Source organism: Amblyomma maculatum, chromosome 8 (assembly GCF_055883805.1).
Source record: "Amblyomma maculatum isolate TAMU_Amacu chromosome 8, ASM5588380v1, whole genome shotgun sequence".
Taxonomy (NCBI): domain Eukaryota; kingdom Metazoa; phylum Arthropoda; class Arachnida; order Ixodida; family Ixodidae; genus Amblyomma; species Amblyomma maculatum.
In genome coordinates, this window is record NC_139351.1 from 120,326,272 (window position 1) to 120,469,386 (window position 143,115).

Consider the following 143,115-nt stretch of genomic DNA (forward strand, 5'->3'; position numbering starts at 1 on the left):
TTCGAAATTAGATGATGCTCTCCTTACTTGTGCTATTATTAGGTAACATTTATGCATCTTTCTACAATCGGCGAACAAGTTTGCACAGTTAATGAATAAGGCAGTGATTGATACCAACAAATGGCTTGTTGAACGGAGCCTGTTGAAGTCAGAAACACTTCACATGGTATAAGAGCAGCGGAATCTCCTATATTCATAATTTTTAGAATACCTATGTTACTAATGAGCGGCATTAATGCGCAAAGACTTCTCTACGGTTTGGGAGGGTTTTTCGGTCATACCTGTCAACAATTTCTCATGCGAAAGGGATTTTCTAACGCATGCAATGCGCCATCAACGGCTTCCCGGATTTTTCTTACCTTCTTTTTTTTTTTTTTAGCAAGAATCGCATTATCACCTGAATTATAGATTTAGTAATTTAAGGTTTGTTTTGTAGCATAAGTGCAGGGTATTGCTCTCAGCAATATATGCTCAGCGGAAAAATAAGTGATTTAGAATCTGAACAATTGTTTTGGTTTTGCTTTGTTCTGATTGCCATCAGGATTTTACTAACAAAATTTTAACGTTAAACGATTTTTTTGTTGTCCCAATACGTTCTCTAAAAAAAAACCGCACAAGAATTCTTGCGACAACATAAAAATTTCTGTAGTGTTTTTCGACTTGGATAAATTTAATTGCTTTCGGAAATGACAAAGATTCGGTCCTCAGGGCGGCGGGGTAACTTCCGGTGGCACTGTGGATGCATCCTTTCCCTGACACGGTGCTAAGCTTATCGGGGAAGAAATGCTGAACGATCGGTCTTTCGCCTCCTCACTGGCTCAAAAACGCGCTCGGCCATTAGATGTCGCATCTGTCGATAATATAAATGTTTTGCTACTATAGTCTCCGTAGCAGACCTACTATACCCAATAATTCCGGATAACCTCATTTTTTAACCGAAATTTGTTTATTGAACGCAATTTAATTTCCTCACATATCGTACGATTCCATATATAACGATCAATACATCCATTGATGTCCCTTCGTGAGGCTTGTGGCTTTTTGCGGTTAACACGTTATTGCTATTGTTAAGAGCGCTCCGCATTGCGGTTCTCTATGGCGATCGTAACTGTATCTCCGTACGAGCAAAACACTAATCCCCGCCCTTCCACACATCCTCTTGTAATTTGGTGGCCTCTCGCCCACGGGAAGCAAACGTTTTCCTATACGGCCGGTGTTGCAAAAAAGAGACCTCTGTCGTATAAACCAAACCAAATCTAAGTTTGACTCGAAAACCCGCCTATCAGATTTCATCCATCAGAGCATGACCATAAAAATTGTTATTTCATGGTCCTCTCAAAGTTCAAGATATGGTCACACTCTCCGGATTCACTACCCCGTGGGCTATCTTCTGCCCTCGTGAATGAATCGTTGAATCGTGGGCGTTTGTAAACCTTGCATTGCGTGTGTACAGGCACACGTAATATGAGAGAGGGCAGCTCATTTGCATGAAAAACATTGCGTTCTCCGCCCCCGTTTGAGGGGTAAACATAGCTTTCTTCTCGAAAACAAAATTGGTGCTTAGGTGTTAACGTTTCATATTTGCAACGCCTGCACAGTCCGTTCTCAGAAGGAAGGCTTGCACCACCGTATGGAATGCGTGGAATACGAGGTTTCGTGTTTGGCTTGGCTAGTGTAGAGCCGAAAACCCGTATTCTGCCTCGGAATCAGTAGTCGCGCTAGTACACCATAACTGCACTCGCGATGCTCTCTGTACCTTCATGCTCTGGCCGCAGAGAACATTTCAGTAGTGCGTTTTTCACCTATGAAATCGTTCACGGCATTTTTATTTCGACGTTTGCCTCCCCGACAGTGACATTTCTAAGGCTTAACGCGCACTTTGTGCCACTTAATAACCAAGCCAAGAATGAAGCCTCATCTTCCCGCATTCCTGCGGCTCATAATGATCATCAGCATCAGCATACGCCTACTGCAGAACTGAGGCCTTTTCATGGAGGAAGGAAACAACTTAGGAGAGGCCCTGACGTCACTTTTTTGAAGCCGGCGCGGCCGCGCCGCGACCGGACGCTGCAATGTCTCTCCTCCTCCTTTACCCTCCGCATTTTCTTTCTCCGCGACGCTCAAGTACCTCGGGCCCTTAGCAACGCTGTTGTTAGTGGCCCGAGTTTTCATAGCAACAGCGATGCCGTTGCTAATGGCCCGACTTGGCTAACCCTAAATTTTGACGTCACTTCCGCCACACTTTCTCCAATGCATTGGGAATGGCAAGGGCCTCTCCTTAGTTGTTTCTTTCCTCCATGGGCCTTTTTCATATCTCTAAAATTAAACTGTATCAACTGCATCTATTCAGTCCCCGCAAACTTCCTAATTTCATCTGCCCGCATAATTTCTCTGTAAAGATTGTCTTTGTTTTCTTTACTTCCCCTATAAGATTTTATTTTATGGAATTCCTTCATTCTCGTGAAATATATAGTCTGTTACCCTTAGAGGACACCGGCCATCTTGCTTTCGCATTACATGACCTGGCCATGTCCATTTCTTCTTGATTTCTACTAGAATGTCTTCAACTCGCATTTATTACCCCACTCAGTCGGCACGCTTCCGGCCTCTCAGTGTTGCACCAACCATACGTTCCATAGCTCTCTGCGTTGCCCTCAACTTAACTAGAGTCCCTTTCGTTAGCCTCCATATGTTTCTGTCATATTAGGTAAGTAACGGTAAGATAGTTGTTATATGCACTTACCTCTTCAAGGATATTGGTAACCTGCCATTAGTGACTTTACAATATTTGCTGAATGCGCTCCAGCCCAGTCTAATTATAGTGGTTTTCATTCCATATGGTATGTACCTGCGGCTATTATCTGTCGTAAGTAGTACTTCACGCACCTCTGTTCCTATCACAAACTGCTGTTGTTGCTGTTCCTTTCCGAAGCCGTTGAACATTACTTTAGTCTTCTGCACATTGAGGACTACAATTCTACTTTGCCTGTCTGTGTCATTACCCACCTTTGTAATTCGTCTGACGAATTACAAAGGTAATTCGTCTGACGAATTACAAAGGATGGACAACACCATCAGCGGATCTCCGCTTATCGAGATACAGTGGGGCCACGTTAATAACGACACTCCATTTCCCGCGCGAAACTGTCCATAAAAATAATTGCTCGTAATTACGAATCGCAAAGGAAATAATTAGAAAAAAAAAAGCCGCTCAGATTAAGGTTTGGTTTCGAGCATAGTGGGTGAAGGTATCATTAGTGATTGCATTGAGAGCTACAAGCACTGTGAAGTAGTTGCAAATAAAATGATGCAGTTACATATTGCTCTCTCGACGGTGATGTTGTTGTCCTTACATTATGGTACATACCCACGAGGGGTATTGGCCACACATGAATCCAGAGGAAATGGGTATACTAATGTTGTTTGACATGAGATTCCACGTATATTAAGTTACTCGACTTCTGCATCTTTCACGAACCGCTGATACATGTCAACTATAAATCGGCTGAAAGTTGCTGAATGCGCCTTTATGTAGAAAAAAAAAAATTGCGCATATTTTTGCATACATAAATTGATGCATCTCGAAAAATTACGCGCAAATAGCATTGACTGGGCAACTTGGCAGCGTAAAATATGAAACCACATGCGAAAAGGGCAATCTCTCAGTCATAGGCACTACGGTTATGTTGCGTTCTGCGCTCAAAGCCCTGCAAAAAAAAAAAAAATAATAATAATAATAAATAAATAAATAAAAATAACCATCTTTAAAGCAGTAGAAATTTCAATTTCCAGTATGTACACATTAACTCGCCAAATACGTGCCCTATATGGTCGGTGCATTTTCCCTATGGCCATTGCCCGGAATACGACTTTCCAAATTAACGGGGCGTAAATACACGAGAACAGCTCAGTCCCTGAAAAATGTGTCCATAATTCTAGTTTTTCATATTAACGGGGATCATATTGAGGCTCGACTGTGTTCTCCATTAACCCTTATCGCGCTCCGCTCTAGCCCTTTGAATCCTTCCTCTCAGCAAGCAGTGAATACAACTGGACAGATTGAGTCTCCTAGCATCACGTAATGATTTGCATTTTACAACTTTCCTTATGTAGGACAATGGTTGCTGTGCAGCTACTACACCCATCTGCCAGCACCTCAACACGTAGCTCATCTACACTGAAACTCTGTCGCAATGCCAGCATGACTGTTGAGGTTTCGACCGAGTCAAATGCTTTCTCATAGTATACTACGCATTAGTAGTATACTAATGCATTAGACTCAGTGTATTCATATACCATGCATATATGAATGCCATATCTAGGGGTTGGTCATAGCATTTTTCTATTACCTGTTTTACAATATGGATATGATCTTATTGTACAGTAGCTATTACGAAAGCCTGCCTGATATTTTGTTTCAAGTCTAAAGTTGCCATGACGCTATTGTGAAACTTTGTCAGCAACGAATAGGCATGCGCCTATTCCCTCCAGCTACTCTGGTGCCAGCGTTTCATTCGAAGTAGTGACCTGCGCACTAACAAGACGAGTACAGCCGAAAAAGGTGTTTACAGAACAAAAGGCCAGACTAGACTGCAGAACAGAGCAGCGTTTATTTTCTCTTCGCGAACAGCACGACGACAAGCTTCGATAATTGAAGCAGCCGAAGCGGGTTTGCCGGGTTTCGTGGTCTCGGCCGTGATGCTCGATTGCTAGTGTGTGGCAATCTACTCGATGTTGTCCGTGCGAGCTCTAGCTCTGCGAATGAGAAAGAGTAGCAGTTTTTCATGCAAACAATTGCATACTTTCATTCGCCTATGACGAGAGGCTGTGGTCAGAGGACTGGCGCTGTACTTACAAATGAAAATTTCGAAACGCTCCTCACACACACTAGCGCACGGGCTCTTATTACCTCAAAGGAACTTATTAGCGCCATGAAACTGTGTCCAAAACTCAAATTCCTAACTATGCAGCGCCAGCGGTCTTCTGACTCAAATTCCTGTTCTACATGCTGTCCAATATTAGATTTGCGCTCTTCATGTTCTAGACAATGCAATGACCCGATCAATCGGAGATAGCGCACTTTTTAACTCTGCAATAAAATGAACACATGCATGGTCGGCCCTCAGCATGACCATCGAATGTTCGGAAGTGCTTACATTTTTCTAGTTTTGGAAGGTTAACGCCGTGAGTCGCGCTCTAGTCCTTCCTGTACGCTGATGGTTGGCTCTCGTATCGGTACAAGGCACCTCGTGAAGAAATTCGGCTTACATGCGGCTGCTCACTGGACGGCGGCCTCTCGGCTCCGTACCCGTACACTCTGCCGCCCATTGTTCTGGAACCGGATCGCATGATGCCAGTGTCGTGAGACGGGATTCCCAGCATATTCAGGACTGGGCACTTTCCGCGACCTGACTCGTTCCGCACGATGCCGCCAGGTCTTGCGATCATCATGTACTTCTGGCGGAACTCGTCCAGCCCTTCCTGAGGATCTTGCACAGGGGACGACGAGCTTAGTCGCTCAGTGAGCTTCCTGATGAATTCGACAGACTTTTCTCCAGCTTTTCCCCTGACTGGGCGACGACCTCCGGCATCGGAAGAGGACGACGATGACGACGACGAAGAACTCTTTTTCGAAGGTAGAGAGGTTCGCCTTGTCGACCTGTGGCGTTTGCTCCGACTGGACCGGCCAGATCGCCTGCTGTGGGACCTGTCTTCAGAGCTAGGAGAGGGTGACGACTCCCTGAGACGACGGGACTGTTTTCGTCGAGGCCTCGGGGACCGCCTACAGTCGTCCCGTTCTTCCCCGTATGCCGTGCGAACGTAGCGCGATGACGTCCTGCTCCTTTGCGGTAAGCTGTTCCTCCTGGCCCTGGGGACATCAGTTGGTTCGGCGTCCATGTATACAACGTCTCTGCGAATCTTCTCCAGCAAATTTTCTGCGCGATGCTCATCGATGTCCTCCCGTATTCTCTGGAGCAGGTCCGAAGCCTTAATATTGGGCTGCCTGGATTCATCAACAATTTCGTCCTTCGGGCGCCTCGCATTCCGCGCAGCCATTCGCAGGTCCAGATCTGGACTAGCCCTCCCGTAATCACGGGGGAATCGCTCTGTGCTGTAAGCAGAAGACATAGCCCCGCCATATACCGGCGTCATTGGCCTCCCGAAGCCGCCAGGCATGTTCATGGGAGGCCTGTCGTAGGCGCCCCCCGCTATCATTGGGGCCCCATTAAAGCCGGATGGATCGGTACAACCGCTCAGAGGAGGGAACATAGGCTTCCCTTCAACTCTTCTAGCGACGTCCATGATTTTGTCCATCTGTTCTCCCATGTCCAGTAGCCTCCGCACCTCGGGACCCATATCGGCGAGTTTTGCGAAGTCCACTGCAGTGCCAGAGTTAATGAGGTGCTTAAACTCCTCCCTACTTTGCTGCGCAGAGATCGGAGCACCGGGGTAGCTGCCCATGGGCGTCTGCTGGAAGGAGCCACCACCCATCATTGGCATACCCCCACCACCCATCAAGGGCATGGTCCCACCACACATCATGGGCATGCTTCCACCCCCCATGGTGGACATTCCTCCTTGACTGTAGCCGCCAAACTGCCCAGGGCCCATGGCGCCCACAGGAACGTTACAACCGGCGTTAATCATTCCAGGCTGCTGCATGGGCTGTCTCGCTGTGGTGGGCATACTTTCGATGAACATCTTGCCGCGCACGATGTTGGGACCAACTTGTTGCTCGTACGCCTTGACCGCTGTCACATACTCTCTCTTTAGTGACTCGGGCGGTGCTTTCAAGGTTGTAGCAACCGTAGGCCTCGGCGCCTGAGCAATTTTAGCGGCAGGTGGCTGCCTCAGCGGCTGGGGTGGTTGCCTGGTCGGAGTAGCTGCTCCCGAAACGGGGGCAGCTCGTGCTGCTGGAGGAGGAGGAGCGGCCACAGCAGGAGACTGTTGAGTGGGCGTGCCAGGGACTGGTGGCGCTGCTGCGGCCGGCCATGCTTCAGGGGGTAATTGAGGCGCTGCGACAGCCGGCGATGCATCAGCGGGTGGTGGTGGTGCATCAGCTGGGGGTGCATCAGCTGGAGGCGCATCAGCTGGAGGCTCATAAGCGGGAGGGGCATCCGGTGGAGGGGCATCTGGTGGAGGGGCATCCGGTGGAGGGGCATCCGGTGGAGGGGCATCAGCGGCTGGAGGCACATCTGCAGGCGGAGGTGCGTCGGCCATGTTGAAGTCCTGAAAGTATACGAGCTAGCGGAAGGGCGGCGATGCGATTCCGATCCTGGAGAGACGCCTAGTCTGAGCTCGGAACGCTGATGTCGTGAACAAGGAGAAGGCTGTCCACGCTTTTTGAAGGGCAGCGATCGACCTGCGAGAATATAAGCCTGATGTAAAGCGCTTATAAGCCGCTAAGGCTATATACGCACTTTAACATGACGCGCTACTTTGTCGGTATCCGCACGAGACTTTTTGCTTGAAAAGTCGTGCTGCTGTGGATAAGCTGGGCATGCGGCTTCATTGTACTTTGCGGGATGTTTTGCAGCAGAGTGCCGACAAACAACTGAGAAGACACAGGATAGCGTTATTTTCCTTCAATGAGTCCCCGCCGCTGTGACTCAGTGTTTAGGGCACTCTTCTATCGATCCGAGGTTTCCTGGAGTCGATCCCGGTCGCGGCGGCCGCGTTTCGGTGAAGGTGCTTTAGTGCATGTTTAGGAGCCCAGGTGGCTCAAGTTATCCTGAGGCACCTGAGACGGCGTCCCTCTTAATGGCTCAGCCTATCACTCTGCGACGTCTAAGCTTACTAAACCAAATCGTTCTTTAACTACGTAAAATGCACCTAATAAAACGGGGGAGGGAGGCAGGAGGAATACACTATATAAGCTATATCGTAGTATGCACAAGACGATATGTCGGCTAGAAAAACCGATCTTTTAACTAAAGGCTTCAAAACACAAAGCATCGTTAAGAAACAGCTTCGGCCCCAACTTCATTTACGTTAGAAGGAATGCGATGAAGACCGCCACCGGGTGCACGTGTCTGCTCGAATTTGACGAAGTGTAAGTAATTGATCTCCCATGAGCTGATTCACACTATACGAAAAAACCAGGCCTGGGGCCGTATTGCAAGACTTTTTCTCTTCCACTTCCTATACGTTTGGTCCTCTTGCAGTAATTGGCTGATGAATCCGCGGAATTCAAGAAAGCGTGGGAACTATAGGACTATTTAACCATTACCAACTGCACTTCAGCATCGAATGCGTCAGGCAACCAGCTTTTAGTCGAACGTGCAGCGAGTAGTGATGGCTATGCGATTTCTGTAAGTATAGTCACTCGCTGCTTTCGCCTGAGGCTGTCCTCATGCTGAGATCGGACCGGGTGGAAAATGGAAGCTTATGGAATACACCCTTGAGTGCGCGAATTCTGTTTCACTGACGATACACAAGAAAAAAAGGCTCCTTTCTAGAAAGGTAAGGAAGATTGCAGCTATTGGATACGCCACGTGTCATCACCAGTATACATTCTTTGCGTGTTTTTGTAATAGTGTTCTTTGTGTCGCGTTGTCTTGTGCCTTCTGAAAGTCGTGTCAGGAGCTGCGCTGCAAACAAGGGCGCTGCTTGAGCGATGGTCGCAAAGCTCTTTGATCCAGAAGACAATAATGACCGCTGGGTCTGACACCATGCCGGAGTGGCTGCAGGGCATCCGACATCGCAAGCTGCCTCAAAATCACAATGTACCATAGTGTTAGACCACATAGTACCAATGTACCGATTTCAAAGCTATACGATTGAGAGTTCAATTTTGAGGGCTACGGTGCAGCCATTGTGGAACATACGCACGCAAGGGGTATTCCTTCTGGCCCGTGATTTCTACATCGCCAGAGTTACCAGAAAAGGGATAGAAACTCTCACCCCCTACAAGACTTCCAGTACCGCTGAGGCTTCAAAATGACTGCTTGCGCACGTTATCAGCTTGTGTGCCGATTTTATTTGAGTGGGGAGCTGAAGTGATTTAGCATAGCGCGTTCCTCCACCGTGAATCCTTCGAGACGGCCAGCTGCGAATGCGCCAAGGACCTGGGTGGGCGCGCCCCTGCCACTCCGCAGGAGCAGTTGCGTCCCCTTGGAAGCAATCGGGGTAGCGGATCACACACCGCACTATTACAAATTTCTTTAATGCGGAAGGTACAAAACTTGCCGCACCTACCACCCTGGGTTTAAGTGCAATAAAATCTGGAGCCTGGGAGCATGTTTTGCGTTCCGCCTTAAAAACGGACAAGGCAGCTGGTATTCGATTCCGCGAACTTTGGTCCACAAAACTGGTTACACGTGGAAGTGCTGCAAAGCGCTCGAGCTAGTGCATAGCGGGCGAATTCGATTGCACCGAGGGTGCCCTGAGGAGGCGAAGATGAGGAACGAAGGTACTCACTGTTACGTCGAGGCAATTTTCGAGCACCGGATTTTAGGGGCCTACGTCGCCCGGGACGGGGGACAGCTGCGAGGCGCCGTCTCCCTGCGGATGTGTTGTCCGGCGGAGGCGAGCGTCGGGCTCGCCCAGTCACCACCGCCGTCGCCGAACGCAGCAGCCCAAGCGCGTGGCCATGCACACGAGCTCTGCGGACAACCTTCTTCGTCGTCCCTTCTCACGATCTACCTGTTTGCTTATACATACGCGACCTTTTGTATCTGGGTCTTACACACGTCACATTTCGGGTCAGGAAAAAAACCACATGCTGTCTCGACAATAGTATCAGGTGGAACTCGGGCTTCTGTTGGCACTGCTCTAAAGATTGGCATCTTTTTCGGAGAAAATCTCGCCATGAAAATAATGTGCTTTGAGGGAAGGTTCATCGCACGCTTGTTCGAATGTCCTGAAGAGAGGCAAGCATGGTTGCCATGAGGGAGAGCTCCTGAGTTAATTTCGAACTCCTGGGGTTATTATAACCTGCACCACGGTGCAAGATATATTATTACACCGTGACCTGCACTAACGTCGCAGAGCGTACAAGCGCTTATTATATTTCACCTTCAATCGAAACGCGACCGCCACTTGAGAGAACGTAATAGCAATGGGACAAAGGAAAACAAATAGTTGTGGTTTAGCTCTGGTTAACCCTAGTTGAATTGCGAAAGCAACACGGAAGCTTTTTTTTCCTGCTGCATTATTCCCCTACGTGCCTGCGTGTCTTAGGGTTAACAAGAAGGCAAATGGTTCTTGCAGGCTGATTCTGATATCACCCATCCGTGTGAAAGGAGCGACCCGAGTTGGCAGCTCCTGCCTGTGGCATAGGGGTAACGTGAATTCAAACATCATGAGGGACCACGGACACTTACACGAACACGAACACGGACACGTCACACAGCTGCGAGTAGTTAGACCTGGAGTAGTATTGCTTTCGCAACAAAAACAAGCTCTAGGAACATTGTTTTCATGAGCCAAAATCGAAACTATAGAGATCATAACCCAAGCCGTCTCCTTGAGCATTGTCCTCCTTGCTATGTTCCACCGCTATTCTGCAGCCCCATTACACTTTCACCGTGCTATTCTTTAGCATGCCAGGCTGCAGTATTCCGCAGCAGAGGGTAAGCTGGCCTGGGTCCATAAGGGCGCCGATCAAAGCGGGAACGACAAAATTTTGCCACACAAAAAAAAAAAAAAAAAAAAACAGATGGCACAGTGCACATGGGTTTAATTTCATTTCGGCACCAGCTCCTTATAGACATGATGACGCGAGTTTTAGCGCACGCGCACCACTCACGGTGATCAACTGACACCCTACGTCTGTAGCTAAGTATAGAACATGTGCCTGCAGCTAAGTATAGAACAGCGGTGCTTGCTATGTGCATAACTGCGCATGCGCAACTGCGTGTATAAACGGAGGCGGGACACGGCGGCCGCAGCACAGTCGTTTCGCATGGAGGAGGAGAGTCGGGCCGCTGTTAAGTCAGCGGCGGTATCGACAGGAGAGGCCTAATTCCTCGGGTCCAGCAGTAGTTGCCTGGCAAATGACCATTCAGCAGAGAAAGAATGAATACCGAAAGGCCAAGCGAGAAGCAGGGACTCCTGAATATTGTCTCGCCAAGCGGAGACATCAGGATGCAGAGCGTAACAAGCGACGCATAGCAGCTCAAACAGAGTCTCAAGGGGAACCAAAGACAGCGACAGAAGAGGATGTATAAAGGCCCGCCGTGTAACTTGGTTGCTAATGCCAGTCATGTAATAAGAAAGCCGGAGTCCGCATCTACGTGAGTGTCGCTGCCATCAGACATCTGCACTTCGATCGCAATGGAGACGCCGGCTGCGTTAGACTTGTGGATAAGACATTGTCATACAAGGAGTTCCATGTGGCACCGCAAACCTCTGTCGAACATACGATTAATATTTGCCACCTGGGTTCCAGCTTACGGCACGGTTTCAGATTTGGGCGTGACTTTGGGGAACCTCAACAGGGTGGAGGACTCGTTTAGTCAACATATAAAACAAGAATTCGACTTTAATGTGGCATCATATAAATCCCAACGTCCAAACAACGCAGTGGGGGACTTCCACTGATTTCATATATCAAGAGAATCTGTACATTCAAAATTCTGCATACATTTAATCGAAACGGCCGCGAGTTACTATGCTGATCACCGGGCCGTCTTTCTTAAAAAGGCTCTAGGACTCCCGGCCAGAGCGTCTACGGAGCGCCTGCTCCAACTTGGGATCCATAATACAATAGGGGAGCTGATTGAGGTCCGCAGAACAAGCCAAATTGCTAGGCTCTCGGTGACGAGCACCGGCAGGCAAGTCCTCCGAGACCTCAATCTCGGGCTTCTCCCCACCACAGAAAACAGAGTGGACATCCTGGAAGTGTGAAAAAATATTTTGACTGTTAAGCCGCTCCCTCAAAAAATGAATTGGGAGTATAATCAGGGGAGGCTTGAAACCAGAGCAAAATTTATACAAAATAACTATGGCAATACGACAGGCACATATTACATGAATGCAGCGGGTCCCACTGAGGATGGTACCTGCACCATTGCTGTTGTGCACGAAGGAAGGCAGGTGAACGGGCTCTCAGTAAAAACTAACGACGCGCTTATGTTGGAGGAAGTGGCGATTGCACTGGCCGCCACCCACTGCGACGCATCCTACATAATATCCAACTCGCAACAGGCCTGCCGAAATTACGTATAGGATAGCGCCACTCGCCCGCGGGATATTATTGGCACATACGAAAAATTCAGATTCGGCTCTTAGTAAAAAAAAAAGAAAAAAAAAAAAACAGGTTATATGGGTGCCCGGTCACCAGAGGGTGGAGGGGAAGGAGACCGCTCACGCGGCTGCCCGAGCGTTCCTCCCCCGTGGTTCTGCTCAATCCTCCGGTTCTGCCGAGGCAACCATACCAGTCCCGCTCATAAATTATGCGGACATTACAAATTATTTACGCCTTTGCAGGAGGGCATTCCCGGAACCCGACAAAGGTCTCGACAGATCTGAGGTGTGCAACCTTAGACGGCTCCAAACCGGGTGTTTTCTAAATTCCGCCATACTAAAACACGTGGACCCGACATTCATGGGGAGTTGCAAATTCTGCGGGCAGTATGCTGACCTGTACCACATGGTGTGGGCCTGCCAGCAAAATACAAAAATAAAAGTTATAAAACAGCCAACTAGGGAGGGCTGTGAGGCGACCTTGTGCAGCTCGGACATGGAAACTCAGCATGCCCTGGTCCAGAGAGCTCGGGCAGCGGCGGCGGTCAATGGCGTCCCGGAATAGGGTCTGCCACTCAGCTCCATAACCATACGCATCTCCCTTCCCAAATCATTTCATTGTCAATAAATGTTTCTCTTCCTCCTCCTTTCTCTGCCTGAAATAAAAAAAATGATGTGTTGACGACCAATGTCTCTTCATTGCTATCAGTACAGCTCAACAATATAGGCTCGGAAAGTAGCTCGCTATGCATATCCTGGCGTAGCCGAGCTAATCCACTGCCAATTTTTTTTATGCCACGCTGCGGTGGTGCAGTGGTTAAAATGCTCGCAGTGATTAAGGTGCCCGGAGTATCCGGGTTTGATCCCAACTGCCAGTGACAGCGTTTCGATGGAGGCGAAACGGAGAGGCATCCGTGTGCTGTGTTGCGACAGTAGGAAGAAGGAAAAGAAAATGCACGGGCCCGCTACTGGCTCTATAGCTCCGCTCCCTCGTGCGGACAGAAGAGAGAAAGTAGAGAAGAAAGAAGAAGAGGGAAATACGCGCGTCGCAACAGCCGTCGTCCACCACCGGAACGGTAGCGGGTGCAATGACGGCCTACAACAGATAAAATTCCGGTGGCAGGCTTGTCCCCATCGCAAGCGGCGGTGGCCTACCAGTCCCAGCCCCGTAGGGCCAGGAGCAGCCACACCCCTCCAACCGTGTGCTGTGCGATGTCAATGCTGTTGTTGTGGCTGTAGGAAGAAGGAAAATAAAATGCATGGGTCTGCTACTGGCTCTGTAGTTGAGCTGCCTCCACTACCTCATGCGGACAGAAGAGAAAATAAAGAAAAGAAAAAGAAGAGGGAGAGAAAGACGCGCGCCGGCAACAACAGCCGTCGTCCACCACCGAAGCAGTGGCGGGTGCAAAGACAGCCTACAACATATAAAATTCGGTGGCTGGCTAGCCAGCCAGCCCCGTAGGGCCAGGAACTGTCACCCTTCACTGCCTCCATCACCTGTCAGTGCAAATTAAAGATCCTTAGGTGCACGTTAAAGATCCCCAGAAGGACGATTACGATACTGCCTAAAGCAAAATTTGACCTCAGCTATTTAAGCATCTTTGCGATATAGTGAGACTGAAATTGAGATGTATGTATGTATGTATGTATGTATGTATGTATGTATGTATGTATGTATGTATGTATGTATGTATGTATGTATGTATGTATGTATGTATGTATGTATGTATGTATGTATGTATGTATGTATGTATGTATGTATGTATGTATGTATGTATGTATGTATGTATGTATGTATGTATGTATGTATGTATGTATGTATGTATGTATGTATGTATGTATGTAGGCTGCCCTGCCGATCCTCCCCCGCAGGGACAGCCTGCCATTGGATCATGGGAGGAATGGGAGGCCCTCCTTAAGTCGCAGGTCCTGGACATACAACTTCGCTGTGTGGACCGGGGTGCCAGTGCCATAGCCCTACGTGACCTGGACACATGCGCGTAATGTGAGGGCCGTGCGGTGGCCCTGGGCCCTTGAAGGGTCCAAACTCGCTCGTTTAATAAAGTTTTTTCCTCCTCCTGTATGTATTGAAGGCTCCGCCTTCTAGAATACAGGTTCGCGAGCGATGGTCTCGCCCGACGAGTGAAAACCAAGTCTTTCTTAAAAGCACCGGTTTATTCCGGATCAACAGAAAAGTATAAAATAGAAAAGAAACAGCATTGGTCAAAACTGCGCTGGAAACATGCCGTCGAAGTTCGCGACAGTGGACTATGAGAATAAAACGGAACAAGGGTCAGGGCTTCACCGCTACAACACAAAACACACTGCGGCGCGATGGGCGAGTAATAGGGCCAAAGCGTTGATCACGGTACAAAAACATTGCTACTCGCGTGGCAGCACTCACGCTAACACTCCTAAGGCTTCCTTGAAGGCGCCGCTTTCGTCTTCGCCTCGCAGGACTTCGCTCCGTCGTCCGTGTACATCCCGCCGGCTTGGGACGCTGCCACGCCGCCCTTCTGTGGCCGGCCTCCCGGCGAAAAAGCCCCGAGCCTTGCTTCCAACGCGCTTATCTACCCTCTGTCTCGCGCCGATAACATGCCGCCCCCGCTCCGGGCAGCTCGCTCATGCGTACTCGCGCTGCCCGGGCGGACACCAACACAAACAGAAAAAAGCACGCGCGCGGTTCGAAACGCTAAAAGGGGCTGTGGGGCCCCACAGTATGTATGTATGTATGTATGTATGTATGTATGTATGTATGTATGTATGTATGTATGTATGTATGTATGTATGTATGTATGTATGTATGTATGTATGTATGTATGTACGTACGTACGTACGTACGTACGTACGTACGTACGTACGTACGTACGTATGTATGTATGTATGTATGTATGTATGTATGTATGTATGTATGTATGTATGTATGTATGTATGTATGTATGTATGTATGTATGTATGTACGTACGTACGTACGTACGTACGTACGTACGTATGTATGTATGTATGTATGTATGTATGTATGTATGTATGTATGTATGTATGTATGTATGTATGTATGTATGTATGTATGTATGTATGTATGTATGTATGTACGTACGTACGTTAAACCGCGCAAACCAAACCAAATAAAATAATTGGTTCACAGAAAAGGGATTGCGCAGCATCTGTCACAATTGTTCTGTGGACACGTGAACTGCGCCTTTAAGAAAGGGACGAAGCTAGAAGTGAAAGCGGAACGAGAAAGAAGAGACCTAACTGCGCCGTTAAGGAAGGGACGAAACTAGAAGTGAATTAGCGGAAAGAGAAAGAAGAGCCGTAGTGGAGGGCTTCGGGGTATTTTCGTGCACGTTAAAGATCCCCAGGTGGTCGAAAATACTCTGAAGCCCTCCACTACGGCTATTCTTTCTCTTTCCGCTTTGATCACTTCTAGCTTCGTCCCTTTCTTAACGGCGCAGTTCAGGTGTCCACAGAACAATTCTGACAGATGCCGCACAATTCCTTTCCTGTGAACCAATTATTTGCTTTGGTTTGATTTGCGGGGTTTAACGTACGTACGTACGTACGTCTTTGCCAAAAGTAACCGGGCAGCATGATTTGGTTTTTGCTTGTATTCTAAAGCCTACATGGATTTCCAGATGATCACAGCTTGCTAAGAAGGGAGGACAGGAGCTCGCCTTTATTTTGCACTAATGTACAGCTTCAGAAGTGATATGAATTCTCTGCTACCCGACTGAGAAGCGGAACATGCAGCCTGGTTACTTTTGGCAAAGACGGTACATACATACATACATACATACATACATACATACATACATACATACATACATACATACATACATACATACATACATACATACATACATACATACATACATACATACATACATACATACATACATACATACATACATACATACATACATACATACATACATACATACATACATACATACATACATACATACATACATACATACATACATACATACATACATACGTCATCATCATCATTAGCAGCAGCAGCAGCAGCCTGATTATACCCACTGCAGGGCGAAGGCCTCTCTCATATTTCTCCAATTAACCCGGTTCTGTGCTAGTTGCATCCACTTGACCCCTGCGAACTTCTTAACCTCATCCGCCCACCTAATTTTCTGCCGCCCCCTGCTACGCTTTCCTTCCCTTGGAGTCCAGTTTGTTACCCTAAGCGACCATCGGTTAGCCTCTCTTCGCACTATATGTCCTGCCCATGCCCATTTCTTCTTGATTTCCAATAGAATGTCAGCAACTTGAGTTATTTCTCTGACCCACTCTGCATGCTTCTTATCTCTTAATGTCACCCCTACCATTTTTCGTTCCATAGCCATCTGCGTTGTCCTCAACTTAAGTAGAACCCTCTTGGTTAGCCTCCACGTTTCAGCCCCATAGTTGAGTACAGGTAAGATGCAACTGTTGTATACTTTGCTCTTGAGCGATACCGTAAGCTGCGAGTATAATCTGTGAGTGCTTGCCAAATGCGCTCCATCCCAATCTTATTCTTCTTGTTATTTCCTTTTCATGGTCCTGATTTGTGGTTACTACCTGTCTTAAGCATACATACATACATACATACATACATACATACATACATACATACATACATACATACATACATACATACATACATACATACATACATACATACATACATACATACATACATACATACATACATACATACATACATACATACATACACACACACACACACACACACACATACATACATACATACATACATACATACATACATACATACATACATACATACATACATACATACATACATACATACATACATACATACATACATACATACATACATACATACATACATACATACATACATACAGACACACACACATACATACATACATACATACATACATACATACATACATACATACATACATACATACATACATACATACATACATACATACATACATACATACATACATACATACATACATACATACATACATACATACATACAAGCATCTCAATTTCTGTCTCACTATATCGCAAAGACGCTTAAATAGCTGAGGTCAAATTTCGCTTTAGAGAGTATCGTGATCGTCCTTAGATATTTGCCCTACTCTTTGCTCCCTTTACAGTCGGTGCACGGAGCACATTCTTTGACATTTGTTTAATTTTGTATCAGTTTGGTCGTTTGCTGTTGGTCACTGCTTCCAGTGACGTAGGCAGTGAACGAGGGCTGTATCCACTTCGTTTCACCTGTGTCCTTTACTTTGTGCTCCAAACATGGGAATACTCTGGTGGCACTGATCTTGGCTGCGTATGCAGTGACGGTGGCAGGTAGAAATTTTATTTGGCGCTCACATGAGCAGTTTGAGGCAGCTTCTACAGCACACAAGAAATATGACACGTAATAATAGCAGACCGTATAGTTTATTTACTTCATGTGTCACCGTGGCGCGGAAGTTAACACGAAGATAAAGAGCTGTAGTCTCGCCAGCAGCCCACACCCTAACTCTCAAAGGCTGTTGTTACTTCCGGTCTTGTCGGCTTCAATCGCGATAACTATTTATGCTGCACACCTGCCTTCAAGCTTTGCAAATTAAACTGCCCTCATGCGCCTCTGAATGACGCGACCAGAACCGATGCACTGTCAAGACTGCAGCGCCTCATGGTATCCATATATGCCTCGGGCCCGTGTACAATGACGGTTCATCAACGCTTCAGCCTTATAACAATGATACTGTTAAGGGTGTTGTCTTCCAGTTCTGTGGCGTCGCCGTATATTATGAATGCCGTGAAGACTGTCATACGTGGGCGTCCTACGTCAGCGTCCGTGTGACTCCTCCACCTATACCTGGGAAGGTGGCAGGTGGTATTGGAAGGCATTCCGTCTCTCTCCACCATCCGGATAGAGGAAAATGCAGGTTGGTTTTGACAAATTAAAAGGTAGAAATCGCTTCTCCCATTGAGCAAGGAATTTTCGGACTAAGAGTGACTCAGCGATTATTAATTGAATCAGAATTGTAACGGAATTCGACTAGACATAGAATCAGAACTGGAACAGGATCGGAATAAGAATAGACTGGTAAGTGAAAGGCCGCGGAATCAGAATTGGAATAGATTGAAGGCCGGATTGAAAGTGCTGTTGAGTTTCTTCCGTATCAATACAACCAATCGGACCTATTTTGTTTTATGCACTATCACGGCTAGTAGGCACGAACTTTGCATGTCAGTTGTTGTTGTCCTCTTGAAAAATGGCACGTACCCACCTTGGGGGATTGGCCAAGGCGTGGTGTTGTCGACGAACTCAGTTACAGGCACAAGCTTGTCGCAAAGCGATATTGTAAAGAATAATAACAATGCAGCTGTAAGAATTGTAGTTATAAAAAACTGTCAATTAACAGGTTAACCTGCCAGTTGCTATAATGTAGTCGCGTATAATTCCACTAATAGTGTCCATCGCAAACTCCCTTGGCACTCGCACCGAACGACGGTAGAACGAGTAATGACAAGAGGAGTCCTAGAGAGGGGTATATCCTTCCCTGAAGTGTGAACCGACGGAATGAGAGGAAAAGATGGTCTATTGATTCCACTCCTCCGCATGATGTACATAGGTTTATTGCGCCCACCCACATCGGCGTAGATATAAATTCAAGCCCGGAATTCTGCACCGCAACAGCGCCATTGTTACCTCGCACTGCTGGTTTTACATAAACGGACACCCCAGTTATGTGATAAATGCTGACAATTTGTGGTATTCAATAAAGTATCCCGAAGCCTGGCTGATATATGTTGGAACCGCTTGAACCTAAAGATCGTCAAAATACTAAAATAGAGACGGGATATACTACAGATGCATTAAGGTCCGATCTCGCAAAGTAATCAACCACCTGATTTGAAGGAACATCTGCATGATCAGGGACGCAGACGAAACGGACTTATTTCAAACTAACACGGAACAAAACAAAACAAAAAAAAAGCAACAACGCAGGAATCGACTCAAAAGTATATTTCGAGGTTTCAAGAGATATTAACACAGATAAACAATCGGCAAGAATGATTACTTGCGATACATGGCATGGAATTTTGTGCAGACCCGATGTAAGAGCTAAAAATTCCGAAAAGAATATAGGGATATAATCTGGGATACGGACAGAGTAACTCCATGTCAAATGTGGGAAAATATGCCAACTGCCGCTTTTTCTTGGCTCACTGAGACATCTGCAGAGATAACAGTGTGGTGGGGGTATTTTTCTAGGTGATCAGAAAGAATACCGTTCAGAATGCTCGCAGGTATATATTTCGCGTGGGAGGGGAAGATGTCATAATGAAAGTCCACTGCAGCCTGCATCTCATCAACCCATTACAAAGAACTCCAGTCAATACGGATTGGTGCTAAAATCCTCTGTGTTATCGTAACTTGTGGCTTTTTATGCCATGGCTAATGATCAGGTAAGAGAAGGTCGGTGGGGATGCAAAAATGGGAGGAAGGACTTCAGAGTCCGGGTCTAGCGACCTGATGAAAGTTTGTACCGTGAGTAATTGGAAGCTGGAGATTATGTAGGGGATATGGGCTTCCAGATAAAGCAAAACGATTGAAACGAATTCTGGGAGACCAAGACAGAGACGTAGAGCACGCCTTTGCAATAACAATAAAAGGTGCAGCTTGTAGTTTGCGCTGCCAGAGAACAGAGTACAATCAAATTCAGGTATGGGCTTTACATAGGCTTTGTAGAGAAACAATAAAGTGCAGCGACGCATTCCAAACGTTTTATCGCTAATTCGTATCAGCCGCCCAAGAGCGCGTTCTCCTTTAACCACATTGTTTCTATATGGAGTCTCCAATCCAATGTTGGATCACATGTAGCACCTAATTGTTTAACTAAATCTAGCTGTGGAATCTGGTTTAAGCGATGATCTAAAGAAATGTGTAAAGGTGTATCCGGGGGAAATACACGCACACCACGTTTATTGGCATTAAGGGATATATTGATACGCTCCAGCCAGACTTCAATCTCACCCAAATATTCTTGCATAGAGTGGTAGAGGGCATGGATATCCAGAGCCGATGCAAAAAAGGCAATATCGTCGGCATAAACATAAACTATTATGTTTAGACGGACGGGATGTCATTTACCAAAATGTTAAAAAGCAGCGGTGAAAGAACTGATCCTTGTGGCACACCCCTTGATTGCTGATACATGCATGCCAGTTCTAACGGAAAGAACCATATCATCATGATCATCATAACCCTCAGTTACACGCTTAGTTGACAGGGCGAAGGTCACTACTATCATAATCATGTTTTCAGCTCATGCCTCTTCGATTCGCCTTTCCCCCAAGACACACCCGTCATTAAAGGGAGTGCCTCACAACAAAATTGACTAACAAGTGACCAAAAAAGTGAAGTTTGTTCTCGGTTACTAGATTTATTTATTTATTTATTTATTTATTTATTTATTTATTTATTTATTTATTTATTTATTTATTTATTTAAATATTTATTTATTTATTTATTTATTTATTTATTTATTTATTTATTTATTCATTTAAATATTTATTTATTTATTTATTTAAATATTTATTTATTTATTTATTTATTTATTTATTTATTTATTTATTTATATACTTATTGGCTGATTGATTGAAGGATAACTTTCAATTGAACAAGAACTATAGAAGGGTAAGCTGGCGGCATTTCTATTTCAGAACGCCGGTGGCCGTGGACAGCAGCCATCTTCTTAATGGACCCATACGAGGCGGCACAGTTAAAGAAGGAAAATCAGGTGGCGGAGAAAAAAGAAGACGGCTGTGTTAGAACGTGCAGTGCTCGCGCAGCGAAGAAGACTACGGACTGGGCGGGCGTGCGAGCCGTTGGCGTGAGCTCATCGCGCGTGGCGAGGCCCGCAGCTGTTCGATGGGCCCACCCTGACCTTCCCTGCGGGACCCGCCAAGGAAAATTTGCGCTATTCCCGAGTAAGTGACAACCGACCTTTCTTCCTGCGACGCGCCGCCGTCCGAATGCCTCTGGCGCAGGTTTTGGGCCGCTGGCGTTGGCTGGCCAGCCGCCCAGATTCGCACCGAGTCAGGGCACCGAGGCCGCTCGGGCCTACGGTTGTCGGGCGCTGGCTCGGGCTTCGTCCGAACTGTTCAGTGCTAGTCTATAGACGCGCTGCGCTAGCTGAACTGGGTATTTCTCGTATTTTGTTCATTTTCTAGATTTTTACGCATCGCGCAAGACTTTCTCATTCGCTAACTGTTGTGCCAGCTTCGCCGCTACATATGGGAGCCGGTTAGCTTATGGCAATTTCCACTGGTCGCTACGGAGCACGTTTTCTTGCTCCGGGACAACGATTTCGAATTCCACTGGTCGACCAAGATAGGTTGCGCGTATTCCACTGGTCGTTTGGGGCAGCTCGGGACGCTCCAGCTCGATCCGCCGACCGAAGTCGGATCTCGCCGGAAGTCCTAGTCGCTGACGCGGTCACTTCCGGATGCTGCTGGATTCTTTTGGCTGTTTTTGACCGTTTCAGCGACATCGGCAGAGGACACTGGGCATCACCGTTTTTTGCGCGAATATGTCGAAGTGCGTCTATCGAAAAACGTCTGCAGCGTTAAAAAATGAGAAAGCAAGTTGTTAAGGGCCGCACTCCTGGCTATTTATCAACCGCAAACATTTTTGCGCTGGGATGCGGCTACAACTTTCGAAACCGGCTCAGCTTTACTTCTGCCGCGCGCTTTACACGTTCCGCTGGTCGACCAAGGCTGATTCGCTCTGTAGCGCTTTTTTAGGTCGGCTCGGGCGCCCAGCTCCGATCGACCAGTGCAAATCGCCATTAGGCAAAGAGCGGATGTATCTCAGAGATAGATTCTTGTAAACGGACTGCGTCAGCATTGCGCCTGGAGCTTACACGATATAGAACACTTAACCTACTCCTGTATATTTGTGGAAAAGTAGCACTCGTGCTTCATATGGTAGCCCTCGTTTCCGCGAAGGTCGCAGCTCAGGTGGGATGATGCGCTTTTCTTTAACATCACTCGAAATAAGCCCATAGGAGCCAGTCCAATTAGGCCTAAAACCACCTTCAAATCGCTTCAGTGTGCATGGGGACGCATGTTCGCGCCACCTGCTTTCACGTTTTTATGGTCGCTGAAGGACAACCGACTTGAGGTGACGAATCGGCACTTTCTTGCCCTTCGATGAAGTTGCGCGAACGTTAAAGGTACGCCAGTGTGCACCGGTTTCTAATCTAGACTGTCAAAGCGGACTGATTACTCTACGTTATGTATGCAAAGAGTGAAGCACGGTCACTCAGAGTACTTCTGTGTGTGATTCAATGTCGCAAACACTTACGCAAACACTTACTTCGTGGCAACCGTTTTTTTTTTTTTTATCCTTGCTGATGTGCCACACGTGACATTTTCCTTTTGTGTCATACCGTTGTTTCAAGCTGACTTCCGGGAACGCTAGCTACGTGCGAGCGTACGAAGAGCTTCGAAAATGCGGGCCTTGGCACATTTCAATGAAACAGAGCGTATATTTGTAGCTAAAAATGCTGTCAGGACCCACGAGAAAGAAAATCATGCGAGAAACAGTTACACCAATTGTCAATGTTTGAGCCTCGTTCGCTGCATGTATCCCGATGATGAGACTGTTACTTGGTTACACGGCGCTGAAGCTTTCCCTTCATAACGCCTGTAGTACCTTATGGTGGGATACAGCGCCCCTCAAAGCAGGCCTTCCAGCCAATAGCCTCAACTGATTCTCATGAGCGATATCAGGGTTAATTTCATTGCACCTATCAGCCACCTGAAAATGGAAAATATTAGTCGCAAAAGTATCACCCGCGACATCATCACGACTGGTGCAATCCGTTGTCTGGAGTTATATAAAGCTGCGTTCCTGAGTTCCCCACTAAAGACGCAGCAGTCTAGTGCGCTCTTACTCTATATCTGCCAGGCTGGTTGGTTTGGTTGGTTAATGGGGTTTGACATCCCAAAGCGACTCAGGCTATGGAGACACCGTATAGGAAGGCTACGGGAATTTCGACCACCTCGAGTTCTTTAACGTCTGCCAGGCGGAAGTACTCGTGCGCCATGTGTGGCTATATAACACTCGTCCGCTCCACGCGTAGTTGGGTTCTAAGATGCCGGGGTTGTCACGAGCGAAGGGGGCTTATTACTGCAGTTATCTCAGTTCAGTGCAATGTTGCTAGTCATTGAATTAGGCCTCTTTTTACCGAGCTACAATTATAACCATTCCGACAGTGTAATGTGCACCATGTAGCAGCTCCCGGGATATGGGAGAGATGTGCAGCAGACACGCCCACATACATATATACACTGAATGAGCGTCTGTGCCGCTGTGGAGCATACTTCTCGAGCATGGTTGTATTTGCGCCTACAGACAACGAATTGTCCACTGTACCAGCCGTTACGGCATTTCGTCCGCAGGTTGACGAAGTCTCGACTCGCCGTTTCGTTCGGGGGTTCGTGGGCTCTGATTTCCATCCATACCGGGCGGCGCTCTTTCGTGGGATGAGGGTGGCCTCCACCTCGCGGCAGCAGCAGACACTCCCGCAGTAATAACGTTCTCGGCGGCTCTCCTTCGCCCTAGGAAGAGGAAATGGCTGCCGTGCCCCCTTCCGGCGCCTCTCCGGGCCAGGGGTCTCCCGCCCAAGCTCTGCCCGGGGCAGACTTCCCGCCACCGGCGGATCCCGCGGTAGCGGCGCCGGGCGCCGAATTTTTGCCGCCGCCACCGCCCCCAATTGTTGACGCCGGGGAAGCACCGGCGGCTGAACCCGCCTCGGGGATACAGCCAGCCCCCGGCACTTTTGTGACGACCACGGCAGCTGACGCTCCGGTGGCACAAGTTATGATCGACCCGAACAAAAAGGAAGGACCTAAGAAGGAGTTCATGGCTGCGGTCAAATCATACGAGGAAATAGTCGGTGGAAACGTGATTCGCGGCAAGATGTACCTCGAAAGTAAACCACAGTACGAGGCAGGAGCTCCCATGGGCATGGGAGGGTTTGACAGGCCCATGGGGATGGGCTATCAAGGACCCATGCCATACCCGCCACCCATGGGTATGGGGGGATATGACAGACCTCCTATGGGGTACGACGGACAAATGGGCGGCTATGGTTACGACAGGCCACCGATGGGAGGGTACGGTTACGACCGGCCGCCGCCACCACCAGATATGTACGGGCCTCCCAGGGACAGGTACTCCCCAGATCGTGGCAGGTACCCACCTGAGTATGACCGACCGCCGATGGACAGACGAGAACGGCCTAGACCCCAGAGAGACGACGACTACTATTACGATGAGCTGCCGAAAGGCCGTTCCGAAACACGACTGCCTGTCAAGAAAGAATCCGAAAGCCGGGCTGAACGCGTGATTCAGAAGATACGTCAGGACATAGAGGCCTTCGATAAGGATGATGGAGTAGAGGACACTGCAAATATTGCTGGTAGCAAACCCAGCGAAAGTATGGAAAGAAAACCGCGAACAGGGCCAACACGTGCCTTGTGGAAAGCAACAGATGATTACGAAGATGAGCCGCCACCCGCACGACGTAGTCCTCGCCAAAGATCGTCGTCGCATCGGTCGCGGGAAGACGGTGATGATTACGACGATTATGATGACAAAAGGCGCAGCAGAAGGAAGAGCCGCCGAGGGCGATCTCGCAGAGACGAGTCCTCGTCATCATCTTCTTCATCATCCGATGGCCATCGACACCACAGGAAGAGACACGACTCCGACGAACGCGGGCGAAGCTCTTCTCGGCGGCGGCGCGACTCTGAAGACCGTGCAGATAAGCACGCGAAGCGCAGCAGGTCGCGTTCAAAACGAAAAGATGATGAGGGTGGCGACAGGTCGTTATCGCGTCAACGGAAAGGAATGGTAGGCGAGGAACTAATGTCTCGGCCTACAGACGACCGCAACTTCATGCAAGCCGGTCAACTCTACCGATACGAAAGCCACCCGCTAATGCTCGTGAAGGGAGATGTGTACAAGCAGGAAGAAGCCGCTGCGCTAGCACCAGAAGCAGGCCAGGAAGGCAGCCAGAAACCAGAAGAGGGAGCGCCTAAACAGGCGCGATTCCTGTCACCAGACCAGTACCAGGACTTCCTTTTAGGCGTAAGGGCTGGTAGAAGGCCACTAGGATACCCTGTACGGGCTACGCCTTCGGCGGTGGCTGAAGAGCTGGGCAGGTACCACGACTTCCTCGGCAGCGTAATGCCGGAAGGCGCTACTCGCGACGTGCTGGCTGCGGAGGTCGGCAAGTACCATTCATTCATCCTGGGTACCGGTAACGCTGCCTCGCAGGGAGCCGGTCCGGAACGAGAAAAGTTCACAGAATTTCTTCTAGCATCAAACAAGGGTGTCGCCAGAGTCGTGAAGCCAGTCCCGCAGGCAGATTCCGCGAAGGGAGGCATCAGACCTCCCCCAGGCTACCAATCATTCACAGTGCAGGCTAAACCGACGGTGACTAAAGAGGAGGCTGAACCACAGCCCCCACATTACCACGGATTCGCAGTTCAGACAAAGCCTAAGCAGTCGGAGATACACGAATTTGCAGTTCAGGCAAAGCCGGAGCCCGATGTCATGGCCCGGCATGCTTCCAGCGACAACCTGTTCACGATGCAGACAAGACCTCAAAGGATGCCCAGTGGGATGAAAGGTGAACGCTACGAGCATATGGAAGATACCCCGCAGCTTAAAACGGAATGGTGGAGTCGTACTGCCGGCGTGTACGACGGCATGAGACCTCCGTCAAGAAGCAGGTCCATGAGGGGTCGCCGTGGGCTAACGAGGTCCGCGTCGCCCCGCATGGTTTCGCCGCGACGCAAGGCCTATGACGACGACGACGGTGAGGACTATCAAGTGACGAGGCTCGAAGTGGAGGGCCCTATGAGCAATCAGTATGCTCAGATGCGGGTATCGAGGCGAGGAAGAGACCCGAACAGGATTTACTCGGTAAACCGCAGGATGTCTCCAACTACGGGCGGTTATGGAGGACTTCCTCGCCGGGCCTCTCCGGAGATGATTGGAATGGGTGGAGTGCAGGGCATGCAGATGCAGGGTATGCAGATAGGAGGCATGCAGGGAATGCAAATGCAAGGGATGCCCATGCAAGGAATGCCGATGCCAGGAATGGGTATGCAGCCGATGGCCATGCAGCCTATGGGAATGCCTATGCAGGGCATGCCAATGCAAGCCATGCCCATGCAAGGGATGCCTGTTCAATATGACCCTCGTTCCGGCCGCGTCCCTATGCGCATGGATCGTCGGATTCATCAGATGCTCACTCAGCAGCCCTCTGGAGGACGATACAACGTTCCTTCCATGCAAACGGCAGCAGCTTTTCCAGTTCAGGCTCAAGATGGCGTGATGTTCAAGTACCAAATCCAGAACGAAAGCAGGCAACGCCAAGCAGACGAAGGCGACGTAAAGGGCCAGGGGTCAGACGGAAAAGACAATGCACCTGCCACCAGGGATGTGTTGATTGAGACGTCACAGGAGGTAGTCGTGGAGAAGGTCTTGAGCTCGCAGGAGGTGCAGGCGGGGGAAAAGAAAGTGTCAAAGGCTACCAGCGCGCGAGTCAAGACACGTTCGTCTGCAGCGGCTACGCACGACGCCGGTTACAAACGAAACGCCGAAGCCCAGGCAGAGATCGAGGAGCAGATACCTCACGTCGGCTTTACGAGAGACCCGAACTACGACAGTCCTCCACCGGGATACCCGTTCCCCATGGGTGCATTCCCGGGTCAGTCAACCATGCCCCAGCCTCCTCAACCGGTGCAGACCGTGTCGACGACGACCGTTCACACCCATCAGCATCATCACCACTATCACGACGCACAGAAGAACTATAAAATCGCATACTTGCTTCCCAGGAGCGGCGACATTCGGAGGGAAGACCGCTACGAAGATCAAGAACCGCTGGGAGCGGCAGTGGGCGTCCAGTGCTTATCGCTGTACGAAAGGTTCATGAACTGGTTATACCCCGATACTAAGCAGACTGAGGACGTGAGTCTCATGACGGACGCCGATGAGCTTAACGACGACAAGAAGAGGCCGGGTAAGAAAGGAAAGAAGGCCCCCAAGAAAGGCGAAAAGGACGCCGAACCTAAATCTGAAGAGAGCAAGAAGAGTGACAAGAAAGGCGTGGGAAGCGAGTCTGCTGAAGGCGGGGACAAGGAGAAAGAGAAGGAAGGAGAAGAGGAAAAGAAGAAAGTGCCTCCAGGGCCACCCATCCCCGTGAATTTACCATGGCAGGGGCATGAGTACGAATACGAAGAAGAGATCAAGCCCGACGGCAGCCGTGTCGGAAAGTACCGCTACAAGGGTCTGGGAGGCGCCCCGAAGCTGCCCGAAGAGGGCACTACGGAGACTAACATGATGACTACTAGGGAGCCCGTTACTTTTGAAACGACGACGACGCGAATGGAGTCCGACGGGCAGCATTTCTGGCAGCGCGAAATTAGGCCCATTACTGCTGACGCTCGGATGGAGGCCATGAGGCCGATGAAAGATGTGAAGGAATCGCATGGAACCTACGAGAAACAAGTGCGACAGCACCCGTCTCAGAGAGCTATCTCAGGTCAGCAGCGGCGCTTTGTGCAGACAACGAAAAAGGTACCGCGCTCCGCAGTAGCTAAAGCCGGAGGGACGGACAATTTTGTGCCCGACGTCCAGATTCGGCTAGACTTCGGGGACACGTCGGAAAACAGTGGGTCGCGGGAGTCCAAGACCAAGTCGGATGCTTCGGCCGCGTGGCAGCCTGCTGATATGGTGGTCTCTTACGCGCACAAAAGTTTCGACAGTAAAAACATGACCGATGACGAAGATGAGGACGATGACGACGAGATGCTGCCATCAAGTCACGTCTACGGGGGCCACGGTTCGACCAAGAAGCTCATCAGGAGGTAAGTGCGCGCTGATTTTGTCTTATATTGATAGATTATTGCACTGTGTAGAGACAGTTTTTGTGTGCTGATCTCGGAGGCCAGGAAACACCACTTTTTACTTTCAAACTGTGATCATGGCCAGAGTCCCCGTTAATTTGGCGTCACGACGTGGAATCGAGTAACGGAATATTTTCAAATCCAATTTCCTTGGCTCTGAATGGGCCTTTTGCTGCTGGAAAACTACCAGCGTACCGAGAAAGATAACATGATCGATATTTTGTAAAATGTGAGCGTGGTGTTGTCAGTGATTCTCCTAACAGAACGTCCCTATGCTGTTGGTTTGCTTTTCTCCGTCCGTAACAATGCTTGGGCTTATGGTTCGATGGAGGTTTAAGCAGTCGCTCCTAACACAGATGTACAAAAATGTGGTTAACGGCTGCGCATTCATCGCCAATAAACTCTCCGGCGGCATCGTCATGCCACTCCGGTCATCCAGCAAAACTTTTCACTCTAACTAGGTTTATAAGAGTTAAACCTGACCCATCCTAGGGCACTGTGCGCAGTAAATACAATGCATGGGACGTCAATGCAGCCGTGGCCCGATGACCGTCGTAGTGGCTTGAGGAATGCGTGAACCAGACACACATACGCTGGCGCGAGTTGCAGCCACATTGCGCTTTTTCGCCCCACTCTTCTCCAAAGGGGCCGCAAGGTGAGAGGCATGCCGAACAAGGAGCTGATGGCCTACTCCATGATTGTCCTCGTTGCTGTCGTGGGTCTCGCCCTGCTCATCACGATGACCGGGCACAGGTCCCAAGCAAGGCGCAGTGAGTCTAGCGTCATTCCTTTGTTGCTCAGCTATAGTTACCAATGCAGTGCATCATGGTTAGGGTTGCTATTTCGACAGAAGAAATGCGTCGTCACCACTTGCAACGTCGCCATCAGCAGAAAGACGTCTAGCAGACATCCCCGTTCTCATGCGGCTCTTTGAGCCAGACGGGGCCACTTTACCCCAGTTAACCCAAATAGAGAAGACCATTCACCACTTCTGCTGACTGCACATCAATGTCTAGTACGCTTCTGCCCCATTCGGTCCGCAGCAGTGCAAGCAAATTATGAATTCATCCGAGCCGATTATAGCGTAGTCAACTTCTCTAACCTGCGGAAAGGTAAATAACGGTGCTAATTAGGAATTTATGTTGAACCTCGTAAAGAGAGGAGGCATCTTTGTTCCGGCAGTTTCAGTGCAGAGACGCAACTTTTTTTGGACATGCAAGTACTATAGGTTTCACCGCAACAAACTGTTATAGTGCGCCAGTGTTCTTCAGAAACGGTCGGGAAGCGTTTCAATCCAAGAGTTTCAAGCAATAGAGAAGGCATCTTCATTGCCTATCACATTGCACCATTCTGATTGTTCAGGTTGCGTGTCTGATTGTTGTGTTGCGATGTGGGCTTGTAGGTTCATTGGTAATATCAGCAGGAACAAGAAAGAATGCAGGAACGACACGGAACTACATTAAGGATCAGCGTCTGTTTACATCTTTGCTGTGTGTCCTCCGTACTATATTTTCCTTTTTATTTTGAACAAATTTATATTTGCCCACTTTTTGCGCGACGGAAAGTACGCGGTCGCTTTCCGCCCTCTACATTAACAATTTTTTTTTTCTGACTTCGTTTCAGCCTTTGGACTAGATCGTCACCTCGTCCTGAATGCGTCCAAGTTCAAGGCTGTCCAAGCAGGTCCAGGTGAGGCTTTCATCAACTATCCCAACTACAAGTATACATGAAACATGCGAGCAGCCTCGCCAGTGCCCTCTTGCTAATCGTAAACAATTCGTTTTAGGGGGTAACTCCTTCTGGAATGCCGCCCCGGTGGTATGTAATGATGCCCGCTGCTTGACTAAAGGTGAGAACCACGCCAGACTAGCATGACTCTTGTAGCAAGTAATGGCGAAGAGATGGGAGACGGGGATTTAGTTTATTTGAAACGTGGAAGGATAAAAGTAGTAACAGGAACAGTTGCAAAACGATACGGGACATGAAATGAACGCCACACCAGAGCTGATTTTGTTGTATTCCGAGTTTCCAGTTACGATATTTCCTCGCGTTACCACCTCTACATGAATGTACATACAATGGTTTTCCTGGCAAGTGTCGTAGAGGTATTTCCTTTGCTCTAATTTCTTAGAGAGACTTTCAGTCGAACCGATTTCACAAGGGATGTGCCGAAGAACGAACGATGCTGCAGTAATAAGTTCTTCTTATACTTTACCGGTGGTCAGCCGCTCCTTTCGTATAGCAAAGCCGGAAACTTTTACATCGCCCACTGACAAAGTATAACAATACCTCCCCCCTATTCTTCTGAAATGAAGAAATATCACTGCAGTTTTTATCGCGCTTCGTCCCGTAAGTTCTCTATGTACGTGGGCCCTTAAAAAGGTGAGCGTGATTCGTGATACCGTGTACTCAGCTGCGGACGCCGCTCCATTAAATTCCTCCTTTAATGCCTACCATTCCACCCTTAAAAACACCCCGAAAGCTTTAAAGCGAATGGCACGTGCGAAAAAGTCATCTCATGTAAAGTGAACATTGAATTACACCATTCAACTTTGATAAGTCGCTCAATCGTCAAGTTCCGGGTCGACACACAGTGCGCGTTTTTTTTTTTTTTCTTTCCCGCCTCATCGACTCTTCAGGGTCGGCGGCCGTCAGACACCTTCCCAGGGACTACCTGAGGTCGGCGTGTTCGGATTTCTACCAGTTTGTGTGCTCCCACCAGAACGTGACCGATTCTCCGCGCATGGTCGCCCACCGGGCACTCGAGGACGGAGTTCTGGGCGTAATCAAAGGTAACAACGCACGCCTGCAAACTCGCTGAATCAGCTCCGCTAGAATCTCTGACACTGACAGCCAATGCTGTCCCCGCACTGTTCAGGAACGCAGCCAAAAGAGCTCAAATATGGCCGAAAGTCGGCAATCACTTTATTTCGGAGCCACATTTCTATACTGTTCGAAAATGGCCAGAACAAACCCAGTGCCTAACATATTGAACCAGCGAAATACACATACAAGAAAAGAAGTACACGGGACAGCGTTATCCCGTGTACTTTTCTTGTGTTTCTGCGTGTCTTTCGCTCGTTCAGTATGTCAGATTCGCACCAATTAGCCCTAATGATCCCTCGTCTGTAGCCGTCTACGTGGTATCATATACTAGTGCCCCAGTTAAATACTTCGTTTGCTTTCCGCACGGTAGCACTGTGAACCTCGAACGTTGACGTTGACGATGCTTGGCCTTGTTCTCACAGCCAATGCTGCGCAGCTTTTGTATATGCACTGTAGTTACTCTAACTTCAAGAAGGTGGCCCAGCTAAATGTCATGAAGGTTTTAAAAAACACGGAGTGTTCTAGCACAGTGAGACAACTGAGAGCTGTTCAGTCGCCTGGCTTAACCTGCAGCATTTTTCTGTTGACATAGTTAATTAAAGATACTAATTAGGCAACTTCTTATTACCTTTATGCACAAAATGAATACTAGAAACCAAAACAGTCTGCAGTGCAGTCGCCATTCGCAAGTGCTGGAGTTTTGCATGGTTGAGAAGCTTCGAAAAAGTTTATGCTGGACTCCCAAGTATTTCTGCCCATGTTTCTGGGCATCCTATTGTTAATAAGGCGCTGTGGCGATTCAGTTTTTAGTGACACCAGGAACTGAAAACGTTCTCGGATGTACAGCCGTGATTATGGGGCGAAACATTGTTTACACGCTTGCTGGACGTGCAGTCAGGGACAAAAGTTCGCGGGATTGGCATTTGTGCAAAAACATTTATTTCTTCGTTGCCTCGCTAGGTCTTTCTGCGATATATATATATTTTTTTTTTTGTCTGAATGGGGCGTGCATATTCATTCGAGCACTATGTTGCTAGCACAGAAATACCTTTCCGTGAACTCACGTCCCGCAAACTTTTATCCTTGACTGTACTTCCATGGCTTGCAGTCGCGGGCGAAGACAATCACCCTTGCAGCTTACAGCTAGGATCTGATGGCTTCGGAACTGCGCTCAAAATGTTGGTGTAGAGCGTTCCGAGCTCTTGGCAAAACATCTGAGTGGTCGGTCGCGCTCCTCATGAACTGCACTGTGCAATGCCAGCCTACTTTTAACTACTATCTTGGTTTGACTGTTTTCCACATAGCTGCATCCATGGTTGTAACAATAAAAAAAAAATATATGGTCATAGAGGCGGAAACGGGCGCAAAGGTTTAGTTCATGTTGGCCAGTGAACCGATAGAGACAATTAAATATTTCATAGCAGTCAAGAAGTCATCAGGGAAGCAAAGATATTAAAAAATCTCAAGATCGCCTTTGATAGAAGCCTATTAATTGGTGTAAAATCGCCGCCACTGGCAACACTGGTGACATGGTTTGCAAGGGGCCCTAACAGCAACTTCATCCAGTTAATTTTCTCAGTAAAAGAAAAATTATTACCTTTGTTCTTAATGCGATAACGTTGTTTTTTTTTTTTTTTTTCGGTGCAGAAAACACACTTAAGGGTGAGAAAATTTAAATATGAAGATATTTTTCTTCCTCTCCATACAAACACCTTACGTAATCACCAGCTTGGCTACGCCCACGGTAGGACACTGCGGTGGAGCAGTTATCGGCAGATCCCGCAAGGTTACGACCGCCTGTATCCAGCAACAACCTCAACCTCATAGGGACTCGTCCGTAGACATTGGGCTCAATGTTCCCCGAGAATGCATTTTCAGTTTTTCGAAGAGCTAACGCATGAATAGTGCCACCTGGTCCGTGGTGAAATAACGCTATAGCCTTAATTATTGAAGGCCGGAAGTCTATTTGTACCTGCGCGAATCGGCCATCTGTCTTATAGACTGAAGAACATGCTGTCACACTGTCATAAGAATGCATCACACGGAATTTTAAAAGACAAGCTCAATTTTGTATCGCAAAATTTACGGCTATCGCGCATGGAAACTTCCCTAATTACTGGAATGTCAGCAAAATATTCACCACAGGGACCGCAATAAAGGGCCGAGATGGGCTGGTTAAACATTCCTAATTTGTTGCAATTGGCAAGAATATTCACCAGATAAGACCACATTTCAGCATCTAGCAAAATATTCATCGAAGTGACCGCAGTAAAGTGCTGAGTTTGGCTGGTTGGCACAAAGAAGAAATAGCGAGTGAGAGCCAACGCATGGCGAGAGAAAAGAGGCATACGCGCAGGTTCTAGCTTTAATCATACGACTTTGAGAAAAAAAAATACGCAAAAATACTCCAAGAGTGCGTGTTGGAAAATGAGCCAGTATGAAATATTTGCTAGTTCTTCATTTAGAAACTTAATAGAGGGAAGACTGATGAAATTGGCGCTCTTCTTTGGTTATGAGCTATTCTCCGCAGGGCTGGTTCATATGCTGTTTCATGACGTGGCAGTTACTGAATTCCGGAGCGCAGTGCCGTGTCTTGCAGTGTATTGTCAAGTGGCTGTTATGCCTCACTTTAACATAACAGAAACGTTCACGCGCACCCAATACTCCAATAATTACGTTTCTATATGGATTGTTCACCGACGTCATAATGGCGGCCATTTTATTGTACATGTAGCACAGCGAAAGGCTGCATCTCTAATCTCGCTATATCGCCACCGGCTTAGGTTTGCACAGCTGATGCTGCGCGCTTTACCACAAACAGACGCCCGCGATATCTGAACGCCCTAGAATTATATTGCTGATATCGACTGCGCATTCAGCATCTGAGGAGTAGAGCTTCTTTTCAATTATTCGCATAAAGGCAGGTAGCATTTATGAAAATGCGTGAATTTAAGTCTTACTGTGGAAACCATTTTCTTTTTAAAGCCCAGGAAAAATACCCGGAGCTGATGACTGCCCGACATCTGTACAAGGAGTGCTTGAACAAAGGTGACCATTTTTTCGATTTCCGATTTGACATGCCATTTGTGAAAATAACACCTGACTCGCGCACCTGAAACCTTCCTCGGCAGCCTTATTGGCCGCTTTCTCATTTAACTCGCGCAATCATTCTCATTCTCTTGCTCATGTCCCAACTCAACTCAAACCAGTCACTCACTCAGTGAACTCAATCAAATATGTGTGCGACACTTTGAATCACTAAAGTGCGATAAGGCAAAATCCCTTGTTTGTTTGGTGTCATGACGTCACGTTTGGTCATGACCGATGACGTCACCAGTCCCAGGGGATGACATCACAATCTCGCGGTATCCCTCGGAATCTCGCGAAGAAGTATGACACTTCTTGTAGAGGGACGCTGATGAGCCTATTAAGGCTTTCGCCTTAACAGATCGATATCGTCAACCCACTCATTCACCGGCTGCAGAGGCGATCAGCGAGCGCGGCTGGGATCCCCTGGCCGAGCTGCAGGAGGCCACTGACCTGAGCGGCTGGCCCTTCACCGACCCCGTGCAGCAGCCGCTCGTGTGGCGTGCCGCCGCACGAAGCCTGCGCCGATTCAGCCTCCCAGCGCTGCTCTCGATGGGCATCGAGAAGCACCCGCACAAACACGGCGCCAACATCCTCTCGGTATGCGTAGTACTAGCACACCGTGTTCGGGTAGCCCCGGGGAGAGGATGCTTTGCTGTGCAGCCCCGGAGAACGGCACGAGTTGTTTGCGTCTTCTCATGCTTCGTTCAGTTCGATACTAATATCTTTAGTTTAAAAGCAAGCGTGTAATAGCTTGAATGTTCGCAGCCTGAAACTTGCATAACTGGCCAATTTTAACGCATCTTCCGAGAATATTTCTAAATATTAATATTATTTTCCGAATTTAATTCCAAATATTAATTACTTCTCGGGGTGTTGCCTCTTAATCTCTACCAACCCGCAGCATTAAATCAGTATCGAATCAGAACGAAATACTTTGGTCTCGATTGTCTGCCGAACTGCCCCACATTTCTGGGACATTCTCGGTGGTTTTCCTTGTTTTCCGGGCTGCGCCGTCGATAAAGTAGGTATAGCACTTGCAAATTTAGATGTTGACTAGCTTCAGTTCTTTTTAAAGTGGCCACGTTCGTGTCGCGTGAGTTCACAGGATCGAATACTTTGAAAGCAAAAGGTCAAAGCTGGAGTTTATTTGTGGGCGATCTACTTTAACGCGTTAACGTTAAGAGTTCCGTTCAGTGCAGGAGACCCGGCGTAAAGTTGTCGGCGTGTCGAGAAAATCTGGATTGATCGAGATGGTCCTGGTGTAACACGGAATTGCAAATCAATATAATATGAGACAGGTTGCGATTATAAGGTTGCAACATGACTCATTATAACGTGTAACAAGGTAAACTGCGCCGAGAAGAAAAACAGGGTAATTAGACGGGAATCGAACCTGTATCCATGGGTCGATCGCGAGTCAGCCATGCCACCCGAAGGCCATGAGGCACGTTCAATCTGCTCGACTAAAAGGAGGCAAATAAAAAAAAAATGAAAAGCGATGTACGCATCTTCAGCGAAGTGGTGTGCAAAGAGGATCCTAGCCTGCTGCCGGGTCTCATCAACACTGTCGTGTCATACTATTATGGCAAAGCTTAAGTGTCCCCCAAATTATTTCCTCACTGCCTTCACCCCTTCCAATCGCATGTTCTCCACAAGTCTGAAACGTCATAATGACGTCATCCTTTGGTGGCTAGAGGAGACAATTTTTATCGATTATTAATTATGCTTCAGTGGCGAAGCAGGGAACTGCGGTGGTAATGCCCTTCAGCGATGCTCATAATATATGCCCATGTCAGGATTTCAGCTCGATTAAAAGTAATTTAATAAATAGTTAACAGCTGAGAACGTTAGATTTGGAAGTTGATATTAGTACCGTATAGCCTTCATCAGGCAATACAGTTCAAAAGGAAGCACTTCTGTTCAACACCTCATTTCATGCATCCCCACCTCAGTTTGTCCCCGTATAAAACCCGTTTTGCATGCCACCGCAGGTTGGTCATCCCGAACTGCTGCTCCCGACGAGCCTGGGCAACCGTTCGGTGAAGTGGTACTATGGCGCTGTGATGCACGCGCTGGCCCCGTTCCGGGAGCGCATCGTGACACCCGTCTTCGCCGTCGAAGTGTCTGCTTTCGAGAGCCGCCTCGCAAACTTGGTCCGACCCCAGCCCCGCATGGCCGTCGAGAGGCTTGCCGAGAGGCCCGAGCTTGCAGAGGCGAGTCTTAGCACGCGCGCAATGTAAATGTCGGGCCCACGAGGCTGGCTCAATGTTATACGGACGTGGACTGGACCTCAGTTCATGCATTGCTTAAGCTCCTCATCAGTGGATGTCTGCCGCCGAAAAGTTGTGATGAGCACGCTGCTTCGCCCTGTATCACTCCTACCTCTCAGGAGTAGAATTTAAGCATAATAATGTATAAAATTGAATCTATGTCGTAGCACTTGTCACAGGAAAGCAGCTCGCTGTGTTACTGCTGCCGGGCATTTCATTTCCCCTTCAATTTCGTGCTTAATGTCGCGCACGTGGTTACTGTTGCATCATCACCATCCCTCTTTTGGTGATGAAATGCTTTTCAGCCAGCGCAGATATGCATCTTAGTTCTGGCGTACGTACGAGAGTGTATAGCACTACACGTTCAGGGAGTCAACGTGGTGTTCGTCGGGGGCCCATTTGCAACGTGAAGGCGTGTGCTCTTAGCCGCCATGGAATTTTGATTCCTGACACGCTCGCACAAGATTATCATCCGTAGGACTTCAGTGCGCGGAGAACAGCTGCTCCGGAATACGATACTGTGTTGCCAAGGCATGTGCTAAGCTGAATCCATTGTTTACTCTCACGCGCGAGCAGTTTCTAAGCATCGCCCTCGAGAACATCACGCGGGTGACCAAGTCCACCGAGTTCCTGGTCAAAGACGTCGACTACCTCAATGACCTCGTGACTGCGATCAAAGAGACGGCACCGTGAGTCGCGACCGTCGCCAAGCCGTGTGTCATACGGCGTAGCAACGGCTCTTACTTCTTAATAGAACATGAGGGCAGAATTGAAAAGCGCAGAATTTTGCTCAGACGCTACATTTAATAACTTGGCAGATAATGACAAACTCAAGAGTGAACGGGCACTGATTTCCAGCAATTATTTTACTTGGCAAAGAAACTTTAGGGATGAAGAAAGCGGCTTATTGGAGAATCTGAATTAATACCGACCACCTTCGCTCGCTCGCACTGAAGAAAAGCTAAAGTAACCGGTTACCAAGTTCCACTACATACTTACCAATTAAAAGCTGAAATAATGACTCTGAAAGCTCCATTACGTACGTACCTATCGGGTGGTAAAACCGGTGTCGTCATTAACCAGACTGTGCCTGTTCACGGATTAGTCTAACACACAACTCTTATTTGGCCATGTTCTTGACAACCTGTTAACAGCAAATGTTCGATAAACAAATGCCACCAGAGACGCATCCACACAAGTAGAGTCAGCTTCATTCCTTTTTCATCCCGCCACTTTCATGGCCGCGCAGGCACATTGTTCTCAACTACCTGGGTTTCCGGCAAGTTGTGGCGGCCTCTCCGTTTCTGCCATCCAAGCTGCAGGCACTCAGCGCCTTGGGCCGGTCACCCGCGCTGCGCAAGGAGATATGTCTCGCGGCGGTGGCCGAATCCCTGCCCGTCATGTCCCTCTACGCCGGATTCAACGCCTTCAAGCAGGGACTCGGCAACTTCAAGGTCACCTCGTCCTCCTTCCCCTCTCGGCGTGTAGTAAACTGTTAACACCTGCGTATCTTTAAAACTTAAGGAACTGAATGACGATTTTAGAACGAGTGTCGTTTACATCGTATGTAAGCCCAACAATGGTGACTCAGTGGCTATAGGCTTATAGTTATGGTGTTGTGGGATGACCTCTGTTCGATTTTGGCCGCGTATCGATGGGGGCGAAGCGTAAGGCGCCTGTGTGCTGTGCAATGTAGAGAACCCCAAGTGGTCAATTTTCCGGATTCCTTAGCGTACTTTTGAGACGTTAAGGCTCCCCAAACCAAATCAAATATCGTATGTAAATCACTTCGGCTTCAGTGACAGTATTAAATCTCTCAGAGCTGGTACATCCAAATGAAAAATCACATTGTCCTTGTCAGTTTTCTTAGGAGTATAAGGGCTGTATCGATAGAAACAGAATCTGATACCAAATACTACTGGACCACCCCGTTGTGTTAAACATTTGCCGCGGGTTCTCTATTTTTAGGCTGCGAACATATCTGGAGCTACCAAGGAGGTTGTGTCGTCCTTCGTGAGAAAGATGAGTTGGATGGACGACGCTACGAAGGCAAAGGCCGTCAAAAAGGTAGGAGGCACACTTCCGTTGCGCTATTTGATCAGGATAATGCGGCATCCACGATAACCGTTTTTTTACCGACACACACTTTTTCAGATACTGAACAGCCACATGAATACATTCTACCCATCGTGGATATCCGACAAGTTCAAGGTTTTCGCTCAACACGAAAATGTAAGCCTTTATTTTCTCTGCTCTTACTGCCAACAATGGGGGTTGAAGTTCCAACAGGTTTTTCCTATTATGCGCATATTCATTTCCATCATGTCACCTATCCTTGTCGCATTTAATGTCCGCGCAAAATCATTTTAGGTTTGCATATTTGTCATTGGCCCGCGCGATTTCTACGGGCTAACTGCTACATGAGTTAATCATAACCACACGATGATACTTACTGACTGGATTGACTGGTCGTCGAACTAAACTTGTTAAGCATGTGTATGCTCATTTCAGACATTTCAAGAGCGAGGTCACAGCTTTTATTCGCTGCATTAAGCCGCGTTCAGAGTACGTACGCAACCGTCGTCAGTATCGTATTTAGATATATGATACGATAAATACGGGTTTTAGAGTTAACCCAGTAATATTTGGGATGTCATCGATGCTTCGCGCAAACCAATGCGACCGGAAGGACAACCCAGCTTCGGCTCTCCGCTGTTTTTAGTAGTTTTAGCACCACCACAGTCGACATTAAAACAAAACTTCGTAATGAAAAGAAGAGCGAGAAATATAAGACAGTTAGCGTTGCAGTTTTACAGTGAACCTCGGGAATTTGCGTCCTAAAATCATTCAGTTCATTTTCAGGCATTCATTCAACATGCGATGTAACTTGCGCCAATATCCCAGCGGTTATTTACATGGGTAAAGCCTCTCCACAGTGGCCGACAGTAGCGCTTGTGGATTTCCGAACTGTAAACGGTACGGGGTAGGAGGTCAACTGCGCCACCCAGCGGAAAATAACATATTTGTTAGAAGGGATGAGAATGCATTTAGCATGTCTGAGCACTGTTGCTTCTGTGGAGCTTTATTTTTATTTTTTTTTGAACATGAATTACTGGCAGTTCGATTGTCACTTTTTGCAGCTCGTGTTCCTTCTTTAGTATTTGCATCATTCAAGCAATTGGTTGTTTATTTTTTTGAGGGTGTCGCCATTTAGGTTGAGTTTATAGATGATTTTAAACAAATAATGCTCATTAAACCTATAGAAGAAATTATTGTCCACATCTTTTTTGTTCATTAAAAAAAAAGCATTACCGCAAAGCAAATAATGAAAATTTTCTCATTCGGTATTTTACTGCATTCTTATGAGCTTTAGAGCCAGAATGGTCATTTGAAACGCTTTCATATGATACATGGTGTTGGTGCTGTGTGCAGTTTGCATTTCGGAAATACGCGTATACTGTTGAGACGTGAAGGCCACCAGTTGAACGCGATGCGAACGCTTCAACAAGAACTTACGTGCCTAGTCCGAGGCTTAAGGAGCTCCGCACCAGTTGTTTCGACATATTTCTCAACGTCTTGAGTATGTATGTTCAATGTTAATTGTCACGATTTCACAAACTCGCTCGTGTCCCCCCAAAAGGCGAGGTCGTCATGGAGACCGGTTGTCACTCTGCTAGTTCTTTTAGTTGATTTCTTTAAAGACTTCATATCAGACTCGAAAGCCAATAAATTCTGCATTTTTAATTCTTAAACTTAACATTTAGAACATATCGTGAAAGAGAACACTCGTGACCTCAATAAAAAGCGAATGAGCCAGCCTGCAGTAGTTCTGGCTCAAATGCGCAATTTCAGTGGTTGATCAACATAGATCATATCGGCTATATAGATCAGATCAAAGACTTAAGAGCTGTACTTTTTTTATTTATTGCAAGGACTGTCGGGAAAATATGAACATACTGCCAAGAGTCACTAAGCACTACGGAAAGCTTATGTTGCATTTTCGTTTGTGTCGAGAGTCGATGGGAAAATATTGGGGTAACATTTTTGACAAAAAAGAATGACTACAAAGTACTGCAGAAAGACACCATCCACATGCCACCGGTGAGATTCGAACTGACGACCACCGCATTACGCGTTTAGCGCCTTAACCAGCTGAGCATTGATGACAGCTGTCGAAATTCTGGCAGATAAAAATGATCACGGTATACCAATTTCCCATATCATTGCCCATAAATTATAAAAATACAGACTCCTCAGCGCTGTTTTTGATTTCAATGATTGTTGGCCTCCTTCAAGTGCCTAATGAATTGATTTGGACGATAAAAAGCAAATTGTAGTGAGCGAACTTTGCCCTGCCGGTGTTTGCTCAACGAAAAAGGGTTAAGTCGCTCCGCTTTGCTAACGGCTCGACTTCTTTGGTGTCTCACCAGGTGCCGATGGTGACAGAGAACGAGGGTCTCCGATCTTACGCGGCCATCCGTAAGGCACTTTTTGAAAACACGCTCAAAGGGGAAGCCGCCCACATAGACGAAAGGTGAGCTATGGTTCTCATGTCGCGGATATTGTGCGCTGAATTTCAGCTGTGCGCTTATCAGAGCTCTTCGACCGTCATGAAATTAAAAATATAGGGCAATTAAATAATGGCAACTATACCAGTTTGACGCTTTAAATTAACGTATTATTCATTCAATTAAATTTATATTCACTGATAAACATAGCCTTTTAACACACAAAGTTGAGCGCAGCCATAGCCAGAGAGTAGTGCCGAATCAAAGCATGTAATTTATTTCTTCCACACGGGAGCTCCTCTATAGCGAATGATTCGCTCCCGACGCACAGTTTACTTTCTGCTTGTTATTTTGTTTCCAAAACAGAGGTCTTCTCCACCTGCATACATGTTGCGTCCTGTGCACAGGAATTCGTTCCTAATACCACCCGGGATGAATAGCTATTTTTTTGAGGCCAAACGTCTCCTACAAGCAAATGATTCCTCTTTATAAGCAAGCATCTTCTCCTAGTAAACGTTGAGACCAAATCCCTCATGCAGCACTGAAAAAAAATATATATAAGCACGTGTCGAAGCATTTAATTTTTGCCGACAGTCGTAAAACTAACAATGCCAAAAGTACCGATAAACGCAGAGCTTGTGCCGAATGCTGGCTTTGCTCATACATCGCCATTCATATTTCAGGTGGATCGGAACTATCCTCGACCCCCAGTGCTCATTTGACGCGCAAGGAACCAGCATCTGTAAGTATTTCGCGAATGTTCTTTCACTCGCCTGCCTCTCGATAGCGCCTGTTACTCTAAACAACTGTGCACCTTTTCGTGCTCGCAGATGCACCGGTATCCTTCTGGAATGTATCCTCTCCGTCCACTGACAACTTCCTGTAAGTCCTTCAGAGCGTAATGTACTCTGCGTATCGGACAACCTAATGTCCGACCTATAGCGCCTTGTACCCACCGCCTCGGTGAATTACTAACCAACACTGCACTGCCCAGACTGAACGACTATTGAGGACAAACTTTAAAGTTATTTATTGCTACCCGATCACATTAGACGGCACCTGCACTTCTAAATGAGCTTTTATTAGCGAGGAAAGATCAAAGAAATTTAAATATAGGTGGCGCCATCACCGTTGCATTTCGCAATTAATATGAAGTGCATCGAAAAAGAATTTTCACCTTGGATTTCAGAGGCCAGGCGACCCAGCCATTCAATTCAGGGCGGTTATCACGGGATCTTTTTCGGTGTAGACGTCACGTATTTAAGTATATGCCAGGAAAATGTTAAAATGAGATTCTACCAACAATAAACGCACCTTTTGCTATAGGATGAGCATCAATGCGGCCAGAGTGTGACAGGCAACTATTAGTTAAAACAGAAGTTTAACTTCATCCTAAATGCATCTGAAATAAAAAGTAATTAATTTTAATTCAATAAAAAGCAATAGTAAATGAGCCTAAAACGCTTAAGTATATTTTTGAAAGCTCTTGGATCTGTCCGTTTCCTGAAGTCTGCTTCAGACACCGTGGCAATACACAAACTCTTGATTTGAACGGTGTAAGCCTTGTCATGGGACAGTTATGTGTGACAGTTATTTCCGAGATTCATTATATGCCCATTATCGCTAGAGTATGTTATCACTGCCACGGTATGCGACATCAGGGCTGATGCTGAGCTACCAAGCAACTTTATTCGCCGTCTCCGGTTGAGGCAAGGTTCACCAGCGCAAGTGACACAAAATTTCGCCTTTTCTCACACTTGTGTTTTCTCGTACCCAATGTCGTAGGTAACTAGAAATTCCATCTTTCTCCAAGATGAAGCTGAATGCTAAAATTTCCGTCAATTTAGGAATCATACTGAGCCAATGAAGTTGGAACTGGATATAATACACTGTCCTCATTTGCAAGGTCAGTCGAGTGTTGAGCAATTACTTTTTTTTCAGGATGATGCACATGCCAGACACCGTGCCCAGGATCTCTCACTGCCTCATGGCCATGCTGCTGCGTGAAGGTAGGCGGGCATCCACCACTAATGAACACTGACATAACCCGCGGTTCAGTTTTATTAGTCAAGGTCGAGGTTATAGTTATGCTTGCAACTTTTGACAAATTCACGCTGTTCTTTTTGGCACTGTGCCCACGGCATCAATTTCAAGACACCAAATGTTTTCGTGTACTGTTCTACTTCCGTTCTGGCGGTTCTAACCAGTAATTTAGCGTTAGATATATTTTCCTATGCTAAACCTGCAGGCGCCGTCGAAATTAGTGTAACTTCAGCGTGCTGATTCCCGTTATAAGCATCTAAACATGAAGATACTTAACAATTATCAGCTGTATCAAAATATTCAAGATAAGTGAACAGCCAACAAAAACAAGTATATACCAACTTGGACACATTTTTAGCATGCATGGTCAAATATTTTTCGCACGCGCTGCACGACGAATTGGCTTTTATAGTTTCACTTTAACATTTGTACTATCTCACGAAAGGGGCTCCATGAGGTGGAGCGCTGTGTATGCGATATAGCTGGTAGGGTGACACGTTATCATGCTTTACACAACGTTTTTCTCTTCTTCTTTCTCCAAACGTGGTTTTCCTTCTTCGTCTTTTATCAAATTCTCCCCACTCACACACATGTTCTTCACACACATACAGACAAAAAAAAAAAAAGCTTGCCTTTCATTTGTAAGGCAGCGATGACTTCCCTACGTTAATGAGAGTAAAAAAAGCGCCTATTTAGAGGTCAAAGCGCTTTCAATTGCGATATCTCTAATCAGGTTGCAACCACAGGTGAGAAAGTTAGTATGCATGATTCTGTATCGCTTTTTTTCTTTGAAGTATTGCTTCATTGTGACGTACGAGTACGCATAGCTTCGAAATGACGCAGCCTATACTCCTGTTTGTAGCCCGTGTGCTGCGGGGTCGCTTCCGCACCGCACGTGCTTTTGTACAACTTCTGTGATGACTAACTGCGAAAAGTGCACAGAACAGGCACACGCCCGCTTATTGACAAAGCCAATCGCTCTCTACACCTTCGTTCACGAGCTGCTGATTACTTGATAAAATACGGCAGCGAATATGCGGGCAGCTACGGTAATAATGTTTTTGTTAGACCACACGTCTTCAGATGCCGGTCTGATAATGATTGTTTGGCCATTGTTTATGTGTGATGATCTTATCGTTTATACTGTGTCCTCTATCGTATGAGACGACGTTTTCTGATGCATGTTGTGCAGGATAGATTTCTGTACAGCAATCTGTACTTAGCTTACATGACTGCAGCTTGATTTTGCCAATACATTTTGTTCCTGACCTTCTGGACACATCATAGGAACAATAACCAAACTCTTTCTTCTACTCACAACTCTGGTGTTCTTCGCTTGCAGGAGGCGACTCTGATCACGAGGATAATCCGTACTCGAAGCCTCTGTGGTCTCCCACCACCAAGAAGCACTTCAACAACGTCCGACACTGCTTCGCCAAGCAGCTATCCGGCTCTGCTAGCGAGAACGCTTCCACAACGGTAACCTCCCCGCAGTCGCCGCTCTATGGGGGCACTGCGACGCATTTCCTTGCCACTTTTGCATCTGACGAAGACAGGCTATACGAGAAGCATTTCTGGCATGCGCTTCGCCGGCCGTGTTGCATGTGTGCTATATTGTGGCGCGTTAATAGTTCGAACCGATCGAAAGCAAGTTTCGAGCAAACGCCTGCTGTCCTGCAACTCGACTTTGGCCACAAAACGAACTACGCAGCAGCAACCGGTGGCTGAACGCGTTGCCACTTCTGAGCTAGTATCTGGGGGCAGGCGTCACAAAGGCTAGTAAGTCTGGCTCATATTAACGGAAGATAATCAGTTTCGCTTATCACGCGCGGCTGACACGGCAAGAGCTCGGCGAGCGATAGCAGGCAGTTCTGTGCTAAGATTGGTCCGCATTGGAGACCCCTGCCACGTATACACTCAGTTTCAAGTACAAACTTCGGTCTTCAGAATGTCACCCATAACTGTGTTCTTACTTTGTTGTAGCTCTGTCACCTCCTCTTCTCTGTTCGGGCCGTTTCGCCGCCTGCGAGCAGATTTTTGAAATTGTATCTGACAGTCTCGTGTCGAATATGGGACCGCTTTTGACATTCATCCGAAAAGTTTAATCAGAGCTAGGGATCTAAGGGTACCGCCATGTTTGACGCTGGACAGTCACATATTGTGTTTCCGCTAAACCCACCACCTGGCACCATATGCCGTGAAATTTTAATCTTCCTCTCTTATTACAGCCGCACTTGCATGCTCCCTTACTCAACTTGCCGCATCTTCTTCTGGAACTTGCAGGAACTCGTTTCTGTGGTGGCAGACGCGGCTGCTCTGAGCCCAAGCTTCAAGGTATTTGTTTGTAACGCTTCCCCATATCTGCCTCCAACGTATGGTTAACGCTCTTACTATGCTTGCGTTCGGCAGATCTACAAGAAGTTCGTCAGCGAGAGGAACATCGACAGCAAAAGCTTCGAGAAGACGCTCAACATGAACGTGGACCAATTCTTCTTCGTGTCCTACGCATCGGTAAGGGGCAGCCATCACGCCGGGACAACGGCGCTGTGAATTGTTTTCGAGGAATCCTGCCAGTCATAGCGGAATATTGGCGCGCAGCTAGTCTACGCATTATAAATGTAAATCTTTTTTACATCTCGCTCCAGGCATTCGGAGAACGAGAGAAAACCGTTGGAGATAAGATGGCCTCTTCGGCGACGATCTTGTAATCATAGAAAAGGAGCACAGGGCAACCGCTAAAACTCTATCGAGGGAAATTATTGTCGATAACTTTTAGAGAGAAATTATGAGAAGACAAGCGGGAGTAACATTAAAAGAAAATAATTAAGTACCATGGACCAGGGAATATACAATGGTTAACGATATCGTAGCTGGAATGAAGAGGTTGACATAGGTCAAACATTTAGTAAGGGGAGCGGATGACCGACGGCTCCTGAGGGTAAGAGAGTTCGAAATTGTCAATCAAAAATGCGAGGCTTCGGAATAATTGCAGGGAAATGTACCGGAGTGGTGTAATCGGCAAACGTTAGCTTCGAAAGAGCAAGACAAAACTGCAATTCCGATTATTATATATTAACACATCAACAACGACATTTTAAAATAGCAATAAAGTAACCAAGGAAAACTAGTCGTACATAATTATATCCTACGTTAGAAAAAAAATGGTCCATAAGGTACAATTAAGTACAAATGAAAGAACATGGCGACCATTTCAATGAATACAGACGATGATCATTTAACATGGAAATGTAAGCTATTCAAATAGCCAGTTGCACCGGTTCTGTATATTGACCAAAGTTGTGTACTTTTCATAGAAAATAGCACCTAAGAAAAAATAACTCTATACAGACTATAGAGGATATTTTGACTGATAGGAAACAAACTGCTATTACAGGTAAGCTGGTACACAGTAAATTCCGAAGTTAAATTTCCAAATCAATTAAAAGCATACGCGTTTCATAGAAAAGGGCAGTGGTATGTGAATTATACAATTGTTATAAAGGCGCCGATGCAGCAGATGGTGGCAGAATCGGACGTGCCGGTGTCTGGTACGTGGAAATGTACCCTTAACATGGCTTCACGCCTATCGGAAGTCTGACTTATATTCCTACTATTCATTTATAACCGGAAAAGCAAGACCGAGCAACGGTACAAAGACGACTGACAGAATTCTTTTTCGACCACCGCATTTCCATCGTTTTGCTTTCTTCAGCAAGCTTTAGTGCTTCTCGCATGCAGCAGCGTCTTCCATGACGAATATGTCGGTATTCTGTACTTGAGCCTGAGTCGTCCAGGTGGTGTGTAAATAATCCGCTGCTGATCAGCGCGGCGCCTGCACTAACGGCCTGGGGCAGCTGTTTGACTTGACCACCTTACGATCATTTCATGTATTTTCTGCTTTTTTTTTTTTTCCTTTCCACGCAGAGCTACTGCGGGAACTCGCCGCCGGCGAAGCCCTCCCATCACAGCGAAGTGACGAACCGGGACAGGCACGTGTTTCTTCGCATTGGCCCACTTAGCGAGCGAAACGCGTCATACTATGACACCTTGCTGGATTGAGACAGCAAGTAGCAGAATTTTCGAGCAAAACGGCGTTTTTCTGTTAGCGATACGTCAGAGGTTAATTTCAAATGTCTCTAATGCTGAGTCTATTAACGAGTTCACCAGTTCGTAGTCTTTTGTGTGTGTGTGTGTGTGTGTGTGTGTGTGTGTGTGTGTGTGTGTGTGTGTGTGTGTGTGTGTGTGTGTGTGTGTGTGTGTGTGTGTGTGTGTGTGTGTGTGTGTGTGTGTGTGTGTGTGTGTGTGTGTGTGTGTGTGTGTGTGTGTGTGTGTGTGTGTGTGTGTGTGTGTGTGTGTGTGTGTGTGTGTCGCCAGCATCACGCGCTCAAAATCCCCCCCCCCCCCCCCCCCCCCACTTCACGATCCACAAATCCTCTACCCCCCGGCAGCCTCCAACAAACATATCCCTATATGCAGCAGGAGAACGAAAGAGAAAAAAAAAAGACCGACAGGAAATTAAACACGGATATAGTTGTAGATGCAAAATCTAAAACAAATACTGTTATCGAAATTGATCGTATCGGGTGATATGTTCGCCACCCACCCAAGTTTATGATCACATGTATCGACTCCTGAGTGCAGCAAATACAGACTGCTATTCTATAGGGGACTTCGCAATCGCCGCCTGAAAATTTATAATGTTTAACTACATAACACCCTCAACGTGCAGAATAAGTTCACCTTGTCCGACATTAGGTCACCGCTAAAATCGAAATAATTATATTATGCTGGCCCAAACCGACATTAGTTTGACTGGTTGCAGGTAGTCCTGTAGTCTTCGAGCGAGCATTGGCCAGACAAATTTGTATCCACTCAGTAGAAGCTGCGTTGAGCTCTTAGCTGAGGCACGTTCTATCCCTGTCGCAGCAGCAAAATTTCGGAACTTATAAAGTGCAAGCGATATGAACTCATCGGGAGCGCTGCACTATATGCGTCATGTTATCCATTTCGAAGTTTTTACTCAGCTCTGGAAGCAGGGATGAAAACTTGAGGTAAGGGAGGGCGTAGTTACCACTACACTTCGTGATGGGCACCTCAACTGCACCGTTAGGAAAAGTATGAAAAAGAAAAATGTAACTACTGCATCCGCAGTGGTAAGACGCCCGACTACTGTCCGGAATACTCGAGTTCGAACCCGACCTCGGCGGCTGCGTTTCGATGGAGGCGAAACGAAGAGGCGTCCGTGTGCTGTGCGATGTCAGCGCACGTTAGATCCCTAGGTGTTCGAAATTACTCCGTAGCCCTCCACTACGGCTCCCCTTTCTCTCTTTCCACTTTCACTCCCACCCTCATCCCTTCCCTAACGGCGCGGTTCAGGTGTCCACAGAGCAAGTGTGACAGATACTGCGCCTTTCTCTTCCTGTGAACCAACCAACCAACCAACCGCCTCCGCGATTGAACCCGCACACCACGCTCAATTACCGAACTCTAATAAACCCTTAGAGGTCAAGTGAGGGTCAAGTGGAGGGTCAAGTGGAGAGGGGTCAAGTGGATGCAGCTAGCACAGAACCGGGTTAAGTGGAGAAATATGGGAGAGGCCTTCGCCCTGCAGTGGGTATAATCAGGCTGATGATGGTGATGATGATGATGAATAAACCCTTAACAACCGCGGCGGATACTGGAAAGAGGGCTCAGACGGGTGTCCTAGCCCAATCCTGGTGCCCTGCCCCTGTGCATTATAATAGATAACTGCGCTCCTGCTGTCGCCCCCGCCAACTCGGGGAGCGAAATGTGCGTTGAAGCATAATTACCTATTATAGTGCGCATAATCCTGATTGCGTCAGGTCACCCCTGAATTTCGCAGTGCTGCAAATAGCTTCTGAGACGGAGCGGAGGGTGACGTTGGTTTATTTATGGCAAACAAATGTTTAATGCTGTTTCTTCCGCTTGGGCGCACAGGGTGAACACCGCGTTGAAGAACAGCCCCGAGTTCCACGCAGCCTTCCGGTGCCCTACGAAGCGAGCAATGAACCCCGAACACAAGTGCCACTTGTGGCGAACCTCGTGAAGACGGCTTTCAACACCCCCTTGCAGCCCGACATCGGACGACCCGGACTCACTGCCCAAATCCGACAAAGTTGATTCTGAACTTGGGACCCATCGAGCCTACAAAAAGTGCCGTGTTGTAACAGAAGTGTGCTGTGCTGCATAAAATCTTTTTTTTTTTCTTTAACTGGACTGATCTTTCGTTTGAAATGACGGGAAGATGTGAGAATAATCGCTGGGTCGGACCGGCTTTTAGGTCATGCTGTGCGTACATGAAAGCCATGTGATGGCGCTGTGGGTAGTTCCAAATTTTCAGAGGCAGTGGAAAGCATGCATGCTGCTATTTCCATTACTTGGTAGTTTAATAAACTTCATGGTGGTTGATGGATGACTTAATGGATGAGCGAACACAGTAAATACAAGCGAATCGAACGCCGCTGTGTTATACAGCCTGGCTTTGTGCGTGCACCACTATTTTTACGTTACCTGTTATATCCGCCTCTCTGTCCCGAGTCCGTGTGTCTTGCAAGGCGTCAACTTTGATTTGATAAACGATATTCAGAGACAGTCGTGGTGGCTTCAAGGGGCGATGCAGTTTCTGGCGCTTTAATGGCTTTCCTTCCGCTGTGCAGGAGAGAAATTTATTCAAATATGTAAAAATCGCCCCAGGAAGGCTGTTTCCCAGCGTGTTTCCCTTAATGCAAACAATAGTCAGCATTGCTCTAGTCACACGTATGATGTTTTTTTTTTTTTTTTCCAGACAAATCTGTTGCATCACTCTAGTTGGAGTATATATGACATTAGGCTAATTGTTCGTTACCATCTCCAGAAGCTCGGCCGTACGACTGCAGAGGAAAGCAGCACAACTTCGCCGATGCTCAAGCCCGTGTCCGTCACATATCTGCAGTAGTGGCAGTACCGGCTTTTGTATTTCTCAACATTGTGTCTGTGCTCTGAGCTTGGAAGAATTTGGCAACGACATCATCTATTGCATGCGCTTAAAATTCATAACCTGCAAAATAAGTCCTCAGGTGTCAAAAATCAATCTCGCAGTGAAGCGGCAACTAAATGGCAATCGTGGGAAAATGCATCGGAAGTAACTTTTGCTCTGAAGTCTACAAGTCATGTGTTTCTCTAAAACATTGAAGAAAGCGATCTTTAATTATAAATGTGTGCCAGACACTGGGCGCATGCGCCAATTTTAATTTGAGGAGAACTGTGTGCTAAGATAAGCGAGAAACCACTCATTCCAAGAAGCACTGCACGTAACGCCGCCAGATTATGGCTGCCAAAAGATGAAACCCTGGACGGAATGCCACCTCCCGGAAGGGGAATTTGCAGCATCGCTCCCTCTCTCCTCACCATCGCGAGTGTGTGCACTCTACAGCAGAAAGGTGCACAGAGCGTATGACAAGCTTCCCGAATTCCTGAACTCGATCATGCGCAATGCATGATTACGCCTGAAAAGGAGGCTGTATATGCATGATTCATATTTATAAAGCTTCCCGGTTTTGCGAGGCTTTGGAAAGTAGAACGTCCTTGCATGGTTGCTATGTGTACCGAAAATGAACGGACGACCTGGAGAGAAGTTTGGAAAAGTAAGCTCTTTATTGCAAAGTCTACACTCGGTTTCAAGCCGCTGATTTTAAAGTGCCAAATGCACCGAAGTTTTCTTGTCCTAGTTCCAGCACCTGCTTGTCTGTTACCTAAACTCACTTGTCATTTAGCCCCATCAAGATTACTCGAGTGGCCATGTCAAGTTTAATGAGTTGTTTACAGGAAATTTTACGGAAACATTACGACGGACTAAAACAGCACAAACACAGACCACAAAAGAAAAAAGTATTTTAGGACATTCCAATTTATTTCATTTACAGTTCCAGTCATCAGCTTACGCATATCATATTTCAGTAAACAGTGTTCAGATCAATATCCTAGACCTTTACGAACCACTCTTTACCCTTGGCAAGCAAAATAATAAAAAAGAAACGAACAAGGAAATAAAAAATGTGCGCGCTGAAAACAGCCTAAACGCTCAACATGTTCAAAAATAGCTGCCATTGAAGCGTTCTTGGTGTTCACATCCGCTCAGGTGTTGGTGGTGGCCCCGCTCTGCGCTTAGTTCCTAGGCGCCTTGAACGACTTCCCCTTCTTAGAAGGCTTAGTAGTGGTCATCGCCGCTTCTGTGGTGGTGGCGTCGGTCTCGTTTGGAGGGTTGATGCGGAGCTGCGGAAGCATATACAACAGCACGTTTCAGTGACCCGGATGACGCTTTAGCTCGAATAGGGAATTATCAAATCCATTACTCTACATCATCCTTATCATCATCATCAGCCTACTGTAGGTCATAGGCACAACCTCATCGGTCCTATTAAGGCTGTGCTCTATGTTAGATACTCGTCAACTAATCTCATCCTTCTACCTGACTTAATTTCTACCGCGCTCAGCTACGCTTGCTTTCCCTTGGTATGAGTGTAACTGCAAACAGAATAACACCCTTTACGCGTTTATTATCACACCCTCCATATAGAATACGTGCACATCTTTAATGGGTGCAGTAAGCAGGACTGCACCCAGTAAAAGGGTGCATCAGTACTTCAATACACCCTTTCTAGAGGGCGTAGGTTATAGACACGGAAATGCAATTTTAATGGTGCGATTTTGCTAACATTAGCGACCGTCGCCTATCTTGCCTTCGCTTTTCGTGCCTGCCCAAACCCGCTTATGGTTTTCGGGTACATCCGAGAGAGTGAATCTACTCAGTTGAACGCACGTTTACGAATAAACTGATTTAAGAAACAATGGCCTAATAATAATGATGATATTTAGTAATAATAATAATAATAATAATAATAATAATAATAATAATAATAATAATAATAATAATAATAATAATAATAATAATAATAATAATAATAATAATAATAATAATAATTCCCTTAGTTTCATCAAATAGCCCGCTTTCTATGAATTCCCTCAAAAAATGACTCAAAAGGTCCCGCATGGGATTCTGCTAAAAATAAAAGCCCGTAGGATTAGTCCGCAGAGTCTCCGTTAACAAATCTTCAGTGAAGCAATTGCATTGTTCAATGTAATTTTACTACGGCGCGCACGGTTCGTGCGTTCATAACTGATCACGCCACCTGCGTACGCTGAAGTGTACGAGTATTTATTGTCCGCAGAAGCACATTTTCCGGCACGTCAGTGAGAAACACTTCAAGCTGGCAATGGGTGCACTTTCGCCTGTGGCCCAGAACGCATGAGTTACGAAATACCTATCGGGCAGGAAGTTTCTGTGACGCGTCTGACCTTTGAAACAATGCGTCGTTGCAAAACTGAGCCGGCTGAAGGGCCGCATGCGACCAATAAGGAAAAGTATTTTCTCAAATGAAATTAGGCAGACAATAAACGTTATTTGCGAAGTTGGAAAGCACCTTCAGAAACAGCCATTCTATTCATTTCTGATAAAGAAAATCTGCCGTGTCTTTTTTCCGAGCTACAAAGAAAGCCCGCGAATTACAAAAGCAACCACGTGACTAGCGCATTCGAGTGCAACCAAAATCACCCGCGGCCGTATCTCGATGACCCAGTTCCAGCGTTAGGCTGGTAAGTTGACGATGGCTGCACAGCCCACTCAGCCAGCCCGCCATACTCGCTGCAACTTGCATATTCACAAGCGCCGACTGGCTCACGCGTGCAACGAAACCACCGCAGACATATCAGCCTGCCGCTGCAAGCTATGGTCGCAACTGACTTTGTTCTCTCAAGCCACTGTTGAGAGCAGGGCGATCGTTGCGCGCGAATGCCCTAGTCAAGTGATTGCTTTTGTAATTCGCAGGGTTTTTTTGACGCTCGGAAAAAAGATACACGTGAGGCTTTTTTATCGGAAATAAACAGAATGTGGGTTTCTGAAGGTCCTCTCCAACTTTGCAACTATTTGTATTTGCTTCTTACTCGCTTAATTGACAACCCCAATTTGCGCATAGAATATTTAACAGGTGGTAATTAGCATATATAGCGTCTTACGTAACTGCATTACGTGAAAGATATCGCCCAGAATAGGTATAGACCCGTCCTGTGCTAAGCCGTAAACGTCGACAATTCTCGCAGTGATGCTTGAGGAGAAACAACTCGTATCCCGGAAGCATTTTTGAAAACGACCGCTAGGCGGCTTTCAGTGGCGCCCCTGTAGGCGGCGCATGGGCCGTGCTTACAAACGAGGCTGCGTTGCGTGGCCAAGGAATAGAGTACCCGATTCAGGATTCGAGGGCTCAGGAAGGCTTGATCCCTACCTCTTTCCAACTTGGCCACATCATGGGGACACGTAACGTCACACAATTCCCACCGACGAATCATACTCGACCATTTTATCTGCCAACCAGCTTCTGCTAAAGGGCATATGCTCGTTATTGCTTGCTCACAAAGCTGAAGCCTGATTTTCTGCAGTACAGGGCATCTAAATATGCCGCATTAAGATAGGGGGGAGAGAGCCGGAGGCGCGGCTGGAATGTATCGTCGAAGATAGGCGCCGCCATATTAATTACTTGTTACAGCGTTACGGTCGAAAGCTCGTAGAACCAAAAACATTGTTAAGGGTCAAGATTAGAGAGCAGTGATGGACTGCGCATTTTTAATTCGTGCCCTGCGTAACAAAGGCGGTAAATAGTTAAAAATAAATATGACACCTGCCCTCGTTTATCCCAAGCCCTGCCAAGGGTTTAGGTGAATCCAACACACTGTGCCTTATAACCTCACTCACCAGAATGCGCTGCTTCTCGGCGCACGCGTACTCGGACTCGTCGACGTCGTTGTAGCAGTCGGACTTGTAGCCCTTGGGCAGACCCTTGCCTTCGAACTCGCAGAGCTTCTCCACGGGCCTTGCCTTGACGATCATCTTGTCGAGGGCGCGGGGCTTCTCTTGCGGGCAGTAGAACACCTTGGGCGTGCTGGCGTCGAACACGATACTCTTGCGCATCATGTCGGCCAGCGCCACGCAGGCCACCTGCATTATAAGATGTGTACACTGGTATTCGAAGCGTAATGTGTGGACAAAAGTAAACGGACCAAGGTAATGCTTTTCTAAATTCTTCACGCGTTGCCTAATTCCATCTGGGAACTATGGTATGTGTACTGAAGTAGCGGACACCTGTGCCCTTTCTGGTGTGTAAATTATGCTTTTTATGTCCGATAGAGAAGGAATAATTGGAATTAGGACGGAATAGCGTGTTGTGTTATAGTGGTCTAGAAGATTGGCGCTATACTTGTGTCCGCGCCTGTGCAAGTGCTGTCCATTTGCTGCTGCGCGATCTGTGATGTCTTGTCCCGACAAGCCAGCTTGGTGCAATATTGACGAATACAGCTGAGACACACGCAAAAAAACGCGGCATATATAGCTGTCCTCCTGTCTCTTTTCTTCAGGAATACGTATAAGCAGGCTTACTCCCAAGACAGCGTGGATCAGCTATCAATACTTGAAGCCTAACCTGTGCACAGCTGCGTCAACATCAAGATGCATGGGACGTGGGAACATGAATATTCGTTAAGAGAACTTTGTTTTACAAATATTTATTCGCTTTACTCCCCAGCCCGAAGAAGTCCTTCCATATATACCCCTGAGGCTTTGGCTTAAGCACACTGGACAATGTAGTGGATATAAGAAAACAAAAGTTGCTAAACATCTGTTACTGCTTACCTAGACATAAAATAGCGCGCAAAATTAGTTGAGGGCGACATGACTGAAAATCATTTCTATATGCCGGTGGATCAACCTGCCAGCCCTCTAAAGGAATCTTTCTGGAGCGAATCGATAATTGTACAACGCATTGCACTGAGCACAAGAAAGCAGGAAAACGAGCTTAGCAGAAGCATGATGGTGGCAATCGCTTTCTAAACTAAAATGCGAAGGTTAAGGAATTCGGAATGTTTACGTTGTTATCTTCGTGTTTATCGAAAGTGCAGGAACAGAGAGTACTCGACCTGTCTGGACTGAACCAGCAAAAGCCGAATTTCACTACCTCATTTCTTTGCTCATCATCGTATAACCTGTCCATTACTTCATTAGTCAACAACGACAAAATGTCACTGTGTATTTCTATTGTCAATATTTGATTACTTTTGATCAACACTCACAAAAGCAAGCTATGAGTGATTGTACAGTACAGGGTACTACTCACCATTGATAAAACGGTTATCGCCACAAGCTTATCTGTGAAAGAAAAGAAAGTGAAGAAAATGTAGCCCCAGTCAGCTCTCGGGGCGAGATATACAAAAGCCACGGTTCGTCCCTTCCGGAGTAGACACGATTAATGGCAGGCAACGCAAAATGAACGACGAACACAATAAAGTTGGCGTCCTTGATATGGTTCGGCAGGCAATCATTATTACAACGTCCACGTCACTTCGAGATGCAGACGGATCTCACGTAATTGCAGCCTGGATCGCACCGATAGCCGCCAAGCATGTCAAGGTCGCGCAGTCTATTTTTAGTTCATCCAGCAAACATACTAACGTAACGTTACGCTCGACCGAACCCGATTAATATTTCATTTGCCAAGCATGTCACGTTTAACTGAGCTTAGTAGCATGCTTTACGCTTATAATTGGTGCCAGCACTGGACTCATTCATCGAACCAGCTCCCAATAACAGGATGCAAAACAACGCGACAGAATATTTGCACGTATTGCACGTACGAAAGCCGCGACATCTGGAGGAAAGAAATGGGGTTTAACCAACTCGTCGTTTTTGGAGGACTGACATAAAACGGGTTCCAGTTTTCAGTATTCAGCAGTACGCTTCTAGAAATCTCGCTACCCTTCAGGCCTAAGCCACAGCACCGTTAAGCGCAGCATCATCGAACACTCCTAAGAACTACATCGCTGAAACTCGGTGCGGTTTCTAGCAACCCACCCGCGGTAGGCGTGTATCATCTCGAGTAATCTCAAGCAAGACGTTCCACTTACACATGTCGAGTCCTCGGCGTTATACCTTGGTATCAGTCTTCGCAAACAACGCGTCACACAGCGATATGGAGGTTTGTATCTGAAGGCGCACAATCCGAAAAAGGCTTTGCTCGCAGCGACTGACGTAGCCAGCACAGGGGGTTGTGTTGTGGTGGCGGCCCCGACGGGTTGATCTCTCACGCTTGGCTTCTCTCCTAGAGAGAAGGCCCGCCTCAGCCTTCTTTGGCGCCCTCCTCTCCCGAAACCTGTTCCTGGGTTGAGGGCGGCCAACCAGCCGAGCAGCAGGAAACGTAAGTTTGGAAGACACCGTCTCCATCGTGGCTGGGCCGGAGAGACTTCCTGGCGAACTTGGCGTGTGGCACGCCTGCTGTTCTTCTCTACAGAGCGTGATCGCCGCTTCTCGGGCGAAGGTTCAAGTGCAACCCGTTTTGTCGTCGCTTGTTTCACTCAGCTTTTCGCGTCTTCCTTGGCCAGGCAAGGCGGAAGACACGACAGTTGTGTCGTGTTGTGCGGTCAGGGCAACCGTTTTCACGTGAGACCACCGTGCGTGAGACTCTGTGCCATGCGATGACGGCTCAGTGCATCGTATGCATGCACGTAGGTGACCACGTTTGAAATGACTGTGTATCAGTTGTGTACCTCATTCGGTGCTACCCGAGTCGGAATTAAAGCTGGCTTCCTCATGAACGGAAGATTTCACACACCATAACTGTTGGCATGGAATGCAAGAAGCGTACTACGTGTAGCATGCGAGGATGGGAGCGAAAGGTTCCAGCAAAAGTACAGAAAAAAAAATAATAAATTTTGCTCTCCTCCTAGCCTCTACGTCCTCATATTGCAACTTACCCGCCTCCAGCAAACGTGGGCCTGTGGCGCAACGGATAACGCGTCTGACTACGGATCAGAAGATTCCAGGTTCGAATCCTGGCAGGCTCGCTTCAATTTTTGTTCTTCGTTTTTATTTTTATTTGCAATGTAAACGCGTGTATGGTTGAATTTTTCGGACATAATCGCTACATTCTGCCCTCAAAATGAAATATCTGCCCGTCTCGCCGTGCACACCGGAGCGTATGCCTCTCCGACATTCAACACTGATGAACACTGACGATTATTCGACAGCCTTCACATTTTGTTATCTCTCAGCAATAATTTATAAGGCCCAGACAGATCCCATTCCTTTCTCTGACCTTGTAGGAGATCAGGAGGTCAGGCGACAAAGGGCAAAAGAAGCCTATGGAAATCTACATGATGCTACATCTGTAATAACTGGTTTGCAGGAAGAAAAGGAGTAGCATTTGTCACCCTTCTTTTCTGTGGACATCTGAACTGTTCCGTTCAGATGGAAGAGAGGAAGGTGGGAGTGAAAGCTGAAAAAGAGAGAAAGAAGTGCCGTATAGAGGGCTACGGAGTAATTTCGACCACCCCCGCTACTGTCGGAGTTCCCGGCGATTCCGAACGCCGGCGGCTGCGTGTAGATGGAGGCGAAACGGAGCGACGCCTCTGTGCTGTGCGATGTCAGTCAGCGCCTCCTCTATTTTATATAAAAAATATAAGAAGTACTTTGTCAGTGCAATGTTAAAGGCCCCCAGGTGATCGAAATTAGTCCGTAGCCCTCCACTAAGCACCTCCTCCCTTTCCGCTTTCATTCCGCCTTCCTCCCTTCCCTATGGCGCGATTCAGGTGTCCACAGAACAAGTGTGATAGACATTGTCCACTTCCTTTCCTGTGCACCAATTATTACTAATTAACGTGCGCTGTCATCGCACCACACACGAACACCGCTCCATTTCGCCTAGATCGAAACGCAGCCACCAGCGATCGGGTTAAACTACATTCTTAAATAAAGCTTAAATAAATTAAGCTTAAATAAAGACTGGACAGCCCCAAATGTCGGAGTCTGGAGCCCTCAACCTCACCTAACCCACCCCTTCCCCTCTAGGACTCAGGTCATCCTCATGAATAAAGATGAATGAATGAATGAATGAATGAATGAATGAATGAATGAATGAATGAATGAATGAATGAATGAATGAATGAATGAATGAATGAATGAATGAATGCTCTTTTGATGGGTTGAAAAGGCAATTATATCGTCATCATTAGTGAGACTATGCCCACTTTAGGGCGATGACCTCTCTAATTTGCCCGATCCTGTGCTAGCTGCATCCACCTGTGCTAGCGGATGCAGTGGAAGGTAGTCGTGGTAGGATGCAGCACAAAGACAGTAACTGATAACAATGGGTTAGAGTCCGCAGCACCCTGTATTAATCCGCTGACGTTTTGGGTGCTTGGCAACATCAATGAAGCAAGATGCATGAAAATAGTTCCGATAACTAGTTTCTTTCGCAATGACATGTCTCTGGGACAGTGCCTCCTAATAAAGACAAAAAAGAACAACTAAACCACCAGAATACACATGTGACAGCTTCAAGTACAGTGAGCGGTCAAGGCCAGCTACACGACAGGCAGCGTCCATAGAAAGCATGGGGTTGAACAAGGCAGTTATTTTATGTGCTCTGTGGAAAATACTATACTTCGTACATAATAAATCGAAGAGAAGTCTATATATAGCCTACATATAGCCCACCGTATACGACAAACTGCGAAGGCGTGGGAAATAAGGTTTGTGCACTCATTCCCAAAGTTCCAGGGCCAAGGCACGAGTACATTTTTAACTATCAACGCTCTTCTCGAGATGATGGTGCTACATTTTATTAATCGTGACGCGACGCCTGGTCTCGTCGGTGTATTCAGTACAGGGGACACAAACACGCTTCCCCGAAGCGCCCATTTTATAGGGCCAAAGCTATTCGTTTCGGTTCGATTAGCAAACGCAAGTCAAGGCAGCCTTTAAACTGGCGTAGGGGGAAAAAAGAGGCCATAAATGTGACGCCGGAACTCTAGGAGACCATGCTGCGCAGCTCGGACCCTGTGCTCCAGCTAGCCGCCATCCAGCTGGCCTGGGACGCCGCCGGCCCACAACGTCTGTCGACCTGCGTCTGAGGCGGGGCCCCGCCATCCATCCCAAGCGATGGAGGGCCAGAGCTGTTGTTTTTATGGCTCTAGGAAGAGGGAATAGAAAATGCACGGGCCTGCTACTGGCTCTGCAGCTGAGCCCCCTCCGCTGCCTGATTGATTTATAGGAAGGGAAAGGCGTTGTAACTGTCTCACTTGTTTTTCTGTGGACACCGCAACCGCGCCGTGAGGGAAGGGAGGAAGGTAGGAGTGAAAGTGGAAAGAGAGAAAGAGGAGCCGTAGTGGAGGGCTATGGAGTAATTTCGACCACCTGGGGATCATTAACGTGCGCTGACATCGCACAGCACACGGACGCCTCTTCGTTTCGCCTCCATCGAAACGCAGCCGCCGAGGTCGGGTTCGAACCCGGGTACTCCGGCACAGTAGTCGGGCGTCTTACCACTGCACCACCCCGGCGGGGTGCCCTCCGCTGCCTCGTGCGGACAGAAGAGGAAATAGAGAAGAAAGAAAAGGAAGAGGGAGAGAAAGACACGCGCCGCAACAACAGCCATCGTCCACCACCGAAGCGGTGGCGGGTGCAATGACGGCCTACAACAGATAAAAATTCGCTAGCCCCCGCCGCAAGCGGCGGTGACCTACCTGTCTCAGCCCATTTTTCTCCCTCATCCGCTGGTTTAAATAAAAAGTTCTACTCTCTCTCTCTTTTGTGACTGAAACAAGAGCAGCGCGTAGTGTGCTGTGCGATGTCAGCGCACGTTAAAGATCCCCAGGTGGTCGAAACTACTCCGTAGCCCTCCACTACGGCTCCTCTTTCTCTCTTTCCACTTTCATTCCCACCTTCATCCCTTCCCTTACGGCGCGGTTAAGGTGTCCACAAAAACAAGTGAGACGGTTACCGCGCCTTTCCCTTCCTTTAAACCAATCAAAGCAGCGCGTAAGTCAAGAAAGTTGTCAGTAATGTGTCAGTAAAAAAGGGAAAATTTTAAATGCTGTTTAAATATACTAAGAGGCTACTAAATCAATCTAAAAGTAAATTACAAACATGGCGTCAGAAAATAAGGTCTTCAGTTAAAATGCTTGAATAGTTTTGGACATTGTATTTGGCGGCTTTTATTCGGTACAACCTAGGCTGTGGCGAAATTTGCACTGCTCGTGCGGTCCGGGCCTGGTGTAAGCCTTCCAGACAACCGACGCCCACCCCAAGTCAGGGCTTTCAGGTAAGCCAGGGACGGCGCCCCACTCGAGTTTTAATAAGCGTCAGTCATTCAGAACGAGTGGCTGTTTAACGCGTGCTTTGTCAGGATGGGCTCAGTTTTTTCATTTGTCAGGCAACTGAGGAATATTGTAAGATATTTTGAACAAATTGGCGCAAAAGGTTTAATCTTTCAAAACGCAGCTGAATTTTGCTTCTGATGTCCTGCAATCACAACGAGTATTTACGACTTTATATAGAAAACCATCGCGGTGAGTTTTTAACCTAGTCGGGCAACTATGAAAAATTCTAATGTACTTTTATGAACATGTTACAGAAATACTGTGATGAGAATAAAAATTTGCTCTACAGTTTCTTCCGCGCCATAAAAGTTCTATCAGACTGCTGCAGAAGACAGATGAGGCGTACTTCTTTGCAAACAGGAAAAAAGTAAAAAACGAAAACAAATGTTAGTTATATGTGGTTTTATGGCCCATAAGCAACAGTGGCTATCATGCGCCACACACAAGGTTAGATGATCTGTCAGATGTTTAGGGTTATGATACTTTGATATGATATGATATGATGATATGAAGACCTTTAAAACATTGGCTTTCTTCAGAAATGCGCAAATAGAAAAATTGACGAGTGCTTGTTCTCTTAAAAGTAATGCAGGGTGAAATGGAATGTGCTCCTTGTAAAATTGTAAAAAACAAATGTGCAGAGGGAAAGTCTCCGCATATATTGTTTGTTATCATGTTGCTAAACGATAAGCGAAACAATTATGTCCAATAAATGATTTCGAGAAAATGTCCGATGAGAGCATGGAGATATTTCCACGTATTCTCCATCGGTGTGAAACAGTCTGACGAACTGGCAGACGACGAACAGCTGGCTATTTCCGCTCATCCCAGCTACACATACACTCATATCTAATATTGACCTCTAATGACGCCCCATGGAGCTTTTAAGGGAGACAAGACGGCCATACGCATCGCCTTTTGCAATTTCGTCATCGACTGAGAGGCGGGGCAGCTATATACAATGTACTGCAACTTTATCCTACCCATTTTTTTAAATTCTTAAGCCTATATATATATATATATATATATATATATATATATATATATATATGGGCAGATATGATGCGGACACGTGATCATGGACAGTTGAGTGCGCCTCCAAGAATTCCGCGGATGCCACACGCCGTTGTAAAAAATAAACTGCACTGGACAGCCGTCGAATTTTGCGTCTTCAGAAGAGGCGCAAGTGCTTGGCCACCAGAGCCATTCCTTTATTGAAGCGACGTTGCTTGCGCTGAGTTGTCGCGCTCTGAATTACCTGCGTAAAAATAAGGGAGAAAAAATAAAGCAGGGGTTGAAAAAAATGTATAGGAATGCATCAGAAAGCAACATCATAGCGCCGCGGCTCTTCAGGACCCAAAAGTACCACATAAAAAATGAATTATCAGGGTACGGTGCTGTGACAGAGTGCGGCTAAATAAAATGGAGTTGGTGGTTATGATATCTGGAACGCTAATGCATGCACAGTGCCGAGTTACCTATGCACAGCACTACGGTAGGAGTACGATTACCCGCAAGGACCAGTGACGGCACTCTAGCCGTCATTGCTAGTTACAAGACAATGCGGCGATAATACACTATCGATTAACAAAGCCAGTGAGGTGGAGGTAAACGCAGCACTTTTCTTTCTGTCCTTACAGACATCATTCTCCGGAGTAAAAAACCGGCGCTGAAACAGAAGGAAGCCATTCAGAAATCCCGTAAGGTGAGGAAGAATTTCATGACAAGGTGGAAAAAACCGGTTGGTGTTGATCACCTTAAAACATGTGAAATCAAGCTATAAATCAGTTGCGCAGGCCTTATAGCTGATAAAAGTTGTTGCTTGCGGAATAGCATACTCGGCCTTACAGGCGGAGGGTGCTTGGTCCGTGCAATGCATTTTCAGCGCGTCCACCACAGAAATAGAATAGAAAGGACCGAACGTTCTTGGCATGGGCAAAAAGCTGATGCACTCCCCCCCCCCCCCCCCCCCCTTTCCGCTCCCCCGCCCTCCGTGATGCCCATATTGCCCATGTGTTAGGTGATGTAGGCTCCGGCTCATAAACTTGAGGTGACGACCCGGACCAGGCTGTATAATTATCTTCTTTTCTCGTTCTCTTTATTTCTCGAAGGTTCGAGTGGATTTGAGTAGGCTACAAGAGACGAGTGCTGCTTTGTGCGAGCCGCGTGGTTTCACGCTCTCTCTCTCTCTCTCTCTCTCAGTGCAAGATACGGGATAACTGCTCCAACCGATATCTGTAACCTCGAAAAATGGATTCCCGATTTTGCCTCGGAGGCAGAACTACCACCCCAGAACCACCTGCGCCTGAAGAGCAACCTACCGCGGGCCATAAATTCCTCCACCTGTAGTAAGCGCATGCCAGCCTCCTTAAACGCGGGAAACATCGCTTGGGACTCTCCATGCCTCGACTTCTCGTTCAGAAATGAAGGTTCAGCAACACACTCTTGAATTGGAAAAGCAAGAGTAGGGGTAAATTTGCGATAGTTGAATTGACAATCTGGCACCATAAAGAGTTGGTTCCTACTTGGGAACCTCTTATGCCACGCTGTCACTAAACTGGCCAAAAAAGATCAATTGGTTCGACTTATATCCCAGTATTCGGATGCACAAACCCGCCGAACTCCAGCAGCGATATGTAAACGCCAAAGAAAATGGACCCCTAGCTGTCAAGCTATACGGGGCTGGACAATGCGTACCTCGAGAGGGACATCGAGGAAGAAGTGGTGGGGCCTTCGCTAGGCCAACACAGCACAGGCACAGCACCTGGGGCGGAGGGAGTATAACCAATAGAGTTCGCCCAAATCTGGACCCCAAATCAATCTCCGTCTTAACGAAATTCGTCAACCATCACTGGAAATCAGGCACCCTCCCGCAAAAGGTGGAAAAATGCAAAAATTGATTTTATTCCTAAAGATGGCGAAAAGCTGGCGAAAGATTATTCCAACCCAACCTCCGTGACTTCTTTGGGCAAGCTATTGGAGCACATTATTCCTACTATGCTTGAGAGCTATGGTGAGGTCAAGACACTCATTCCGAGCACAGTGATTGAATCAGCGAAAATTTATCCACGCAGGATGTCATTATCCGTCTTAAAAGGGACATCATAAGAAAGGAACAGAAACAAACATACTAGAGCCGTCCTGGGCTTTGGCTTAAACAAGGCCTTTGACAATGACTCACACGGCATACTTGAAAACCTACGTAGTATTATCCCAGGTATTAGAACATAGAATTGGATGCGATCATGCGATCCTTTCTGTTCAAACGCACGCCATTATAACACTATAGGAAACGTAACGTCCGCTCATCAGACAGCCCGAGGTTTATTCGGCTGGGCGGTGACAATTTTCGCTCTGGGGATAGCCAAGGAGCGCCTATAATCTCATTTAATGATCTCCGTCACCCCTCCCAACTTGGACGAAGGAATTTATGTCACCGCACAACTGCCATAATAAAGAGGCGGGGATCACCTTGAGTGGGTGTTTCCCTAACAAGATAGTCCTCTCCCACATATTCTCAAATCAATTTTCACCCGATTGCAAGGACCCGTCGAGGTGGCGGCTCAGTTCTCGGCTGCTGGACCGGAATACGCGGGTTCGAACCCGACCGTGGTGACCGCGCTTCGATGGAGGCAAAAAGCTAGGCGTCCGTGTGCTGTGCGATGTCAGTGCACGTTAAAGGTTCCCAGTTGGATGAAATCATTCCAGACCTCTTCCTCTCTTCTTTCATTCCAACCTTCCTCCTTTCCCTTACGACACGGCTCAGGATTTAACCGAGTGTGTGACAAAGATTGCGCCTTTTCTTCCCTCTAAACCAGAGCAAACAAAATCGAATGCAGATTGTGTGCAGAGGATATGAGTTACCCTTACTCATATCGTCTGGAGATGAAAGGAGGACCCCCGCCTCTAGAATTAGGGGAAATGCTGCTTCCAGACGACTAGGAAACCCTGCTGCGCAACTCGGACCCGGACACACAATACCAGATCCTCAAGCGTCCACATACGGCCGCCAGCAGGCTTGATCAGCTGGCTATCTAGTAGGGCAATCTAACCCGGCCCTGTAACTGTATAATAAAATTTTTATATCTTTCTCTACGCGCTCCGCACAATTCTGGAGCTTTCGAGGTTGTGTATTTAAGAGCACGTCGAATTGTAAACCGATACCAGGCCAGGCGTAACCTGAGGGAGTAAGGATGCGCCAGCTATAGAGAAACCATGATGCGAGAGCTGCGAGCTCTAGAGAACGTAATAGCCTGTGTAGCTGCGACATTACTGAGTCAGTTTTAGCAGCTGGAAATGAAAATTATAGCTTTTCTGAATTAACGTTTACTTTATATAAAGCTCAGTTCCTCTACTCTCCATGCGTCATCGTCCTTCATCTTATGTCAGCTTCTTGTCCTCTGCCAAGTCGATGTGCCCCTCGAAGAACCGAGGCACAGGAAAAGAACCTGAACCTTTTATTTGGCCGATTTTGTCTGCATCGCGAAAACATTTCTAAAGCGGGTAGTAAAATATTGGGTTCGGCGCAATTACAGTGATAGTTCCGTTAGGGACGAAGGTTCGGTGTACGAAGAAAATCATTAGGGATTGTGGGAATCCTGCCTTCCCTTCACTTACCCTATGAGCGACGATGCCGTGCGCTCGTAAGTACAGGAGACATTTATAAAGTAAATAAAAAATGGACGCGCTGGGAATACAGCTCGGGTCCTAAATCAGCACAAATCACAGTTGGCCAGTGTTGATAGATTACTGCATTTTAATGAGAGAGAATATATTATCACTGAAAACAGATTTTATGTTTCCTGAATGCACGTACAGTGCCCGAATTGATAGTTTTGTATTGGGGCAATTACATTAACAAAAAGAGAAAATTAGATGCATGTACCGTCATAACCATCCATATATATTGATACTGAAAAAGATTCGAACATTCGATGGCGCTTCCCCACCAGTATTCTTCCGATGCATTCGTGTCGTAAAATTTGGGCAACTGCACGCCACCGAGTGCGATGCCTAAAGTGTTACCGCGGATCTCTGAGGCTATGCAACAATCCCATTCAATTATACGAGCGTTGATCGCGGTCCCACTTGGCACTATACATCACTATAGCTTCCTTACTCGTGTTGGTGTCAGAGTCGCCTCCGCCTAGCTATGGAGATTTGCCTCCTCTTGCGTACCGCACTGGGCAGGAAGCTGTCAAGCAGCCGGACCGACTTTCGGGAGAACCGGGCTAAAAAAGCGGGCAGGAAACACAACAAGCAGAGGAGGAGGGTCAGTGGGTGGCAAGGCGATCCTACTGAGCCTCAGCTTCCCCTCTATGGCTCACCATTTGTTTTATTATTATTTTTTTTTTTTTGCTCCTCGTTTAAGGCCGATTAGACTGCCGATAATAGGTGAGGCAGCATCCACCTACCCACTTTGTTTGCCCGGTTTTCCCAACACGACGCGAGGCACTACCGCGCTGCCTACTGTTCAAAAGGCCGTGGCGAAGACCATGCATGATTCTTTCCGAGTGGTCTTCGATCAGCTGTGAGATAATAGCCGTGTAGTCTCCCTCTCTCGTGAAAAGTGTCACCGTTCCCAATGGTAAAGCCAGCCAATCAGAGGTCGAAAGACGATGTAACAAAGGTTTATGATGGGGCGGCAATTCGGCTAGGACGTCATCGGCAGCCCCGATTGGCCAACGCACAGATGGCATCGACCAACCGTACGCTGCCTTGCCGTGATCGACAGACACCTCCCAGCTTTATAACCCCCCCCCCCCCCCCCCTAAAAATGAAAACTGCATGGTTTCGATGAAGCAATAAAAAACCAACAAGCGGACTCTTGTTGCCATACAGTCTCTTCGTCCACGTCATCTAAATTTTAATGGGACTCTGATGATAGCTCAACTGAACCTGCTCGAAAATCGATTCTGCGGCTCGTTCTGCCTGGGCTAACTTCTGAGGGGCAATTAAATGCGTATTTATTACTGTGAACAGAGCAAATTTGAAAGTGGTGTTGCATGGCTTTTTTAGGGGCCCGCTCACCACTGGCACGTCGCAGTCTGCTTGAGAAAACGGTCGGGAGATGGCAACACTTCTATTATATTGTTTGTTATGAGCTTAAAGAACCTTCGCTCTCAGTGCAAGCGCGTAAGTATACAACTAAGAATGCAGCTGGCGAAGCAAGCCTATCAGCCAATGGCGTCGACCAATTCTCATGACTTAGCAGCTGGTCCAATAGCATGAAAGCACAGGTTAATGGCAGGTATACAGTCTTTGTGAATCCACAAGGTTTAGATCTCAGGGGACCAGCTTTTACGCCGTGCAGTGGCTAGGGTTTGGCCTTCATGCAACTCCTTCCCATTGGAGAGGTTATAGACAAAAGCCTTACTTCCAGAAGATTTGGGATTCTGGGAATGCACCACAATCCAGATAGTGGGGCCCAGAAGCGCGCTCCCTGGTCTCCAAACCTTTCAAAAAGGTTGTATAATGGGCTAAACCGCGGCGTCAAGAGAACTGGCTGCCGCTATTGGCTTTATTGATACAGCCACTGGCTGAAGTTCCTCATTTCAGAAGTATTCGCCGCTGCATACTTGATTTTTATTTGACTATGAAGTATTTGTTATTATAACGCGGTTTATCTTCCATAATCGCTGACTTCAACCTGTCTTCACCTTCCCTTGAAAAGCGCTCTCCCGCTGCAAGCCACGGCCTTTGAACAGCTACAACACGCGCTCTTTGGTCCACGAATACGCCATGTGAAAGAAGACTCAGGACAATACCGGCCTCTGTGATGCAGTATCCTGAGTGCTTCAGTCCTGCTTTCCTGCGGTGGGAGGGGAAGGAGGCCCAGTAGAAGAAGGCAGCAATCGTAATAACTATGCATGCCTTATAAAACTTGCAGGAAACGTAATTACCAACAGGTTCGAGAATAAGATAACGCAAGAACCTCATTGTGAGCTCCTATGCAGGACCACATATATCATGCATTAGCGCATACACACTGTATAGCTTGGCTGCGCGTGAAATGCATCACATTTTAAAACTGATTATAGAATTTTTCGGTTTCTTCAGGACAGCTAGCTTCTGGTCTGTTCCTTTTTACCCATCAAGGTAAGGAAGAGTTTTCTTTCATCCCTTTGCTACGCGCTATGGCTGGCCTTAGCAGTTGCCAACATTGGCCAGCAGCAAGGATAACTTGGACTTTTTTCCAGTGGGGTTCTCGTGCTAACGCACAGAACGAAGGAATTTTCGCGAGCTCTACAGTCATTCGCACGGTCCTCGCGGCGATTGCAGACTAAAGTCAGAAGGCTCGTCGAGGTATACAGACTGGACCCACTTAGCGCTTTGTCGCGAGAGCAACAACTTTTACTTTTGGAAACGACGGCATCTTTATCATTGTCTGTCGGAAGCAACCGGATATTGAAAGAATATTTCAATGATCAAAATCCATTATTCAGTAACAATCGCTGCTCTCTCAAACATGATTCGATACGCGCACCTCTGGTTTAGCATGCAACGGCTGGTCTTTGCGAACTAAAGGTTAAGCGACGCTTGGGAGTTGTCCGGAATCTCACCTACAACAGAGAACTCCCTGGAATTTGGAAGGTTGATTGCCACACAGGCACCGAGGGCGCTCCGGTTTATGTTCATCTCGGTGACTCGGCGCCAACCGTTGGTCTTGGCGTCGTAGCATTCCACGAACGGCACGGTCGTCGTCCCTGAACACAAGAACACCGCGCAAATACCAATCCATATTGTGAATAAATCTCACGCCAAATTTTCGGTAAAAACTGATGCTTGTTGGGCTAGTTGGTTTTAGTCCACTTTAACTTGACCTCGGGTTTCACTCAGTCTGAGCATTCCAATTTCCCAAACTATAGGTACGAAGAATTTTTTTTTTTTTTTGCATGAGTTGGTGTTGCTTCATATGACCTAAGCTCGCTGTCATGTTTTGCTTTCGTGCGTACATAGTGCATCATCGATCTGCTAGGGGAGCCCTTAGTGAGCATTCTTTGGTAGGGATTCCAAAGGGCTCACTCGACCACGAGAGATATTTCTCAACAAAGCAACAAAAAGCGTAGCTTACACACCACACATACTTGACAAGTGGTTTCTCGGCAGACACGAAACACTCAAACACAGCATATTCACCCACTGTCGGGAACAGTGTACAGCAGACCTAAAACACCTTGTATGACAATGTCCATCGTTTTCACGAGGAAGAAATAAAATTACGCATATTTCACACGACGACATGCCCACCCTAGCAGATCAGATTCTATAGCACCAATATACAACATTCCATTGCTACATACGGCAGTGAGAGCGGCCTGCTTCGAGTAGTGTGAGAGAGGTCGACTTACAGCGCGCAGATCGGCGGCATGGCAAGCAACGAGCAACAGCTTGAAGAACCGTGAAGACGAAGCTACACTCCCATCCCTCCTAACTCCCCACTTACCCAAACAGCGACCGGAGCCATCTCTTTATTCAAATAAAGAATTCATTCATTCATTCATTCATTCATTCATTCATTCATTCATTCATTCATTCATTCATTCATTCATTCATTCATTCATTCATTTGCATGATGCTAGCACTATGATCGAGAAATACACCCACGCCAACACTGTAACAGCGTGTAGAAACATTTATGGAACCTAATTGAACAAAGGAATGCCTTCCATGCACGTTGCGCTTCGCTAAGCTATGTGCCTTACGAGGCTAAGAGAAGAGGCGCGAAAATACGAAAAGTGTCTTTCCCTCTGTAAACGGAAAAGTGTTCCCGAGAGCCGATTAATTGAAACTCTTGACGTTATTACCTGAAAGAAAATTATTGGGACACTTATGCTCCGCCTTTAAAAGTATATGACACGATAGTGTATAAGCACCACGTGACGTATAAAGCCCACCTTTAACTAAGCAGCATGAAACTGTCTGCGTGCATGCCTGAAGCATCGTGCCTGAAGAATCAGAATGCAAGGGTACTGTCAGGCTAATTTTGATATCACCATCCCATTTAAAAGGAGAGGACCGAGTTGGCAGCTCCTGACAAATTAACAGCAAGCAACAAAGGAGCGCGCGGCCATGCCAGCTGCCAGCGCCATGCTCGTCGTTTTTCGCTCGTCAGAACGCCGACGTAAACAATGACGTCGACGCAGGGTTTTCTGGCGAACTGAGCCTTAAAAGCTGTCGCGTTAAATGTTAAAGACGGTGGCGCCTATAGCCTCTGAGAGCCGCACCCGGAAATCTGTGTGAACACACGCATTTGACTTGTGAAACTGACCGGTGATGACGACACTTGCTTACATTTTTTTTTTTCTGGCTTATGAAAGCTGCGTTCTTGGCGATAATAAAAGTTCTGCGGTTACAAGGTGGTCCCCTCATATGACAGATGCAAGCCCACTTCTCTATGTCCTCAAGGCCTACTTAAAGAGCAGCTGCATCACGTTTCGAGAATTTCGCGATATTCAAGGATTCAAATCTACATTGGCCGTAAGTAATGCATGTAAAGTTTTTTTGCTCTAGCATACAAACTGATGGCGTAATCGACGATTAAAACTCGAGCTTCTCCTCACAGCCCAAAAGTTCTGCGGAGAAGTTCGGTGATGACGTCACGAACGGTACCATTTCTGATGTGGGTTGCCTTCGCCCACGTTCTGCTGTGCATTTTCTGACGGTGCTAATCGACATTTCTAGGGCTTTGTTTTCGGCAGCCTTGTTTTTATTTCTTCAAACAAAGTGTATCTATGCGGAAAAATAGAGTGAAATCAAACAGTTATACATGTAGAAGCAATCAGATATTCTAGGTCCTGGAACTTGTTCAGTTTTACCTCACGGTACGTTCCCACTTGGTCATTCGGCGCGAAATGCGAGCCAAATTCATCACCGCCGACTAATCCTTCCACTCTTATTGACTAGCGGAGAGCAACCGCTTTTCCGCCGGCAGTAATTTGCTCCGAACAATCACGTATTCCGCTTGTTTTTCCGCCGGGAGCTCAGCCGCGGAGGAGACGCCATTATTATCAAGTGCGAACACACCAGATTTGAAACTGCGAATCAATATAAAGTCGCCCGTTTCTCATCCCTATGGTATTATTTGCGAGGTGAAAATTCTCACTATCACGCGAAGGGGCGCGCATTAGTATGCACCCTGGTACATGGCACCTAGATGCAGTGTCTCTGTTGGCGTTCGTGGAGCTTGCCGCCACTGTCTTTGGTTCAATCTGATATTCAAATACTCAGGTCCTTAGACTAAGTTGCTACTCGTCGTCATCATCCTCAGCATATTCAACGGGCGAGCCCTATTTCAGTGATCTTCGATTAGTCCTGTCCCGTGTCAACAACGACTGCTTCCGTGACCGTGACCAGCAACTGTGCCACTCAAGAAACCTTCGAAGGACGGACTTTCGTAACTATTGGTTTTTTATTTTAAGCAAACTGTGCATGTATTGCGCTTGCCCGGCCAAATTTCGCTCTCTACTTCAGCCAAGAGCTCGATTGATTTCTTTTTTCTTTTGCAGCAATAACAGTTAAGGACACATTTCCCAGTTCAGCAGTATCGGTGTCGTAGCACCATGTCATACTGATCGGTTAGCACCGAAGACATGCCATCACTGCTGCGCGCCACAATGCGCGGTTCAGAGTGAGTGACGTCAACGGCCGTTCACTACGAAAATACAAAAAAAAAAACAGAATTATGACAATAACGAGAAATATATATACACTATCGCGAAGAGCTATGGCTAAATCACGTAATAGCGCCCACCGATTTTTTTTTTTTTTTTTTTTTTTTTTTTTTTTTTTTTTTTTTTTTAAAGCGGAAACTCTACTCTCCCGGCTACAACTCCGGAGTTCGCCGTGTGTCGCTGAATGGCGTTGAACCTTTCACGAGGCTTCACCTCGCGTTTTGCTTCAGGCTCTTAGTGGGGAAAAGATTCCTTTCAAGGCCTCGCAAGGTCAAACTAGGATCATGTTTTGGTGGTGATTTAACTAGTGAGTGTTTTCACAATAAACAAAGAAACATCATATCGGAGCGAATTCGAACCGGTAGAATTCGAACACGGATACTATAATTAAGTTTCGGAGCGTCTTAACCACTGACGCATAGCGTCATGTGCTTCGAGGCTTAAGCGAAGTTAATCCTCTTTTCCCACTCTCCAGTCTCCCGCCACCTCTACTTTATCCGTAACTTAGGGTACACTCCTATTTTCGGTAATCAGCTCCCAGCGTTATATGTTCCCCCCAAGGAGACCAAGGGCCGTTGCGCACCGTTAAATCCACCGATGGCGAACAGGAGGTCGTCCAACACGGCCACGGCAAAGTTGCTCCTGGGCGTGTGCATGTTGGGCAACTCTAGCCACCGATCCCTGAGGTGGTCGTACTTCTCTCCTGCATACAAAATACATTGGGAGAGACAGTAGAAGGATTCGCCGCAGAGTGAGTGCAGTAGCATGTTCAAAAGCAACGCAGCTGTAAAGAAGACAGAACACGAAAATCGTGCAAAAACGAATAAACTTACTAGGAGAACAATGAAGACGAAACGGATAGTACTTATATAGTGAATAGGTACAGCGCTGACTCGTCGCAGACTTGAAGTTGTCCAGTCAAGTCCCGCCAGAAAGAACCATCAATTTCGTTGCCATAAGTTTTTCGCGCGGAAATACTCGCGATTATAAAAAAAAAAAAAAAAAAAAAAAAAAGAGCAGCAGTTTCAATGCAAACATGTTGTGGCGCATTTAGTGCATTTTTTTTCCCCTTATCTACAATGCATAGGTCAATCGAGGGCGTTGGATTTCTGGGAAGTCCGCAGAGTGGAAACTAAGCTTTGGTTTCCCATCACCCACAAGGTGCTCCCAAAGAATATTTGCTAACATTGCACTGTGTAACATATCACGATGCATTGTACAAGTCCACCGCAAAGATTCAATGAGAAAGCTTATAGAACTAAATACACAACACTCTCTGCGACAAACGGCAGCAGATGAAGGATGCAGACATCGGTATTGGGTCTTTTACATCGCCGGGGCTTTCGCACCATTCCGGTTTTCCTGAACAACCAGAATGAGAAAGGAGGGTTTATCTCCATGTGCTTCATTTCTGATACCCGCCACACGCGATAACACGCCACCTCGAACACAATTTCTTCGAGTGCATCATCGACAGTACGCTGATTATCATGCGCGAGGTTCATTAGGACAGTAAGGCCATTTGTTTAACCTACACCAGCTACACCAATGTAGCACATGTCCTATACCTACAATGGATTTTTGCTGCACTGGTGCAGCTGGTGTAGGTTAAACAAATGACCCTTGTATATCCGATGAGCTTGCGACGTTATGTACTAAAGTAAATTCATACCCGTCGAAAGCCTATTGGTCCCGTTGAAGCCGCCGAGGACATACACGGTGTCCTGATAGTTTATAACCCGCACCCCACTGCGCGGCATGGTCATGGAGCGAATGTAGGTCCACACGTTCACCCTGGGGTCGTAATACTCTGCCGTGTTCAGAACCTGCTGGCCAGTGAATCCGCCAACGATGTAAACCTGCACGAGAAACAAGCATTCATTGATTTTGGCGAAGGGCCTGAAGAAAAATAGCCAGAGAAGAGACAAAATCATTGCGGGAAACCTTGACTTGCGCAAGTGTGCGTTAATTCGCAAAACGAACGCCGCGTTAGTCCTCCATTGCGTTTCATCGACCACGCTGCTTACTACCAGAGGCTAGCCGAGGCCAGTTCTTGCAAGTCATGGTCCTTTCATGGAAGGGCTAATCGCAATCAATGGGAACATACACTGAGAGCTGTCTCGTGCGCCACTGTTCGGTATACCGCCACGTTTCAACCTAACACCTTTCGCATTAATGCATCGTGCCGTTTCTCTACTCTCAGACATCTTACTGTGGCTCTGCAGCAAAGGATAGGCGGGAAAGGGAAGAAGACGTCTCTATATTCTCATCTCAGAAGAGGGTGGGGGGATGGCTTATTTCAGCACTATAGCGCCCTCACGTCGCCTCCCCTTTCACCCCTGCGCATGTACCCACAGCCAATTTTCCACGGCACGGATACAAAGGCCCGTCTTTTTCTCTTTCCTGCCTAGCCTTAGACAGAAAATTGTCTGGAGGTAAAGGAGCGTGGCAAAACCTCGCTTTCTCCAAGTGGTCAGCCGCAAGAGAATACAGCCCCGACAACCACCTAAAAACTCATTTCTTGACAGTCATCAATGGGCAGTTATGTCTGAGGTAAAAGGCAAATAAGGAAGGATTACAGAGATTATCATAACGGCATCTCATTCCATCAAAGACCGATTTATTGGCGCGGACAGAACTGCTATAAGAAGTGCTGTTCGACCCACAGTCGAGCAGTACTAAAAGGGTGTGATAAGGGAGTAACAGCCCACTAACGTCCACCCAAGCAGTCCATACGGTCATATGGCTAATATCATTATTAAAAGGGAATTTATACAGATGAGCATAAAATGTACAGCAAGTACATCTGCGCCAGCTTCAGAGCTTACGATTCCTCCGTTCTCATGGAAGATACACAGTTGACACCATTTTAGCTAAAAGAACGCGTGTAATAAGGGCGCTGTATAAATGAAAAAGTATGCCCTTAAGGGTGTAATGTCGTTCAGACCACCATCTATGCAAGCAGATCGCTCCTATTTCAAAGTATCCTTCCTGGGTAGCAGTTCTGTATGAGAATGATCGTACCTTGGAGTCGACGACCGTGGCACAGGCGTCCGAGCGCTGGTCATTCATCTCGGCGATCAGCGTCCACGTGTTCTGCGTCGGATCGTATCGCTCGGCCGTGTTGGTCCGCCGGTCGCCATCGTAGCCTCCCAGAGCGTAAATCTTGCCTTCCAGCACCGCGACGCTCACGTAGCAGCGCGCCACGTGCATGCAGGCCCGCTCCGTCCACCGGTGCGCGAGCTGCAGCGACGGGCAGAAGCGGGGTCACCCATCGGGCGCCTGCAGAACAGGGACGCCAAAGGCTTGCTCTACCCTCCTCTTTTTAGAGCTGTATGCCGAGTCGAGCGACGGAGAACCCGAACGTGCCTGCCACGTGCAACACTCGCGAGTCTAACAACGGCGCGCTTGACACCCTCTTTCGCTCATTGATCAGACTCTCACATACACCTTTCACAGCCAGAAATTTGAATTCGGAGGGAACTGAGAAGCGTGGGGATAAATATCAGGATTACAGCTATCGGTGCGGGAAAAACAACTATTCCTCATCTGTGGGTCATGACATTTTGCCTTTCTTCAGCATAAAATGAAAGCAGGCTACTCTAAAAATGCGCCCGAGTGTACTGGCGTGTATTTTCAACGTTAAGTTCAGCACACTTTGGGAACTCTCACAATTTACATGATACAACGTCAGCTTTTGCTCGATTGACCAGACGGATGAAAGTACGTGCTAGTGGGCCATGCAACGCACGGTACAGAATGATTGCGCGTGTTAGCCGAAGGTGTTCTAGATTATTGCATTTCTAGCGACTCAAAGAAGCCTGCCGTCTTCTTATTTATTTGTCCGTCGCTGACTCAGCACAGAGGTGATGCTGCCGTAAAAGCGTCCCTGTCCTGAGGCTACTATCTACGCGCCACCGGCGATCGCTGATGTATACGGACAATCTTACGGTAGCTCAGCGACATGACAACAGAAACTAACTCACTGTGGCCGATTTACTCGGTGAGAACATGCGAACATCTTAACATAAATCGATCTGTTCGGGAAAAGGTAACACTCGAACATAACGTCTCGTGGGGAGAAACCGGACGTTTCGGGTTCGGATTGGCTCCTTCGGGGCTGAAAAAGAGGGGACCACTTCTGGTCATACCTGACGGAGCCAGGCCGACTCCGAAACAATGGGGCTCTCCTCCTATCATCCGTGCGTCAGGATACTTGTTTATGCACGATTCGTCTGCGTACGACAAAGATTTGAGGCAAGTACTAGGTGTCCAGAAGCACATACCGGGTTGAAGCAGCGGACACAGTTGAAGCACTGGGAGCCATCAAAACCGCCAATCATGTAGATGAGGCCATCCAGCGCGACCAGTCCGTGGTAGGCGCGGGGCATGGTGTCCCTGTCGTTGGGAAATATCAGCCAGCGGTTGGCGCGACAGTCGTACGACTCGACGAGGTTCGTAGCGCTGCCGTTGCTCCAGCCGCCAATCACGAATAGTATGTCCCTGGAAGGGAAAGTTGTCCAATGGAAGCGAGCGAAGGGGATGCCCGTACTAACAGAGGATATCAGCTGGACGCGCGGTGTATCCCGCCCTTTTCTTTCTTTTTCTATCTAACCCTCCCATCTCAAGGAGCTAAGTTCTACCCATTTGGACATGTCAAATGGTCGGTGACGTCATCGTTTTGTGCACACGTGATTATGTTCTGGCTAATGAGAACGCCCCAACAATGGCAGCGTAATCTACAAATGTGACCGACGGAAATGTATCATTCATTGTCGTGTTGTTGGGGTCGCCGGGTCCTTTCAAGGAGCGGAGTGAGGTGCACAAAGTTTTAATGAGACGTATTTGCAATATCTTCTGGAAATTATAAAATGACCGCAGGTCCTATTAAAAGCCTTCGTCTGACGCCAATCATGCGCTAAAAATAACTGTTGGTAATGTCTGCGTTGAGTACATTTCGAAATTATTTTAAATTCCTAGAAAAGGCGTGAAAAGACGAAGGTGAGGAAATAGGTCCCTTACTCGTGTACAGCATACGCTATTAAGCCCCAAAAGAGCGAAACCACGAGCAAACAAGCCATGTCTTGTTATTCGGCCTTTGCTTCTATCTGGACTTCTTGGCCTTCGTCTATTTTTTATTCAAAGATTATTTTTGTGCGCAGCTTGCTGGAATTGTGTTATTTCCTGACTGAAATATTGATTTTGCAGTCAACGCCGGTCTTGTACATAAGCGCCTCTTTCCGTTGTCCTTGTGTTCATCCCGTTATTTCTATTCCAACTAATCCAAACTATAACGCCTGTTTTTTTTTTTTTTTGTTTTTTTTTTTTCAATACTTGGTGATTTTCGAAGTTTCAGGCACAGGCAAACAAACATTGGATGCGGCGTCACTCAATGCATTATATAAAAGCAGTACTTGAGACGCCCATTGAAGTCATCGCATCTACAACAGCTTCTCTGATGACTGGCAACGGCGGGAGATTTAAAGTAACTGTGCGAAGTCGGCAGCAATCACCAATGGTGGGCGCGGCAGTAGCCGGCGCTGACATCGGCCTGCTAAGTAGGTTGGTGCCAACTCTCTAAAACGCACATTTCGGGAATGTAAGCACTTAAACACACGCCGAGAGCGAATTTGGAGTGCATGCCTTGGTATTCGAGGTCGCAGCATGGGATGCGTCAAGTTGATCATCCTCTGATCTTCGTGCATCTCCATTTGGTCCAGAAGACCATGGACTGGTTCCAGGACAGCTCGGCAGTCAACGTCATCGAGCATGTGATGCGGAAACACCTCTTGTTGGAGGTACGACACCTTGCAGAGCCCGAATCTGTTTCATATAAACACTGATGAGTTCGTAGCAGACAACAGAAAAAAAGAAAGTAATCATGCATGTTCAATTTGATGAATTCGAGTCCAAAGATGTCTAAAAAAGCAGTGTTTAAAGATCCCCCGATCTTCGGCGCTCTTTGGCTCACAAGTCTTCGCTGACTAAAACGACAAGCAAATGTTTGACCCATTGAACGAATTTGATTTATGCAAGCAGCGTCAGTTCTGCCCGAGTATGAATTAAGAGACCAACACGCATCTCCAATATGCGGTGCCCATTACATAGCGTGAAATCATCAAAATGTGTATAAAGCAGAGAAGTGTACTTTACAGGTTACCTTATAGCGCTTAAGAGGCTTGGTAGAAAACGATATCTGTTGGGAGAGTCTGCTGAGGTCCATTTTGTAGCTGCCACAAACGCCTTGCCTTCATCGGAGAGGTTGAGCTCGTCAGAGCTTAGAAGCGCCTTCAGATCATCATACGGTAGACGAACAAAATCTTGGTTTTGCTTTGCGACCTGACGGAAGAAAGACATTCTTAATATTTTTCTTTTTTTTGCGCGCGATTCACTGAGTTCTCATGAAAAACACTTGTTCTTGTATTCACATATTAACCATCCCGTTATTTTATACCCACCTCAACGAAGTTTCCAGAAATGAAATTTAAGGCCATGTCGACGAGGCTGGGGTGCTTGTGTTCCCTGGCGAACTCCAATATGCGGATACAGTTAGCAACGCTGATGTCTTTAGTGAGGAACTCGTAGCATTTTTTGACAATCCTTTCAATCTGCAATGGCAAGAAAATGAAGCAATAGTTCGATCACCATCATTAACTCTATCTTTACCTAAATGATTTACTGTTCGCAGCTTACGAACAAAATGACGAATATGATCGAGCTCAGATAAGAAAAATGGGTAGAAATCCGAGCCTTTCTAAGGTACTTTGGAGTTTGGCGATTGTCACCGACCAGAATGGGCAGGACATGTAGTGCGAAGAGAGGATAACCGATGGTCGCTTAGGGTAACAAACTGGATTCCAAGGGAAGGAAAGCGTAGCAGGGGGCGGCAGAAAGTTAGGTGGGCGGACGAGGTTAAGAAGTTCGCAGGGGTCAAGTGGATGCAGCTAGCACAGAACCGGGTCAATTGGAGAAATATGGAAGAGGCCTTCGCCCTGCAGTGGGATTTTGGATTGGGTATAGCCAGGATGATGATGACGATGATGAGAAGAAAAATAAACCAAACCAGAACCACGCAGCGGTATAATGAGCCCAAATTTTGCGGCCAACTAATTCGTGGTTTCCATCGTTCAGCCTTCTGACCTGGGTGTATTGAATAAGAAAAAAAAACGACTCGGAGAAAATACTCGCTACCTTCGGAGTTTTCACGCGAAAACAGCAGCGAATGCAGAATTTTTTTCGAGGGAGGAGGAGGATGCAAAAGGAAAGAGGATGTGCAACCTGCAAATGCGCGAGGAATGGGAGCAATATGCGCGTAACCTTCACTTGGGTTCCATTGCATTTCGAGGCAGTATCCAGCTTCATCCCAATCAGGACCTCTTAGTTCGGCCCAGAATTCACTGCGCTATCTTCTGCTTCCTAAAAATAGACTTTCTCAAGAATTTTCCCTCTGCTGACGTTTTCTAGCCACCCTTCCAGCCTAATAATCGTCGTACTTTCTTGTACCTCGACTGAGATTACAAAAGACGGTCGACTAAAACCTTGACTTTTTCCTATAGGCAATAACTTCGGGAACTAAACTGCCGCAATCTGAAACAGCTGTGTGGATGTCAGAAGTCTGTCCCTTTTGGTCACAGTCGCTTGTCAAACCCACAAGCTTAAAGAGAACCGTGTGCACGTCCTGGGCAGAAACATCACCTGGAACCGCTGGGCCGCCAGGAGCATATCAAGCACGTTGTCTGAGCAGAGCGACACCTTGTTGGTATAGACAAAGTCCAGTAGGGAGGCCATGACGACGCCTTTCAACCCGTCCACGGTGTAGGTCTTGGTCGGGCCGGTATCGACGACACGCACAGCCAGCGACGCAGCGGGCTCCTGTCTGGCACCGGCGGCGGAGTGTGACAGGTCCTCCGCCGAGGCGGCCCCGGCCCCGGCAGCAGCGGCGGCGGCGGTGGTCTTGGAGACCGGGCCCCCGGTTCCCCTCGTGGCCAGCTCCCGGAACAGGGGGCAGGTGGCGTACAGGAGCACCTGGTGCACCGGGAACCGGCTTCCATCGTCGCTGCAGACGACCTCGGCGTCGGTGAAGACCCGTCCCCGCCGCAGGTCGCTCAGGACGGTGACCATGTCCTGCGTGTACACGTCGGCCATCCCATGCAGGCTCTGCCACGTTGCCACTAGGACATCATGGTCCGCTCGAACTCGGCCCGGGGGGAACCGACCGCCAAGGCCTGGCCACGGTTCCTCGCGCGCGCTGCTGCTGCTGCTGCTGGCCTTCAGTGGTGTCCCCCTCAGTCTGGTATTTTCGTCTTCCTCTTCGGCTATGATATCGGATGTTCAAACCACCCACCTCGTCGTCTTCGCTGAAAAAATCCTGGGCCTCGTACTCTGATCGACCCTTATAAATTCTGTAGAAAGAGAGGGGCTGTCGTTGACTTCTGGTGAAATTAACTGTCTGATTATTCCAGTGGCTATTGCTCCATTAGATGTTACGGCAGCTAAGTGACGTACAGTACAGTGCATCATTTTTCAAGTTCATATTTCATATTTATGGTATCCAGCGGAATGTTTTGGTAGACCTGTCAAGATTAGCCTATACGAGACCTGCTTTTATGGACATTACATGACAGAGCAACGGTTCCTTCTTCTGTACGTATACACTGGAAACAATAGACCGCGATCTCCTTTGGTTGGAGGCGCCATACAGCAACATCGTTTGCTGACGAGTACGGTGTTCAGAAGACATTTTAGCACCAACACAGCCCGTGCACAGAATAAAAGGAAGGACACGAGACTGGCGCTAATACATCTATATTATCTCATAAGAAAGATCAACAATTAATATATACCGAAGAACACACTTGTGCGCCAACCGAAAAACAACGCCCCGGCGTTGTACGGTGTTATGCTGATTTAACGTAATTGCACTCAAGTCAACGAAAACAGGGGGAATATATACGCAGCCCAATGTGCTGGTTCTGTTGCATGAAACCATCCAAGAAAGAGACTAAACTAGAAAAGAAACGTCTTTTTATTGTAAAATTGTTTTCCGTTAGAATGTCTGGCGAATCTTACTTAATGCCCTTAGCATGCTTTAGTCTGCGATTTTTCTATTTATTACATATTGGCAGTGTACGCCAGGTGGGTATAAACATCTGGCACAAAACCTATATATTCTCCTGACAGAATATAATACCTTCAGAGTGGCATTTTTACCGCGGTTCTTTGTGACGACAGGTGGAGCTAGCGGAGTGCATGGTCATGGGCCCAAGGCGGGGTTGAAGCCGAAATACTAATTTCACAAGTGAAACTAAGGCGGCGAGAATTGGGACAGAGACCTGATGCGGGAAAGCATCGAAAAGTCGATTGATGTCAAGGAGAACCAGAAAATGCAGTGAGTGAAGACGGTAGCCGGTCCCACAAGGACCTGCGCGCGCAGTACCTAATCCGCGCTCAGGTCGCACACATGCATCCTCCATGGACGTTACAGAAATTAATGTCGGACCATCGTCACAACGCTCTTGGCTTGGCATATACCGTTGCAGCTGGGAGCCAGGGCCCCTGCGTGCTGCTCTCAAAAATTTATAAATTTTAGGCTTTACTTTGTGGTGGATAATCTACCGTTGTAACTTTTCGCCCGAGCCCATTTCCTGTATATTACTGGAAATATATATTTTTTTATTTTTCAATCATGCATCTCGTCCGTTGCCAAGGGTACACGCCTTTCTTCGCATATCGCCAGGGGCCAGATAATATTTCGCATTTTGGTGGCACATTAGACCTCTGCTTTGCTACGAAGAGTCTTGTTTTCAGTTTTTAATTCGCATCTCATTAACAGGGGACGGCGTTTGTGTGTCAGTTTTTACTTCGTTCAAATTTCGTAATTCGGTATGCATTCATGTCCAAACTGAAACTGACTGATGGCCAGAAACGATCAGGCAGAGCTCAGCTCCCTGTATTCTCGGCCAGCCAGTGCAGGCCCAAATATGGGCCCTTGTTAGCTGCCGATCACGCTGGATAATAGTTGGCCAAATATATTCACTCAACTATCGGCAAATGGTAGGTAAATAGTCGGCACCCAACTCTCGGTTGCCAAAAAGTGACCAAAAGTAGGGCCGTGGTTGATTGCCCAATAGGGTGGACAATTGAGTACTTAAAGCCAGACACTTCTCGGCAAATGTTAAGAAATTAATCGGTACCCAACACTGGGCAGCCTAACATGGCCCAAATTATGGCCCTGGTTGGCTGCCAGTTGGCCAAGCAGCATGCTATTTAGCGAATGCATCTGCATAGTGTTCGCACAAGTTCTTAAATAAAAATTATCAGCAACATGAGCCCCCTTTTTTATTTTTGATAATTTAATGATTGAAATAACTTCCATCGACTTGCAGGATCACTGGCTCTGGAGTGAATGCCTCATGTGTGGGATATATGGTTTAAAGTCGCTGACAGGTGCTTATACGCGAAGCGCGGTGCTGTCTTGTGTCATAGTGTTTCTTTGGCATTGTTTCTTGTGAGATTAAGATGATGAACGTGGTCGTCATGAAAATACTTACGTTAATTATGTTCACTACCAAATATCTGCTCCTTGCAACCTGCTGTCTAAACGGTCACTGTATTTGTTTCAGCTCGGGAGAATGTTTTTAGGGTAACCAATTTTTTTCTTTTTTTTTCATGAAGAACGCACCAGTTTTACTCGCAACGTTATGGAGGGACATCTGAGTCTAGTCAGGCAGCGTTTTGTCCAACCTCGCCCCATCTTGGCGACCATGCTTGGACTAGGTCGGTCAGGCTGCTTGTCGACGTCGGGTCTACGTAGTGCCGGCATGAAACCTACTAGATAGGCCCAATAACCAAAACCGAGATCGGCCTTATGGACAGAGCTTGGGCCAAGGCCGGTTATGTTTCATGTAGGCATTGGACCGACGTAGAGCCAAGGACGATTTTTCAGTTGGGGTAGCCTGACACTGCCTTGAAGTGTCTTCACATATAGAGTCGCGTTCAAAAATCTCTGATCCCCACTTGAAGTTCCAGACCCTGGCATACTGCGTAAGGCGCCACCTGACAATACAATGATCAAAAAGCAATGACCTTGGGTTCAGACTTCGGTTTAGTTTGACGTCGATCAGGTGCAGCGCGGTACTGAAGTGGCCCCATCTTTGACCTCACCATGCTCTGTACAAGTTCGGTACATGGCGGGAAGGGGAAGGGGATCAGATATTTTTTACGCCAACTCTACGCCAAATATTAGTGAAATGGCAAACCTGAGGAATCGTCCAGAACCTGAATTTGAACTGGTTGGTTCATATATATCACAAAAAAAAAAATCAACAACGACAACAGCCAACTATAGGACAACACAGTGAGAAGAGAAACGGCCGCGAGGCCGCTGTAACGAGGCTATCTCGTGTCGCGCGTATACGGCGGCGCTGCAGGCGCTGAACGCGTTGCTGCTTTGGCGATGAATTCGTCTACAAAACGTATCGGCAACTGAAGATCGAGTGACTGTATATGGTGCATAAAAAATGACGAACAGTTCTTTTTCTCGGTTGTACATCCCTGGTACTGCTTTAAGCAAAACTTTCACCCGTTCAAAAAATTTCAACCGATTTGCTAAGTTAATCAATTGCAAAATTGTGCGCAGCACTGCTTACCTTTTCTATAATTTTCAATGCATTTTACAGTCGGTTTTGCTCCGTCTTGGTATGACATGAAACGTCCTCATGTATATGATTTGTATGTTTTATTTTCATTTTTTTAATCTTCTAGTGCAATGAGCGAATAGCATAGGTATGGTTCGGTTTCTTGGATTTAACGTCCCAAAGCGACTCAAGCTACGAGAGACGCTTCAGTGCAGGACTCTGGAAATTTCTATCACCTGGGGTTCTTAAACGTTTGCTGACGTATAGTACAGCAAACGGGCTCCTTGTTTTTGTCACACCTTTCCTCTGGATCGAGAACGCTGAACGTAACAGAATCGACACAATAATTAGGAAATGAGCCAAGCGAGCACTAGGTCTCCCCACATCCACCTCGACGGAGAAGCTGGAAAAAATGGGGATACACAACACATGGCAAGTGCTAACTGAGGCGGTCCGCATCGCACAGCTAGAAAGATAAGTCAAACGGAGACAGGGAGAACCACCCTCGAATGGATTGGTCTCCAACCAGACAGAGGCACACAAGAGGAAACATCTATTCCACCCGACACAAGGAAACACCTGCTGGTGCCACTTTTGCCGAAAAACATGCACCCGAACATAGAGCAAAAGCTATTGCAAAACGAATGAAACACAATAAGGCAGCCGAAGACGTAGCATATGTCGACGCACCGTGCGGAAGGCATGGAGCGGCAGTCTCGGCGGTAGTAAATGGGAATGGCGTACCCAAAATTGCGGCCTCGACACGCACTCGTGACACGAGCACAGCTGAAGAGTTTGCAATAGCGCTCGCCTGCGTTGGCACGGCAGGCAATCCATTATCGACAGCAAAAAGACTGTCTGGAATTTCGGAAAAGGGCGGGTTTCGGAGGAGGCCAAGAGGATCCTCCTTGCTAACCCAATTAATCGAACAATCTCTATCATATGGATACCTGCACATGAATACCCTGGTAACGAAGCTACACACTTGCTAGCCCAAGATATCTACCACCGGGCGGCAATGGAACAGCCAGACTGCAGGGGAATAATTCTGTGCCACTGAATTCTACACATTAAATCGAAAGAGCTACCCACCCCCGGATCAGTCTCTCTCTAACAATGAGACGCGCATTTGGAGACGGTTACAAGCCGGAAACTACACCTGCCCTTCCTGACACAGACCGGGGAGGAAGAAGACTGGAAATGCAAAAATTGCGGCCATAGAGGCACACTAGATCACATTATTTGGGGATGCGCCGACTCCCCAGGCGCCGGCATGAACAATAGTAGAGAAGCCTGGGAGGTTTGGCTGCGGAGCGGAGACCCCGCCGTTCAGCAGCAGGCCATTCGCCTGGCGGCTGAGGCCATGAAGAACTCCCGTACCTTCTATACTACACCGCTACACCTTCACTAGTCGTTGGTCTGCGAGCTCCTTGTTACGCTTGTTACAAGGTCAATGTACTTGTTACGCTTTGGTATTTCGTTCTCAAAAGTGCTTATGAGAGAAAGCAACACGCGGTCTTCTTCCGTACACTAAACAATTGTATCAGCTTCCAAGAACGTAAATCTGACCGCAGAGAATGCACGCACACATCGATTTTTCACAGTGAGCAGCAAAGCCAATTTTCTAGCTTGTGTTAGCCACTTTGAGCGCGGTTTTCATCGCGCCGTGCCAATCCAATGCAATCCGCTAAGCTGCCATCGTGCAGACGCTTTTTGCGCCGCATGCTGCATTCTCCTTTCGTCCATCTGGGGAGGTTCTAGTGCGCCATGCAGCATTCTCGTTGGTATTCCCTCACACGATATTTATTTTGACATTTCTTCACTGGACTGTAAACATCTGTAAAGTATGTTATGCATTGTTTTGATCTCAAAACAAGGTAGTGACTTCGGCCCTTCGGGCTAGCATAGCATCAAAACATTGCGCTCACAGCCCTTCGGCACAAGCATGTGGGCTGCCAGGTCTCTGATCTGCACTGCAAAATTAGCAGCATATGGACCGCCCAGAAATGCTGCTGTACATTGGAAGGCGCTGGAGCGTCAACAGATAACAAGAGCGAACTTCCACACTTCTCCGAGGCACTGCATCCATCCCATATTTCTGATTGCTGCAAAACAGATCACTAAAGGACTTGCAATAATTACTGGAAGGTGGGTGAGCTTCATTACTCGTTGACACGCGTTATAATATCGCACGTGTGGGTCTGTGCTGATTTAAGGTTCAGTGGACTCGTACATTGTACTGTTGAGCATGCAACGTGCATGTGTCGACTCCGATTGCGCTAAAATATCGCATGCGTGGGTCTGTTCTGAGTTAAGTTTCAGTGGACACGTTATGTTGAGCATGCAGTGTGCATGTATCGACTGCGATTGCGCTTGTGTGCATGGCATAAGATGGTAAAAATGTAAATATTGTCTATCCAGAGGCTTTCGAAAGTGGTGGAAAGCCTTACCTTCAGACAAGAAGGCATACTTCGTTGCAGTCGCCCTCAAGAATAAATGGAAAGTCGCAGGTAAGTTAACGCCGTGCAATTATCTGCACGCACTATGTTTGACATCTGTTTCTTCCGTGTTTGCATGTTTGTGTCAGGAGGCAAACGTGTGGTTGAACTAGTATTTTGATGGGTTCATTATTCTGATGCAATAAATGTATTTATATTGTTGCAAATATAGTGAAGCTGTCTCTTTTATAGTACTCCTTGTTCGCAAACAGGCACAGCGCCGTCATGTTCACGCAGTAAAATTTTGCAAGTTGACCACTTGAAGTGAGTTAAATTGACAGGGACCACTTTGAAATGGGACCGTTTTGCAAACCACTTGGAAAAGTGGAGTTACTTTCCAGTTGAAAAAAAAAAAAAAAAAGAGAGAGAACTGTGACATAGACAAACGCGCTCATGGAAGTCAAGAAAATATACAAGCACATAAATATGATGCCATGAACTCAATATACGCATTCACTAAGTACACTTTTGCACCAATTTATATATCTTTAGCTGTGAGACTCTCATACAGGCATCAATAGTGTTTGCCTATTGAGAGAGGTTGTTTCATGCGTTTTTGTCTGCATTGATTGCAGAAATGGTAAATACAATTTAGCATAGTTAAACCGCCAACAGCTCATAAAACACAGTAGGTCTGCCCTGTTCGTTGAAAATGCAAATGTTTATGTGAATATATATGTCTCAAGTGGGCCTTGGTGAGACCACTTGCTTTCAGGCAGGACCACTTGAACTCTTATTTAAATTCAACTGGGAGCACTTCAATTCCCACTTTATATTTTCTCCTGGGAAGGGAAAAGAAAGAGTTGTATGGTGACAATAAGTGTTGCAGAGTTGAAGGATTATCAGTTGTGTCAATGTATAGAATAAATTTAATTTCAAATTTATTTTTTCTCTGCTTCCTTCTTCTGGTCATTTCTCCCATCATTGTAAATACTTTTGTGTAATTAATACTGTTTCACCATTCTAACTTCTGGAACTCATTCCAATAATGTTATGCTCTGGCATAGCCTCCTTTAGAAAGTATAAAGGAGGCTATGGCTCTGGATGTCAAAAAAAAAAAAAAAAAGGACAGTAACCGTGGGTTTGAATTCAGGCTTGCTTTGATATATATTTTTTATTTTGGTGATCATAGTGCTTTCCAGTGCACATACTACATGTCGCAATGTTTTCAGTGGCAGCACAGAGTATGTGCATTTTCTGTCATGTGACCATTCAGAATAGTATGTATTCAAAAACGTAGTCTGCTTGGCTTTGTCAAACATCATAGGACACATAGACTGTGCTGTGCTCCAGAGCTTGATGGTCATTTAAATTTTTTCAGCCTTGCATTTTTGATACTCTCTGTATTCTCTTCGTTTGCATTCATGTCTGCTGGTTTGTCTGTAGTAATCAATGCAACAATTTTTCCCCCTACAAGAGGCCTTTTGAGTTAAGCTTACAATTAGCTAAACATTTATGGTATTGAAAATGAAAATCTTCCACTCTTGTAGCTCGATATGGCAGACTTCTTAATTCCAAAATCTTTGCATAACTGTAGTGCTCACTATTGAGGTCATCTGGCTATTTTGGGCTTTAATTAGTCAATGCTGAAAGCCTCAAGCACTAACCATAAGTGTCTGGCTTTCAGGCTTTTTCGGGGCGACATGGGCTGTCGGAGGGATCTACTACTACACCCACATCCAAGAAACACCCATCACACACAGACGCCGCTTTGTTGCCTTCACTCGTGAGCAGTTTAGGAAGATATCAGACTTCGAGTTTGAAATGGTAAGTGTTCCTCGTGAGCATGTGCCAAGTGTGACACATGCAATTAATGGAGTGGCATGGGCTTTTCTTTCATTATGATCTCAAGCATGCATTTTTTGTAGCTCTGGGTGAACATTCCTGTCAGAGAGAGAGAAACTTCATGAAAGAGAAAGCGAGACTGAGAGAAATATTGTTCTATTCTGAGTTTGCGTCATTATCAAAAGCATCGTTATCTTCCCGACTTCGACTTCTCTGATTGTGTGATGGAACCAGATGCCGCTGCCACTTCCGGTTCCATCGTTTCCACCAATCAGATGACTCGCGCTCAGGAGGATGGTGACAATTTCAATAAAGACACAAATTCAGAATACGGACCCTACTCTGAAACAGACTTTTCATTTCTGTCATAGTCACTGGCTCCAAGAGGAGAGCAGTGCGCATAAATATATGTAGCTTATGACTTTCAGCAGCTGCGATAGCATTGTTTTAGCACTGTTTACAAAGTCTGATTCCAGGTGAATCAGTGAATTTCTGTTCTAATGTTATTTCTATCATGTTTCTTTATAGCAGAATCTGCTCGTTTGCCCAAAATTTTATAACCTGGTTCACCATAGAGCGGTATAGTACACCATTCAAGTAAAAATTATATTTTTATACTAATAACTTGCATGATCGCTCAGTGGATTAGATGTTTGCTCCTTGATCTGAAGTTTGCTTGATAAATCAAAGCTGGATTGGTATTTCACTTCCGTCAAAATGCTTAATCATCTGCATGCTGTTCAGTGTTAATGTACAAGTCTCAAATAGTTGTAATTAATCGTCCATATACACTTCGGGACATTCAACCCCATGTACCACCACATTTCAACACTGTCTTCTCTGCATGAAATTGCAATGTGTATGGGGTAGCCTGACATATGCAGATGTGCTGATGTATGCCTTGGCAGGCACTTATATTGGTTGGAGCATGCACTAGGGTCAGCATATTTCTTGACCGATTTTAATCACATATTACCATGGTTTGAGTGACAGGTAATTTAACCTCCTTAGTAGGAAGCCAGTGGCATGAACAATGCCCATAGAATGCTCTGTCATCACCCAGCTACATTAATAAGTTCACATCACAGAGTGTGGTTGCTTCACAAGCCGGACAGACTGTATCAAGCACTACTTTTATACTGCTTGGATGCTTATGGTGACCTTCATGCTTGTATAAAAATGGTTATTAAGATGACAAAATACATAAGAGAGTTTGCTTCCAATACTCTGGCACGTGAATAGAAAATTGTCACAGATGCTTGCCACGCATTCATAGAGGTTTTAATTAGGTTGTCACCCCTTTCTTCTCAGTTGATATCTCCTTTGTGCTGCCATAAATGTTGGAGCAGGATATATATCTGTACCAGAAAAGTAATTTAGATAGAGGTAATTGAAGTATTTTGTATTCTTTCAAACCAGCGCTCTCATCAAATAGCTTTCATTTTCCATGGTTGACTCAATGGGCTGAAACATAGCTTGCGAAACGCTTTTCATTACCTTGCACTGTGTGTGCTATATTTTGTGCAGTGTTTGAACATGTTGAACACTCTAAAATATTTTGTGTTGACAAGAATTTGACAGGACTTCACAACAAATGTTGTGCAATGTTATGTGAAGAGCTGTTTTCATTGTCATTGAATTATTCTGCTTGCACACAAATGCAGAAGCAGGTTTCTGCTTAACTCTTTCAGGCATTGCAATCTGAAACAAATTATTCAGTGCAATTTTTTTTTTCTTTCAACGTGTGAAAAATAGGCCAGTGTGGTCATTTCAGGTGGATTGTATGGCAAGACAGATATTATGTGCGTTATGGAGCTTAATTTTTGGAGGATTAATAAATAAGTAACTAATAAACTTCTTGTTTTTGATTTGAAAGAGACAAATTTGTATTCTGATATTGAAAAGCATAAACAACGAAGATGAGACCCCTTTTTAAATTTTCTTAATCGACAGCATAGTTTGAAATACCACATGTAAAAATTACGCATCTCCAAACTTGTTGAGTTGGCTTTGATGCATTGCACATTTATAAGACAGCATCACTGGATGTCTTACTTTCACTAAATGTGTATTAACTTCTTCTAAACCATGAAATACACAAGCGGTGACTGTACTTGATGCATAAAAATGGAAACGTGCATTGCGTGAAAGCCAACTGAGTGAGCATTCAGATGCCTATATTTAACAATCAATAGCTTGAGCTGCGTCACCTATTAATAAAATTTAAAAAGAGGGCCCACTGTTGGAGGTGAATATCTTCAATTTTACATTATAAAACTGTCCTTTAAATTCGAAAATAAATAGTTGGTTAGTTACTATAGTTAATTTTTTGTCACATTATAAAGCTCTCTACTGTAAAATATGTTCTGTCCACCTTAGTGTAAAATCTACCTGTACAGAATGCACTGAAGTGTCACATTTTTTTGAAAAGGCAAATCTCTATTGAATAATTTGAAACCACCACTATACTTATGCACATGACTTGAATACTGTAAAATCCTTGTATGCAACTCATAATTTGCCCTAATGTGGATTCTTTAAGGAAGTATAGATGTGTGTAAAACCTTCTCTGGAGCCACTAATCTAAATAAGTAACTTTAGAGATAGATGCCTTTGTGTTTTATGCTAGCACTAAGATCCAGTGAATGCTCGTTTTCTTTTTGTTTATTTTGTTGCCAGTGTGGGCGCGTTAAAATGCTGAAATATGCTGAATTGTTTAAATCACAACTTTTCTTGATACGAATCATTCAGAATAAGTGTTGTCAAGACCCTGAAAATACAGTTCAGTGATGGTGTGAATATACTGTTTCTGGACATGCTAAATTTTATAACCAGTCATCTCGATGAATAAGAATTTTTCTAGCTAAACCTTGGCTTGTTGCTTGAAAAGTTCTGAAAATTTTAACGTTTCCCTACCTTAGGTAATAATCAGCGCTTAAGAGACTTAAATGTGTGCTTCTCCTTGATACCTGAGACTCCCCTTCGCACCTGGACAGCCCCCACTGCTTACTGCTCAACCTTTTCTCTCTTTTTTTTTTCTAGCAATTCGAGCTCGTCAAGCCACACCTCCTTCCTGCTGTGCACCCCGTCTACCACCGTGTGGTGCGCGTGGCCAATCAGCTCCTCCACGGAAACAGGGACATCGATGAGATTCACAATCTCTCGTGGTCAGTGTCTGTGATTGACAGTCCCATGAAGAATGCCTTCGTGATGCCTGTGAGGACCACTGCTTTGTTCTTTTTTTATTGCTAGCTCAGATTCCTACTTTTCAGTTATTTTTGTTTTATACAGCACCAAGTTTTCTTTACCTATATAGGCTGTGCATCAAATTCTGCCCATACTTCCACCTTTTAACTGATGTGCAATGGTGAACAGCAGTGTGGCTTCAAGAGAGAGAGAGAGGGTTTAATGAGCAGAGTTGAGTTGTGATCAACTACAGTAAGCAAGCTGTGGCTTGTGACTGGTTATCAGGGAGGAGAATGATTAGCAAATAACAACTAAGTGTGGTCTTTGGGAAGTGTTCAAAACCTTCACGCTTTCATCTACTTTTGTGAGGCTCAGCTGTACAACTATGGCAACATTTCAGTTTTACTTGGAGACAACATTGCCTTGAGAACAGGATGGGAAAAACTAACTGGATAGATAATGTTGGCGACGTTGATGCCACAGCAGGACAGACTGCGCCAATGTCAGGACTTGGCTAGGACTTTTTACATTCCATCCGTTATAAAAGGCAAAAGCTTCAGAACCAATCCAGTCTAATTCAAGCTGTTTTGGACCTTTCCTGTTGCATGCTTTTAAGGAGGAGTTGTAGATAATGTGAACGTTTGCTCTGCATTTGGTTAACAAGTATAAATCGTTTGATATGCTTTTCTGCATTCTACTTGTGATGATAGGTGCTCAGCATAGAGCTTATTATTAGTTGCTATCGTAATAAAAGTTGTGATACCGGCTCTTTGGGTATAAAAAAAAGTGATACCTGCATTCTGGACACAACAGTTGCATTTAAGCTATGCTTCTCTATACTGGCCATCTGACTTTAAAACTATATAAAAACTGAGCCGTATTTGTATCAGTATTGCTTGCAGCGAGTGGCCGCCTAGCAGCATTGCGGACACAATGCAGCATTGTTCATCATTGTAAACCACCTGCCTTTGTCTTTTGCAGAACGGGCAGATCTTTGTGTTTGCCGGCATGCTTGAGATCTGCTCAAACGACGAGCAACTGGGAAACGTGCTCGCTCACGAAATGGCCCACTGTGTTTTGGGACATGGTGTAAGGCAACTAACTGGCGTTTTCATGTTTCTTTTATTGTAACATTTTGCAGTGGTTACAGTTCATTGTTTCCAGGCCTATACTTGGCGATGTCACTTCTTGCAGGCTTTAATTTGACTAAAGAAAAGATAGAATCACAGTTTATCGTCCACCATTTCTTTGTAAACAGACTTTGCCACCAGTAAATGCTGTCAGTTTTTTTTTTTTTCTTCTGCATTTCTACAGTGATATGCGCCTTCCAAAACAGAAAAGTGATTCCACAATCTCTAAGTTGTACAAATTTCAACCCTTGTGTTTTAACATTGCACTTGCCGCATAATTTGACACGTTGTAACATAAAATTTTTTACATGCATTTAAAAAGTTAGCCACATGTATTCCCTTACAAAACTACTTAGCTTTCTTGAGGTATGGATAGAATATATACAGGTGGAAATATATTTGTTTTGGATTGATATGGTAAAATTCCACTTGAAAGGACTAAAGAACTGCAGGTTGTCCAGATTAATCCGAGTGCTCCACTGCAGTGTCACTTCTGGATTTCAGTCTGCAGCGCATGCAATGAAGAAACCACACGAATGTATTTTTCTGAGGAAACTACAGAATTGTGTTAAGCTTCAGAGTCACTTAGCCAAAATTCGGTTTTCTTTAGAGACAGTATTTACTGTGCTGTAATGCTTACCCATTGACGTATATTACACAGCATTCAATAAATGTTCCGCAGTTCAAATCTCTCAGGTGGCTAGCATTTACTGTAATTGAATCCAGATGGCGCCACCAGTCCTGTTGAGCTGCCCATGCAGGATCTTGTGGAAGGTTTTATTTTTTTATCATGAACATGCTTGAAGAGCATAAAATAATAGATAAATATTTATGTACAGTATGTTTGGATCAAGTTTAATTTATACTTTTATTTTTCATATTATTCATAATCTAACATCTTTCGATGAAAGATGCCGCTGTGCTTATCACACAATCAATTTTTTTCCTTTATGTTAGGTTGTGTGTGTATATATATATATATATATATCTTTGCCCTAAACAGATTACATTACTAATTTATGTGATTATCCAAGTAAACATTCAAAAAAAAAAAAAAAGACAAAGTACCATCCCCAACGCTTTCCTTGGCCTCACCGACTGTTGGCTTCTTTCCTTCATATATATATATTATTTTTTTCTTTTTTGTGGCTTATTATGTTTCGAGACAGCTGGCTTTGGTATTAGTACTGAGTGCTAATGTACTCTTAATAAAATTGTTCGCGCACTACGTAGCATTCATGGCTAAGAAATTTGTCTGCTATGTGCAGATTTGCAAGTTCAGTGCTCTGTTGAAATTTTGGTGTGAGGTAAAGAACCTCAGGTGGCTGAAATAAATCCAAAGTTCTCCACTAACGACCCCCTGATAGCCCAGCATAGCCCAGAGTTGAAATGCTGCAGTGATAGAGTGTCCAGCAGTGTTTAAATGCCAAATGTTAACAAGTGCAAAGCATGTAAATTCTTTTTTGGCTAATATAATGAGCTGTATTAGACTCTGCTGTAAGCAAAAAGAGAAACACGTTAAGTGTAGCTGCCATCTTGTGAATTAATGTGCTTTCCCCGTCACATGTAATGTTAGTAACACTGTGAAAATTGATGGTGATAGGGCCTGTGCTAGGACTTGTGCATGTCGGTGTAGTTTTTGAAAGTGACATTGGTGAATACATGCTGCAGTACGGCACAATTTTGTAATAAGCAACATGATTAATCACACGTCATAAGTGTGATGCATGCTGTGAGCTGTTTGTTTTTTGCTTTGTTCGTGATCTACTTGTTGCAGAAAGGAAATAAACAGGATAAGAAGTTAAGCTGTGCCTTTTTCTCCGCAGGCAGAACAAGTGAGCTATGCCCACTTGATAGATTTTGCCTTGATTGGATTTCTGGCTGCTATCTGGGCCATCATGCCAACTGATGGCATTGCTGTTGTTACGCATTGGTTTTTTGAGAAAGTTGTCAGTGTAAGTTACCATTTCCATTTTTCTTATTTTCGCATGTTAGTGTATCTTGCACTAGCACCTTTATAAATGTCTTTCTCCTTTTTTTTTCGTTACTTATTCTAATGCACCTTAGAGAAGCATTTTCGAATGCTGCCAGACATGTGGGTGAGCTCAGTATAATGTTTTTGCTTTTTGTAACATCTTTTTTTGTGCGTATTACAGATAACTCTTGTACTTTGGATAATTGTTGGCAATTTTCAAGTGGATTGCTCAAACTTTTACTCCGTGCTCGTGTAGCACCTGCATAGGTGCAGGCAAGACAGTGGATATAATATATATATATATATATATATATATATATATATATATATATATATATATATATATATATATATATATATATATATATATATATATATATATATGAGACCTAACTTTTCACCAACAGCCAGTGTTTTGTTTCTCTGCATTCTCATATGACAAATGGCCGAAGTAACGACGAAAAACCAGACATACAAAAAATGATTTCAAGAATGTGTCTTGTGTAGCTGACATATTTAAAGGAATCCCCCAAAGTGGATTAGTAGATTTGTTATGGGGGAGTAACCATTCGTTAGCAGGCATGCAAGAACAGCCATATGGCCACGAAGGGAAGCTATACAGCTTTACCAGTGATTTCATATTTGAAGGATTGTAAATAGAGTGACTGGATTGATAGATTCTGATTCCAGATTCAAACCCTGGACCAGCACAAATTTTTCTTCAACGGAGTTTCTGATGAAGCTGTGTAGCTTTTCTTTGGATCATTGGCATTACTTGTGTGGATGCTGATGAGTAATTTCTCTCCTGTTAAAGCTCATATGTTGGCTAATGAAAGAGAGGATTTTGCCCTGCCAAGGGTTTCCTGCCTGCGGCAAGCAATCTGGTTCCTTACCTTTAAAGGTTGCAAATGCACTTTTCACAATGTAATGAAATTTTTTTTCTTCCTCTTTTACATTTCTTGTTAACTGGTAGTTGTGTCTTGCTAGAGTTTGGGATGTACACGTCGCAATCTCTGCAGTAAGTCCAGGAAAGCTAGATGCAAGTTTTCTTTTTCTTTTTTCCTTTTTTTCACCTTACACCGAGGCTGCTTCTGGCTTTAATTGAGGGTTGCCCAGTCTGACTGACTTATGGTTGGCCACATGATAGGGAGATTTCATGCACCTGCCACTTGTGCATGCAACAAATCGGTTGTGACGCTTATCTATGCCTTTGTTAGAGCTATTTTTATTTCAATTTGCCCTTTTTCAACAGTTGTGATAAGTGGCTAAGTGCAGGTAATGTAGCCGCTCTGGATTTTATTGCTACCTTCTCCAAACTGTGAGTTACTATTAAGGTATGAAATGCAGTGATAAGTTTTCCCCTGTTTTTCCTGATGCTCATTATTGATTGAATTATGCCTTGGCCTAATTTAGTGGGCTTTCAGATATGTGCACAAGCCAACACTCCTGAAGAGTAACCATGATTTCAGCGGTTCTTTTTGTTTACAGCACAAACGGCTGTCTGATCCGGTATTAAAAAAAGTTGGCAATGGCTAACTTTATTAGTTTGTGTGATATGGAACATTTCGCACCAGTTATCCCGAGGAAACAAAATATTTAACTTATATCAATTATGAGCAATGAATAAATATATGCACACTTCCTGACAAAAGAATTTGTAAACATGGGGCTAAATCAACGGTAGATTTCAGAAACTGGGCAGGTCTTAATCTATTGTATACTATTGTGTTCTTACTTTTTGTTCTTGATAGGCTAAAGGTTTTACCAGGCACTTGCTTTTAGGCTCTTCTAGGCAATGTAAGCAATGACTTATGTGTGCTGTTTTTGTTACCTTGACTATTTGTTAATTAATCAGATAGAGTAAGATAAGGACAATGCTATCTGACACTATAAGGGGTTATGGTCACGGTCCTTTTCAATTCCTACGTGTGTATATATCTTTATGTGCATATTTATTTTTCAGATTCTTCTTAGGCTTCCTTACAGCAGAAAACTTGAGCTTGAAGCTGATGAAGTTGGCCTCCAACTTGCAGCAAAGGTCTGTGCATTGATAACAGGGCTTGTAGTTTCCTCAAAAGGACATCATGTGCTTGAATTGGGCAGCAAGTGAGCATGAGTGACACTGTTCTCACTATTCCTCTGCATTTTTTACAGGCATGCTTCGATGTTCGTGAAGCTAGCGCATTCTGGACAAAGATGAGCCTTATGGGGGATGCCCTGGGGGACGTGGAGTTTATTTCTACGCACCCTAGCCATGAACGCCGCTCAGAGCACCTGGACAACATCATGAACAACGTGAGTGCTCCTTTTAAATCACTAATAAGCAGGCACATTAGGACTACAGCGTGCTTTATGCTTAACTCAAATGCTGAACAGTGGCGCCTGGACGGATGCCAGCATCCCAAAGTGTTGGCCACAAGAGCCCACGCAATTGCCTCCATATGTTTGCAGTGGCTGATGACAGCTGGAACGCAGCTTGATACGTCTTCAGCCGTCGGAGTGAGCGTAGTCTTGATGGGCTCGTGTCACCGCGTCTCACTCATGGCTGCGGTCAAACACAAGAGCACAGAAAACACGTTGCAGTTTGCTTATCTCACCAACCCGACATGGTGTTCAACTGCTCTTGCACCTTTGGAGTTTGGCCTCAAAGCTGCCTCTTGAAATAAAATTACAAAAGGCACAGCAAACGCAGGTTCATGGTTTTGTAGAAGGTTGGTGACGAATAAATATGACGGTCAGAGTTGTTATGATTTTTGAGGTCAAACTCCCTGCTTCTTGAGCTTTGAGGCCAAACTTGAAAGGTGCACGAGCAGTCGCGTGCAATGTCGGGTTTCTGAGATGAGCAAACTGCAACATGTTTTACGGGTGCTTGTGTTTGACCTCAGCTACGAGCCAAACATGGTCACATGGGTCCATCAAGACGTGCTCACTCCGACGGCAAAAGGAAAGACATACCAAGCTGTGCTCCAGCTATCGTCAGCCAACGCTTCGAGGTGCTGGCATCAGTCCAGGCGGCACTGTCCGGCAGTATGGCTAAGCGTGCTGATTGAGAAAGCTCCGCAAGGGGCGTTTATGATTTCAGTAAAATTAAAACAAAAAAAAAATGCCTTGAGGACGCTAGTTTCTTGAAAGGTTTGCCATGGATGCCCAGTATATTTGGTTACGTATAGTACTCTGCCTTTGCAGCAGTATGGAAATGTGCAAAACATGGTTGTGATGGATTGCATGGATGTCTGTCTATAGTGAACATACATTACTGATTAAAAATAGTACATATTTATTTCAGCATGATTTCGATCTGCTTCTCTTAGCTTTATGTGTTAAGCTTGCAGTGAAAGCTTTATGTGGAGGTTTGGCTTGACAGCTGTTTTAATGTGTTAGATGACAGCCTGGAAGCAAATTTCGTGGAAATATGCTCTTCATAATGTAGAATCCTGTTGCACACTTCAGTCATTGATGCTTCAATTTCCAGATGCAAAGCTCTCTTGATTTATTTGCCTGTTTAAGGTTATTAGGAAGTGTCAAGGGAGTACATCTTTCTGGGCAGAGCAGTGACTCCAGATCTAGGCCATGAGAAAGAACTTACATTTTGATAAAATTTCAATGGGCAAGCACTTTATGTTATGAATAGCAACTTACTAAAGTAAATCTGAAATAAGAAAATCTAAAGATATAAGGTATATGGTGGCTAGCCTGTTATACATACATGAGCCGGCACAGTGAGATGTGATCATGAGAATATCGTTAATTGGCAAGAATGGACTAGCAAACTTAAAGCATTGTTGCTTCTTCTTAGGTATTGCTTCAGGTATAAAAAGGGAAAATCAATAGGAGAAAAGGGATTTATCTTGGCACCTATGATAGAAAATGAATTGTGTAACATAGAGGGAAATGAGAGGAAAGTGTTTTCTTTAGGGGCACCCTATGTGTGTGGTTTTCTTCGTTATACGTAGCTTTGATGCTAGAACTTTGCACAGATTTTTACCATTGCATTACCTTCTTGCGTTGTTTTCCGACGGTCGCTCTGGCTTTTCTAGATATATACATACTAGATTATTTTTCTAACTATTTACACATCTGTATTTTACGAACTATGAGAAATACCTCAATGCAGTCTTTGCAGATGGGTTGTACAGAAAGGCAAATATTAGGCTCTTTGTATATCTTAATGATTAGACAATTAACTAACTTAAATTAGCTAATCAACATTTCAGTCTTTTATTTCAGAGGGAAATATTGTGAATTGGAAAGTCGTCAACATCAAACACGAGTCTCCTTTTTAATCAATCTGCAATGTAGCGCAAAACAATGAACATCAAAAATACATGTCTGAAACCTCACCGAGTTGGCTTTCATATGTTGCATGTTTATAAAATGGTGTCGCTGGGTATTGTTGCTAACATGATGTTAACTGCTTTTGTATCATTAAATACACAAACAGTGTCTGTATTTGATGGAAACAAAGTGCAAGCGATCTATATAGAAATGCAATGCATGAAAGTCCATCCAACGAGCTTTCAGTTGCTTACGTCTGACTTTCAATATTTCGATCCACACTGCCGACCAAAATATTCCAAAGCAGGACTCACCTTTGATGTTGACACCCTTCAATTCTACATATAAAGTTGCCTATCAAAATAAAAAAGAAACAGATAAGTTCATTTCAGTTAATTCATCGTTTAATCAGTGAGCCATATAAGATACATAATGTCCACCTTGTTATACAACACACCTTGTAAGACTGTACCGAGGTATCTCTAATTTGTATTTAAACAAGTCTGTAAATGGTGTTAAAAAACGTCACCCAGTATAACTTGCAATGAAGTCAGCTTGAAAACCAATTTAAGGAGAGAAAAAGAGAAATGATAAAGAAAACATTAATCAGAACTATTTTTTGTATCATATCACATATGTATCTATCGCCAGGAAAGCTGCCTAGTTAAAACTTTGACTAGCATCCATGGTTAAGGATTCATTTTGCTTTGTGTTCAGCTTCAGAGAAACAGAATCAATGTGGTACGTAGCCTGTAGGCTTGGTCATTTCTGCCCTTAGCATATATAAAGCTGTACTGGCATGCCTGGTCCAAACTATAGTGCATCAATTTTAACAGTGCCACGAAACATTGCCCGCCTCCTTTGTTCTTCGTTTATGGCCAGTGGTGCCTCTCCTCATCACTTGATTCTATGAGAAAGAACCAGATATCTCTGGGTTAATTGTAGCTGCGCTCTGGGACTGTTTTTACTCTGTTCGTAATTGTCAAATGTGCTTTGTTTAAAAAGCTTATCACCACCTTGAGCACAGCCAAATGCTGCAGCGAGTCTGATATTTGATGACCACCCAGCACGCTGTGTACTATCACTGCTATTGATTTGTTTATTGAATATCCTTTATCTTGAGGGGAAGGCGCAAGGCCACTGTGTGGGGAAGTGGGCAAAGAATGTTAGCATTGTGATGTCTGAGTCAGTGTGCCATCCATTTTTCTCTTTTTTGGACCCAATCAGTCATTTTTTTTAGGACTCAGTTTTCTAATTAATTGAAAACCTTCAGTCATTTTCTTGCTGCCACTTTGCCTTTCCCTCCATGTGATAGTACCACAGGCCACTTGCCCTATCTGAAAACTATTAGTAGACATGGAGCGTGCATGCTAAAATGCTTTCATGCATCACAGGCGATCGAGTTGAGAAGACAGTGTCACTGCCCAAGATTGCCACACAAGGACCCACGAGTGCTGATGTCTATGATAAAAGAAGAAGTCAAACAAGAAAGCTTGGCCAAACAAGGGATTGTTGTATTACAACCACCCCGCTGAACATTGTCAACAGTTCTGGACTTTTCTGTTACTCTTTTTGGTTTTTATGACATGGTAACTTGTTTAAGAGAGTAGATTTGTAGAATTTATTATTTATCTGAGTTAGGAATCTGTCCCTGAGCACACGGTTTATTCTGGCTATTACACTAGGTCCATGTTTTTCATTTTGGATTGCTATATTTAGATGCATGCATGATGTGAAGATCTGTATCACCATTCTTGCGACCTCTCTGTTTCATTGCCAGTGCTGAGAACGACTGATTATATAAATAAGTCCTCTCACTTCGATTACTGATGATAAGGTGCAGGCATTTGTTGCAGCCTGTTTCTGGCCACTGTGTCACAGCTAATGCTTTTAATGCATACTAAATACTTTTAAGAAAAGAACTTCAGTTCCTGGACAGAATAAAGATTTTCCTATATTTATTAGCCTGGTGTACCAGGTGCATGTTTTATTTTTTGTTTCAAGCCATGAATGAACTCTAGGAGAGCCTAACAAGCAACATTTCTTGACATTCTTGAGGGTAGGGTGCGGTCTGCTTATTGGAGAGAGCTAAGTAGCATACAATGGCATAGCACTAGTTTCACATTTGTTTTGTTGTAAACCATCGTGCCTTGCATCGAAATGTATAACGGATTCGTGCAAATAATGCTGTAATGCACTGGATGAATAAACTTGCTGCACTGATAAAATAATCTATTCCAGCCTGAAGCCAACTGGAATGTGCAATGCCTTTATCGGACATCGATGGCATGGTCTTGGGCAGGTTTATGGCCACCTTGTCGTATTCCAGCTTTTGCTCAAAGTGCAACAAAACCGTCACGCTTTTCCAGAGAAAATTTATGAGCCTTTGTACTGCAGAAGCAATGTTGCCGTCATATTTGTCAAAGCTGTGTGCTATCATTGGCCGGCTCCTTTCTATTGGACATCCAACACCGGTCAAAATTGGCCATTCAGAGTCTTCAAAATTGTCTGATGGCATGCGATGGGAGCATTCTTTTTCTTGCTCAGTGCCATTGAGGCGATGATATCTGGCCTTCTCAAGGGCTTCCAGCCAAGAAGGACATAGGCTCGAACATGGGTCGTGGGGCTGCTCACAGTTTATGCAGAGTCCACTTGAACACCTGTATTTGTCGTTGTGGTGCGGCCCATGCCTTGTTTTCTCAGAGGACAGATCTTCTATCTTGTTGTTGTTGTAGCAACCACTTTGCAACCATGGATCACTTCCAAGAAGTGAGGATCTGTCCCTTACTCTTTCCTTTGAGCATACCGGCCGGTCGTTTCCATGTTTACGTCTATAAAGGTTTCTGGATGAGGAGGCCCCATCAAAATCGCAGCCGTCATCAGAAGAAGGCTCTTGGGAACTATGTACGTCATTAGTGCAGCCAGAACCAACGAGTTCTTGGGCTTGAACTGTGGTTTTGAATAGTTGACGAGTGCTTGAAGAGGATTGAAGATTGGAACGTGATCTGCAGAACTCTTTTTCAGCATAGTCTTCAAATTCTGGCAAATTTGCGCCAGTCTCGTAGCTCACTTTCTCGTCCTCATCACTGCTCGGAAGATCAGTCTCAGGCTCACCTGCGTACAGGATTCTGTTGTCAGAAAACGCTTCGTCGTTGCTTGCAACATGGTTTCGTTCTTTGCCTTCGTGTAGAGAAAATGTGTCATGCCACTTGTGACCGTAAACGTCATCGTGTCGACCGCTGGCACCATACGGTTGTTCGCTGTCACCCGGCTTGTCTTCGCGAAGCCCATCTGAGTCTGCGGATCGACGATTATGGATGTCTCTGTCCATTTTCCGCGCCTTATTTCGATCCTTGGCCTCAGTGAGCTTTACTGCGCATTGGTGTTGGCGCTCGGATACCTCGTTAATCGGGATCGCGTTCATGTCTGCCGTTGCTGTGTGGTCACCTCCACTGTGTAGAAAAATCTTGAATCTCCTGAAACAGACTTAGCAGGTGGAGCCAAATCTTTGTTCTGCGGAGGCACGGTCTGCAATTTATGAAGCACCGCACTTATAGATTACGACTCCTTTGAGCCTGCAGCTGCACAAGATTTCACAGCAGAAGGCGTACAATCCGTCTTAACTTTTGGAAGCGGGCTGCTGATCACCGTGACGTAGTTTATACGTCTTCCTTGTTTTCACGTGACCTGACGCGGCCGACTTGCAAAGAATAAGTGCCCATTTGAAAAGGTTCTTGCATTTCGCCATTCAAACTTCGCGCGCTACGCTCACTTACAGTACTTGTGGCTCTATCTATCGTACACTTTCGCTATTAAACTTTGTGCCTCGCTATGGGCACGGCGGCGGCGCGCTCTTATCCGCCATGTGGCCTTGTGCGTTTTAGTCAATATACTGGCGTGTCATAACCACTATGATGCGCGCCTTCAGAAACTTGGATGAGCCAGAAGTGACAGCCGGTAATTAAGAAAGGCGCTCTACGAGCCCTTAGTAATTGTTACCCAGCACCGTGCTAATGCCGACAAAAAAAAAATTATTCAAACGTATTGTATTACAGTTGAACCCCTCTACAACGAACGACGCTTTAACGAAATATTTATAACTCCCCGTCAGCTAGCTTTAGATGTCAATTCAAACAAACAAACAAACAAAAAAAAAATCTCGCTACGACGAATCATTTTTCGGTCTTGTTCTCGCTTTAACGAATGTTTTGCTGGGAGAGCTGGGCTTGGAAAGTTAGTTTATGATTAATTAAGCATAAAGCCAGCCGTCTAACTTCTCGCACATCTACGCCGCTTAGCTTCACCGAAAGCATGTGCCCACTGCAGCACACACACACAAACAAACTCATTCAGTTCAGTTCAGTCGTTCAGTGTTCGACTCTTCATAATGAAATAAAACAGCGCAAGGAACGAGACGAAACACGAAGGAAAGGAAACAAAGACACAGGCGCTGCGTCTTTGTTTCCTTTCCTTCGTGTTTCGTCCCGTTCCTTGCGCTGTTTTATTTCATTATGCAGTACCAACTAGCCCGGCATCTTGCACTTTCGACTCTTCGTGACCCTATGGAGCATATCACGCCACGCTTTCCGGTCTCTCACTGTCTTCCTAACATCACATAACTTCATCTGCAGCGCCTCGAGGATGCCATCTAGCCATCGCGTTCCCTGCCTACCCCTTCTCCGGTGACTTCCAACCTTTCCCAACATCAAATCTTTCTGCAGCGACTCCTCTCTTCTCATCAGATGACCGAAGTAGCTGAACTTTAACTTTAGAATTTGACCCTCCAATGAGCAGTCAGGGTTTATGGTCGACAATATCGACTGACTGTATGGATGCGAGAGTTGGACTGTGAAGAAGGCTGACCGCCGAAGAATTGACGCGTTTGAATTGTGGTGCTGGCGGAGACTCTTGAGAGTTCCTTGGACGGCCAGAACATCAAATCAGTCGATATTGTCGACCATAAACCATAGAGGGCCGCTAATGTTGCATGGTGATGACGACTTTGCTGGTCACCATTTTTGCGACAAGGAGCAGGTCTTTGTCCAGTCGGAGCCACGAACAATCCGTATTCATATCAGATCACGCTATCGCAGGCGCAGACGACGCAGCGTTGGTCCGATTCAACCGCCGCTTCATTAGAGAGCTTTAGAATAGGGGACCCTATCGATTAGGGGAATATGGTGATAGCAGGGCTCGAGTGCGTATGTCCAAAGTAATTACCGCACCCCTCGCCTATTCATCGCAGCACTCAGCGCGTGCGCATTTTCGCTCCGCTAATGTCATATCCCCATTTTAAAGCTCCCTATTTGTGCTGTACTTTGTGCGCTCGGCAGCAGCATGGCAACAAAGTGTAAGTTTCTTTGTTTGGAGGTGAAGGCTCGAATCATAAGCGGGTAAAAGCGGCATAAGAAAAGGAGTCACTGCAGCGGAATTTGATGTCTCCAACAGCAAACTGTCGATAATATTGAAGTCCGCTATTTTGAAGTTTGATGTTTAAGGTTCACAATAACGATGAGAGTGACGTACAAGACGCATGTGCGTCTGTTATCTCGCACATGGTCATTATAATACCCACGACTAAGCGCCCACATTATGTGAGAAACAACAGGACATAGATATATGAAGCCTCGTTTTGATTAAGCCGTACAAACTTGCCCGTGTGGCCTGGATCCTGAGGTTACATGGTCTGACTCGGGACTAAAAGGTCCCGGATGATTCAATTCCTACCTCATCCTCCCATCTCAAAGGAGTTGCCTATGTAGACAGCAGAGCTCTTTAATATTACCAGTTCCGAAACTTCCCATAGGGTCCATGTATTAAAAAAAAAAAAGCCGGTTTCGATTCGTCAAAATTGGGGTGTTTGCACCCGGGTTCGAACCCGACCTCGGCGACTGCGTTTCGATGGAGGCGAAATAATAATAATAATAATTGGTTCACAGGAAGGGAAAGGCACAGTATCTGTCACACTTGCTATGTGGACACCTGAACCGAGCCGCAAGGAAAGGGATGAAGGTGGGAGTGAAAGTGGAAAGAGAGAAAGGGGAGCCGTAGTGGAGGGCTACGGAGTAATTTTGACCACCTGGGGATCTTTAACGTGCGCTGACATCGCACAGCACACGACGCCTCTTCGTTTCGCCTCCATCGAAACGCAGCCGCCGTGGTCGGGTTCGAACCCGGGAACTCCGGACAGTAGTCGGGCGTCTTACCACTGCACCACCCCGGCGGGGCTGGAGAAACGAAGATGCGTCCATGTGCTGTGCGATGTCAGCGCACGTTAAAGATACCCAGGTGGTCGAAATAACTCCGTAGCCCCCCACTACGGCTCCTCTTTCTCTCTTTCCACTTTCACTCCCACCTTCCTCCTTTCGGCGCGGTTGAGGTGTCCACAGAAAACAAGTGAGACAGTTACCGCGCCTTTCCCTTCCTATAAACAAATCAGTAAAATAAATCAGTAAATCAAATAGTGGCGGCGCCCGCGGCCATTAAAGGAAACTGTGTCTAAGCTGAGAACTTTGAGATTGTTGATAAATCCACAAACACCGGAGAAATAAAATAAGTGGAATAGTTGCAGTAGCCAAATTGTTTTGTCATGATAGCCGCAGTGGAAAAGAAGAAAAAAAAAGTGATTTCAAGAGGCAATAACGGAAATAGCAGAAAGCTTCTATTGACCGCTTTAGATGGCGAGATAATTCATAGACGCCCAAAAAATGCATACAAAAGCTAGTCACTTTATGAAGCGGAGTTTCCCAACTGGTATGATTCAAAAGCTCCGTGTCGGCAGCTCCTGTCAACTCGGCCATCATTCGTGACGTCACACAATCAGCTGATAATTCTGGGTCAGGCCATGTCACCTGCCTGCTACCACCTGCCAGTGTCATCATGCCCGTGTTTGTTTTTTTCTATCACAAAGCCGACGCCGGACTACCTGGAGAACGGTGCTTTTAACCCTCTCGCGTTGAAACCCGGCGTCGAATTTGTGAACGAAAAATCATGGTCAAGCATATGACAGATGTTAGTCCAGGTGCCATGGCCAGGGACTCATTGGTCGTTGGGTTATGTGGCGTCACGAGACCAGATGGCGGAACCGAGTTGGCAGGAACAGCCAACACGGGTAATTTGAGATATAATTAAGGGTCGGGTGAGAATCTAACCCTTCTGGACCAGAACTACACCTGGGACATGCAGGCCAGTTTGTTTCGCGTAGTAGCGGGGCCTTACGCCTGCTTCAGGTGGTCTTTTTCAATAGTTCGCGACTGTTTGCTTATGAATATGTACGAGGCAAATTAAAAGAAGCAACAATTAATGGTCTGGTGACCAAGTGAATAGCGAAATGCATGTACGCGTCGCCCACTATAGGATCCGCAAAAGGAGGCGCAGGCGGCTGTCATTTGTCGCGTCATAGCCTCGAAAGCGGATGATATCCATAAATTTTTGTGCCCATCTGAGGAAAACTCCGTCCAATTTTCACTTGCGATAAAAGTGGCTTATGGCCCTTATGTGTATGCTGACACTTAATTTTTTCGAGGGATCGAATACATTTCTCCCTGCACTCCATTCAAAGTTGCGATGTCGGCACTGACAAGGACCTCCATGGATAACGGTGTAGACAAACCGCTGTGATCCGCGATTTCTCTCTCTACAAGAATACTGAATTGGGCGAGTTGGTGCGTTCGCATTTTAGGAACGTAGCGCAAAGAAGACAAGGACAAAATATAAGGGAAACACACACGAGTGTTTCCCTTATATTTTGTCCTTGTCATCTTTATGCTACGTTCCTAAAATGCATCTCTCTCTCTCTCTCTCTCTCTCTCTCAGGCAACTGTTCTGACGCATCTTATTTTACTTGCCAAATCGACTGTTGATGGTTACGCCTGCACTTTTTATTTTATTTTTTCTCTTACAAAAGCTCTGTGGCCTCCAAATGATTAAAACGTCGTACCCATCGATATAGGCGGATTTCCATTTTTATTCGCAGTTCCTTCAAAAAGGAAGCCCAGGAGTGCACCTGAGTTTGCTTAGGGGCAATAAAGCAAGAATACGAAAACATTGAGAGTTCTGTCAAGCAGCCTGGTGGATTCTCCCAACACTTCGCTAGCGGACCTCGGCCGCACTCGACTAGATGGCATATGTGTATGGTGCATTTACCTAGGTTATATGAAGGAGCGGCACAGATGAAATTGATGAAGACAATGTTTGTTGCACAGCTAGAGAGTATGTTGCAGTTTTACACGAGGCGTGATCGGTTGCGGTGATAGTATAGTGCTCTCGTGCCTTGGCAAGGGAAGCTGCTCTGTTATTTCTGGCGCGGGTTGAAAACCCAGTGGCGGAGATGTTTTTTCTTTGTTGACAACTAGTTCATGCGGAAGCACTGTTCACAATTTCGGTCCACGCCACTCATGGGCCAAGAAATGTTTTCGCATTAAAAATGGCTACAGACGGTCAGTGCGATTCATGCGGGTGTGTACACGTAGTCTGCCGCTTGTTTATTTTGTACAAAACTCCATCTGCCACACGACCCATTCTTGACTTTGTATTTGCATTCACCTCAGTTTGTAATACATCGGGATGATTTTGGAAATGTCTGGGCCGGTGGTGGTCTGGCTAATGATGATGTTTGCGTAAATTTGGGAGGAGGCGCCTTTCGAGAGTGGTGGTTGATTCATTCGGCTGGTGATGGGCGCTCGTGGGTGGAGGCTTGAAACGCCAGCGCCGAACATTTTTTTGTGATATGCGTTGTAGTGCTAACACATTGAAATTAGCCATTTGCTGGGTCTGCAAAAGTATCCCACGCTCGAAGTAAATTTCTCATTTTCCTCTTTGGCAACTCTTGTGCAAAATCGCAACTGTGCAAACTGCTTTGTCTCTTGTCTTAACCTGTACTGTACCTTGCCGTAAGACTCCTACGTCGCGATGCTCTGGCAACCATGCCACTTGCCAGTTGATCCCAAGGTCTCGAGTTCGACCCCAACTGCCACGGTCGCACTCTCGTATAGCGAGATTTCGGTACTCACTGTCTAATCCTCGAAGTACGGGATTAGCATGCCCTTGCTTTTTTAATAGTACCGAATATACGGAATATGGTGCTTGTTTACAACTGCTCGTATCCCTCTATCACTTCATCGCTCGTCTTCGGACGCGCTAGGTTTTTCACTACGCACCACCAAGCCACGCTCGTTTATAAGCCTAGTCACCTACCCTGTAGAGTTGGTTTCGTGACGTCATCATGATACGCGCTATGCGCGCCTGTCCGACATACCTACGGCAGAGCATTCGTTCTCAATGGAGTGATGTGACCAGTCAGTCTTAGAATACCGCGGCCGTCGATTTGTCTATCCGGCATCTTTGGTACGTAAAAAAAAAAAAGAAAAAAAAAAGATCATCTGTCGCGCTAAATTTCTAACAAGGGTTAAAAGTAAAAAAAATGAGGTGCACTTGAACTCCTCCTTGAAGCTATGATGCGATAAAGCTGATAGATCCCTTTAACGGTTTGGGACCCTATGTATGTATCACTTTGCAGATACATACGCACTGGCACAGGGGTCCCCTTTAACCATGTATAATGAGGGTGCTTCAATGGCAGGAAGTAGCCTTTCTTACGGCCCAAGGGTCACAGGCTAGACTAAGTATAATTACCCATATCTGCTTTTAAGCGCAACACATCATTGCATGTCACAACGAAGTTCGCATATATGCTGGTATCTTATAATTGCAATTTATCGAATATGAACCATTTCAATTTCTTGTAACACACGACTCCCCCCCCCCCCCCACACACACACACACACAATCCCACTTTTTCTCTACACACCAAGAACTAATGCGCCGGACTTCCCCCGATCGGGCCCCTTAATGCTTCCGTGTTAAAAGGCGAAAGTTGTTCACAGGCATCAGTGCTCCTGTTCTATTTGAGCACGTAGTGGACAGTGCCGTATCATGCAGCTACTTTGGCACCACTGTATTACGCGAACACGTTCGTACAGTTAACGCTGGTTTATACTTTTACTCTGGTTTATTATAACCCACTGAAATGCGTGTAAGATAACGAGAAGGCACAGCGACGGGCGCAGTGAATGCGCCGGCACCAACCATTAAAAAATCATCTTTTCTTTTCACCGACTTCAGTTGTGTAGTTGGGTTGCAATTTGTTCAGACACCGGTAACAAGCCTTCTCAATACTGTTGAGGAGCCTTCCGAGAACGCTTACAGCCATAATGGCTGCCTTCAGGAATGGGCTGGCGATGCAACCCGCTAAACCAAGCGTAGCCGGTCGTTCGTGCAAGTCACACTGTATACTCTTCGCAGCCTCTTCCGGTTTACATCTGATTTTAAGGAGTTCTTCTACTGTGTAGACTCGCCTACCTGCCGCTTTTCCTGAACTTTGCGATGCACGTTTCATTTCTTCCGCCAGAACTTCAATGCGCATTGGACACGTCGTGGAATCTATTGCATCGGCCAGCGCTGCGTTGATGCGCCTGATAGCTTCCTTACTGCTGTCTCTGTAATCGGGCGTCTTCGACGCGGACATAACAGCTGCCTTGGCAGTCTGGAAGTCGACGTTGTTCATGCGCTTGTATCGAGACACTTCGAGCATCTGCATCCAGAGTGGACACGTCTTGGATCGAGAGTCATGGTCTTGGCCGCAGTTGAGGCAACGCAGCCGGGGCGCCGTGCACAGAGACGTGTCGTGCTCTGCTCCACACCGCCGGCACGCGTACAGGTTGCGACAGGCGGTGGCCACGTGCCCGATGCCGCCGCACAGCTTGCAGCGGGTCGGCCGGTCGATGTAGAGGTGCACCCGGTGCCGAACTAACCCGATGGTGACGTACTCTGGAATTCGGGACGAGGCGAAGGTCATGATGGCTGGACCCGGAGGACGTGGGATCCGCACATTCAGCACGGTCACCTTGCAGCGCACGCAGTCTTCGATCTCAGTGGCCGTCGTGCCCGGTTGGATGCCGTACACGACGCCGACTGCCTTGAAGCAGCTCCTAGGTTCTTGAACTTCGACGGGCACCCCACAAAGTCGGCGGAGACCCAACAGTGTAGTTGTGACTTCGGGCTTAAGCGTGTCCACCGCGAGCAGGTTAAGCCGCCAGTTGAGGCGGATTCTGCGGATGCTGTCCGGCACTATTGAATCGAGCTCTTTCGAGACCTGGATGCAGTTGAAGCTCCCCACCTGCGTGACTCGGTCGATGGGCATGATGAGAGCGACATTGCCCACTGCGACGTGGGACCTGCCCGCTATGTACGGCTCGCAGCGGAACGACGGGAAAGGCTCGTCTTGGGGAATGGGCCACTGGGGTCTGGGGGAATGCGCTGGAAAACGTCGGTCCCATTCGGACGTGTAGTCCGTGTGGTAGCAGGGTCCCAAGTAGCTGGCGTAGGCGTCTTGGTTCACGAGGCGTTGCATTCTGTCGGCGAGGGACTCACCGGAGGTTTGCTCTGGGTTAGTGCTCCCTGGCTGGGATTGGCGGAAACCCTCGTCCACTTGTATGTCGTTACGTTGATGACTGTCGTTAGGAGTGGCGGACGTTCTGGAGTCTGGGCCCATGTTCGTACTGTAGTTAGCGATCGACGGTGCCGCAACAGCGGCACTCTGCGTATCTTCAAGCGAAGCCGATTGCAGATCGTATATGGAGCATGGCTTCACTTCGGCTGTGGGCTTCGGAGCGCTTTTCGCGGGTCTGCCATTATCGCCTGACTTACTCTCGACTCGCTTCTTGATCCATCGGCGTTTAAGTGACTTTGAATGCTTTCGTGGCATGGTCTTTGAAAGAAGATGCGTTGCTACTTAAAAACGCTTTGTACTTTTGGATTGGGAAGCTTTAGCGCGTCTTCGCTGGGAAATGCGAGAGCCGTACTGATCTCAACGCAGGGCCGACGCTATAGTCTTTCGCATCGCATTCTCTTGTCTTTGGAGTTATATACGATGGGCAAGGGCATATCAAATCTGCCCGAGGCAGATTGGAGAGCAGCCTTTCTTTTTCTCAAAATGAATGATCCCCAAACCCGAAACTGGCGGATTCCTTCTGGGCAGTTTCAGGCTGTTTTGTGCTGTTGGCTCCATAACTCGGGAACATACCGAAATTGCTGATGCAACTCTTGCACAGAGTTCAAACACGACACCTTAAATTTCTAGTGAAAAGCTATACCAAGCTGTTATTGAGGTTTGGTGGGATAGTTAACCAGTTGTACCAATGCGTGAGCTTATATACGAAGAATGAATAGACAGCTCGCGACGCATTCAAGCAACTCGCGGAAATACTCGAACTGCTCGAAAAGCATTAAATGCTAATGTGATAGTAAATTCCCACACTAGGGCGTGCAGTCGCGGTGAGCGACTGAAATTTGTTGCCGCGAAAATAGTTAGTTAGTTAGTTAGTTAGTTATAGTTAGTTAGTCAGTCAGTTAGTTAGTTAGTTAGTTAGTTAGTTAGTTAGTTAGTTAGTTAGTTAGTTAGTTAGTTAGTTAGTTAGTTAGTTAGTTAGTTAGTTAGTTAGTTAGTTAGTTATGAAACGTTTTGGCGTATATATAAGCAGCTGCGGCTGCTCACACTTTGGCGTGCGACCGCAAGGTTGCGGAAGTTGGGCGAAGAGCCGGCCAGTGCCGCTTTCTCTTGAAATTTCTGTTGGCTACCACATTGCTATTTATTCGCTTTTCTTGATATAATTAAATTGCATTATGCGGGCACAATTGAAGGCACAAATTACGGTACAATTTCTAGCTCGCAAAGATGAGTGCTCAAGCACATTCCAAGCAGCAGGGGGTCTTTCTGGACTACACCGATCGATATTAAGATTAACATCTGGGCGCGTTGGCAAGTTTACCTGTTGAAATTAGCACGACACATACATGGGACTGACGGCGACTGTAGAAACCGCAACGAGCCCTAAAATCAGTCGTCGTGAACTCTTCGTTCGGTATATACTTTCTTGTGTCGTATTCGACGCAGCAGTCGCTTCTACATGATTTCGTTGTCACGTAATTATATATATATTTAAATATGTGTATTATATGTGCTTGCATGTATATCTTAAAACCTGGCAGCCTTGATTTGATGTCTAGGTAGCGTAAAAGAGTTATATCGCACAGCTTTCACCCTCTCCGTTAGGTCATGCTTCACTTACGTGACACGCGGTAACACAATTAAGACGTTCTAAATTCGACGCTAGGGATGAAGACGGAACTCGTGAACACCCTCATGTAAAGTTTACTCTCAAAAATAGGTTACAGATAACAAAAATGGCTAAGAAAGTGGAAGACAGAACAGCTGTCTTCGTAGCTTGCTTGGAAGGGCACTGAAAGCGAACTTCGGAGGTCCCGTGTCCGAATCCCTCTGGCGGCATGTAGCTGATTTTTTTTTCTCGTAATTTCTAATCACTTATCTCCATGATTACATTATTATTTCAAAATGATCAACACCAAAAAATCCCCGATGCTTTCTTTGGTTTCAGTGCATGGCTGTTGGATCGGCGTTGCGTTTCGAGAGTACACACGTTTCCTGGAACTATCAGTGGATATTATAATCAGGACCAGCTATAAATGGACCCTGAAAGCGACAGTGTGGATTTTTTGTTTGTTTGCAGGACAGATCCCAAAATGACTAGCGCGAAGATATAACATGCTTCGCTTCTATTCAAAGAGAGCAAACTGTTCTTCAAGATTTCAAGAATTAAACTGCGCTTCCGTAAGACCGTTTTTTTTTTTTTCTTTTTCCAGCCGGACCTCTATGATTGTAGCCGACGGAACAGACGGAACTGCCTCGCTAGGGTTAGCACCCGAACGGCGGCAATCAGACGAGGCTGGGTCAGTCGGTGAAGCGACATATCAATTAAAACCGCGCAAAAGACGACGGGGCACAGTAATTAGAAATACGCGCACGTGTGCGTGCGCGCGCGCGTTGCTTCTTCATGCCCCGTCGTCACTTGTGCAAAGTCGCATACGGAAAAAATAATAAGAAACGTAAGCGAGGATACTGACAACAGTGGAATCTAGCTTAGAGAGTTCGTCTTATTCCAACCGACTCTTCCGTCAACACCCAATCGGACTTCTCCCCTTCCCTAATCCAAGAATTAATGGGTTGCCTTCGAGTTCGAATTATCCACGTTCCGTTGCAACGAACTGCTCAACAGACACAAATACACACATATCTAAGCAACCACACGCGCATGAGTATGCGGGTGTGACCCATAGCGCTCAGTCCTGATCAAACAGCGGCACCGTGGTGCGACGTACGTCGCAGCTAATTCATTTCCGCTTAGCAGTATACACGTGTGTACCGAGGAGAACAGCACGTACGCACGCCGCACCCTCACTGGATGCCGACGTTCAGCCTAAGAGCCGCAAGGAAGGCGAAGAATTACGGCCGCCTGAAAACGAACACCGGAAGCAGCACCCAGAGTTCGGTGGCCGCCCTGATTGCAACTCGTACATTGGGGAGACTGCGCGAGGAGCCTGATTGGAAAGCGTACAGGGAGGGCGCCCCGAGTCGCGCCTGTGGGTAACGCGAGCCATCCATTTGGGTGTCTCACCTTATCGGCACACAACGGCCTCGCGAAGAACCGTTTAGATGCGAGAGGGTAGAGTCGCTGTTGACTGCACCCTATAGAAATATACAAGCATTAAATAGCCAATGGACGCAACGAAAGCGAAACAAAACCGGGCTAAGCCGCGACGACGTCGGGCGGCTCTGGAGACAGCGAAGAACGCGGAGAACGAAGGGAATAAGATTCGTGCCGTCGTTTAAAGACGTGCGCGAATTGAGTGTTCAGCGTCGGCTCGCGCAGCTCGAGGCTGAGTTTGCCGCGTGCACGACTTCCTTGTGGGACACACCCCCTCTCAGCAGCCTGCTTGGGAGGCACCGCGATACTCATTTATTTATATATATTTTTTCCTAAGTTTTTCCGTCTCTGGAATGAGCTAGGTGTCGCAGCTTGGTTTTGTTTCGATATTATGGGTGCCCCTGATTTCTTTTTTTCTTATTCTGACCAACTTACATAAGTTAATGGTGCGCCGATCGTGTATAGCTATGGAGATAAGAGTGTTTGCCGTCAACTCTAGTTTTGTGTCATCACGTATTCTTTAATCTCTGCCTCTACAGCGTAGACGCGCATTTCTCACTCTCCTTGGAGTTACGCAGTGGCCCCGTTTTCAAAAATGAGCGGAAACTCATTAAAAAAAAAAAAAGAAGTGATCATTTATATAAGTGGGTGACACGCTGTGCGCGTGTTTTATGTCCAGGCTAGTTGCACTTAGTGCAGTTTCTGGTCCTCACCTATGTCGTCGCGGCTGAGCACAGGAGGCAATCTTGAGCGATCAAAGTACCTCCTATGCTTAGCCACTGTGTAGGAGTGCATGGAACCTTTAAACTTCGCGCCTTTGGAGCGCTGATTTGAGATATGCTTCCCTTGTATTTCAAATGGCACTTTAAGAATCGTGTCATGAGCCTACTCTTGAGCGGGGTTCACTCTCTCCTCTACACAGAACAGCAAGCCGAATTCATTTCAAATAACACCTCGAATGTTTTAAGGAACGTGTATACTCTGAGCCAGTATATGTTGCTCGAATTGTAAGCACAAGAAAAAACCGCGGTGACTTGAAGACTTATATAAATCAATTTCAGATAACGTTCTTCTTTATCGACTCAGAGGGTGACTTGTTTCATTATAATTTAGCCAAGCTAAGCTAAGCCTAGAGTAAACACAGAACATGTGTGCCGCTGATTGGGACCCTGCCTGTGTGATTAGCAAGAAAATATTGTTACGTACTGACTACGTAGCGGGGTGTTTAGAGTGCGTAAACGAGCGTTCCCCAAGGCCCACCAACTTGTTCCTCTGTTGTTCTTTTGCTACTGCTTCGGCCCTCACGAGATGATCCAAAGTACTGTACTTGACAAGCAGGGGATAGTGCGAGGAACCGCCTATACATTGACGGGTGGTTCGCTAGCAATGCCGGTCCTGTCGAGATGACCCAAAGCACGTGGCAATATTATCAACTTGCTTGCGGCTTGTTCATGCAGTCTGAGCGCGTTCTGTTCGGCGCAACACAAGATGAAGAAAGGATTTGTCGCCGATACATGTAATTGTAATTATTACAAAACATGGCTCCGATGTAAAGCACGTACCTTAGATCATGCTTAATTGTGAACAGACATCTATTCTGGCAACGAAATGTGAGTACTTGTTATTTCCTTTGAAAAGTGCGTTTCTTCGAATCGCTATGGATTGCTTGAAGGGATGTCACACTGACCACCATGTTCGCGGACCAAGCCGACGCGGGTAATTATCTAGTTCGCTGCCTGCTAGCCACCTCTTACTACGATCTGTCGAAACTGTTTAAGGACGTAAAAGCTCCCCTGACGTTACGTGGCAGCCGCCTATAGCATAATGAAATAAAACAGAGCAAGGAACGGGACGAAACACGAAGGAAAGGAGACAAAGACACAGGCGCTGACTAACAACTGAAGTTTTATTCCGAAGCAGGACACATATATAAGGTACAAAGAGAGGGGTGTGGCCAAATGCGATCCTGCACAATCGCGGAAACAGTGTAGTCACTCTCTTTGTACCTTATATATGTGTCCTGCTTCGGAATAAAATTTCAGTTGTTAGTCAGCGCCTGTGTCTGTCTCCTTTCCTTCGTGTTTCGCCCCGTTCCTTGCGCTGTTTTATTTCATTATGCAGTACCAACTAGCCCGGCATCTTGCACTTCTGGCCTATAGCATGCAGCACAGCTTCTGCCATGATGCCCAGAAAGCAAACATATGTCACGTTTATTGCCTATAGAAACTTCCGGTTTCACTGTTCAAGAGGTGGTCGATCACCGGAACCACCACGCAGTTCTGCATGCCTCCCTCAACGTTGCGGTTACTCTTCCACCGAAAGCCGCCGCTCTGAGTATGCCTCGGACCATGCCAGCTGGCTAGCTCGGCGCGGGCGGTTGTGAGTTGGGGCTGGTACTCCTGGAGACGTCGGACGATGAAGAAGACGTCTTTGACGACAAACTCTGGGTCTGCTCCGCTCGTTTCCGCACTTCCTGGAATCGGAAACATTGCCAGCTGTATATAGGGCATCGATTATGTCGTAGTAATGAGACCGCAATACTGGATCGGCGGGAACCAACGCTGGCGCGTACCTCGAAACTGTTACGTTTCACATGCTCTTTGCAGCACCACGAACGTTAACGACGATCTGAGCCAATCACGTGGCGATCCCAATATGATTGTGCTCGTACTGTATACCGTGCCGCCGCCGGGGGCAGGGGCGTAGATGTATGTATGTATGTATGTATGTATGTATGTATGTATGTATGTATGTATGTATGTATGTATGTATGTATGTATGTATGTATGTATGTATGTATGTATGTACGTATGTATGTATGTATGTATGTATGTATGTATGTATGTATGTATGTATGTATGTATGTATGTATGTATGTATGTATGTATGTATGTATGTATGTATGTATGTATGTATGTATGTATGTATGTATGTATGTATGTATGTATGTATGTATGTATGTATGTATGTAGGTAGGTAGGTATGTATGTATATATGTATGTATGTATGTATGTATGTATGTATGTATGTATGTATGTATGTATGTATGTATGTATGTATGTATGTATGTATGTATGTACTTACGTATGTATGCATAACATTTCTTGACTCGCACATACATCTAGCAACCAAGTACGTCTATTTCCTAATGCTATATATATATATATATATATGAGCCCAATCAGTTAGGTGCCACCCGTCCGGACAACCTTATCGCGCTCATCTTTTGTAGCATTGCAAACAGCTTTTGAAACTGAGTAATACCAATCAACGGTAGCAAATCTGAACCATACGGACTTTTAAAGTTTCTAACAGGTTAGCTTAGGCTACAAAATAAGGAAAGTTGTTGCGAGTAGCTTTACGCGGGCATACCGTGTATTTCCTTTTATTCAAAACGTTTCATGCCCATGATAGCTGTTTTTTTGCTGCACACATATCTTACGAGAGCATTTAAGGTGAAGGTGGAGAAGGGGTCGAACTACTTCCTGTGGGGCAACCACGCAATCCGCCATTGTTTTTTTTTTCTTCGCCGAGCAAAGTCAAAAGCATGCACTGCTTGGCTTCGCTTGCAAAGCCTTTCTAGTTAATAAGATTTTGTCCAGCTCCTTGACGCCGTCCGCGGCCACTTTTCCTCTTAGTACCTGAAAAGTCTTGTCGCTGGTGGCCACGATGAAGGCGAAGAGCTGCTTCCAAGAGGCCACAGCTGTCGGCGTCATTGCGGAGCCCAACTTTTCGACTAGCGTGTCCAGCACGGCGACGCCCATGTGCTCGAACTGTGTCGTCATATCCGGGCTGCGCAGTGCGTGTGCTGTCGCGACCTTGCGCACTAGCTCAACCGTCGTCTCCGGTTCGTCCAGGCTGCGCCGTTCAAATTCTACATAAAGCGCTTCACACACCTCAACAACCTATAGCCTGATACAGTTGACAGACACAATTCCTCCGCGAAAGAAAATAGACCGTTTATAGGTTTTACTGGTTACTCAAATAAAAAGCTAGCTGCCAGAGAAAATTAAAAGCCCAAGAATTTCGATGCCTCCGGCTTGTTTGGCATGGTCAAATATTAAAAACCACTCTTGTTTACAGTTCATCGGAGTAATACACAATCCGCGTACTATACTGCCCACAGTTAGCCTTTGCCTTTTTTTTTTCTAAGTTGTATCCTAAAGTTCGATAATTCGATAACGTCGTCATGAAATTTTTATAACACTTGAAGTCAGGAAGTAGTATCTTGAAACTTTGAGGAAGACGCTACTAACTATAGCTCACTTTGCAACCGTCCTGAAGCCCATTAAGATGTATCACCTAATTAGCATTCAGTCATTCTAAAGCCAATAAACATGTAAGGCCATAAACGCGTCATCAACTTGCCCACCTGCAGCCCACAACAATGCCAGCTACATCAGCTTTCCACTCTCCTGTAGGCTGTAGCCCCCCTATGTTGGCGCCCTTGCGCTTAAACATGAAAACAAAAATAAAAGTGGGGGTGAAAAATTTGGTCCAGTAAAGCATCAAGGGGTTTAAACCCCATCAAAATGTACCAACCAGGTGAGCAGTTAAGCCATTTATCACCCTTGGGCTCAGGCTGATCAATCGACAGACCTTCCCGAGATGACGAGCCTTCGCCATAAGGACAAACGTGAACGCTTCTTCCGAGATCTCAGCACGTGTCAACAAGGTCAGTCTGCAAGCATTCCCCTGCACGTCACTATTTTCTAACCATCTCAGCGTGATAGCAGGCACGAGTTGCGCCACTCTCACCTATCTACAATGGCCGTGAGGGCGTAGGCGAAGGTGAGCGCGTGTGCCAGCATGCGCGGGTTCTTGGGCAGCTCGCTGGGCGGTTCGTCGGCGAATCCCGTGAATAGCTTCTGGTAGGCCGGGTATCGCAGGAAGAGCACCACGAAGATGGTCACGCTACCAGTGCGCAGCTGCTTCCTGAACATCAACCACGTCTCCCGGATGGCCTGCTTCTCCAGGTTGCTCAACTGCGTCACGCTGTCCCTCGCCGTCGCATCCACGCTGTTCGAGTTGCCCATGATATTGGCTCAGAGAGACGTGGGTGTTTCTTCCGGGACGCTGGAGACAATCTGCTACACGTCCTCTTTCTCTTCTTCAGCTATTTGAACACTGTCAGCATCGCGACCTTGCACGTGGCCTCGCTCGCTTACCCGATGCCTCTGGGGTTGCACTCGGCCAGCACTTCATGTAAGAGGCAGTGGTTCCATAAAGGACAAAGCGCAGATCCCATTCAATCTTTACTCCATGACTAATCATATGCACTCAACTTGACAAGCTACCGACGCCGTACGTGTACGTTTCTATAAAGCAGAGCCATATGGTCCATCTGACGCGTGTTAAAATAATTTGCACAGCGCATCATTCACTCAAGCTTCTTTCCCTTCTCTATTGACTTCCTACGACAACACGGGAAGCGATACCACCCGACAAAAAAAAGGACGCGTTAATGTTCATCGTGACGTTGTTTAACTTCGCTCAGTGACACAAAAGGGATGGGCGCCAGCAGCAACTCTGCGTCAGCGAGCGACTGTGGCTCCACATGACTGTGGATTGTGGAACATTGTTGTACGTTCTTAGTCCACCAAGGTATGGCGGAAGGTTCGGGATGCTATTTCACGCTATCTTGTTTCTCGAAACGAGCCTTGTAATATTTATTGTAGCGTTAGCTGTTAAGGCCTGTTCTCAGAGTTTGGTGTCGTAGTCGTAGTACCATCTGAAGGAGGGTAACGTTACTGTGGAAGAAGGAGGGTATGACGGAAGTGGGGGAATGCGCAGGTAGCGGCTTCTATAGGAATCATCCTCAGGGTATACCGTGGAACGATGTGTGGGACGAGAGGGAAGGAATGTGCAACAGAAGGGTGGCTGTCATAGGAATTCCACCCGGAGACTGAATGGTTATCCTGGAGGGAGCGGGGTATGGCGATATCGCAGGAACGCGATACCGGAGCATGGTTACCGCGCATGGAGGTGGGGATGGCGAGAGTGAAAGAACGCACAACCGGAAGGTGGTCACTGGGGTAAGACTCGTGTGGCGGTTATAATAAAAGAAGAGGAAGACTATGCCGCGAGTGGAGGATGCGACACGGTCCGGCTGGGGCTGCTAATTCGTAACGCACCGCCCGTGCACGGACAGACTAAGTGGAAGACTGGAAGGAGTTCTGGTGGAAGGACGAGTACGTTGAAAAATAACAAGTGCTCAATAACTCTAAATTTTCATCTCGCTCGCAAATTATTCGCCTCAATAAATGGAAAAACTTAAACATATATAAATGTAGCGAATTTCGCGCAGTGGCGTTGGAAAGTAATACTCATCTGCCCCCAGCACGTGGACTGCATCTCGAGCGAGCATTTGAATAAAGCGTAACGTTAAACTTCGATCGGCCGGATATTTCTTCGCTTCAAAATATTCATTAACTATCTGTCCTAGTTCAGAGCCCCATACCACACCTCGTGGATGGATACACATTGTTTCAGAAGAGAATCAGAAACTATAGGGTTCTTCAAGGAAGCAAGCGAGAGGGTCACGAATGGCTGTCCGCTTATGATAAAAAGCGGTGTACATAGCCCCGTAATGACTTCATTTTTCATTCACCCATACATGCCTGAAGCAGGGAGCCATGCTTCAATGCATCTCTTTAGGCTCTCGTCTTCAGTTCCCATTAATAAGTTCCCTCTCCACTGTGGCAGGGCGAAGACAAAAAAGAATTAAGGCATGCGATGAAGCGGCGCACGCCTCGCAGAGCTGTACCGCGCATTCCAGCAGCTTATTCCAGCGTTATTCTCCGTCGAATATGCGCCCTCGGGCTTAACCTCGCGGAGGAAACTCCGTTACGTCAACACCGCTCGTCTTGCGCTACTTTTGGTTCCAGGTTGAGAGGGAAAGGGCGAACGTGGTGCGGCTGGGTGTTCGCGGATCGCGCGGGGGTCTCATGTAATTTGCAGAAGGGTACCGCGGTGGGATTCGCTGCTGACTGCATCGCCTCATCTTGTTTTTCCTTCCTCTTACCTTGGGACCGAAACGAACGCCGTCGTGACGTCGAGGAAAACGAGTAAGGGCTCGCTAAAGCCGTGCAGCGTTTGTGAAAGCTGTATGCAGATGGCGGGATCCAATCAGGATGGTTGTGGCACACACCAACGCGCGGTTCTTTGCCCGCGGCACGTAAGTTCTGCGGCTTTCGTTGCCGCAGTTATTTTTTTTTAGGGAAAGGCGACGAAGCTACCCCATGCATGCGCAGAGTGAAACTGATGCGCTGCTCGAGGGTAAAGAGCCCCAAGACAAAACACGTCCAATGGACGTCCCTTGTATATCCCTTCCGGCTGTAGTCCTCCAAACACCCATGGCCATCTGAAATTTTCAGAATGCTGGCTCAATTGTGCTTAAAGACTGAAGCATTGATGCTCTTGAAGCAACGCGGGATGCCCAAATGAAATAAAACATACTATATTTTTGATTGAAGCTTTCAGGCATGATGACGGGGGTGGTGATAGTCGCAAATGGCTAAAATTATATTAAACAGAACTGGAATACGTGTTCCACAGCTGACCTCTACCCGGGTCATGGCCTACAGTCTGTCTCGGAAGACTGTTATAACTGAGCCGCAGGTGCTGACATCAATAACAGCGACGTCATGATAACTTAAACTGGTAATATGATAATTTGATTGCCATAAATTTCGTCGAACATCTCAGAAACATCTAAACGTTATGATTATGACACCTCTGTTGTACAAAATACGCTAATAGAGCTTTAATGCGTTGGACTCAAGGCCGCCTTGACCGGAGGAAAGATGTAGGTGCAGGTTGTCGCGGCAACATTTTCTGTTGGTTTTGGATATTATCTTCACAGGTGTTGTGGACATTCGCACAATATCTTCTTCTGGTGTAGCAGTAGCAGCTTATTTATTTCTTAAATACGAAATGGGGGAAAATAATAGCAATAACCATAGAGTAGACCAATATCAAAAAATCGAGAGAACTGTGTATTTGTTCTAGTTGAAAAACACAAAATATAGCAAGTCTGCGCCGCTCGCGGAGTGTCCGAGGAATAACTGCGCACTAGCCAACACTGGCCATGTTTACAAAATTCTAGAAAGCACTGCATATACTGGCAAATCCGTTCTATAGGATGTACTTCGGACATTTACGCGCATGTGCGTAAATCCTATAGAAATTCTATTTGGTGGTGTTGATATATGTATTGACAGGGCAGTGGGTACGCCGAGAATGTCCCTTCAAAATCCGCGGTTTGTCCTAAGGATTTTCATTTCAAGAGCTGTGGAGACCCGGCAGATGACGAGATTTTCATGTGTACTATAGCTTTTACAAGGCTGCACAGTACACTGCACAACGTGCGGTTCGGCGGCGGTGGCGGCGTGCCTGGCCGAGGTGCAAAGAAGCCGCGCAAGCAACATCGACGGCAGCGGAAAGTTCAGCGCCGAGCCATCGTAAGCACGAGTTTACCCGCCTTCGGCACTCGGGAACGTGCAAGCTTGGGGTCAATGAGATTCGTGCGCGTATCATGTGCTACGCTCTAGCGTGTATCCGCGCGCGCGCGCATTAGCGCCGATGATGGGCGCGCTAGACATTGCTGCCGCCGCCGTCGCGACCCGTGCGCGCGTCCCACAAAGAAACGGATACGCGCTCACGACCACGGCGGGTAAAAGCGCGCATCGAATCGGTAGTTATTGATACCGACGCGGTGCGTTGACCTTCTTCGGCCGCCACGTAACGCGAGGCGAAGGCGGGAGGAAAAGAAATGGCTGTGAAGACGTGCGGCTTCTGCTGGCGGATCATGCACGCGCCCGGCCACCTTTGTCCTGGGAATATGTACTCGAGCGCAGTGAAGACACCGGCGAACCAGGAACACATACGACGCGTACAGCATCACGTAAATATACGTACTGTACGGTCCACTGTTAAAGGGAACGTGCAATCGCGGGGATTAAACACTTTGCAAAGCGCTGCCGCCGACAACAGGTGAAAATAGGCGGCTCTATGGGCATTGATGGGAACAGCAACCGGGCCTGCTTACTGCGCATGCGCCTCGTGCGATCGTTTGTCGGCGGCTCTCTCTGAAGTGCTTCGTAAAGCGCGGCACCCACACGATCTCATGATTGGACTGTACTTATTTTTTATTAATTTTTGGCAGCCTCATCATAGTATATGTACTGTATATACATGTCCAAGTATACACAGGTATACGTATATTCGTGATGAAAGAGAGAGAGAGAGAGACAGGAGAGCAAGAAGGCAGGGAGGTTAGCCACGCGAAGCAGTTTGCTAGCCTGCACGGCAAAAAGTGAACAAAAAGAGAAAAAAGGAAAGGAATAGAGGAATAGAAAATCAGGTTTACATATATGTCCATGGGTCGGTATTATGAGGGAACTCAGAGTTGTACGCTGTCCGGCGTATTAGATATACAGACGCGAGAAAAACGGCTAATTCTGCCCTGGTAAATGTTATCTATACGCAGAATGAGTTTCTGACATTGGCCTTGAGAGCTGGAAAGTGCTGGGAGTTGGGAAACGTGAGAGCTGGCCAGCCACTGCGGTCTAAATGTCTTAAAGCGCTGTACCCAGGGAGTCCGACATCAATAAGGCGCTTTGAGGGATGGAGGATTTCAGGGCTTGTAGGAGAGCGCCAAAGGCGTTGACCATCGTCCTCAGCACCACGAGGTCTCAGCAGTTTTGTTCCGGAGGCCCGTTGTTAAAACCACCAAAAGCTAATTTATGTGCTCAATGAACTGCTGAGGTTCGTCAAACTACGCTGAGGAACCTCAGGAGGACGTAATGGCGGAAGCGCTAGCCCATCATTGGCACACGACGAGGTCTGACCGTCCTTGTCCGTATAGAGCAATGACGAGTCCTTAATAGAGAGGTTTAGCTTGTCGGAAACGTGCTGACGTAGACGTATACCGGTTTACCGGACCTCTACTACGCACTCGCATTGACAGGGTTGAGTGCAATCGTGGCCACTGCGCCTGCGTGGGAGGGGTACGGTAAACTGGCATACGTCTACGTCAGTACGTCTCCGGCAACCTAAATCTCTCTACTAAGACGTGGTCGCACGGGAAGAGGTTTAGGAGACGTCATAGGCGCGTCAGCATGACTGCCGTTGGCACCAGCCGTTTTCGAAATTCCTGCAATTCCTCTTACGGCGAGAAACGCTTTTTTCGAATAGCTGCAGCGACTTCGTCGAGTTGTCATTTGCTTTAAGATGGCGTGTTCGTATTCTATACGCGAGCAGTCTTTAGTAGAGGCATCATGGGGTCTTTTTTAGTTGACACACCTAAAAGCTTGTGCATCAAAACACTTAGCACCGAGAGCACACACTTGCTTGCCGCAGACACCACTTGTATGGCCCAGATCCATGCATTTGTGACATTGTAGAACCTTTCCTATAAATGGCGGCATTGCATGACGAAACTGGCTATACCTTCACATGTGAGGGGAGGCAGTTGTCTTTGACCACAATTTTCACGCAACGAGATTTTCCATGATGGGAAATGAGGAGAATTACAGTGCCTTTTTTTGCCATCCTCCTGAGGATAGGCAAAATCACTTTTCGGGATAGCCTCGTCGACAACATGGGCAGTACCTCGCCGAGTGGGATAACTTACTGACGCGCATATGCTCCCGAGATGAGTGATGTCTCGCAAAATGATTCCAACACGTGCACCCGCACGATGGACGTCAGTTGCAACACGCTGTTTTTCCGCCAATTCAGTTTAACGTCTTTAATTAGGCACAAGGGCCTCTCGCTGTACAGATACGGATTGCCTAGCTGTTAAGCCGCCTCACGTTGTCGGTCGAGTGTATAATGAAACACTGAGGATCGTCTTGGCGAGGCGAAATGAGGTCCAGGAGTGTCCAGGAGGGTCCAGATTTATCGCCGTAGGTCAGGGGACGGCGTCCCCGCGAATGAACGACGTACGCGTCGAAAGCAACGAAAACAGCTGGAGATTACCATCAATTGATTAGCGCTGATGGATTATACGAGCTATATATGATGGCGGCTGCACTTACTTTCTTAAGGGCAAACTATGTTTCATATAGTATTCGCGACAGGGAAGACTAGATGCGCAGCACTTAAAACGGAATAACCTTCTACGTATTCTGTATCCACGTAAGTTCTTTCAATGTAAAGCAAACTCTTCCAAAGAAAAGTACAACTTTGTCTCGACCTTTCTATAGGTGCGTGTCACAGGCGCGCAGTGATTTCAGCCGTTGGTGCACTAGTTCAGATTAGAGTTCCCCGCTGCGCAGCTGGGTATTATCATACACAGATCGCGGAGGATTCAGTCTCAGATCTCATGCCTCCCCTATATTTAAGCTTCAACAGTCTCTGAAGTCATAGTTGTCAGGTCGCTCCAAAAGCCGTCTCGTAACCTCCATTGCGTTGGCCGCTGCAGGGACATTTATACAACGCCGAGTGTCTAGATACGTTCGGTACTTGTTTCGTCCGCTTCAGGGTCGCGGCTGTCGCTCAAGCTCGCACAGCTCTAAGACAATGGAGCCATTTTAGCCGTCAGCCGAAATACGCCAGTCATGCGCTTCGCGAGATGCGAGACAAAGGACGAGCGCAAGCGAAGAAGGAGGGAAAAAGAAGCTCGAGGGTCTTCACAGTCACCCTTCTCGACTGCCTGTGCTCGAGAGCTCACCTGTGGTAACTTTCACGTGCTCCAGCTTCTCGGCTTCGAAGTACAATTTGTACAAAGTGTCACTGTAGCCAGATTTTATACGAATACTTCGCCCGCCCTGTGCGCATTACTCGTTGAATTCACAGCGAGAAATGGTTCGTGTTTTGGCTTCTGCCCCGCCGGGGTGGCGCTGTGGTATACGGCGCTGGTCGTACCGTCTACGCCGACCTCGGTCTGGCAGAACCCAGCCAAATACAGCTAGGCACACGCGGCACGCCACAGGGTGCTGTTCTATCACCCTTACTTTTCAATACTGCTTTAATCAAACTCCCAGCCCAGCTAAATCAGGTATCGCATCTACGGTACGCCTTCTACGCGGATGACATCACTATTTGGACCACGGCCTATTCTACCGCGGAAATCGAAGACCGCCTTCAAGAGGCCGTAACCATCGTGCAAGCCTACGCCGCTAACTACAGCCTTACTTGCTCCCCCGAAAAGTCGGCGTTGCTGGTACTACACAGCTCCCGCCAACGCAGACCCACTGTTGAAGTCAACCTCAATGAAAACCCAATGCCACAGAAGGACACCATCAGGGTTCTAGGGATTTACATCAACGACAAGGGCAGAAATGTCTACGCCCTCACTCGGCTCAAAAACACCAGTCTGCAGGTTGCGCGTATGATAGCCAGGGTCACTACCAACGACAGGGGTATGCTCGAACAAGACACCCTGCGCCTGGTTCAAGCATTCATCATTAATAGAATTGTGTATTCGACACCGTATCTGCACCTCAAAACGGGAGACTATAAGCAAATCGACTTCATTATACGAAACGCAGTTAAAAAGGCGCTGGGCCTGCCCCAAAGCACTTCCACAGAACGTCTTTTGCAATTAGGGGTGCACAATACAGCCGAAGAACTTGCCGCCCAACGCGCCACCCAGATAAATCGACTAGCAGCAACCTGCACGGGCCAGACCGTTCTTATGGACCTTAACCTGACTAGCCCGCAAGGTCTCGTACAAAAACAGGCTATACCGCCCGGGTGGTCAGACTCGCTCATAGCCAATCCCCTACCCCGCAATATGCATCCTCGGTTCCACCAAGGGCGCCGGAAGGCGCGGGCCAAATACATCCAGGAAAAGTACGGGACGGACACTGAATCCTACTACGTAGACGCAGCAAAGTCAGAAGCGGGGTACACGGTAGCGGTTGTGATTCACCAACAACAACTGGTTGATGCCCTCACCATCTGCGATGACTATATAGAAATGGCGGAGGAGGTGGCCATTGCTTTAGCCGCCACGCATACCACCTGCGCCTATATAATAACAGACTCTATGGCTGCCTACCGCAACTACATCAAAGGGCGAATATGTCCCCAGGCTGCCAGAATATTGAAAAATTATGGACACCCCGAACAAGACAAATGCCTCGTCTGGACACCGGGACATCAAGGCGTGGAAGGGAACGAGTGCGCCCATGCCGCTGCCCGAGCTCTCCTCCCCCGGGACTCGACCCCTCCATCCTCCACACCGCCCTATCCCGGCCCTCTGGCGACGTATGCGGAGAGGTTACAGCACTGCAGACTCTCTCGCAGAAAATATCCACCCCCAGCCAAGGGGCTCTCCAAAGCGGAGGAAGTTAGATGGCGACGCCTACAGACAGGTACATATAACACACCAGCCCGTTTAAACACAATACACCCCGGGTTCTGCGACCCCAAATGCAAATATTGCGGGGAAAAGGCAGGCCTGCACCACATGGTGTGGACCTGCCCACACAATCCTCCAGATGATCCGAATGCAGTGCCAACAATTGAGGGGTGGGAGGCTGCCCTATCCAGCTCTGGACTAGAGGCCCAACGGGCCCTCGTGACACGTGCGCGGGTAGCAGCGGCAGCCGCTGGAGTCCCGGACTAGGGAACCCACCTACACATCCCCCTCCCTTAAATATACTTAAAGTTTCTCACACACACACATACTATGCCCAAGGAAGCGGGATCGAATCCCGGCCTCGGCTGCTGCGTTTCGATGGAGGCGAAACGGAGTGGCGTCCGTGTGCTGTGCGATGTCAGTGTACGTTAATGAACCCCAGGTGGTCGAAATTTTCGGAACCCTTCACTACGGCGTCTCTCATAGCCTGAGTCGCTTTGGGACGTTAAACCCCATAAACCGACCGACCGACCGACCGACCGACCGACCGACCGACCGACCGATAAACCCCATAAACCGACCGACCGACCGACCGACCGATAAACCCCATAAACCGACCGACCGACCGACCGACCGACCGACCGACCGACCGACCGACCGACCGACCAACCAACCAGGCTTCTGCAGCTTGTGTGCGTGTCGGTATTTTTGTTATTGTGCTTAAAATGGTTAATCTTGGATGCATTTGACATACATTAATGGGGACTTCCTCTTAGCGGAATTTGAGGAGTGAAACTTGCCTAATTACTGAGCTACTGTGGCGGGTACACAAGAGGTGTCCGCGCATGGTTTTTAGCTCGTCGAAAACCAGTGCCTGACCTCTTGAAAGATTACCCGCCGCAGTGGCTCAGTAACCGCGACGCTTGGCAACCTAACCGGAGTATACGTGTTCGAATCCTACCGCAGCGGTGGCGTCAATTTCGATGGCGGCGAAACGCAGGAACATCCGTGTGCTGTGCGGTGTCAGTGCACGTTAAATATTCCCAGGTGGTCGAGATTATTTCCTAGCTCTTCACTACGCGTCGCCTTTCTTTCAATCCCACATATACTCCCATCCTTCACAATGCGGCTCAGGTCTCTAGCGTGTCAGGAAAAATATGACAGATACTGTGATTTTAATTTGTTATAGTTTGGTTTGGTTTGTGGGGTTTAACATCCCAAAGCGACTCAAATTTACAATTTACAAATTACTTCTTGCTAGAAAAGTAACTGCACCTGAGTTAAAATATTACTTTGTGGCTTTACAGTTAATCACGATTGAATTTGAGCTTCAATTCGTAAGGCAACACGGAACTATAAGAATGGTTTGGTTTGATTTCGTTTAGGGGGTTTATCTGATTGATTTATAGGAAAGGAAAGGCGCGGTAACTGTCTCACTTGTTTTCTGTGGACACCTCAACCGCGCTGTAAGGGAAGGAAGGAAGGTGGGAATGAAAGTGGAAAGAGAGAAAGAGGAGCCGTGTGGAGGGCTGCGCAGTAATTTCGACCACCTGGGGAGCTTTAACGTGCGCCGACATCGCACGGCACACGGACGCCTCTTCGTTTCACCTCCATCAAAACGCAGCCGCCGAGGTCGGGTTCTAACCCGGGTACTCCGGCGCAGTGGACGGGCGTCTTACCACTGCACCACCCCGGCGGGGCCTGAAAGCTAGGTTAGCGGATCTCTTATAAGAAGACGACAGCGCGTGTAAGCATTCAGCCTCTGGCGATGTCAAATACGTCGATTGAAACGGCCGGCTTTCTCTATTCTCCCAGCGGGAGGGCATATATAATATAGATAAAGAAACCCGGGCGACCCTGCTGCGAAGTCCGGACCGGCCGATTGGCCGAAGACGCCGCCACAAAACAAGACCTGACTGCCTGCGTCTAGGAGGCGTCCAACCAACTTGGGCTTAGCGTCCGGGGGGAGGCATTTTTTTGATACAATAAATGTTTATTCACTCACTCACTCAGCATGACAGGTAGCCGTGTATGACTTTTCACTATTTCGTCCATTATTATCCAAATGCACATGATATTGTTTCGTTTTGTTTTTGCTGGACGGAACGATGTAGATTTTATGGCATCCCTACAACCTTCATGACATCATAAGAACAGCCAAACGCATGATACGCCAACTTTTTCACCAGCTCGACCAGATACTTTTCAGGGACGAACCATTGACCAGGATGTAAGAAGCTGCTTTCCGCACTCTTGAAGAAATCAAAACCAAAACACGAAGACATAAACGGTCTTCGGCGTCAAAATTCACGTTGTCTTTGATACCAAGCACATGCATTTGCCTAAACTAAACCAAAACTTTATTTTAGGCAAGCTACTCGGTATCTAAGGCAATGGGGCTTCTTCTGGAAAAAAAAAAAAAAAGCGCAACTGAACAGTATAAGAATTTTGTGTTTCTATTCATTGCAAATTTCACCGAGGCTCTTATTTTCTTTGGGGTACGCACAAAAAATTCCTCGGAGGCGCTTGGAGATCTCTGAAGTGCAGTAAGGTGAAAGCCTTTCCTGCGCCTCTTTGCACTTACTTTTTTTTTACTATTTATACTTTGATTTCTTTTGATTCCTTTTTTCTTTCATTAATTTCCAAGTTCTTTGCGCAATTTAGACATACGTGGCTTTTTTGACGTCTGCACACTATATGGACGTCGTCGGCTATATTTTGACTTGTAACTGACTTTTTGGCTCTAATTAATAAACTAATAACTCCACATCAACGGAATTTCGCACATAGGCACATTGTTTCACCCTCTACCTCATACAACTATTCTTTTACTGATCAATGAATTTCTCGACAATGACGGTGTGACATCCTCCGCGGACGCACAAATTATCTCCACACTCAAGAGCCTATAAAGGCTTTCGCCTAAAAAAAAAAAAAAAAAAACAAGAATTTGCGTTATCGAAGTGCGTTAAGTGCAGCTTTCCGAGGCAGAGGCACCACTTCAATCTTGAGGTCACAGTGGCATATTGTAAGATATAGTGTCATGAACATGTTGGTGGGAATGGCCTAAGCTTCCTATGTGTGAAAATAATGTTCTCCTAAAGTATTTCGGGAGCACGCACCTTTCAGTTGAAACTTCTGTTGAAAACCAATAGAGTTTACAAGAATTGTGAAAGAACGGGGGGGGGGGGGGGGTAATATAATGTCAGAATTATATTGACGGGAATGCTCTAATCTGCCAATGCGCAGAAAAGTGTTTTCTTCTAGAATTTGTCCTGCGTGCAGAATGAATCACTCGGGCTGCCACTAAATTAGGGGATGCTTTATCGACAACAAATAGCAAAGAATGGCTCAGGTCCAACCCTGCTAAACCTAGTTATACAGGTGAAGGCAAAACGTCGTTTGCTTTCGTTATGCTTGGGTTTAATCATGGACAGACATGGTTTTGCTGCGGTTTAATTCCCTCGACTTATGGAATCGAGCACGCTGTCAACTGCAAGAGCGAACACCTGATGCTCTATCTGCCGTCACAGGTTGAGGTCAAAGGTCAAGTGATGGTACACCATAGGTAGTACCATGGTTAAGCTATATAGCCTTACATATAGACCTGTAGGCAGCGAACGCGATGGTTAGATGGCATCCTCGAGGCACTGCAGGTGAAGTTATGTGATGTTAGGAAGATAGTGAGAGACCGGAAAGCGTGGCGTGACATGGTCCATAGGCCTAGCCACGAAGAGTCGGACACGACTGAACGACTGAACTGATAGACATGTCTCATTGAAGGTCAAGCGGCCTGGCAGGTTGACCTTGCCTGATACATGGCGTAGTGAAGCTTTCGCGTCAAAACCTTTCAAACCTCATCTGCGGATGGTTCGATCGTTTTAGTGTAGTTTCACAAAGTGTTAAAAAAAGTGTTATTTGTTCTCGAGCCTTAGCCGATCCTACTTACTTAGCTGGCCGGGCTTGGCCGCGCAGGTGAGAACTGTCGCGGACTCGGGCCGAGTCCAGGCTGTGCTACGGAGAAACCGGGGAGGGTGAAGGCTCCCGGTCCGGCCAGCTCCAGGCTGTGCTCGTCTAAACTGAACCGGAACCCTCCATTTCGGTGTCGCTTGTAACCACTGTGTCGTTTTAATACACCATAATATCTGTCCCCCGGGACAGAAATATTATTACACTCTGGTACAGTGCGCGATTCCAGCTGCTAAACATGGAATTAACTTTAGCTGAAAGGCTTTTTGTTGCAATTGGCTCAAAACTTGGTGGAGGCATTGCCTCCGAGATCATCAGCGTGGCATTAATTTTTGCGTGCGACCAGTACCTGATGCGGGCCAACGCGTGCTGTCGTTCCGTACGGAGCAACAAACGCCAGGTTCGTTCATGTCAGCTGCTGTCAGTTGTTCCCTTGCAACACGCCACACTGACTTACCATGATGGCGTGCGGGAGTGGGGAGGGTTATATGCATCTAATACGCTTCGAAGGCCTCACGCGTGAAACTCCATAGTGACTCGTTGAACTGCTCTTCTTAGCGCACCTCTTACGCTCCCGTTCGGCGGTTGAGCCGCGTCGGCGTCGCCGTTCTTGTCGGTGTAACCGAGCGGAAGAGTCACGAGCCACGAGAAGGTCACAAGCCAAAGGGAGTTTCTCAGAAGGAGCGCCACGAGATATGTGCCACTAGCTCGTGGCTCTTTGTCTTCAGGAGGAGGAGGAGGAAAAACTTTATTTAGTCCTATATTATTTGGCGGTTTTTGGACGTCTTCAGAGATGTCTGCTTGTATCCACAAGAGTCTTCTCCGTCGACTTCGTCCACTCTTTTACAATGGTCGGTTGCCCTCAGTCCAGGGCTCCGCTGGCTGCTGCCGCCCGTTGGGCTCGCTGTACCAGACCTTGCTGGTCTTCGCAGCGGTCGCTGGACAGCAGAGTCTCCCATTGCTCCGCACTCGGGTTTCGAATTTTGGGGACCACATCTATGTTTTGACATGCCCATGTGATGTGATATAGTGTTGGTTTTTCATAGCACCACGGACATCTGTCAGCGTATATGGTAGGGTGCATTTTGTTTAGTATGTGTAGGTTTCTGTATGAACCCGTCTGTAATTGTCTCCATATGACAGCTTCCTCTCTGGTGAGAGAACTGTGCGGTGGGGGATATCGCATTCTTCTTCCTCTATAGTTTTCTAGTATGGCCGAGTATGCCTTGGGTGCTGGCAAAAGTTCCGCGGACACGTCGGATGCTCGGAAAGTAGTGTATGCTCGAGCTATCCTGTCAGCCTCTTGGTTCCCTGCCACCCCCATGTGCCCCGGTACCCATATAATTTTGTGTCTGGTCTTGTTTTCTTCGTGGTTTTTAAATCTGTCGCTCGCTTCGAGGAGTATACGAAGCGCGTGACGACCAATCCTACCATTCATGAAATTTCGACAGGCTGTTTGAGAATCCGTGAGTATCGTTAGCGACCGCCCAGCTCTATAGCCCTCCGCCACCGCTAGAGAAATGGCTACTTCCTCGGCCTCTGCTGCTGTGCAGTGTCGGATAGAGGCGCTGGTCACTTCGCGTAGAGACGAATTGACCACCGTGGCCACTGCAATTTTGTTCTGTCCTCCTCTCGAGGACGCGTCTGCATACACAGTCGTGTATTCAGGAGCGTATGTTTTTTGAATAAAATTGGCCCTTGCTTCTCTTCTACCTTGGTGGAGGTTAGGGTCCATGTTTCTCGGGATTGGAGCTACCTTGAGGGACTTGCGAAGTTCGTCGGGGATCGTTACCGTCCTCGCTATTTCTCGCATCTGCTCACAGTATCCGAGTCTCTGTAAGAGCGCTCTTCCAGTCGTTGTCTGCAGCAGCCTGAGTTTTTGCGACTCAAGCTGCGCCTCGCGTAGTTCTTCGAATGTGTTTTGCAATCCAAGCGCCATGAGCTTTTCTGTAGACGTGTTGCGCGGTAATCGGAGCGCCGTCTTATACGCTTTGCGTAGCAGGGCATCAGCTTGTTGTATTTCACTCTTGTTGAGGCACTGGTAGGGCAGGCTGTACATAATTCGGCTCACTACCAGGTTTCTAACTAGTTTTAGTGTGTCCTCTTCGCGCATGCCATGCCGCCTGTTGGTGATGCGGGTGATCATGCGTGTCACTTGTAGCGTTGTTGCTTTGAGCATGGTAAAAGTGTGACTACTGCGTTGGTTCGATTGAACCCACATACCTAATATTCTTATTTTTGTCTTTTCAGGGATGGGCATTCCTTCCAGGTAGATGTTGAGTTTCAGGTTCTCACTGGTTGGGACGGTCCGGTTTTGTTTGCCTCTCCACACTCGAAGCAGTTCCGATTTCTCAGTCGAGCATGCGAGTCCTCTTTCTCCGAGATATTTCTGTACACAGGAGGCCGCTTCCTGTAGTTTTTCTTCCTTCTCCCCGAGGGGACCCGTGTTCGTCCAGACTGTTATGTCGTCTGCATACATGGCGTGCCTGATGCCTTCGATCTTCTCTAGTTTTCGTGCTAGACCTATCATAGCTATATTGAAGAGGATAGGTGAGATGACTGATCCTTGTGGTGTTCCTTTGTTTGGCGCTTGAATTTTGTTCGATCGAAGGTCTCCCATGCCGATGGTGGCAGTTCTATCTGACAGGAAGGCTTTGACGTACCCGTGGATTCTGCGTCCGCAGTCCAGGTCGTCTAGGCCTCTAAGGATCGCTTCGTGACTGACGTTATCAAATGCTCCCTTGATGTCAAGGGCCATTATGACATTTTCACCTGTTCGGGGTACGTTGCGGAGCACATCTTCTTGTATTTGAAGCAGCACGTCCTGCGTCGAGAGTTTTGCTCTGAAGCCGAACATGGTATGGGGTACATGTTCATTATCTTCCATGAAATTTTGCAGTCTGAGCATCACCACCCGCTCGTAAAGCTTGCCGAGGCACGACGTGAGCGATATGGGCCTGAAATTTTCAATTTGGAGCTGTTTGCCAGGTTTAGGTATCATAATTACTTCGGCGTGTTTCCAGTCTTCGGGAACCGTCTCCGCCTCCCAGTGTTTGTTTAGAAAACTTACGAGCTCTTGTATGAGGTCGTCACTCAGGTTTCGGATCAGGGCATTGTCGATTCTGTCGGCTCCTGCTGCCGTGTTTCTGGTCGTATTCCTTATGGCCGCATAAACTTCTTCCACAGTTATTGGGCGGTCGAGTCTCTCGTTTTCGGCTCCGCGATAGTTTCCTTGGTATCGTGAGGGGTTGCGATCACCGAAACATTTTTTTCGTGCCTTCTCTAAAAGGTCGGTGTCCGAACCCTCGAAGGAGTGGATGAATCTGTGGATGCTTTTATTGTTTTCTGATTTTGTTTTGGTCGGATCGATTAGTGCTCTTAGGAGATTCCAGGTTCTGGCCGTACCTAAGGTTCCCTTAAGCGAGTCGCTGAATTGTTCCCAATTTTGTCTCGCGAGTTGCGCTGCGTATTCTTCAGCTTTTGCCGTAACTTCTGCTATCTTTAGTTTTAGTTTCCTGTTGTGTTTTTGCTTCCGCCATCTTTTGGTGAGACAGTGTCTGGCTTCCCATAGTCGCAGAAGGTGCCCGTCTACTTCGAGCGTTGTTGTTGTTCGTCTTACACTTTTTGTGCATTTGTCTCGCGTTTCTGTCAACATGCCGCTCCAGTCTTCTAGTGATTGAATGCCGCCTTCAGATTTTTTGCAAGCCCCGCGGAACGCGTTCCAGTCCGTGAGTTTTGCTTGTCCGATCCGGCATCTTACCCTTTCCGATGCTATTCGCGTCCGGAGGATAAAGTGATCGCTACCTAGGTTTTCCATCATGTTTTCCCACTGTGACTCCTTGCTCTTCCTTACGAACGTGAGGTCCGGGCAAGTGTCCGTGCTCACACTATTACCGATTCTCGTGGGGGTCGCGGGATCTGTGATTAGCTTACAGCCAAAATATTCGGCTACGTCCGCTAATGTTCTTCCCTTGATATCTTGTTTCCGGTATCCCCAACTCGTGTCCATGGCGTTGAAATCTCCCACAATAATGAGTGCATTTTCTTTGGCCAGCTTGTGCGCTCCGTGGAAGAGTTCGAAGAATTTGGCTTTTCTTTGTCTTGGCGGGCTGTACACGTTTAGTACGAATGTGCTCCTTCCCTTTCGCTTTTTCGGAGTGATTTCGACAAGCGCGTGCTCGATGTCCGTGTCGGCGATGGTATCGTGCCTGATTGCGGTGATGGCTTTGATGACTAGAACGGCTACTTTACCTCCGTTTTGGCTCTCGTAAACATCGTACCCCTGTAAAGAGGGCCTGGTTCCAGTCTCTTGGAGCGCAATCACATCGGGGGGTGTAAGCTGTGTGTTTATGTATTGTTTTAGTAGGGCCTGTTTTTTGCGGTAGCCTCTGCAGTTCCATTGCCAAATTTCTAAGTTTTCTTGGTCTTGCTGACGCGTCTTGGTCATGTTTACGTGTTCGTGCTGTTGCCTTGTTCGACAGCGAACGCCGTTAACGCTGGACGGTTGTACGCTCTTTCCCTAATGTTTTCGTTATGTCTTTGTTTTCGAAAAGCACTTTTGATTTCTGAGATCTGCCCCTGAAATTGTGCTTGCATCTGTTGCATTTGAGATTGGATTTGCCGCATCATATCCTGCATCATCTGCTGCATCATCTGTTGCATTCGTGTTTCAAGTTCTCCATTGCTGGATGCTTGTGGCTGTTTTGGAAAGGCTCTAGTGATTTCAAGCTCCCGCTGTTGTGCCTTTAGTGTTTTTGTTAGTTCCTCAACCTTGCGTTCGAGCTCATTTTGTTTGAGTCGAGCGAGTTCAAGCTCGCGTCTGAGTGCATCACTGCTCGCGTCTTTAGCTTCTTTGACAGGAATATTTTTGTTGTTTGTATTGTTTGTGTTACTATTTTCTACCGAGTGCGGATCAATGGTAGATGCCCAGCTTACCTTGCTGCCGCCTTTCTGGGAAAGCTTCTTTTTCTGCTTTTCTTGTTTGTTCCCCTCCTGTGAACCGGCCGGCGACAGAGGTGGGAAGGAATTGGACCTTGATCGGCTCCTCGAGGTCTCTCCTTCTGAGCTGAACCATCGCTTGCGTGGTCGCCCGCGTTGGCCACTGCGCCCTCTTTCTCCGCTGGGCTTTGGTCTTGCTTTTTTCAGTCTCTCGGGGCACTCTTTGGATCCGGTGCGATGTGCCTCACCGCATATTAGGCACTTGAGCTCGCACACATGGTCTTTCGTCGGATTTTTATCTCCGCACAGTCCGCACACAATAATGTCCGGTGTGGGGCACACGTCGGAGCGGTGTCCTTGCTGGAAACAGACGTAGCACACTTGCCTCGTGGGGCGGTATTGGTAGCACGGTAGTTCACCTCCGTAGTATATTACGAATTTCGGCAAGATCGGGCCGTCGAACGTGATCACGGCGGTCTTGGATTTTCCAAGCATCCTTGCCTGGAGAATGGTTACTCCTTGAGTTCTGACTCGTAGGTGTGCTTTCAGCTCTTCGGGAGACGTACCTGGGTCAACACCGTGAATTACGCCGCGAAAGACGTCCTCCGGAGCTGCCACGTAAGCGTTGACCTCGTACGACTTTCCGGCGAATTTAAGGTGGGTAATGCGCCGCACCAGGTGAGCCGTTTCTTCATGTGGGGTGCTAACGATAATGATATTTGATCCTGTGCGAAGCCTTACAAGTATGTCCTCGTCCTTGCATTGGTGGCCGCACGCCATGATAACGGCGCGCGCTACTTGGTGTGTGGTGAGTGATTTCACCATGAGTCCTTTCTTGGGTCGAAAAATTATTTTGATGTCATTTTTGGGGAGTGGCGGCAGTCTTCGCCTAGGCCTCCTCTGCTCCACCTCTCCGGTCTTGTTGCAGCCGGTCGCATTACCCAGTGATTTTCGATCATGAGGTTGGGCGTCCGGGCCGGTTCCCGTGCCTTTCCGTTGTCCTTGTCTCTGAAGTTTTTTCTGGCGCTTGGATTGAACAAGCTCCCAACTGGCATCGTTGTTGTACCCGACGCGCTCCGATGAGGAATCTGACGGGATTCCGTCTTCGCTTCCTGACTCTGCGTCTCCAAAGTCGTCTTCATCCATCCCTTGGTATTCGTCAAGGAGGGCATTTGGTGGTTGTGGCGACGCACTTGGGGCTTGGCTTGGCCCTGCCATATGGTCTCTCTTTGAAGAAACGTCGGTGCTAGGCGCCGCCGTCGTCAATAAGCCTAGCGTCCCATGCTCTCCCAATGTCGTGCTGGGCGTCTCGTCAGGGTTAGCGGGCTGGCGCCCGCTTTGGAACTTTCAAGTCCGGTAAAGATCCGAAAAATGGTCCTACCGCTTGAAATATGGCATCCAGGGGATCCAGCACTTGGTATCTTCCAGTTCCGAATGAAATCCGGTGGCGAAAAAGCGTTGGTCCGGTGAAATCGGTCAAAATTTGCGGAGCCGAAGTGACGCGTGTCCGCCTGCTTCAACCGCCATCCGATGGAGCCCCTTTGTCTTCAGAAAAAATCTCTTTGGCTCGCTATAGATAATGTGCGTTCCAGCTGCACACACATACATACATACTACCCCCGCCGGGGTGGTGCAATGGTAAGACGCCCTACTACTGTGCCGGAGTACCCGGGTTCGAACCCGACCTCGGCAGCTGCGTTTCGATGGAGGCGAAACGGAGTGGCGTCCGTGTGCTGTGCGATGTCAGTGCACGTTAAAGAACCCCAGGTGGTGGAAATTTCCGGAGTCCTCCACTACGGCGTCTCTCATAGTCTTAGCCGCTTTGGGACGTTAAACCCCACAAACTAAGCCAAACCAAACCGCATACATACATACATACATACATACATACATACATACATACATACATACATACATACATACATACATACATACATACATACATACATACATACATACATACATACATACATACACACACACACACATGCATACATACATACATACATACATGCATGCATACATACATACATACATACATACATACATACATACATACATACATACATACATACATACATACATACATACATACATACATACATACATACATACATACATACATACATACATACATACATACATACATACATACATACATACATACATACATGCGTGCGTGCGTGCGTGCGTGCGTGCGTGCGCGCGCGCACGTACGTACGTACGTACGTACGTACGTACATACATACATACATACATACATACATACATACATACATACATACATACATACATACATACATACATACATACATACATACATACATACATACATACATACATATCTCATTCTTAATTGCCTCAATATACCGCAAAAACGCTGGAATAGCTGCCCTTAAATTTTGCATTAGGGAGTATCGTAATTATCCTTAGTTTATTCAGCCGAGTGGGGCTGAATCCAGTCCTCAGAGGGCGTTGCTGTTGCCGGGCAAATTTTTTCCCGGATCGCCCCTCACATTCGCAAATGATGATAGTGTTAGCTAGTCCCTTTTGTAACGGGTGAACGCCTTCTGAGCAAGCGCCACCTTTCTCTTAACACAACAGGTTTCATTCGAGGGGCGATAAGTGAATGCGTTGTTCGGATTTAGTTAGGGTCAACTTATCGCCTTTCCTCGCACACATTTCTTCCCTGCCGTTGTCGCTTTCTCCCGCTCGGTTCATTCGGCACAGCGTGGGAACCAGGGTGCAGTCTAGCAAGTCGTGTGCTGCGTTGGGTTCCGTGATCTGTTACTGGTCCGCGGGGCCAAATTAAAACGACCCGGGACCAAATTCGAGGAAAGGCTTTAAGAGACAACAAACAGTCGCGCCCCCACAGTGCAAGAAATATGCGTCCACTCTAGCCTCCTTTTGTAGCAGCGTACTCGCAATGGGTACAGCGCTTAAAGGTCGAACAATGAGCGAACGGACAAGTAATGGCGCTTCCAGCTAAATGATCACAGTAAGCAAGCGAAAGAAAGGCACAGAGCGAAGTGAGTGCGCTTCCACTAGTGGAGTGTGCTGGTTCCTCGCCCACGCCGGCGTTTTTAGATACACGCAAGTAGGTGTATGTATCTCAGCTGGAGGTCGTCTTTCACGCTCGGGTGGCCCCGACACGGAACTCCTGATGTTGCACTCTTCACTCTTTTCTTCCTTACTCTGTCTGTCACTCCTTCTTTCTTCCTTTGTCTCTCTCATTCTCTCTTTCTCGTTCATTCATTCATTTATTTTCATCACTTCTGCTTTCTTTGTATACCTCCATATTTGGTTCCTTCTTTCTCACTACGACTTTCTTTTCTTTCTCTATCATACTTTAAATCCTGGCTGCCCCTTTTCTCCCCGTTATTCCTTATTTCTCTATCCCTCGCCCTATATTTTACTTCTTTCTCAGCTACTCTCTTTCTTTCCTGCACTCTATTTATTTGTTTATCTTTCTTTATGCAGCACCAAGACCAAATTTAAGTATGTTGCGATGAAAGCGGGGCGGCGTATCTCCAACGCATCGGAAGTGCAACGACGTTTCGGCGTGCAGCGCGTCAGCAAGCAGCCCTTTCGCGCGTACTCCGTGACCAGGTAACACGCAAAGACGTATACTACACCGCGTACAAATGGAGTCCACGTGTGTACTGCGCGTACATCCAGTGTATACCACGCACAATAAACGTGCACAGATGTATATGTACCGCAGACAACGATTCCCACGAAAAGCAAAGAAAGCGCAGACGAACGCGTCCACCGCAGACGATTCGCGACGCGTTTCCGCGTGTGATATGGTTCGCACGCATACACAATGCGCGCGCCTAAAAGCTCGCTCGATCCGCGTATGCGTATCGCCACGGCTGTATATATAGAGTCATGCTCGAAGTTGCTTCCTTCTTTCGAACCTTGCGGCAGTTATACTGCGGTGCGTTCAATTGGTGTGGAATAAATAAGGCACTTGTAAGGCGGTAGAAGTATATGCAGACAGTCGCCGTTGTCATTCAGACATCTCTCGCGTCGTCGCTTCGAGAAGCTATCGATGATAAACGCGAATACATTACACGGACGCGATCTTCGCGGGTCGACCCGATTTGCATGCGAGCCGATTGCCCGTTTGTCTTTGCAAGCACGCATACGTGTGAGCGGCTCTGCCCCCGAAAGCGTACGGTACACCTGTCCAGTCGGGCGAGCAACGTTGTCTTCTTCATTGCGTCGAGCGTTCATTTCTGTGAACGCCTGCGGCAAGCTATAGTTGGACGGCGTTGAAAATGTGCGACCGCGGCGTTAAGTTGGCGATACGTCGGACGCCGCTACGCGGCGCTGGGGGCCCGAGATGACCGCAAGAACAATACCGAGGCGACCGAGGTCCGAGAGACAGGTTCGCTAGCCTTCTCATCGTTCGGTAGCCGACGCACTTGTCGGCCTCGATACGGCTCATCGTACTTCACTTAGGCACGCACGAATTGTGGCTTAAGCCAGAGTCGGCCCGCACGGCATAGGAACGAAGGAAAGATGGACGGGAAGATGAGAGAAGAGGACGAAGAAAAAGAAAGAGGAATATCACTGGAGACCCGATTGTCCGCTCACACCGTGTAGGCCGGCAGTGTAGCGGAGTGCCAAAGACTGCTGAACGATGCGGGAGCTGCCGTGCGCGGCTCGCACTACTCGCGACTGCGGATTTATTTTTGTCTCTGTACTAACTGAAACTACTGCTGCGGGCGTCGTGAGGGGGCTGGTCCTTTTAAATTCTTACTTATTTAGTTTCGTCGTTACTATTATTCGTGTCCGATTGAAAATTTCGGCTCTCTGTACACGAAGAAGGGCACGTTTTTCCAGCTTGTAAGCCATCTCACTGTACCCGGCGTGGTGGTACCGAAAGCACACGCTCGCACAACGTATGGATGTGCCGTTGAAAAGACGCGGGATGCGCGACATAATATACACGTTCTACAACTAATGGTCCTTTCTATAGCGCTGGGGAAGCGTACGCGAGGCTTCAACGAAACTGTGCCAACGGTTTTGTCGGGACCGCTCGCGAGACGGATGTGCGATGTTTCGATAAGACGGGCACCCGAGTGCGAGCTTTAGTAAAAATAATAAAAACGAATAAAGCTAGATTGAACGGAGATACGGAAACAGACGGAGATGTGCAGATCGCCGTCCCTCGCGACCGGCCCGAAATGACAGGTTCGCGTGGCGGTACAATGCCCCTGTTTTCTTTAGGTGTGCGACTCTTGAGGTTCCTTCGGTATCTATGGCGAGGACCCTTTTCTTCCTGTTATCTTTGTTTTTCCAGCATCGGCAACGGCGGCACCTTTCATATCCAGGTAGTGACTTTTTTTGTTTCGGACGTCGTTCGGAAAAGGCGATAATTTTGCTCTTTCATTTAGATTTGTATCTCGAATGAGTGCCGCCTAGTTTGCGAAGGAATCCGAGTAAAAAGTTTGAATTCGCTGTAGAAGATCATTCGCACAGAGCATGGTTTCGGGGGCGCCGTTTTAAGTGCTCATATTTCGATTCGGCTGCACGTTGAAATTCGCGTTCCGTACAGTATAACGTCGGCAGCCTCTTGAAAGAATAGCGAAGTTCTCCGTGCAACTTTATCTTTCCTCGAGCAGTAATTGTCTTCGCAAGTGCTTGCCGCTATTTTGAAGCTAAGAACGCCGCCCTATTTATAACACTAAGAATGACCGGCGCCCTCTTAAATGGCTGCACTTGTCCGCGACGCTTCGAATTGGCGCTTTATAAAGTGCTGCGTTTAAGTTTATTCCTGCGTGCCTGTATCTGTCGCTTGTTTCTTCGTAGCATGTGAATGTTTGGATGAAACAAAATTTAGCCTTGTAAGTCCAATCTATGCGGATGAAATTATCACATTTTCTTCTGCAAGAGGAGAGGAGTGATAAATCCTATTCCTATTTCCCTCTCTCCATTTTTCCCCTGTCGGTCATGGAAGCTAGAATGAAGGCTTGGGAATCACATGGTAGGTAGCTCTTCCTTATACCATCCACGGCAGGTGGCAGGTACGCAGGTTGGTGGCAGGTGACTTCTCTGTCAACTGTAGTAGGTGGTAGCTTCTGGCTCTGTACCAAGCGTAGTAGGTGGCAGGTGGCTCTTCCCTCTACCAACTGTGGTAGTTGGCAGGGGACTTCTCTATACCAGCCTATAGATAGGTGGCAAGAGGCTCTTCTCTCTACCAGGCATAGTAGGTGACAGGTGACCTTCGTGTAAGAACTGTGGTAAGAGCAAGGTGGCTTTTCCCTATACCAACCGTGCTAACTGGCAGGTGTCTGATTTTATACCAACCGGGCAGATGGCTCTTCCCGGTACCATGGCAGGTTTCAGGTTTTCCTGTACCAACCTTGGTATGTGGCAGGTGACTCCTGTGTGAACTGTGGCAGGAGACACATGGCTCTTCCCTATACCAACCATGGCAGGGTGCAGGTGATCGTTCTCTATAACAGTCCAGGTAAGTTGCAAGTGGCACTTCTCTGTACCAGCTGTGCTTATTGGGAGGTGGCTCTTCCCTAATCCAACCATGGCAGCTAGCAGATGATTTTTCTGTATACGTAACAAGTGATTCCGGTACCAACCGCGGTAAATGACTCTTCCCTATACAAACAACGGTAGCTGGCCAGTGACTCCTCTCTATGCCAACCATGGTGTAGGTGGCAGGCGGCTCTTCTCTATACCAGCCGTGGTAAATGGCAAACGGCTCTTCCTTGTACCAACCGGGGTAAGGGACTCTTCCTTATGCCAACCGTGGCAGCTTGCAAGTGACTTTTCTCTATACCAAACATTACAGGTGATTCCTCCCTGTACCAGCCACGACAGGCGACAAGTGCCTCAGCGCTATACCAACCGTTGTAGGTGGCAAGTGATTCTTCCGTGTACCAACCGTGATAGGCGGGAAGTGACTCCTGTACTACGCGGATGAGGTTAAGAAGTTCGCAGGGGTCAAGTGGATGCAGCTAGCACAGATCCGGGTTAATTGGAGAAATATGGGGGAGGCCTTCGCCCTGTAGTGGGTATAGTCAGGCTGATGATGATGATGACTCCTGTACTAACCGTGGTAGCTAGGTGGCTCTTCCATGTACCAATCGTTGTAGCTGACAGGTGTCTCTTAGCTTTACCAACCGTGGTAGGTGACTTCTCTATACCAACCATGATAGGTGGCAGAGGAATCTTCGCTATACCAACCATGATAGGTGGCAGAGGAATCTTCGCTATAACAACCACGGTAGGTGGCTCTTGTCGCCTGACAGCTGGAAGGAGCTGCAGAAGCTTCAGACGCATGGCTTCCTTCTTCACATCTCCTAACGCCTTCGCACATAAGTTAAAACCAAACTGTCGTTTTGCTCGCAAGATCAGAGGCAATGTGTTAGTGTTGTGCACTGGATTAAAGCTCGAAGAAAAGAGATTGCTCTTAAAGCTGAAACGTCGCGGTCATCGCACTCAAGGGTTACCTCACCTCTCACCTGTGCACATCGTCTTGACTGACTGAAGCCCTCAGACTTATGCTGGCTCCTCTCCTATGCTTGCCCATACATTATGTACCTTATTTATGTGGCGGTCAAATCTGTTCCAAGATGCTTCAAGGTCTCAATGCTTCATTTAAAACGCAACGAGATGTCACATGTAGCTTCCTTGCAAAAGGGCGCTGCTCCTGGAGTGCGATTGAAACAGAAACGGTGATAGCAACAATCAAGATATAACCCATCTTCTACGTTTGTATTCTTTTCGGTAGGTTGTAGGGCCATTTTAACGTACTCAGATATCGCAGTCATGTTGTAACAGGGCGTAGGACGGGATCTCAATCGAAGGTGCAATGTAGCTGGAAACGGCGCTTTAATTAAAGGACCATCGGAGTTGTCTGCTGTCTCCCCTTTTACGCGGCTCCAATAATTAACGGGACGCCGACAAATCTACTTCCGAGACCTCTTTGCGCATCGAGATACTATCGCCAAGACGATATCCCCGCATTGTGGTCAAAAGAGCCCTGACCAAGGCAGCGCCGAAACGTATGGCAAAACGTGTTGCACGATAAACATTCAAACAACCTTGGCCTAACCTCAGTTAAACTTGTAAACAGTAAATAGCAACCATAATGGAAAAGTAACCCTGCGAAGCTAGCAGGCATGCTAGATGTTAACTTATGAACCTTTATCAACACTTCGCAACAGAGTGAGCGACTCCGAAGTACGACCAATACGTGCATATGAATACAACTGTGTCGAGCTTATAAAGGTAACCGCGTTGCTAAGTCTCCCATGAGTGATAGTGGCGAAGGGGGAATAATCAAAGAGATTTAGTAGCAAAGCAAACTGAGGGGAATCCTCCAAGGCGGAGTAGATTTGTAATTACTCATTAGCTTCCACACGCAACGTTATTCGTTTTTTTTTTCCCCCCACATTATCCAACATTTTCAATGCGAAATGTAACGTTACTGCCACTCACACAAAAATTCGCCAACATTATCGCCTGCAGCGCTGGCAATAATGTTGGCGAATTTTTGTCTGCATAATGCTGGCGACACTGCCTGCAGCGCTGGGTTTTCAATGTTTTCGGTACTCGCTCGGAGCATTCTTGATTGGTCGGAGAGCCAGCTGGAACGTGAGTCCGTGGAAGCCACGGCCAGTGGCCAATCGTTGCCGCTCCTTGCAGGATTGGATCGACTACAACTAACTATCAGTGCATGCTTCGCCGAAGCAGATAAACACTTTCTCCGCAAAGCTAAAATCGCTCGTATTTTTCTTTTCTTCCCACGATATACCACTGGAGATGTACGAAATGGGGTTCATTTGGCCTTCGTTAATTGCGCGCTCAATTCGCTTCTAATATCCCGAAATGATGAACCATCTCCTGCGCAGAGCACTTCTCTTATACGGCATACTGACTAACCATGGCCCTATTGCACTCAAGGAGTGATCCTTCGCTTTGATACGTGCGCAGTGCATTCGCCCCCCCCCCCCCCCCCTCCTCTTTTC

At 46.8% G+C, this 143,115-nt stretch overlaps 7 protein-coding genes and 1 non-coding gene across 9 annotated transcripts; 3 read left to right on the forward strand and 5 right to left on the reverse strand.

Moving 5' to 3' along the window:
- Positions 1 to 4,611: 4,611 nt before the first annotated feature.
- Positions 4,612 to 44,652, reverse strand: LOC146182345 (uncharacterized). Of its 2 annotated transcripts, none has more exons than XM_084577434.1 (3): positions 44,241 to 44,652; positions 5,269 to 7,363; positions 4,612 to 4,755 (listed from the first exon to the last, which is right to left on the reverse strand). In XM_084577434.1, the coding sequence occupies exons 2-3, from the start codon at positions 7,219 to 7,221 to the stop codon at positions 4,750 to 4,752; spliced, it is 1,959 nt and encodes a 652-aa protein (XP_084433560.1). In that variant the 5' UTR covers positions 7,222 to 7,363; positions 44,241 to 44,652; the 3' UTR covers positions 4,612 to 4,749. The 2 variants fall into 2 exon arrangements, with proteins under 2 accessions (XP_084433560.1, XP_084433559.1); XM_084577433.1 differs by having other exon boundaries at positions 5,157 to 7,363.
- LOC146182346 (uncharacterized) lies at positions 23,834 to 49,278 on the forward strand. The gene is made up of 22 exons (XM_084575939.1): positions 23,834 to 25,702; positions 25,814 to 28,146; positions 28,831 to 28,955; positions 29,809 to 29,874; positions 29,972 to 30,034; positions 30,825 to 30,977; positions 33,997 to 34,059; positions 34,496 to 34,698; positions 36,093 to 36,314; positions 36,948 to 37,060; positions 37,621 to 37,825; positions 38,340 to 38,438; positions 38,526 to 38,603; positions 40,802 to 40,905; positions 41,563 to 41,621; positions 41,710 to 41,761; positions 42,821 to 42,888; positions 44,268 to 44,401; positions 45,206 to 45,256; positions 45,332 to 45,433; positions 46,847 to 46,911; positions 48,881 to 49,278. The coding sequence occupies exons 1-22, from the start codon at positions 23,834 to 23,836 to the stop codon at positions 48,987 to 48,989; spliced, it is 6,336 nt and encodes a 2,111-aa protein (XP_084432065.1). The 3' UTR covers positions 48,990 to 49,278.
- A 1,278-nt stretch (positions 49,279 to 50,556) lies between these two features.
- Positions 50,557 to 56,108, reverse strand: LOC146182347 (uncharacterized). The gene is made up of 4 exons (XM_084577438.1): positions 55,928 to 56,108; positions 55,141 to 55,172; positions 53,727 to 53,969; positions 50,557 to 51,193 (listed from the first exon to the last, which is right to left on the reverse strand). The coding sequence occupies exons 1-4, from the start codon at positions 55,929 to 55,931 to the stop codon at positions 51,086 to 51,088; spliced, it is 387 nt and encodes a 128-aa protein (XP_084433564.1). The 5' UTR covers positions 55,932 to 56,108; the 3' UTR covers positions 50,557 to 51,085.
- A 682-nt stretch (positions 56,109 to 56,790) lies between these two features.
- Positions 56,791 to 56,863, forward strand: TRNAR-ACG (transfer RNA arginine (anticodon ACG)). Its single transcript has one exon. It is a non-coding gene; the product is annotated as a tRNA-Arg (tRNA).
- Positions 56,864 to 65,308: 8,445 nt separating this feature from the next.
- LOC146182349 (uncharacterized) lies at positions 65,309 to 78,996 on the reverse strand. The gene is made up of 10 exons (XM_084575987.1): positions 78,547 to 78,996; positions 77,310 to 77,459; positions 77,012 to 77,190; positions 76,495 to 76,674; positions 75,138 to 75,354; positions 73,876 to 74,094; positions 72,524 to 72,710; positions 71,435 to 71,554; positions 67,741 to 67,884; positions 65,309 to 65,409 (listed from the first exon to the last, which is right to left on the reverse strand). The coding sequence occupies exons 1-10, from the start codon at positions 78,994 to 78,996 to the stop codon at positions 65,309 to 65,311; spliced, it is 1,947 nt and encodes a 648-aa protein (XP_084432113.1).
- Positions 78,997 to 84,182: 5,186 nt separating this feature from the next.
- On the forward strand, positions 84,183 to 99,339 carry LOC146182350 (metalloendopeptidase OMA1, mitochondrial-like). The gene is made up of 9 exons (XM_084577439.1): positions 84,183 to 84,635; positions 84,909 to 84,997; positions 86,613 to 86,752; positions 89,813 to 89,986; positions 90,938 to 91,045; positions 92,913 to 93,041; positions 95,025 to 95,099; positions 95,216 to 95,356; positions 98,731 to 99,339. The coding sequence occupies exons 1-9, from the start codon at positions 84,433 to 84,435 to the stop codon at positions 98,869 to 98,871; spliced, it is 1,200 nt and encodes a 399-aa protein (XP_084433565.1). The 5' UTR covers positions 84,183 to 84,432; the 3' UTR covers positions 98,872 to 99,339.
- Positions 99,340 to 100,756: 1,417 nt separating this feature from the next.
- On the reverse strand, positions 100,757 to 108,887 carry LOC146182351 (uncharacterized). Its single transcript, XM_084575940.1, has 2 exons — positions 107,696 to 108,887; positions 100,757 to 100,788 (listed from the first exon to the last, which is right to left on the reverse strand). The coding sequence occupies exons 1-2, from the start codon at positions 108,885 to 108,887 to the stop codon at positions 100,757 to 100,759; spliced, it is 1,224 nt and encodes a 407-aa protein (XP_084432066.1).
- A 5,302-nt stretch (positions 108,888 to 114,189) lies between these two features.
- Positions 114,190 to 116,933, reverse strand: LOC146182352 (cytoglobin-2-like). The gene is made up of 3 exons (XM_084575988.1): positions 116,656 to 116,933; positions 115,539 to 115,755; positions 114,190 to 114,370 (listed from the first exon to the last, which is right to left on the reverse strand). Exons 1-3 carry the CDS (start codon positions 116,931 to 116,933, stop codon positions 114,257 to 114,259), a joined length of 609 nt encoding a protein of 202 aa, XP_084432114.1. The 3' UTR covers positions 114,190 to 114,256.
- Positions 116,934 to 143,115: the final 26,182 nt, after the last annotated feature.

What these genes read in the sequence shown, in the direction of transcription:
- LOC146182352 (XM_084575988.1), bottom strand. Translation starts at nt 116,933, where the DNA reads ATGGGCAACTCGAACAGCGTGGATGCGACGGCGAGGGACAGCGTGACG. An exon ending in CTCACGGCCATTGTAGATAG is followed by an intron (nt 115,756 to 116,655) that starts GTGAGAGTGGCG and finishes TGAACGGCGCAG; the next exon opens with CCTGGACGAACCGGAGACGA. An exon ending in CCAGCGACAAGACTTTTCAG is followed by an intron (nt 114,371 to 115,538) that starts GTACTAAGAGGA and finishes TTCCGATTCCAG; the next exon opens with GAAGTGCGGAAACGAGCGGA.
- LOC146182345 (XM_084577433.1), bottom strand. Translation starts at nt 7,221, where the DNA reads ATGGCCGACGCACCTCCGCCTGCAGATGTGCCTCCAGCCGCTGATGCC.
- LOC146182346 (XM_084575939.1), top strand. Translation starts at nt 23,834, where the DNA reads ATGGCTGCCGTGCCCCCTTCCGGCGCCTCTCCGGGCCAGGGGTCTCCC. An exon ending in GGCTGTCCAAGCAGGTCCAG is followed by an intron (nt 29,875 to 29,971) that starts GTGAGGCTTTCA and finishes AATTCGTTTTAG; the next exon opens with GGGGTAACTCCTTCTGGAAT. An exon ending in GAAGTGACGAACCGGGACAG is followed by an intron (nt 46,912 to 48,880) that starts GCACGTGTTTCT and finishes TTGGGCGCACAG; the next exon opens with GGTGAACACCGCGTTGAAGA.
- LOC146182347 (XM_084577438.1), bottom strand. An exon ending in CGATAACCGTTTTATCAATG is followed by an intron (nt 53,970 to 55,140) that starts GTGAGTAGTACC and finishes CTTATAATGCAG; the next exon opens with GTGGCCTGCGTGGCGCTGGC. An exon ending in CCGAGAAGCAGCGCATTCTG is followed by an intron (nt 51,194 to 53,726) that starts GTGAGTGAGGTT and finishes ATGCTTCCGCAG; the next exon opens with CTCCGCATCAACCCTCCAAA.
- LOC146182351 (XM_084575940.1), bottom strand. Translation starts at nt 108,887, where the DNA reads ATGGGCCCAGACTCCAGAACGTCCGCCACTCCTAACGACAGTCATCAA. An exon ending in AAGTTCAGGAAAAGCGGCAG is followed by an intron (nt 100,789 to 107,695) that starts GTAGGCGAGTCT and finishes TTTTCTACACAG; the next exon opens with TGGAGGTGACCACACAGCAA.
- LOC146182349 (XM_084575987.1), bottom strand. Translation starts at nt 78,996, where the DNA reads ATGGCCGACGTGTACACGCAGGACATGGTCACCGTCCTGAGCGACCTG. An exon ending in GTGTCCGCTGCTTCAACCCG is followed by an intron (nt 74,095 to 75,137) that starts GTATGTGCTTCT and finishes CCGTCGCTGCAG; the next exon opens with CTCGCGCACCGGTGGACGGA. An exon ending in CCACGGTCGTCGACTCCAAG is followed by an intron (nt 72,711 to 73,875) that starts GTACGATCATTC and finishes TTTCTCGTGCAG; the next exon opens with GTTTACATCGTTGGCGGATT.
- LOC146182350 (XM_084577439.1), top strand. Translation starts at nt 84,433, where the DNA reads ATGTGGGCTGCCAGGTCTCTGATCTGCACTGCAAAATTAGCAGCATAT. An exon ending in CAGACTTCGAGTTTGAAATG is followed by an intron (nt 86,753 to 89,812) that starts GTAAGTGTTCCT and finishes TTTTTTTTCTAG; the next exon opens with CAATTCGAGCTCGTCAAGCC. An exon ending in ACTGTGTTTTGGGACATGGT is followed by an intron (nt 91,046 to 92,912) that starts GTAAGGCAACTA and finishes TTTTCTCCGCAG; the next exon opens with GCAGAACAAGTGAGCTATGC.